This window comes from Paramacrobiotus metropolitanus, unplaced genomic scaffold (assembly GCF_019649055.1).
Source record: "Paramacrobiotus metropolitanus isolate TYO unplaced genomic scaffold, Prichtersi_v1.0 Parri_scaffold0000008, whole genome shotgun sequence".
Taxonomy (NCBI): domain Eukaryota; kingdom Metazoa; phylum Tardigrada; class Eutardigrada; order Parachela; family Macrobiotidae; genus Paramacrobiotus; species Paramacrobiotus metropolitanus.
This window is the reverse complement of record NW_026570228.1, coordinates 1,382,881-1,492,763: the sequence shown is the minus strand read 5'-3', so window position 1 is coordinate 1,492,763 and position 109,883 is coordinate 1,382,881. Positions and strand designations below refer to the sequence as shown.

Below are 109,883 nucleotides of genomic sequence, written 5' to 3'. Positions count from 1 at the left end.
TAATGCGACTTTCATCACAATCCGCTTTGAGAATCAGGTGCGTATCAAGTACGACTTAGGAATACTGCTTCATCTTTGGAATATGGTGCGTATCAATTGTACGACTTCAAAATGAGATCCATAAAGGTCATGGAGGGACGTCATGAAGACAAGCGTAGTTCGCTTCCTCCCTGGTAAAGGTCATCCTTTGTTGAGATGATCCGTTGAGATGTGCGACTCATTTTGGGTTAATGGTCCCAAAGGTCATGCGACTTGAATTCCGATACGGTGACTCTGTTGGGCAATTGATGATCCCAAAGGTCATCCCACTCGTCAAAACTTCCGTTAAAGGTCATGGAGGAACTTAGCCAATTTTCTGCGGCTTTCAAGCACTTCTTTGCTTGCCTCCCTGGTAAAACTTGCAGTTTGACCTTTCCGTCGCACATCCAACTTCAGTATGCCTCGAGCGGCCAGAGTGCCGGCAAGTTTACCGTAGCATCTCTGATGGGGCCGGCTAGTTACCGCATTAAGTTTACCCCATGAAATTTCCACCTTAAATCTTTGACTCTTGTTCGCCGCTTGTGGCTTACGTTAGTACGAGAAATCCGGCTTGATTACCGTAGTTTTCTCGTTTTAATTTTAACACTGAATCGCTTAAAAGAGTGCCGGCATAGTTTACCGTAACAACTCTAATGAGGCCGGCTAATTGCCGCATTAAGTTAACCTCATCAATGTTCCACCTGTTGTCTTTCTCTTCTCGCCGCTTGTGGCCCCGTTTCGTATTCAAGAGATCCGGCTTGATTACCGTAGTTTCTCTTGTGCATTTATAACACTGAGTCGCTTAGAGAGGAGAGCCGGCTAACTGCCGTAACCTAACTCCCTTGGGGCCGGCTTTATAGACCGAATCAATTTCAACCCCAATAGATATTCCACATGATTTCTTTTAGGCAATTCTGTGCTATAAACGCTGCAAACAACAAATACACAAATACAGTTAATGTTAACATGTCACGTGTCACGCCCTTTATACAACACCATTTTCATCTTTGTGACGTACCGACAAATGCCGTAGACGTCCTTTCAATAGTGTGATCCTAAAGGTCAACACTATTCCATTTCATTTGAATCGCCCTCGCCATCTCTCGGCGGGCGTTTCTTAGCGCTTTCCGGTTGGTTTCGATCGGAAGTTCGGTCAACTGGTTCCGTTGAGTCAACTTCCATGACCTTTGTCGGGTCAACTTCGCGCTGGCCACGACCTTTACCTTGGCGACTTCGCTTAACCGCCTCAAGTCGATGGCGTGCGTCATTTTCTTCGAGTCGCAGTCTTCGATTATCAGGGTCTTCCGCCAATCGACGCTGCACGTCGGCGAGATTGTCCCGCAGCTGTTGGTTTCGTATGCCGCGTCGTCCCATCTGGTTAGGCGCACGGTCTGGGCGACGGTCACTTTTCTTCACTAAGAATTCATCAATGTAAGTTTCGATTCCGTCCACCGGTTCAACGTAGTCACTTCCCAGAGAATCTTTGATCTTATTAATCCTTTCTTCAACTTGGGATGCGTGGCGCTGTGTCAAGTTGCCCTTTTCCATTCGTGTCTTACACTTTTTCAGCGCCTTGCGAGCCGTATGCGCTATGCTGATATGTTCCATCGGTTGTCCCAATTTAGCGACATGAGCTCGGAAGAACGGTGGAATGTCGTCCTTCATGGTATTAGACACCAATTGGTTCTGTGTCTTGTAATGTGCCAGTCTCGCAGCGAAGACCTTTTGCCCCATCCTTTTTGCGGCATAGTCCTTAGGATCCACCTGTAGTCCTATCGACGCCCTTGCTGCAAGCAACTTGAAAGCTGGATTCACATGTCGTAGAACAAACTGAGCCACGTATTCTTGGCGTTCGGGATAGTCTCTGTAGTAGAACTGTGTCATCCCGATTGGGTCAGTTGTGTCCAGCGGTACATCCAATAAACTTAAATCCACCAAACTGTGTAGCCCATTCCGTCTGATAGGGAGATAACAGTCCCGTACTGAATCGCGGTGGATGAATAACCGACGGAAAAGTCCTTGTTCCACTCCTTGTTTAATCTCTCTCGCATAACCCGAGTCAAGTAGGAATTGGCTCAACTGTCTCAGAATTGTGCCAATTTTGTTGGCTTCAACCGAATCCGGCTCAAGTCCAAAGTATCGACAAATTTCGACCGTTTGTTCATCAATATCAGTCGTCTTGTATTCCATGTCGATACTTTCTGGTTGTCGGTTATTAAATCTGGAGTTTAATCGCTGGTCACCTTGGCGACGATTATCTGGTTCGCCTTGACCTTCCAGTTCACGTCGGTCTGCTGATACTGGCTGCGACGGTTCATTACTCGTCGATGAAGCCGGTTGAAGGTCACTATCCAAGATCACATTTCGTCGGTGAGTCACATTCTCTTGAGACGTGGTTTCGACAACTGAGCTGGTCCCTTCCATCGCATCGTCTTCTTGTACGACGCTCACAATTGGTTCCACAACGTGAACCACTGACTCCACCCGCTGATACTTTGGGGGTGAATCTTCTCGTTCAGTGCTTGATGACCTTTTACTTGCGCCCGAGTCAAAGGTCGCATAAAATGCAGCTCTCTGTTGCCATCTTTTATCCTGTGGGTCAGGCGTTCGATTTCGCGTATGTTCGCGTCTTTTGTCCCATGACCTTTCAGGTGTTGACATTCTGACATTGCGATTCCGGAATGCAACTCCCATCGGCACCTGATGCCCTTGTTTTTCAGGCTCTGCACGGAACGTCTCCGCACGCCGTTTTTGAATACTCATTTCCGTAACTTCGTCTCCATGGCGCACCCATCCTCTTCCGCCACGGTAATCTCGGTCGCGGGAGCGTTCGCGTGACCTTTCACTGTGGTAATCGCGTGTCCTTTCACGAGAATGTTCACGTGACCTTTCGCTCCGTCGTTCCGAAATCCGTTCATGTTCACGTGAATGTCCGCGTGACCTTTCTCTATGCGGGGCGACTGAGGTCGAACAAACCTTCGTCCCGTTTAAATTTCTGAGTGCTTGCAGCACATCGCTTTCGGTTCGGCGAGATTTACGTAGGTCATCCATACGTCTTTCGACTTCCTTCTTTATGTATGGTGCCGGCGCGAACCCGTCTTGCAATCGTTTCTTCTCCCGCAACAGCATTTTGAATATCTCGTCTGACATAGCAGCTGGATCTTTCGTTAACGTTTCAATTTGAATGATAAGCGACTGTCGTACGAGTTGCATTTCGTCTTCATTAAGGCTGGCCATGCCCGTGGGTGCAGCTAAACCCGACGTACTGGGCAACGCCTCTCGTGCAGCCTGTTCACTTGCCTCTTATTTTCCGCATTAATTTTCGCGCGGAGTTCGTCTTCCATTTGCTGAACTCGCATCTTCTCCTGGTCCTCTTCGAATTTCTTCCGATACGCGTCTGTCTGTGGACACTTCAACGGCTCCAAGGTGTCATCCCAACCAGGTTCGTTGTTCCGGATCGCTTCTCGATAACGATCTTCGAATAGCATTCGCTCTTCTACTGGGATGCTGCCGTAATTTCTTGCGCTTATGAGATTTCGAAAAACGTCCAAGTTCCCACGTTTGGCTTCCATGATCCCAACAAGCGTGACGGTATGTGGGTCTTCCAGCTTGTGAATACAAGTGTAGCAAGGGAATTTCTTGTCAACCTTTTTGTTGTTCCTTAAGCAGTCCGGACACTTTGGATTATAGCCCGTAAACTGATCGATGTCTGCCGCCATTCCCGAACGTTTAGAAGGGGCTTGACCTTTTTGTGCCATCTTTCTCTTCAATCTGCAATTATAAAACAATCCATCATAGTAACCTTTTCGACGTTAATCCTTTCCATAATATAAGGCTTTCTATCATTTTTACGCCTATTCCGTTACTGAGCTGAGACTTTCCTAGCTCCTGCTGCCTTTTCTATCACTGTAACGTGGTGACCTTTCTCACGTTATCAGCACTTTCTGACTACTGTGACCTTTTCTATTAGTCCTAGTACTGCTTTCAGTTGACCTTTCGTAACACTTTTCGCTTTCGTTTTAAACTGTTTTATGCTTTTTCTGTAATATGCAGGGTTCATTACTCGCTGCATATTACACTCATATTAGTTCACTCGGATTCTTTCGTCGATGGTTTATACGGCTTAAAATCGATTCGGCCATCTGGCTGAATATGAAGCACTTCGTCCGAGATCAAGGCTTCAACGGCATTCTTAATCCACTCCTTATCGCTTTCAATATTCAACTCTCCCAATTCATAATTGACGGCCATGAAGTTCGAAAGGTCGTTCCATGACGCTCCATTTGTACCGCCGATGGCGTCCAAAGCCACGTCTGTGATGGCTATCTTCCAGGCCTCCAATTCCATTTTCAATCTGGGCGTTCGTTCCTGACCCTGCTTCGGAAGGTAGTAAACGACTTTGTTGTCCTTATTGTATTTACATCCCAGCTTTCCTTCCTTATATGCTCGTTTCAGAGCTCGTTCAGTCATGTTAAGTGACGACCTTCCGTTCGAATTTATTGCCACTTGTCTCTTCAGGTCTGTACCAAGCATCTCTTTTTCTCGGATGATCTGGAGCGCGTTCTGGACTTCGTTCCATGTACGATTATTCACGTCCAATGCCGGCCCTAACATGTAATCTGTAGCCTCCTTTGCCGGTGTACCGCTACTTTTCTGGGAGGATGTCGAGTCCGTTGGGTCAGCTGTCGCTGTCTCGTCGATCCTCAGCTTTGCCAATGATCCTGATGATGACCCCGCCGATTTTGGTTCGGCTGTCTTCTTCTCCTCCTGTGGCAAAGTCTCTTGACCTTTTAAATCGCCGACCGACTTCGATCGTTCCTTCTCAAAGACGTCCTTTAATGGTATGAACAGTGATTTGTGAAACACCTGGCGCGCCGAATCCGCTTCAGCTTCTGCCGCTGCCTTATCCATCGGGAGCATGACCTTTTCTTTCTCCCGTTTATCTGAAGTCTCATGACCTTTCGACTGTTCGCCTTTTTCTGTCGCAGGTCCAGAAGGAGCCGTTGTTGTAGTATCGTCATCACTTCCCGATTCCGAGTCCATTGGGCCTTTTGTCTTCGATGAAACTGTGACCTTTTCCATATCCTGACAGTCGGACATATTACAGTGGATCTGTCTTTCCGGTGGTATTAGACCAACTCTCGTGTATCGGATCGGGTGTCCTTTATTTGCGTTTGTTGTAGCAAGGACGTTCTGTTTAATCAACTTTGGCAATACACGCTCGGTTGCCGTGTCGATCTCCTTTATCATCCCATTCCCGTCATTCCAAACTGCGTTGATGTATTGGCTAATCCGGTGACTCGTTGATCCTAATGGGCTTGTCATTCCTGCGATTGCCCTTTCTACTCGCATTGGGACCGCTTCATTCGGAGTTGTCAGCGCTTTATCCGAACTGGCTGGTCTGAACAACTTGGCCTCATACGAGAAACTCGGGTGCTTCTGTATAAGTTTTCCTGCGTTCCGCGCGAATTCCAATACGACGTCGAACTTTTGTTTAGTGAAGCTACGATGTTGTTTCTTCAAATACGTCTTCAGGCCTGCTTTAAATTTGGATGTCACCGATGCTGTTCTTATTCGTGTGAAATTCTTTTCAGCTCCGTTATACGCTCTGATTACTTCATCGACCGTGTTCAAATTATCATCATCGGGACCATCAAATTCTTCGTCATGAGGTGAAGTCCAGTTCACTCTCCCATCTGGTTCAGTGTAATTAACCGTCGCTAATGCGTCGATTTTCGTGACTGTCTTGCCCTTTCCTTTAGTCTTAACGGGTTCGCTCTTTGCTTTTTTCCCTTTATCCAGAGCTTCCGCTAAGCTTCTTGGTTCGGTGGTTCTTGATCGTGTCGTTTTCGAGTCCGTGTGTGACCTCGCACTGACCGTCAGAAGTGCTTGGAAGGCTCACTTCCGATGCCTCCGATTCACGCGACGTCTCCCGTTTCGCTTTTTCGCGAATCTGTTTGTCCTTGCGCTCCTTTGGCGTGGATGCGGAAATGACAATGGGGACAGCTTGTTTCACCGCTATGACCTTTCCTTTGGGCTTTAACGGTTCTGACGTAGCCGATTGAATAACTTTCTTTGACTTCGTAGGTGTCGATGACCTTTCTTCAACTTCGCCGACTGACTCGTCCAATATCTCAACATCATGAGACGCTGGTTCATCTTTTTTCTTCTTCCCGGTGCTTGTGCTATCGCTTTCGTCACCGCTCTTCTTCTTCTTATCTTCTTCCTCCTGTTTTTTCTTCTTATCTTCTTCCTCCCGTCGTTTCTTGAGAAAATCGCCTTTCTTAACCTTGTCACGGTTCATGGCCTCTTCCAATCTGGGCGCTTTCCTCGGTTTGACTTTTGAGGGCTTGACTTTTGAGGGCTTTTTATGCTTGTCGGCCGTTTCTTCGTCTGAGCCTTCTTCCTCAGGTGGGTTATCGTCTTCCGTCTCTGGTTCGTCGTCACCAGGTGGACTACAATAGGCACAGTTTGGTTCATCACACTGAAGGTGCTCGTGACTTCCCTGGGCAATCTCTAACACTCTTTGTAGAGAACGTCTTGCCCCTCCGGTTTCAGTTAGATTTGCCGACGTGCCCGGCGCCTCTTCCGTCTCTCCGGCTCCGCCTTCTTGTGCCGGGGGATGAATTTCCAAGTGTCTTGTCTCTTTCGGAGATCCCTGTGAGGCGACCTCCCACAAAGGGTTCTTCTTAGCGTCGTAAAATACCGTTTTGTACGTTCCATCTTCCATTCGTCTTGTGAGTCGGAAATGTGCTCCATCAATCTCCGCTCGATGCCGCATCATGCTGATGAGTGTGCTCGCTTGAACCACGGCATCTTTTCGGTCGCTTTCCGGTATCAGACCCCATAGCTGGTCAATAGCTGCCTGATTCGCATTTCGGGCGCTCTCTTCTGATACATCCCATGGGGCATATGGGACCGGGTCTCCTGTTATTGGGTCAACTATCACCGCAGTTATGGTTTCCGTAGCCTCTCCATTGTCAGCGAAAAGTCTGAGGGTGACCTTTCTGCTTGTCGCCTCTGTATACCTCGGGACCGACTCATAATCATCTGACGATCGTTTCTTCGGATCTGGATCCGCCGTCGGTTTTGAGCGAGTTCTCTCTTTGATCAACAGTTTGCCGTCCGTTGTGTATGTATATGCCAAGTGGTCATCATCTGTGCCCACTTTGATACGGATCCATGCATCTTCTTCGGTTGCAACTTTAGATACCACGTGCTTCATCATCTGAACGATAACTCTTGGGTTATGACGTTCTTCTGGAGGAATAAACTGTAGCGCCTCATTGACTACCGTTTTGACTCTTTCCCAATGGCATCATAACTGACCTATCCGCGAGGGGATTATACGAGTCGATCTCTTTGTTCGTTTTCTTATCGACTATTCGTGCAGTGACCTTTCGTTCTTTATGATCTTCCCCAGTGTACTTGGCCGTGAAACTTCTACACTTCGGGAATCGAATCTGACCTTCTGTTCCTTTCGGCGTGGGTGGTACACTCTTTCTACCCACTGGAATCGGGGCCTGTGGCTTTGCCGGCTCAGCTGGTGTTGCTTTGCTTTCTGTGGGCTTCTTTGTTCGCTGCCCTTTCTTATCAGTTTCTTTTGGGCTTGTCGTCGGTGATCTCACTCTTTTCCACTCTTCGTGGTGCCACTGGATGGTTCTGTGACCGAACTAGTACGTCCACGTCCTGATCCTGCAACCGAGCTGGCCCGTGACCTTTCTGCTCGTTCCGTTAATACGGCATCAATCTTCTGCTTTGTGGCCAAAAGGTCCTCGTCCGTCATTTCATCAACCGGGGCATCTTTTCAGCTCTGGGTTTAGATGGTCCCGCGACGCTGGTAGGATGCATCTGTCTTGTTTCCGGGAACACTTTAAGATACCTAAGGATCTTTTCGACGATCGAAGGCCATGGCCTACCATTTAGCGACGGGTGGTATTGCCACATCGACGCAACTTTTATCGCGTATTCCCTGCGCTCTTTTTCGATCAGTTTTGTCTTTTCCTTCAGGGCGATATGACATGGTTTAATAACGGCTTCCAGGCTGATTAACTTTCCGTACCATGCGTGTTCGTCTTCAACTCGCATGTGAATTCTATAAAGTTCGCGGCATTTCCGATTAAATTCTCGGATAGCTTCCAAGTCGTTTTCCGTCAGTTTGTCCTCCTTATTCGGAATCATATTTAAGCTTGCGTCGTCCTCTCTCAAATCCAAAGGAAGCTTCGGTGCGTATGCATGTATTGACGGTTCACCTGGAGGCGTAAGCCGTAAACCATCTGGTCCAGTCTCGTCCAAGTTTGGACCCAGTGACGGTAGAATGCCTCTCGGTCGCCTTCCTCCTCTGTGTGGCGAATTACGATGAGGGCGCTGCGCTCCAAGTTGCTGCGGTGTTCTCATGCGAGGCGCTCCGATATCCGACAGTGACAAGCCTCCCGTCTCCGGAAAAGGCGGTAATATCGGAGATGACCTTTGTGATCGTGGTGGAGTTCCGCTGAATCCACCATGTCCCATAAATCGACTCGGTGTGGTCTGTTGCGGTGGCGGCATCAACATTCTTGCCGGTCCCATCATTACTTGTGGTGGTCCCATCGGTGGGGTATACGATCCTGGATACGGTTGATACGGGGCGCCCGTTGCTTGTCCCGAATACTGGGTTCCGGCAGGTGAGCCGTGGTGCACCCAGTTAACCGTGTCCTGATAACTCGTCTGCTGTCCTGGATCGTGATACACGTAATATCCCTGGCCGCCATAGTAACCTCCTTGACTTGTTCCAGGTTCATTCTGAGCCGTTCCACTGACGACGTTGATCCTTCACCATATGAGGTGTCATAACCGTATTCACCTTCCATTCTTATAGGTGTTGATGCTTTTAGTGGGTTTCCAATACTTTCCGAGTCTGAATTATCCGAGTTTTGTCGTTCCAATCTGTCCATTAACTGTGCTTACCTTCTATAAAACGAAACAATAAAGGTTAACTTTTTGCACAGTGGTGACCTTTCTTTTTTTTCCTTTTCAACTCCTATTTTTAATTTATTGTGACCCCTTATTTATGTCTATGTGGTTATTTGTTCTCTCGTCCTTTAGTTATCCGATCAAGAAGTTCTTTCTCGGCTGCATCCTCAGGTTCGCCCTTTTGGGTCAATAAGTCCGTAGGGGTCGGTTTCTTTTTCTTCTGTTTGACTTTCCGCTCGTTAATTGCTTTCGCTATATCACGGCCCAATTGTTCAGCTTTTGATTTGACCGCTTCTATCTCCTCTTCTCTCTTTTTTATGAGGTCATTCTCATAACCGGTAGCAGTGCGTGGTTCGAAAAAATTCGGGTCACGCTCTGACATCTCAGCGTCCGTTCGCTGTTTCAAAAGGTCATCTTTATCTGCGGTAGCAGTGCGTGGTTCGAAAAAGGATTGTTGCAAGTCCTTTTTGGAGGAACGCTCTGGTACTTTGGAGCTCGTTTCGGTATCTTTTTCCAGTGACCTTTCTGCCAAATTACCAGCTTCTGCGTTCAACTTAATTGTGACTGCAGTTTCAAAGTCTTTGTCCTCTTTCCTTTTCCTTCCTCGCTTCTGTTTCGGTTTATCTCCGTTTAACCCATTCGTTTGACCTTCTCCCATTTCAGGTAGCGGAGGTGGTTCGAAAAGTGGCTTCTGTTGTGTGACTGAGTCATTTTTCGGACTCCGCTCTGATTCGTCTTCTGTTCCGTTAGCTTTCTCCGTTTCGGGTAGCAGAGGTGGTTCGAAAAAAGATTTTTCCAAATCTTTTTGAGTACGCTCTGTTGCCTTTTCCTCATCTGGTAATGGAGGGTGCCATGGTTTCAACCGGTCGATCGAAACCACCTTTAAGTCTGCTTCCTTCTTCGGGTTCTGCTCAATGACCTCGGCTTCGTTTGGTCGCGGGAAACTGAGAATTTTCCACACTTTATCGTATTTCGACTTAAAGTCCGATTGGTTTTCTTTCTTCCCTTGTTTCGTGTCTTTTGGTAATCGTATCAATACGAAATCTCCCACTTTGAAGTTCGGTTCTGATTTCTTCTTATTGTAAATTTCCGCATTTTTCTCATAAGCATCTTTAATGTTACATCTCGCCACTTCTTCGGCAAAGGTCAAGTTCTTTTTCATGGTCTCCACCCATTCGTCTGGAGTTCCGTAATCATCGGGTATATTCGTTTTGTAACCACATCTTCCGGCATTGTCATTTCTCTGCCGTGTAGCATATAATATGCCGAATATCCGGTTGTGGCGTGTACGACTCTGTTCATCGCTGAAATAACATATGGGAGGTACTTGTTAAATTTTCTTTCATTTCCCGCTTTCAGGTATTGCGCCAAGCCGTCAGCAATCGTCTGCATCTGTCTCTCCACTTGGCCTTGACCTTCTGGGTGATACGCCGTTCCAAATGTGTGTTTAATCTTAAACACATTGGTGACCTTTGCCAATACTTCAGCTGTAAAGTGTCGTCCGCGATCCGTATGCAGGATGTGCGGTGCTCCGTGTACCAATATCACGTGCTTCACGAACACTTTAGCGAATTCTTTAGCCGTTGCTGTTTTCATCGGTACCGCAATCACATATTTCGTCAGTTGGTCGATAAATACCGCTATGTACTTGTATCCACGTTTCTTGGTCGGTAACAAAGGTCCTTTCAAGTCAGCATATACTCGGAAGAACGGATGTCCCACTTTAATCTCTTGCAATTTTCCAGGTGGACATTTCCTCGGTGTTTTACGGAACTGACATCCTTGACAGGCGAGTATGTAATTCTTCACGTCTGTACTCATCCTGTCCCAGTAATATCGGAGTCTTATTGCTGACAATGTTTTCTCGAATCCCAAATGTCCCGCTGCTTTCTCGTCGTGCAATGCGTGGATTATTGCTCTTCGCATGGACAACGGAACAACATATGACCTTTCAAGTTTTCCATTTTTATCCTTTACTCGGTATAATATACCATTCCATAACTGGTAATGCGCTTCAAATTTCGATCTTGTTTCCGCGTCTGGTAGGTGTTCCAATTCGTCTATGATCATTGCCAGATGGGGATCTTTCAATTGTTTGTTTCGCAATTGTAGATTGGAGTCATCCTCCTCTTCTTCGTCACCTTGCAGGTTAACGATGCGCACTGTTGCTGTACTGAGTTCGTTCCAATCTCTGATGACCTTGCATCGCGGTAGCGGTTTGTACCTCTTTTCGTCTGTTTTGGGAATCTCAGCAACTTTATTGGACACTCGTTCAACGCTTGTGTAACTTTGTCCGTTTCCCAAAGGTCATCTCCTTTCTCCGCTGCTTTATCAAGTCCAGTGACCTTTCCATTATGAACTTCGGCCTCTGCTTCAAGTCCGGTGACCTTTAAGTCACTAACGGTGGGCAACCAACTTTTTACACGATTCACATTAGCTTCTATTTCAGCCGACTCATTCGCCGTAGCTGAAGTGACCTTTAATCGTTTCTCCCTCTGTTCCACCATCTGCAGGAACAGCTGTCCAACTTCAATTGCCGGTTCCTTCGTATCAAACTCCTTCTTGTAATCCTCGAAGTTTGGAATCTCATCGAATTCCTCTTCTTGACACGTCGGGCCTTCGATTGGCGCTCTTGATAACGCGTCCGCGTTGTCGCAATATCTCCCCGGTTTATATTCAATTTTAAACTGGTGACCTTGTAGTGCCATTGCCCATCTTGTCAAACGCGGGTTCATTCCAACTTTGTTCGTCTCTGACCTTAGCAGATTGGTCAGCGCCTGATGATCCGTCCTTACGGTGAACTCTGCGTAATCAATGTACGGCTTAAATTTCCTGACAGCGAACACAACTGCCAGACATTCCCATTCCGTTACACCGTAATTTTTCTCCGCTCCATGTAAGACACGACTGGCGTACGCGATCGGATGTCCATCTTGTGACAGTACGGCTCCGATTCCTTCTTTGCTCGCGTCGCATTCAATGACGGTCGGTTTCGCGGGGTCAAACTTTGCCAGTACTGGACCTTCACACAACAACTTCTTCAAACTATTGAACTCTTCTTCATGTACTGCCGTCCAGTCCTTTTTCACGTGCTTATCTTGTCTCAGCAGTTCATATAAGTGGGAAGTCTTCTGTGCGTATCCCATTATGAATTTGCGATAATAGTTCGCCAGTCCAAGGAATGACCTTAATTGTCTTTCAGTCTGAGGCCGTTTGAATTCGGAGACCGCGGTGACCTTTTCCGGGTCCATTCGAATTCCGTCCTCGCTGAGTATATGACCCAGAAATCCCATTTGTCTCATTCCAAATTCGCACTTGGTTGGTTTAATCGTGAATCCCGCTTCAACCAGACTCATTAAGACATTTCGCAGATTCTGCATGAAGATCGCCCAAGTCTTTCCGGCAAAGATTACATCGTCAATGTACCCGAAAACGCAACCCTTTCTTTTCGCTTTCGAAAGTACTTTATCCATACACAATTGAAACGTTGCTGGTCCATTGCATACGCCAAATGGCATTCTTTTAAACCGGTACATTCCATCTTGTGTTACAAAGGTCGTCTTGTTGATTGACGCTGGATCCATTGGGATCTGCCAGAATCCACTTTGTAAGTCCATTTTTCCGTAATATTTGTTGCCTGCACACGCGTCAAGCAATTCATCTGGGTTCGGTAGCGGATAATTGTTCTTTCTTGTTAACTTGTTAAGCATGATGTAATTGACGCAAAATCTTGTTCCCATTGTTCCGTCGCCATTTTTCTTTACTGCCAGCACGACTGGGAAACTCCACTCGGCGTCGGACGGTTCAATTACATCTTGTGCTAACATCTCTTCGATATGCTTCGTTATGAACTCACGGCCTGTCCAACTCGTTCTGGCCGGGTTACATTTAACTGGTTTCGCATCTCCCGTATCAATTACGTGAGTGACCCCTTTTACATCTCCATACGGTTTCTTTGATGTGGGTAAGACTTTCCAGAATTCCCAGAATGCGTTGTACACGTCGTTTTTCTGCTCTTGGGTAAGGTCAGGTCCCAATTTCAAGTTTTCGATTATCTTTTTCAGTTCAGCTTTCGTTGTATCGTCCACCTCAGGGTCTTCGAGTACGTTCTTTACTGTCCCTGCGTTGACCTTTACATTCTCCATATGTTCATACGGCTCAACATAGCCGAGAAGCTGATTTTTCTTCACGACTCGGTATTTGCTACTGTGATTCGCGATGACGATTTCGAAGTATTTTCCCCTGTGGTCCGTCACTCCTGCCAACGGTTGCACTTCAGTTTCCACTTGTGGGACCGGTGTAAACATCAACTTGTTTTGAGCCGGTGCATATTTTCCCATCTTGACCTTTACACGTGTGCAGTTTGACGGTTTCAGTTTAATTCTTTGATCACTGTAGACTTTAATCACGTCTTTCGACATTCTAGCTTTTTCCACTTTCAATCTTCTGACTTTAATATCCTTTTCTTTTTCTTCATCTACTTCGTCATCCTCATCCAAGTCCATTAAATCCTCTTGCTCCGAGAGGTCACTTACACCTGAATCTTCCGAAGTTGTTGAGTTATCGCTTGAACTCGTCCACTCGGAGTCGGAGTTACTGCTCTCATATTCTTGTGCAGTGGCTTGACCTTTGTCAGCCTTTTCGAGTGGGCGTTCATCAACTCCCTCGTCTTCCGATGAAAGGTCACTTTCGTTTTCTCGCGAATCGCTAAGTTTTTTCGTTTTCGAATTTTTGAGCAGAGGTTTGTCCCCTTCTTTTGCCTTTCGTCCATTTCGTGCAGCGACTCTTGGGTGACTCCTTACTACTCGAATTCTCGTTGGTGACCTTTCTGATTGGTCGGAGTTTGACCTTTCTTCGTCCGATTTTGACTTTTCCAGTTCATTTATTTCTTCGGGACTCGTTAATGGCTTTTCGGTCAACTCGACCGGCGGACATTCCTCACCGTTATCGAGTGACCTTTCCCCGTTTTTTGCCTCAGTTACTGGGTTTTGCTGTTCATTCGATATCCTTTCAACTTCCTCTTTGAACTTCTTCCACATTTCTCCTCTGTCCGTTAACATCTGCGCAATGTCGAAAGCCGACTTTGAACTTCCTTCTGTTTCGTTCGATTGTCCTTCGGCTATCTCTTGAGCTGGTTCCTCTTTCTCTGCTTCTTTGACAGTCCCTTTATTGGTTTCATCCTGTTGAACTGTTTCGTAACCTTTAGGTCGGTTAGGACCAACAAAGATGCAGTTTGCCATCAGCTCTTCGGTGACCCATTCATCATTTGGAATCGTTTCATACATGCACCATGTATCACCGCCTCGTTCGGGGTAGTCCACTCCATCTGGATCTGGTGCAAAGGTCACCTTTTTCTTTTGCACTAATCCCGGTAACCTTCTTTTCCGGGTAACCTGTAGTTCTCGCATCTCTTTTACGTCAAATTTGGGGATTTCTTCCTCGAATTTCTTCCAGTATTTCTCGAATGCTTTTTCGTTTCCCTCTTTTAACGCGTTGTAGTACACTTCAAGTGATTCGTAGACAGGTGTTCCAAGTCCTGCCGGGAAAATAATCGTTCTCCCTTCACCTTTATACATGTGGTTCACACGGAAGTCCCAGAAAAGATCAACTCTCGCTTCTTCCCACATTTCTCCTTCCTCGGTCATTTCTTCTATCTCTCGTTCAAATCTCCTTTCTGTTGCTACCGGATCGAGAGGATCTTGGATTCCTTTCTCGACACGTTGCAACCAATGGTTTAGCCATCTGCCTCTTCCAATTATAAAACTTTCCACACATGACAACCACGTTCGATATCTATTCCAGTGATACCGTTCGATGTGTGGTTTCCACATTCGTTTGTCCGCATGATGCTTTTCGCTTTCTTTTGGGCATGACCTTTAAGGTCTGCTAATGCGGCATTACATCTTGGCCATTCTGAAGGGTCATCTTGAGAGGCATTTTCACAACACTCCGCGCATTCCCATTGTGGTTGCACTCTGCACGGATCCTCAAAGTAACCGTGGTGACAACTCCCGGCTCGTTCTTCTGGAGTTAATGTCCTTTGACTCGCTTCAGGTTTAACCTGTTCCTGTACTGTGGTATCTTCCTCACATTCGATTGGAGTCACGCTTTTATCCTCAGAGGATATTTCAATGACCTCTGGTTCTTTTTCTGTTCGGTGACCTTTCAATTGTTCGAGTGCCTTGTCGCGGATTTCGCTTGTAAACATCTGTTCCTCTTCAACTATTCGTTTCAAAACTCGTAACCTTTCACTCTTTTTATCCTTCCCCACTTTAGCCGTCTTTATTTCCAGTGCCTCTGGTACTGGGATAGGCTTTGCCCACTCCATGTCTGGCACAAGAGATTGTTTCGCTGCAACTGCCGCTTCTTTCTGTGTGGCAATTATCTCTTCAATCGTTGGTGACCTTTCGGTAGCAGGTCGTGGTTCGAAAAAGGGTTCCTTTTGAGATTCACGTTCTGTTACTTCCTCTTTGGTTTTATCTGGTAGCCTTTCATTTTGGGTAGCAGATCGTGGTTCGAAAAGGTTCGAATTACGCTCTCGTTCCAAGTTCTCAGTTGCTGGTGACCTTTCGTCTTCCTTTCCCAGTGCCTCTGGTACTGGGATAACTTTTTCAACTTTTCCATTTTCATTTTTCGTTTCCAGTGCCTCTGGTACTGGGATAATTTCTTCCTGCTGCACTTTTGTCATTCCCGGTGCCTCTGGTACTGGGATGACCTTTTCTCTTCCCTTCTGTGTCAGCAAGGTCCGATTTAATGTCTTTTCGATCTCCTGCTGGATTACTTGCAACTGCTCAGATGGTGACAATTCTTTTCGCGTCATCTTTTTCTTTTCGTTTCCCGGTGCCTCTGGTACTGGGATTAGCGCTTTATTAACAGTTTGAGCCTTTTCCCGTTTTGCAAGTTCGGTGACCTTTCCGACTTGTACTTTGGCGACTGGTTTTGGGTCGTCTTCTTTTTCTTCTTCACCTTCATTATCCATCAGTACAAATTTCTTTTCCAAGAAGTCGAATCCCAGCAACACCTGTACGTCGTCACACTTCGGTCGGACGTAGAAGGAATGTTCGCTTGTCTTCTTTCGTAAGGTCACTGGTGCTACGCAGTAATGCGTCACTAGGAATCCTGACGTTCCGCTAATTCCGTTTATTTTCACCAGTCTATCTGGTGGCAATGGGAGCATATGAAGTCCATTCTTCTCGCAAAACGGTTTGCTGATCAGCGACGTCTCAGCGCCGGTGTCCAGCATTGCGTTGACCTTTATGTCTCCCACTTTCACTTCGTGTGTGTATGCTTCAATTCTCTTGGGCAGTTTTCCATTTTGAATCTTCAGTGTATGAATCTTACATTTCACAGGGATGAGTGATACTGGTCCTGGATCCATATCGGGAAGCACTTGTCCTTTTGCTGGAGTGCTATGACCTTTCAATATCTCGCTCAACTTATCAATCCTATGTGGAACGTTAGTCCGAACATCGTAATATTTTCGCGGCTTTTCTTTATTTGTTCGCTTCTCTGTAGCCATTTTATCACCGGTGACCTTTTCCACATTCTGCACTTGCTCATTTGCTTTTGTGCTATCCATGTGACCTTTAGTCACTTCATTTATCGTTTGATGGATCAGTTCCTCTTTACGGTTTTCATTTCGTTTATCTCTCAGCTTCTCAATGACTTCACTTGTTATTTGGTCAGCTCGCTTCAATTCGTCTTCTTCGCTATCTTTCATCTCATCTGGTGACCTTTCATATGTAACCATGTCATATCCCTTTTCGGTCATCCATTCGATCACCTTCGCGGACACTTCATTGTTCGTTTTCGTTGGGTCAATTTGCGAAGACATCCCGTCTGTTCGGGCTGGTGACTTGTCATTGGCATCCTTTTGCAGTGCCTCCGATAAGTCCCGTGACCTTTCAACTGCGCTACTCTGTTGCGTTTGCGCTATCTCATTTGACCGTCCTTTTTGTTCATTTTGCGCTAAGTCCTGTGACCTTTCGTTGCGCTTCATGACAAATCCGCCGTTTGTCAGCTTTTGTATGGGGACTTTTTCTCCGTAATTCGGCGGTTTATCCTGTGGCGGAGCATTACGTGAATGATTCCAGTCAGCGAATGTCTTCTTATATTCCTCTGGATTGAATACTGGGACTGGGTTCGGTGACCCTTGCGCTGGTTTCCCGGTAACCAACTCTTCTAGTCGCTTTCTTTCACATTGCGTTCGCAACTGTTGCATGTCCCAGTAATCCTCTTGTGACATTCGCGCTTTCTGTTTCGCTTTTGGTGTCACGGGTACCCACATCCCGTGATTGCCGTTCGGTCTGTAGGCCACTTTTTGCCACTTCTCCTTCTGTTGTAGTGTTACTGCGTCCACAAGTGAGTCGTCGGAGTTCTGTGCCATTTCCTTATTCTTTTGCTGCGCTGTTCGCAGTGTCAAGTCTGTTTCTTGACCTTTTAACACGACGCTGTCGCCGTGACCTTTGCATTCGCACTCGCTCCTTGACCTTTAACTTGGACTTTTCCAGCAGAAGGTGACCTTTCATCTTTACTAATGACGGTGATATTCTGCTTAATCCATTCTTGCCTTATTCGCTTCTCTTCTTCGTCTTCTGAACAATTCCAAAACTTTGGCTTTGGTTCCCCGTAACAATCGCACCTTGGCTCATTTGCCTTGTCGTTTTCTGCCAAAATTTTTCGGAATTTTGCGTGCTGTTCATTTTCCTCTTGCGCAGTGTCGTTCTGCGGTTTCTTCTGATTCAGGAGCGCCTGTTGAATCTTTGCATTTCGTTGTGCGCGTCGTTGCGCTAACACTTCTTCGCTGCAGTACGGTGACCTTTGATTTTGCTGCACTTTTTGCAGTGTCGCGCTACCGTCACGACAATTTCCACTCGCAGTACCCTTCTGCGGTGACCTTTGGTCCCTTTGCGCGCTTCCACTCGCAGTACCATTCTGCGGTGACCTTTTATCCACTTGGATGTTTCCACTCGCAGTGCCATTCTGCGGTGACCTTTCACTTTGTGACGGTATCCCTATGACCGTTCCATTTCCTCTTTGCGGTGACGGCATCCATATAGCCGTTTCTCTTTGCTGTGACGGCATCCATCTAGCCGTTTCTTGTGGTTGCGGCATCCATATAGCCGGTCCACTTTGCTTTTTCGCTGACGGCATCCATATAGCCGTCGCAGTGGTCACATTCACTGCAGTACCATTCTGCAGTGGTGACCTTTCCCTTTTATCCGGTGGTTTAGGGTCGGGTCGATCAGTAGGCTCACCGGTGCCTACTGATCTTGCCCGTTTCCCTGAACCGGCGCCCCACCTTGTTGTACGCCTTGCACATTTGCTTGTTGTTGTCCGATATTATTTGCCGGGTTAGGATTCTGTCCGCCACCGTTATTATATTGGCCGCCACCCTGTTGGTAGTTTCCTTGGCCGCCGCCATTGTTCTGGCCTCCTCTGAAGTTTCCGCGGCCGAAGCCTCTGTTTCTTCCTCTGAAGCCGCCGCGGCCGAAGCCTCCACGGCCGAAGCCGCCATTCTGGCCACCGCCATTTCCATTTCCGTAGTTCCCGTTTCCATTCCCTTGTTGGTTTTGGAAGTTTGCCTTATGTTGGTACCATTGGGTGATGAGGTCATATCCGTTTGCGACCGCTGGGCGCCAGCCACCTATAGCTCGGAGGCGTTGCCACTCGTTAAAGGCAAACAGATTCGGGTTCTGTTCTGGTGGTGTATTGGCGAACTTGCACCCCTGTGTCTGATGGTTGCCGTACATACAGTACTGGCACATCTGCACGTTGTTCGCCACCCATCCATCAATCATCTGGAACTTGAACTCTGTTCGTGATCCTTGATTCTGCTGTTGATTCCCTCTGAAGTTTCCTTGACCTTGACCTCGTCCCTGGTTCTGGAAGTTCCCCTGACCTCCATTCCAGTTTCCATTTCCGTATCCGTTTCCGCCGAAGTTTCCGTTACCCCCTCCTTGTTGTGGTAACCCCATATTCGGAGGCATATTCTGAGGTGGCGGCTGGGCTATATTCTGGGGAGCCACATTCTGGGCTACTGGCCTCACCTGGGCCGCTGCCTGTATCGCTGCCACCATTGCGTATGTTAACGGTTGCCCGGTCTGACTGTCGATAAAGGTCACTTCCTTTGTGACCTCTTGGGCCGGCGCCTCTCTACGGTACTCGACTGGCTGTTGGACTGGTGCGGCCGCCATCCTCTGTTGCGGTACATTTTCAACTTGGCCTTGGCGGATGGTCACGTATTCCTGATTACGTTGACCTTTAGGCGCCTTATATTTATCTTCTCCCGCTGACCAGTGACGGAAGAAATCTTTGATTTCGGTTGGAGTCCTGCACTGTTGCGTGCGTAGTGCCTTATAAAGGTCACCATCCACTCTACATCCTTCGATCAGGAATCCGACTGCCTGCTTTTCAGTTATGATCCTCTTCGCCTTGTATTTCATAATCGCTTGATAAAACTGATCAAGCGATTCCTTTCCGAGGTCAAATTTCCTTGCCATGGCTTCTCGTAAGCCAAGAACTTCCTCGTCACGGTCTCCATATTCATCTTTAAACTTGGCCATCCATTCTGTAATGGTGTATTCCGTTTCTTCTTGGAGTGCGATTTCTCTCTCTCCTTCGAACCAGGTCTTCGCCGGTCCTTTGACTGCGCTGGCTATTTCAATCAAAATCTGATCGTCAGTGAGATGATATGTCCGTTGGGTGTCTTTGACCAATTGTGTCCACCCATTCACGGCATCGCGACTTCCATCAAAGGTCACCAGAGTCGTTTTGCGTCCCATCGATTGGAGTGCGTTCACTAATCTCTGTGTCGCATCATTGTCTTCTGCCGTACTGGAGTCACTATCGTCATCGTCGTTATTTCGCTTCGCTTTTCCGTAGCGGGACTTCCTTGGGCGTTCTTGCCGGCTAGACGGTCTATCCTGTTTCCTTTCATCAATGAAGATTTTCGTTTCAATATGTGGATGAAATTGGGTGGGATCACCACGATTCGAATGGGAATAAGTTTCCGATGGTGGCTCCTTGTCATCCTTGACCTTTTCCCCGTCCTTTTCGTTTTTGACACTTCCTCTGCCAGTACCGGTTCGTAGCGGCATATCAAAGTGGAAGTTTTTGCCCGTGCCCGTTTCGTGCGCCTTGCTGTAACTGGGCGGGGGCGACTCCACTGTTGAAGTCCTGACTCCATATTGCAGAAGCTGTTCATCTTTGTGCTTATTAGACATAACAAGCGCCTTATTCTCATCCTCAAGGCGACGGACTTTCAACTGGACTTCCTCTTTCTCCGTTTTCAAGTTCTGATTCTCCTCCTTGACCTTTAACATATGTTGGTGGAGTTGGAAAGTCTTCTCCTGAATGACCTTTTCAGTGTCATTCTCCACCTTTTTAATGTGTTCCGCCAACTGGGTCACATCCCTTTCCAGCTTCGTGTATTCCTCGACTGCTGCTTTCAGTTGGTTTTTCGTCTGGGTGACCTCATCTTCTCTTGTCATCACCGTTTGGGTCATATCAATCAGCTCCGTGTTGAGCTTGATAATCTCCTGCGTCTTCTGGTGGACTGATTGTTGCCACTCCTTATCTTTCAATTCAAGTACCGTGACCTTTTCATCCAGGAGGTGTGCCTCGTGTTCCCACCTCATGCCTTGCTCGGCAATTGTCTTAGCAGTCTTTTTCAACTCGGTATTCTCTTCGGTGACCTTTTGAACATCTTCTTTCAACGACTTGTTCTCTTCCATCACCTGCTTAATTTCGTTCTTCAACCGCACACCTTCAGTGGCTGTAAGCTCCCTCAGGTCCTTAGCCACTTTGACAGCGTCGTCGGCTCTCCTCTGATGATCCTGTGATTCTTTTTGAAGGGTTCCGATGTTCTCGTCCCGTAACTTCAATTCGTTTCTCAGCTTAAACACCTCATTGGTGTTTGTCAACAATCGTTGAGTAGCGTCGACGAGTTTGGCCGCGTATTCATCTCGCTTGGCTTCCGCTTCGGTGACCTTAAGTTTCAGTGAGTCACATTCATCCTTCAATTCGGCTAAGTGCCGTGACCTTTCCGCTGATTCTTCGGACATGCTCTCATTAAGGTCACTAACTGCAAGATGACCTTCCATTTCTCTGTCATCTGCCATTTTCAAATATTCATCAGCCAATTCCTTCTGTCTTTCATATTTCACTTTCCAACCGTCTGCGGCACTTTGAAGGTCACCCTGTTGCTGCTCCAGATCGAACAGGCGTGCTTCAAGTGTCGTCAGTCTTTCCCGATATTCCTGTTTTCGCTTATCCGCTTGACGTTCATTGACTTCAAGTTCATTTTCCAATTCACTGACACGTCTCCTCAAAGTTGACGTGGGACTGTTCGGTGACGGTGGTCGTACACTGATGACCTTTCCAGTTTTTGTCCGTTCAATGAGGTGCTCCGGTATGTCCTTGAATGGTATCATACCTTCAGCCCGGTCAGCTTCCTTCATGGCAGTTTGAAAAGACATATTCATCGTTGCTTCATCATCCGTGAAGTAGGACTCGTTCGATTCGTCTGAGACCATTGGAGTTGCCCAAAGGTCATCACCTGCGGTCTTATCGTCCAATGAAAGGTCATCCAGTCCCAGTTCAGCCAAATTCTCTTCGGTGACCTTTATGTTTCCATCTTCCACTTGGGCCAGGTTTACATTTTTATCCTGCTCGTTTGTTCCGCTGGTGGTAGCATCCAGCTGTGATGCTGCCACTGCTTCCGCTCTTCTTTCTGTGGATTTTTCCTCCCCAGTGACCTTTGTCTGGTTCATCGGGTTATCTCCCGCTACAGGTACGAGAGTTTCCTTTCCGTCGCCGCTGGAGCTCTCTTCATTCTGTGTAGCCCCTAGCGCCACTTGATATGTGCTGTCACTGCCTTTACTGTCCTTCCTTGCAAAGGTCACGGCCGCTCGGGTCTGTCTATCATGTCCGACTGGACGCGCGAGCGACTTGTATTCTTTCTTATAGGGATCGATTACGCTTTGTTGTGATCCCCGGGAGCTCCTGCTTCCCTGACTGCTGGTAGATGTCGGTTCCTCTTTGTCTTTGTCCATGTTGATCGGATAACTTGGACGCTCCTGCCAATTGTTCTCACACACGCGTTATTGTATGGTTTATGCGATTGTCCTAAAGGTCACTTTGTACCTCGAAATTTTTTCTAAGTCCTTTTAAAGACTTTTCGAAAAATTTCGACTAAGTCCGAAAGACTTTGATAAAAGTTCGAGAGATTTGCCCTAAAAGGTCACTTTCGGACAAAACTTCGAAACCGTTCTTACAGTCCAGAATACGTTAACGAATGAATTCCTACAGCTGCTGATATCGCTGTACTACTAATCAACTCGGTTCAACTTTGTGAAAGGTCACTGTTGATCACTTTCGGATCGTAAAGGTCACTAAAGTGGGTCAATTTGATCAATTCCAACTTTTTGGTAAAGGTCACTTTTCAAAGTCAAAAGTCAACTTATAGTCTCAAAGGTCACTTTCTGACTCAACTCAACTCGAAAGGTCACTTTCCAGCTCAATTTCTGTTAAAGGTCACTTTTAAGCTCAATTCGATCAAAGGTCACTTTTCCTTTGTCTCAACTCAAAAGGTCACTTTTCGTCTCAATTCTCTTATCTCAAATCAAATTTCCCATTACAGCTAGAGTTCAGCGGAAAATCCCCATTCGGGTTGTTTACGTCTTTCTGATTGGTCTGCTAGCTCAAAATATTCAGTTCAAATTTCAGCCAATCACAGCTCAGATAACTAACCAATGGCGTTAGTCCACTTAGATTTTATATCAGCCTGACGTCACGGTCAACGGCCAGATATGCGTGCCGTGTGCAAAACTCCGCCTACTTTTATGCTCAGCTCAGAACGGACCAATGAAAATTAGCAATTTTACCATCTAACCAATCCCGTAATTAATAACGGGTTTTCTACCTGTTTCCTCGTCCGTTCCACAAGAATCGATCCCGATGATCCAGATTCTTCTTCCACTGTCCGTTCCCGCGCTGCCGCCGGTTTTACCGTAACGGTTGTGCCGCACGCTTTTAGTCGGTTACTGTGCCGGCTGACTGCCGTAGCAACAGTAGTGGCGCTCTACACCAGTTTGGAGGAGTCTGATCTGTCTTTTCCCGTGCGCCCCTTTTGGCGCTTCGCCGCTTGTGGCCCACGGCTTAGGCTTCGCTGAAGCCTTGCCGAGTAACGGTGACACCAGTGCAGGTCTTCGCTGAAGACACCGCACCGAGGAACACCGCCGACTGAACTCTTGAACTCTTTCACAGCAGTGGAACAGCACAGGTCTTCGCTGAAGACACTGTACCGAAACCAAGGCTGGTAATCCCGTCCGATGAGGAACTTGCACCGCTTGTGGTGTTGCGCTTTGCTGTCGGATAGACCTGTGCCTTACTGGTCGGGTTTCACGTCAAATAACAGGCCAACTTTGCCTGACACAATTCAAATCAGAGAACCGCTGTCGGCTCTGCTACCATCTAATGCTAGATCCAGCAGTGATCCAGATACGGAGACCTAAACGGAATAGATCCCGTGGAAGCGAGCGATACGATATGGATCGCGAGCTATGCGGAAACACAAACGTCGCACCGTAAATCGCTGACTTTTAATAATATTGAAAGTCTGTGCAACAGAAAATCAACAACTGATCGGCGCAGCTCGATCGTAAAACGTAGAGCCAATTCAACAGCGTGCAGCGCTGTGCAGCACGTGCTATGCCGCGCCCACTATCAGAACGCAAGCCAATCACAAGAGACACAACACAGACACGTAGTCCAAAGGCGTAGCGCCACAGGCGTAGCGCCACTGACGTGAACGCTAGTGATCCCGGTCTCACATGTACATCCGTATTCGACACTCTGCGTTGGAAGTATAATGTCAGCGCCAGCCGGTTCTATGTGAATGCCACGTACGAGTACAATGTCAGGCATTATTTGGACAAGATAAAAGCTTTGACTCGAGGTAAGTGACAATAGTTTGTCAGCACATGCTTTTCTGCTTCATTTACAACCTGGCTAATACCATCATTAATTTTCGTGACTGGACAGACGTAATTACCTGCATCACTGCATGTAACGTACGACCGGCAGCAGTTCCTTGTGCTGTTTATGCTAACTTTCCAATTCAGCTAGCTTACCACGAGTGTGGTTGTTGTAGTGTTTTTTATAATTCGTGATGGCGGAAGAGCCTGTCTTTGCAGTTATCATCATCATTGCCCATGGCGACCGGATTCGTCCAATCATGGTAATCCAATCCGCGGACATCGCCTGCAACAGCGTGACTGATTACTGATATCTTAAATGTTTCGCTGTGTATTTTCAGTTAGCAGCGTTTGATAAGAAGATGACGGAGGGCGATTATGTGAGCGATTAGAGTACTAATATACCGAATCTGTTTATACTGTGCAAACTACTAATCATTCGTTTTGGTTTGCAGGTTTATTTCACACTTGAACTTTATCTACGCAGTAAATTTTACGGCAGCGTTACCTGGAATACTGGAGACCGAGATAAACGCGATGCGGTAAGAACCAGCTGCAACTAACAATCAGATCAGTGCCCACTGCTAGTTTTTGATTTCTAGCTTATTTTGCATTCTTCCCTTGCATAATACTGTGCAAGTACTGCTGTGCTGAACCGCAGAAAGCTCGTTTCATTTTGCTTTTTGTGTCCTTCTCAGGATGCCCGTACCGCCTTTCGCTCCCTCTTCGTATTATCTCCGCGCAATCCGGATGCCACACCGAATACCGCAAAGTTACGGATGAAATAAAACAGCGCTCTAGAAGTACATCCGGCTATACATATGCCGCCGGGGAGTAAGCTGAATTAAGTCTGATTAAACACCACCGATCATACGCTATTAAAAAATATTCAGTCTAACGCAGCACTAATATTAAAGAAAATCTTGTAAACATTTCTGCTTCATTGTATGAAAGGTCAACCCATTTGCCATGGCATACTATTACGCCCTCGCCATTTACGCCCAGGTAACGGTCAACTGTTTAACAACCAGACGATTTCGACAAGCCGGGTTGCTTCGCAACTTTCTTCGAATCAAGAAGCGTGGTAGAGTTTGACTGCCTCAGTTACAAGTATAACAGCGCGCCAAAATGGTAATCGTAGTTGTTCGCCTCTCAAAATGTCACTTTGCCTAAATTCAGTTTGTGACTTCTACTGTACTGGGTAGGTGTTGAATGAAACTATAGCCAGTGGACGGGATCCCAACGACGGGTACCTGCTTAGCAAGCTGATGTGGAACCGAACATACACCATTTTAGGTCAAGATATCAGCATCAGCCCTAATGGCGATCGCGAGACGGACTGGACAATGAACCAGATGAATGCCGAAACCGGAATGTTTTTGGTACTTTAATCAGTGCGCTAGAACCATTTCTTGAACTATATTCGCCACTGATCCTGATTAGAGATGCGAAGTTAGAACGTCACGCTGAAGACTAAAATAATGTCGAATCAGTGGAATGCGGCTTACTTTACCGCGGTACTCTTTTCTCTCGCTTTACTCTGCTATTCTGCTGCTGTACTCTGTGGATTAAACCGACTTTACAAACTGCTGTTTTGTTTACGAACGGCTGTTATCATTTCTATATGTCTCTAGCCTGTAATGGACTACTCCGCTAAGCGCAATATCGTGACACCTTCTCGTGACCCAGCGGATGACGGCACTCGTCAGATTGTTTGGTACAACCGTAATAGCCCGCCTCCTAATGAACCAAAATGCGGCTATCGTGGAATTAAACCAGAGTGCGATGCTATAAGTATGTGCGCCTCGAAACGGGAAAAGCTATAACTGGATTTCATGTGATTTGCGTATTTTGTTTTTGCCGCTGTTTAATTTATACTTCTACGGCTGGAGTTAATGAATCTGATTCCATACGCTGCTGCATTTAACAGACAAAAACTGTTCAATTTAGAAGGACGCCCTAGCACACGCCGATGTAGCCGTGTACAGATACATAACTGCTAAAAATTCGGGAAAAATCGAATAACGTCACTTACAACACTGGCCATTAATTCAATTTATCGTTACTATTTGTTTTGATTTTCAGAGCAAGGTGCAAGCAAGCAAGGAACCACTATCAGCAGCTTGCAGCCGCTGTCGTAAACTTATTCCAAGCGGTGAAAGGAATGCTCTGAGCATAATTTTATTTGCCGGCTTCATTATCCTGACTTGCAAGAGACACATCGAATCTTTTGTTCCCTTTTAGTATAACGATTTTGATATTGGTCGTTGACACACTTTAACGGTAAGGAGCTGGTAAAAAGTCACTGTCAGCTACATTTTTGAACGTTTTGGTAGTATTATTACGCAAAACACTGCAGGTGATGTTAAGGATTATTAAGATCGCTTCGGGGCTATTGTTTATTACTGCTGCTAATGATTCTCTGCAAAATGAACAAGAGATTTCCGTATTAAGTCTTGGACCACAGCTTAAGTGTATGACAAGACCAAGCATAAACCGACACGCGGTTAATAAATTTAATATTTAAGCAGTAAACCGTGCGAACTTCGAACGAAGAACCAGTTGTTTGTGCAGTGTACTATGTACGCTTAAACGAGTTACCTGTTTTTTTTTTCTCATGCATTGTATGTTTATTCATGCATGCGTTAAGGAATGAAAGGATGCTACAAGTCCTGTCGTATACACCGCCGTCGTCCATGTCCATATATCAGTAGAATGTAAGTACAGTAATTGTCGTTAGCTCACTTAAAGTACGGATTGGTGCGCTTTTGTCGGTTGATGTTTAGTGTTATGTAACAACCGATTAATTAGACCGGCTACCGAAACACTATAAACTTTTGCGTTTAACAGAACTGCCAACAAAGTCAAACAAGTCAAGGTGGTGAACATGTCAATAACCACAAAACTTGACATTCGACAAAGATCATCATTGACAAAACTCCAGTAATGCCTCTGTGCCTTAGAGTAGGTTTTAACTGTCCACCTTTGTGTACCAAACTCAACCAGCATTTATTACCAAATTCAATGCATAACGGCTAAATTTGACGATTTGAAAATCTTACCAGGTAGAAATCCCAATATTACTTGATTCTGGTTGTCAGTGTGACATTATTACTCATGGATCCCAGCCCTCGTCCAGTGGGCCTTCAAAGGACTTCATTCCTTTTCCTATCTGCTTTCACTGCACTTAGCTGTGTACCGGCATCTACCTTGGATGTGTCGTTGGTACAGGTTTACCTGTGGGGAGATCAAACTCCAACCAGTCTGACCCTGGCTGGTCCCGCATTCACCAAAGCCGTGGAAGATTTGGCTCCGTACAAGACACTAATGAATATAACCAGAATCCTGTTGTTTACACGCAATGTAACCACCTGCGACATGATGGACAAGGAAGCAGCATTGTGGGCTACGAAATATCACGATAAGATCGCTACCGGCAACCCTGTTATGGGAATCTTTGGACCCGGTAACTTAATTCAGGACCACAAATTTCTGATGTAACTTTTTGTGTATTTGAGCATGGTTTAGGGTGTCCCGCAACTGCGGCGTCTGTTGCACAGTTAGCGACAAGTAAGTGGCATGAATTTGTTGGCACAGCAATAAAAGAATAATTCTTTGCATAAAATACTAGTACGAATGACGACAATATCTTGCATAACATTAGTTTACTGTCCCGTTAATACAACATATTACACACATATGTTGTACATTTGTACATACATTATTTTGCAGAATGGAATATCCCGATGACAATTGGGTAAGATCAAGCTAAACTAATGTTTGTATAACATAGTAACATACCTTGTTCCGGCATACATAATACTAGTAACATTACGTAAAAATAAAAAAATTTTATGGTATTACATTTTGCAGTATGTTTTGAACTTTTGAATGACGTTAAGCATATTTTTAGCATATCGGGAGACGCCGCTCTTGCTAACAAAAGACGTTTTCCCACACTGACCAGGCTTGCTCCATTCTTTCCGGAAGATCTGACTCGCTTCGTATACAACGTATTGCAAAAATTTAATTATAGCACGGTGGGATTTCTGTGTGATGATAGAGACGACACTTTAGCGATCTACGGGCCAATATGCAAAGTGGCATTTGACAATCTCCGGCTTTTTTTACCTCTTTTCAGCTAGCCGATTTTATGTGAATGCCTTGAACAGGACGAACGTTGAAACACTATCTGGATGAGTTAAAGACAGTAACTCGAGGTAGGTAAATCTTTGAAAGGATTAAGCAAACCCGAGAGATTGTGCGAGCATGTGCAAGACGTAGAGTAGAGATTAAGTTTCTTTTCGTGGGTTAGTTACATAATTGGAAGACAACGTATTTCGGTTTTTATTAGCAGAGGAGCGCTCCAAGCTCTAACACGACAAATTTATAAATTTTTGCGGACACTTGTTGCAAATGTCTACATTTTTCGCTGGCTCATTTTTTAAAGCTCTTGAACCAAAATAACGGGTGAAAAACTTGTTCAGTCTGTGAGTAAATAAAGATATCAATCATGCTTTTGCAGTTATCATCGTTATTGCCCATGGCAGCCGAATTCGTCCTATCATGGTGAAACAATTAAGCATACTGCAATAAAAAAAATGTATGATCGATTATCAACAATATAAAGAACCAGTGATACGTTTTAGCTGTCAGCGTTTGACAACCAGATGACAGGAGGCGATTATGTAACTACTGTATATCATGAGTAATGCATTAAGGTTCCTTCTTCTCGTCCACAAGCATTCGCTTTTGTATACGTTCAGTTGATGTGTGGATATAATTAAATGAAATTATGCTCGATAAGTTAAAATATTTGTTGTCATTACAGGTACATTTTACATTCGAACTATTCCCAAGCGCCAGATATTTTGGCAAAATAACATGGAACACGGGAGACAGCGATAAACGTGATGCGGTAAAAACGAATCATAGAAGTGGCTTTTCCGCAGTTCTTGATTTCCATTTGGCCTAATGTCTAACAACTTCGCCAGAAAAATGAATGCTAATTTTGGAAAGCTGCAATAATGAACTTTCGCGGCTTTACCAATTAGGATGCCCGCACCGCTTTTCGCTCGCTCTTCATTATGTCTTTGCGCGACCCAGTCGCCACGCCGGAATTCAAGAATCATACTGACGAAATAAAGCGTCAGTCTAATGCGATTTATGGCTATACATATCCTGCCGGTGAAGATGTAAGCTAATTAAACTACGTAAAGGATATTGTACCGACTGTATGATGTGACTTCGGTATTTATCGTCATGTACAATTTGATTATTTGTAACCATTGTCGCAAAGATTTCTTTATCAAAGTGTTGTTTAATTAACCCTGGTTTATTCTTATGTTTGCAAGGTCAATCCATTCGCCATGTCTTACTATCATACTGCCGCCATTTTCGGCGAGGTAATTCTGTTTGAAGTCGGTATTTCAGCACTTTTCCTGGGTTCATGAATGTCATCCTCCGTAAACACTACATAGACAATTACTGGCACCACGCCCGTGAAAATTCTGCTCCTTTATCAAGTAATTTCTCTTTTTATGGCGAGTCAACTTGCAGGTCATTTGGCAAATGGCGTATTCGGGAATTGGTGGAGATCCTTATGATGGTGTGACGTGGAGCAAGCGGATGTGGAACCGCACATTCTCCGTTCTGGGACAGGAGGTCGTCATCAACATTAACGGCGATCGCGATGCGGATTGGGCGCTTAAGCAAATGGATTCCAAAACCGGGAATTTTTTGGTCGGTTTAGTGCATTTGGCGTTAACTATGACGCATTTAACTGCTTCCATTACCGCCTAACTTAGGCTGTCGGCTGTCATTTAAAGATAACTAGATAAAGATAACGAATTGTTGTTATCATAGTAAAACTTACGCAATGACCGACCGACAGATATTTTATTACGAACTGTGATACTTATGTCTTGCTTGTGTATCGGTGTGCTGGTTACTTTGGCAAATTCTATTTTGCTTTAGCCGGTACTGGAGTATTCTGCTAGCCGTAAAGCGTTGGAACCCTCCCGGGATCCGGTAGACAAAACCATCCGCAAGATTGTTTGGTACAAGTGTGGTAGTCCACCGCCTAACGAACCCAAATGCGGCTACCGTGAAAAGAAACCAGGCTGTAGACCTGGCAACATTTGAAGGGCGGCAAAAATGAATGAAATAACTCGCTGGCAGAAACAAAATCTGAAGCAAATTTTTTTCTTCTGTCTACGGATCATGATCAGCCAGACCACAGAATTTCGGCGGTTTTGGCGGAGAGTGGGTTGACACAGTCGTTTCGCAAACGTTTGCATGTTCACTGAAGCGATTAATAAGTTTTAAAAATTTCTATCAATGTAACTGGTAGTAAGGCACCGGGGTCGTCTCACCGTTGCCGGTCGCATGACCTCGGGTAAACGATTTTATTTCTTCTAAATAAATGATTGACAATTTGTTTAAGTCATGGCATCGATGTATATAAAACGGGGTTCACAGGGCGATTCGACAACAATAGTACGCAGTAGCTTAAACTTCCCAAAGGCCTATTGTGTTTTTAGTCTATACATTTTACGCAAGTGACAGGGCGATTCGGCAAACGGTGGAACACGGGCGTTTCAGCAAACCATTATTTTCTTTTAAATATTTTTGATTTGATTTGATTTATTGCCTCATGCAGCGGGACAGATGTCCCCTCTGGGCACTTGACACAATTATAGACACAATTTAACTCTTCAAAAGGTAGCCCAAAAATTATAGAAGTATCAGACAAAAACAAACCAAATGTAAAAAATAAAGACAATCAACTAATAATTTTACACAGAAAATGCTGGAAACCACAATGTCGAATCAGTTCTTCAGTAGCTTAGTATTACAAAAACGTTTAACAAAGTCCAGGTTGCTCCAGTAACTGGAGTCCAGTTGACGGTATCCAGTGCACTCCTAAACATGTTGACCGAGGCGTAACTTTCTTTGTCCAGGGGAATTCCATTCCATAATAGCGCTAAGCGACTTGAGAGAGAGTCCGGGGAGGAAGGCAGAGTGTTCCCGCACAATGTTATTGGTGCCGCCATAATGGGGAAGGGATGTGTACATAGCCGCCTGGCTGAACGAGTATTACCTGAAACACAAGAAACAGCGGCAGCAGCTTGCTCATATGGTGGTAAGAAAACCGTTTTCCCAGCGGGATGCGGTTGAAAACAAGTTTGTACGTAAACACAAGGCTCCGTTTCAACCTGCGCAATTCAAAGCAGTCCCAATTTAACTCCTTTAACCGTTCTCTGTAATTGCTGCTACGGAGATTAAGAGAGTCCGGAAAGCGCTCCAAACAACGTTCTAACTTATCTCTGCAGGTTTTATTCGCTGGTGCTACATAAGGGCTGCAATAGTCAAACGACGTAAACACCAAAGATTTAAACAGCTGAATACGAGCTGCAGAATCAGCTCTTCTGAATGCAAAGTTAATCCAACGAGTTTTCTTACGCAGTTTTGTCACTAAATTATTAGTATTTTCTTTAAACTTTAAACCGCGGTCGAACAGTACACCCAAATACTTAACACAGTCGGTTTTCTCTATCGGGTTATTACCGTTAAGGTAGTATTTCGATTCGCAGTTTGGTGCCCGTTTTTTCGAAAAAGAAACATGGAAGGATTTCGAAACATTAAAAACAAGTTTATGACTTCGTGTTTATTTTACACTCGTTACACTGTTACAGTACTTAACTAGGCCACCACATAGTTAAATTATGCGTTACTCGATCCACCTATCTCATAATGCAGCAAAACAGAACAAAAGATATAACAAGCGCTTTTATGAAGAAGTTCTTGTTGCCATATAACTTCATACCAAAATAGATGATCTTCTCGCCGGTCCGTCCCATAACTTTGCCCCCACGTGTCTCGGTAACATCTGGCCACTTTCATTTTTTGCTTTCAGTTGTTTGCTTTCAGTTCGGTTCTTTAGAAGATTACGTTGCATTTAAAGTATGCGTTCTCATCGGGATTATGTGAATTAACTTTTCGAGCATGATAATAATTTCTGGTATGATTTTCGGGCACTTTCGATAAATAATCGCCGTCTGATTACGCTTAGCTGTAGTGAATCGTCCAGCCATGAGCCCTTCGTCCATTTTAAAGCATTACTGTAGCCGCCCGCACAAGTTGCCCCACAGAGTGAGGTATACGGATATTTGGCCTCACATTGCTCGCTGTTCAGCGCAGTGTGTGCAGGGAGAAGGCAGCGGCCGGATCTGCCAATGGAGCAACTTGTGCGGGCGGCTACAGTATATTGGCTTGAGAAATAGACAACTTACTTATTACATGCAAACACAGTACATATATGACAAATTCTAAAGACAGGATGCTGCGTTGTTAAAGAGATAACTATTTGTCATAAATAAAGCTTGCTGAATCGCCCCAAAGGGTTGTCGAATCGCCCCGTGACGAACAATGGACACGGAACTAAAGTTGCGCACCCGGATCCACTGTTGGATCCGGGTTTGCCGAATCGCCCTACGTACCATAAAACGGCTGTCACTGTCGGAATTTTTAATATGATTGCACGCTGAACAGTGTTATCGGCTTATCGCCCACAATAAGTTCTGCACAAACAACTGTTGTATGACTGTAAGACTGCATAGGCATTAATCGCAAGTTTACTGGCAGCTGCAGATTTGCTGCTACATTCGCTCAACTCGGACAATTAGTCTTGAGAAGAAAGCGTGTTGCATCCAGGAGAATCTGCGCACCTTCATCACCGCACTTTCTTGTAATGGCTCCAGTTGATCCGTTCAAATGTGCCGAAATCTCTGTCAGTGCCCTATAATAATAGCAATAATTATCATTTTCATGAAGTCCAAGAATGTGAAAAAAAAACAGCAAGGCAACCAACCTGCAAGCGTTCTCCTGAGCAAGGGAAGCGTTATGAGACTCAGTAACATACGACGACGTGGGATTCACCGAAGGTATGTGAGTAATATTGGCATTATCCTGGTAACAGTCGTACAGGGCGGGCAGGTAGCGTTCCGGAGGGAAAGGCGAGTCGCAGAGCTTCGCGGACAATTTCTGCCATGTGGTCGCAAACCAGCCGGTATAAAAACTTGTCGGTGAACGTTCAGGGCAGCGTTGACGAAAGGCGTTTAAACACGTCTCGCATTCTTGCATCAAGTTGTGGAAAGTTGATCACTTTTGAAAATTCAGCTAGATGATTTATTAATTGGGTAACTTGCCAGTTAATCTTAATAATTATGAGCGCTTTTATTCCTATTTTGTTCGCAACAAACAATAACAGGCCGTACCGGCAATTCCGTTTGGCGATTTCGGATATGTGGTTGGCTTTGTCATCCGTTACGGGCCATCCCACAGACATCATATCTTGAAAAGTGTCACTTAGCTGACTTTGCAGATTTCGACAATGTGTCTCCAGTTCGTCGCATGTTTCTGCCAGTGCCGAGCAACATCCAGTAACAAGGACAAGGGCACAAAGTAGAATCGGTGGGGTGTCCATCCTGTCCACTCTCGACCTAAGCCGCCTTCCGTGCGTTTTGTGTGCCCTCCGTATAATACAGCACACTCTGAGCCCTCTTCTTTGTCACGTCCTGTCTTAGATTATTGATTATCGATCACACCAGTGTGAAAAGAGCCTTCTCAAATAGGGCTTCTAGAACATTTCCGTACCTGCTTTATATGACTACTTTTGCTACGTACGGCGATTGCAACGTTGATAAAAATAACCGCTGCAATCTCTTCTGTGCCATCGACAGTCGCCGATCGACTGAACTGACTAAATTCGAGGAACTGGAAGTCCATTCAGCCAGTTCTTAATAGACCAAACTGTTCGACATACAAGCACAAGCAAATTGCGGCTGTGCTCACAGCAGCGCCGGTATTAGTACATCTGGAATTCTGTTGTCAGCAACTGAATGTACATGGAATCGGCGCATATATTTTTAGATAAGGGTTAGTGCGACCTTTGAATAAGCCGAAATGAGGTTGTTTTCTTATTGAGTCATCTGTTTTGTCACGATTCCTACAAAATTTAGTATGAGTACGCCTTACCAATAAAATCGCTAACTATTGTCGAGTATTTTCCCGCTAAACCACCAAACCACCTTCTTGGTTTTCTGCCAAACCACTACGTCACGCACAAGCCCGTTTCATATTCAAAGCAATCAGCATGTCTCTCTGTATTACCCACTAATTGTACGCGAACTAAAATTTCTTTGACGTGATCAGGTGACGATGAAACCATCGTTGTCCCTGTGTAGTTAATCCAGAAAAACATTTAGCAGAAACATCAAGAATAAAGCCATTTTAGGCATTCCGGGCCATATCCGTCTTGCGTTTTACATTGTTGGTCTTTCAGTATGGACAAAATCTACATAGGAGAAGCCTGTCATTCCTAATTGGGTGGACCTAAACAACAACAGTGCATTACAACTTGCTGGGTTGCACTCAACATTCTCTGAACATTCTCTGTACTTACAGTGTTGAAAAACTACGAAATCCACAGCGAACGGATCATCCATCATCATCTCCCCACAGCTGAAGGTGACCGTATAAGGCACAGACGGCGACCTGTCTGGAGCACGGGCATGCAGGCTTTTGCCCCACGCTAAGAAGTCTTTCATTTCACAACACGAGCAGTCTGATTCTGAGCACAAATTATTCCCCTGGAAGTTGTAAAAATTACTCTTTGCAGCTCTATTTTCAAGCTCAGAAACTGGAACGCGCCACGGTTTAATAGTGGCTAGCACTTCTTTAGGAATTCTTTTTAGGTCATTGTTTTCCAGCAATAATTCCACTAAGGTCAGCTCGAATGCAGAAGAGCTGATCTTGAGACGTTTAAGCGGTGGTTCTTGACAACTGAGATCCAAATAATTCTATCGAACGAAACCGTTTCTTTATCGACTGCTTTGCCAAAAAACACCAAGCTTTTTCTCTTGCTGTGAAAATGCACGAGCGCGTTCGATAATCAAGCAGACAATATGTGAACAGTGAAAATATTACATGCTTAGCAAGTATACGGATACTTACGAGACTCCGCGAAAGCGGCTTGAAAACAGACCAGTCTAATTCTTCCAGTGCATTTCCACCTAAATCTAGATTGCGCAATTTCGACAGCTCCGTTTTCTTTGTCGGCGAATCAACCGAACTGGTCAACGAACGAAATGCATTGATAGCGATCCTCCGAATGTGGTTGTTCCTAAAATCAAGGTGCCTCAATGATCGGAATCCTCGAAAAAGGTCGGCATCCACAAAGTCGATGCGGCTGTTGCTGATCTTTAAGTAAACAATCTGGTGTCTCACTCGATCCAGCAGCTTGCCAATCGGTGGAGCGCTTTGATTGGCGCTTTGGAATCCGCTCAGGTGGACGCGTTCCAAAACTTCCAGTTGAGGAATTGGTTGAAAGTCCTGCCCAATTTCAGCGCAGTACCGAGCGAGCTCGTCAGTGGGCAGGCATCGTATCGCAATGCTCTTAACCGCTTTCGGGATTGCGGTAACGTTGAATGTTGTAGGGAACTGGAAGCGTTCTGCTTGACAGTCTAATTCAAAGCTTTTTGATGATCCTGAAGCCGTGTACGTGCAATTAAAATGTGGTAAAATGACACTGCTGATGACTGGCATCAGCTGCACACTAACAAAGAGCACTAACCAGTACATTGCAGTGCAAGTTTAGCTTTCGTAGACGCAAGGTCGATTACATGACTGTGTGCATTGACAAGAATTATTATCTTTGTGGCACACACAATAACCTGATTATCTGTATGTAAAATGTTAAATACGTCCTGACATCACACGAGACGTTCTATCGTTGTACGTTCGATAGTTCGACAACAACATGTGCGCTGCCATAAGATTTTGGTAGCATAGAGCTACAGTACATGCGTTACCGCAAGCCTGCAACAGGCACCGCATTCAGAATGTTATGCTGGCTCCGTATAAATTAAGCCGCTAAGTATTTTACGAGCACTTATCTTTCATCAAAGATTTATCAGACTGAAAATTTTCTACTTCTTTTTCCGTGTTGTTCACACTAACTGCCCTGTCGACAATCTGCTGCTTGTCATCAACTTGCTTGTCATCAGCTTGTCATCAGCTCAACTTTGCTTCAAATATGCACGTATAGGCAGTATTCTACTCAACTGTTTTGAAAACAGTGCTTTTCAGTCTTACACTGCAATGCTCTAAAATTAACGAGCCTCGGTGTGAAATGCAGTTGGTCCTAATTAAAAGGCGTCATAAATATTTAAAAAGTTTTCACGTTCTAGACTGCGACCGCTCGTTAGGTTAACCGTGAACGGAACAATACCTAATACAGTGGCTCGTAATTACTGCACAAGGCTGTGGCCACTGAAAAATTAATGGAAATGGATAGTTGTTCGGTGGATCATCCAGCAATTGCGATATCGTGCGTTTCAGTAGGGTGTCGTTCTAACTTGCATACTGCATAGCTAACCTCGCTTTCTTCAAAAGATGTTTCGTTTTATTTATACTGCGTCTAGAAAAAAAGACTATTTGATGGCGTTTAAAAAACTTCCAGTATCGGAGTAAATCCATCGATAAACCAACATCGGAAACCACATTGTTATGGTGCATAATCATATTCTACATAGCTCCTCTTAATCTGTTTATGCGCTGTTTATTGTATCTTTTTTTGTCAATGAAGAGGCTAATCACCCCCATTAACATATACTACAGTATATATCGTCAACTGTCTGCTGTTGTACGCCATCAATACCGGCCGTCACTGCGTAATAAATTATTGTATTCACTATACCTTTTTTCAAAGGTATGTACGGGCTGTTCGTATGTATGACACGTACAAACAGCCCGTACATTTATAATTTATTATATCTATATATTTATTCTAGTAATACATTTGCATTACTCGAAATTAATGCATTCGTCTAGATTAAGGCGTCTAGCATATAGCGTTGTACATTTCTGGCATAATGTCGCAGTGAACTTAACCGTCGCCTCCGAACGAGAATGAGATACGGGCCAGCTGCAAAAAAATGAGTGGCCCCATGCCACGAAAAGCAAATAATTCCAAGTAAAAGGGGGACAGGCATACAAAAACTAAATGGATTTACTGCACTGTTGCCGCTTATAACATCAGCACAGTAACGGTAAACGATCCAGCGACAGTACGGTGAAAAGTTGCAATCAATAAGAAATGGAAACGAGTAGGCGCTTACAATAGAAAGATCATTCCATTCCGCGGAAGTGGTCTTGCTGGCTGACGCGCAAACGCCTGCTGAATGATCTTTCAAAGATCATTCGGTATGTAGACGGTACCGCTTCAGCCAGCAAAAGCGATATCGTGTGTTATTTAGGGCGTTGTTCCAACGTATCTCCCGGTTTACTTAAAAAAATAGGTTTATTTGGCATTTTGTTATCGGCACAATACAATACATTTACTCATGGCGTTTAATAACACCTCGAGTACTAGTCTGAATTCCTCTTCTACAGACATCCGAAGCCACATCGTTATGATACATGTTTCAGCGATTCAAGCTCCTCTCCAAATGCTGTACATATTATTCGTCGTATCGCTGCTTTTGTCTGCGAAGAGATTTATCACCCCTTTCAACATCTACATCTCAACATTCTGTTGTTGTATGCCGTCAGTACGGGTCTTCATTGCGCCAAATATTTGCACATGCTGATAACAGGACGATTTGTTGACGTATCTACGGCCACCATAATGGTAATATTCGGATCACTGCCGTATGTCATGCTAATGAGACGGATTCAGGCGCGTCGTATCTATCTATGATACCACGTACGTATTTCCCTGTTCCGGATTGCTTTTATTTGTATTTTATAGTGCGGTTTCATCAGCTGTTCAGTGAAAAATTTGACGTTTAGATCCTGCGTCGACGCCCAGACAATCGGCAAAAGGAAACAGCAAATTTTCGTCGGATCCACGATTACGCTATTCCTCGGATGGTTGCCGCCAGGCTGCCAGCGATTGCTGCACTGTTATATCCGAGTTTGGCTATCGTCCAAGAAGCCACTACGTTAGCTAGAACATTGTGGACCTGACAGTTTTTCTTTTGTGCTCGCCCTTTTCATGGAAGCACTCTGTGTTAAAGTTAAATTACAAAAATGTGTTGCGCTGTCTTAATATTACAGGCCACAAATCGCGTGCCGTTTATTGCACTATTTTTACATAAGATATGCTCTTATTTTGTTGTTCAGTGACAAAAGGATAACCGCTACTTGTTTCGGTATTTTGTCAACATAAAAATGAAGCTGCAAAACAGACGTTTGACAAGAAATAACGGTTGTGACTGTACAAGTCAACCACTGGATTCATGTACAGTACACATTTTTTTACATCTGAGCTGACCATGTTTAAAAATAAATGGCGTCCCGGTTCATAAACTACCCTGGCATCTGCGGTTGTTTAGGAAAGATGTGGAACTGCGGGAAATGATTAATTCACGGGGCCATGCATAAATATCTTACAATAATTGCCGAGATTCTTTATAAAAGTATAAAAAACAATCCATTTCGCGGATATTATGCCATGCTTAGCCGTATCTTGCGGTTTAAGTACGGTAGCCTATAGACTAAACCTTTATAAGAAAAGACTGTCTTCCTAATTGTTGCGATCATGGACCTAACCAGCAAAAATGAGATACAAATTATTAAGTCCCACTCCAGTTTTTTTTGAACATTTTCTGCACTGACAGTGCTGTAAACCATGAAATCCAGCGAACGGATTATCCATCATCATCTCCCCGCAGCTGAAGGCGACCGTATAATGCGCCGATGGATACTTACTTTGAGTAGTGGCATGCAAACTTTTGGTTTACGTTAAAAAGTCGTTCATTTCACAACACGAGCAGTCCACTTTGGGGCACTCCTGAATAAGATGCGTGATAAATAGTTAAAACTTATACGGATAGCTCACATGTTTGGTAGCTGCTGCAGGTAAGGCCAACGCAGCGGCGGTGCAGCAACGCGCACGTACAGATACTACGCAAGGCTGTGGTCATTGAAAAATTTATGGAAATGAGTAGGCCACTACAATGGACAGGTTATTGCTGGGTGGTTGCGCGTCATCCAGCAGCAGCGATATCATGCGTTCCAGCAGAGTGTCGTTATAGATATCCGCGCATGCGCAGTTAACTTCAGAATAAAATCAGTCTATTTGAAATTTTATGCTCGGCACAAGAAATAAAAACATGGTGTTCAATAACACTTCCAGTACTACAGTAGGTCCATCTATAAGGGACATCCAGAACCACATCGTTATGGTGCATATTGCGGGGATTCTGGCTCCTCTTCATCTGTTTTATACGTTGTTCGCTGTATCGGTGTTTTTGACAGCGAAAAGACTCCTCACTCCCTTTAATATCTATATTATCAACATTCTGATGTTGTACGTTCTGCTGACGGGTCTTCATTGCGCAACATACTGGCACATGATGATAAACGGACAGTATGTTGATAACGAGAAACCGTGGTGCACCATTGGCAATTTCTCCCTATGGATCGTAGCTCCAGCCGGTGGAGCCGGGCACATTCTGCTGGCCATTAACCGGATTTGGGCGGTCACCTTTCCACAATCGTACCGCATCAAGAATAATAAGACGCTGGCCATGGCATCCTGTGTCTTGATGCACGTTATCGTGGACGGAACGCGTTTACCGAATTTCATCGTCAGTGTGCTGATGCCGTCGTCTGACGGAAGCGGCTGCCGGTTTATCGCACAGATCTTTCCGGCTCTATTCCTCACCGTACGCTATTTGTCTACGGCCACCCTGGTGGTTATATTCGGATCGCTGCCGTATGTGATGATAATGCGACGGATCCAAGCGCGTCGTATTGTATCCGTAGCACGACGTACGTACAATAGTCTTGGTTGAAAATTTGATACCAAAATGAACAAAAACAGTGTACAGAAGGAACACATCACCGCGCATTGATCGCCAGAAATGTGTCGGAACAGTTAACAGCTTATTTGCGCAGTACATGGTAAAAATAGCACCTACGTTTATCAGTAACTGTTTTACGTTGTATGTACTATGTACTGTAATTCCGTTTTCCCGTTTCCTTCAATCAGTTGTTTTAGTGGTGATTTCTATTGATTAGATCCTTCGTCTACATCAAGACAATCGGCAAAAGGGAACAACAGGATATATATTGCATCAACGATTGCTTTATTTCTTGGATGGTTACCGGCAGTGATCACTACGGTGTTCTATCCGGGTTTAACTGCCGCTCAGGAAGCCGTTGCACTGGCTGGCAAGCTGTCGAATATTGTTGATGCGACAATTTTTCTTTTGTGTTCGCCGATTGCACGAGAAGTGGTTTGCATTAAACTGCGAAAATGCATTGCGCTTCGTTAGAATGAACGCAACCAATCACTTATTACTTACTGATTTAAATGATTTTTTCAGGGCTGTTTCTCGCAGTTTATGCATTTAGTTTCTTTACAACTTACGTTTTTATCGTAACTGTAAGGTGTGCCTCTCACCGCCTCGACAAACGATCTACAGCTTGGTTTGACAGATTGTGAAGAAAGAGTATCGATGCGCGATAACATATGTACGAGTAGAACTCTTATCAAGTGGACGATACAGTCATGATTAAATTCTAATGACTCAAATTTTGAAGCGCACACATTTAGGCATTTATAGACCGGGATTCATCGTGCCAGTGGTACTAGGCACACAGGTTCCGGCACGAAATAGTAAGTTAGTAACACGTTTTTACTCTTTAAAGAATGCTATTCGGCTTTGACTAACATTTTGCAGGGTTTAGTGGCAAGCTAAACAAATACAGGTACTTTTTATAAACATTCAATATTATTTACAACAGCACGATGGTTGTGTACCAAATACTAATTATTGCAACAAAGGGCACACCGTTTAATGTACCATACTGAAAAAAAGTTCAGCAAGCTCGGCTAATACTTATCAGGTGCCAAAGTGATCAAAATATGCGTGTGCTATGCATGATTCATAACAATCGTTACCGGTGGATGTCGAAATTCACCACAGGAAAACTACACAAAAATAACAATCATTATTCTTCCTAAAACAATTAAATCCAGCTTTCGGCACAACCTTTGGTCCAGTGGATTTCGAGGCACATTCCATCAAGCGGATGGGTATGTCGCGGAACGATCGACAAATTTTACCAGAATATAAAAGAATAACTAAAAACACAATGGATCAATGAAATGCAATGGAGAGACATATGTCGTATCAAACAAGGAGACTACGGGGCGGAAAACACGTGGATCATATCGTTGATGTAGTTCAGGCCAAGCAGCAACTTCTTGCAGTTGTCCACCATCTCCTTCGGACCACAGACTAATACTACAGCAAAACAATAACTTCATATCGAATTCATTATCGTCTTTCGGCTTTGACGAAGCAAGCGCATTTTTCAGATGTCTAATATCCATGAGGAATGGTTGCTACGCCTAGCTAACACGACAAACAGCAAATGTAGCGGTTTCTTACCTACAACTTCATTGTCCGGTTTGGGCATCCAGTCCTTGAGCCAGTCCTTCGAGATCTGGCCAACGCCATACTTCCATAGGCTGGGATTACAGAGTCTATCCACCAGGTACCACAGCTTGAAGCGCTTCCGGTACTTGGAGGCCATATAATTCAGCTCGCTCTTCATTATGATGTCCTGATCTGTCGGATTACTATATACCAGTGAACCTACAAACTTCCCAGTGTCAAGGACGAACCGATGCAGCCGCACCACAGAAAAAATTAAAGCTATTTACGCCTTACATTTGGGTGCTTCCAGGTTTTCTTTCAGCATAGCTCGTAATATGGGAATCATGGCGGTAACTCCGGAACCAGCGGCTACCATGCCTGCAATTAATTACCCATGATTTTTATATACAGTACTTAGTAGTGACCCTACCGTAGCGTTATTTATGTTAACGGTACCGATTCGTCGAATCTCTTTATATTCGGCAGCGGACTTCTCGTTCGCTTTGATCACGAAGATCCCGTTCTTGTCGTAACTGAGCAGGCCATATGGTCCACTGATGCACACTTCGTCGCCTTTCTGCAGTTTATTGATACACTGCGATACGACGCTACCGTTGGGATTAGCGGCATTCGGTGGGTATACTTTGATCGCGAAGTCGACAAAACCTACGAAAGCGATGAAAAATAATAACCACACTTTCTCTTATGCCAGAGCATGCTTCGCTAAAATATGCATAACGGCGAAAAACCAAAAGGTGGCGCCAGAATGGGTCCCAAACGTTCTACAGCAACCCAGACATGCTTATGGGCTTGGTTGTGGCTTAATCGACTCAAGGACAGTTTCAGTTCAACAAAAGTGCTTGTGGTTGCCCGCAAAACAAAGCAAAGAAGCGGACAAAGAAGCAGATGCAGGACGGATAATCTTTAGCCGAGAAATTATCAAGTTTTTGACGCTTACTAAACTGTAGAGCTCAGTCATGTCAAAGGTCAAGTCAGAAGAATCGCTTACAATCAAAATTTAGAAATTACAAATCATGAACTATGCCGCATAAGAAAGCAAGCAACGTAGGTCTTCGAGAAGTGCAGTTTTTTCGACTAACCTCGGTCCTTGGGGTCGGAGATGGGAGTATAGCACTGCGTCTCGCTTCTGCCATCAACTGTCACCGTCATTTTGACAAATTTGCCAACGGGCACCCCGGAGACGTGCACATTCGAAGGCAGCTCGAAGCGGAACCGTGTTGTGTCCGATGTCAAGGCCTTCTTGTCCCCGCTGAACCTGATGGTCACCTGCGCCTCCGGTGTCGTCACGGTGGGGAATGTGATGCCGTCCCTGACCTTCCGAAGAAATTCCACCCACCTGTAAAAACGGCATGCGTTAACGAGCAGCCGTTTCCCATTCAGCGTCATGGGAAGACGGGAGATATGCTTACTTTTCAACTGACGAAAAGATGTCGTCGGCGGCGGCGGTTAAAGCATCCCGTGGGTCAAAAGCTTGTAGAGCCGCTTGCCCAACCACATGAAATTGATCCGACTGCCACAGAGTTTTCGCTGATTCATCATTAATAAGACACAAACATTTCACCAGGACGTCCGGCGCTGCATTCGCATACAGAACCGCCTACAAAAAACAAAATTCCGGCACCGCGCTCGCAACATTTCGTAACCGCATAAAGCCGAAAATCATCGAAAAGACCTACGTTGTCCAGATTATGCAGGCAGTTGTCGACATTGAGCAAGCCGAGGATAAAGTCAGTGCACAGCGCGAGCAGTAACGGTAAATCGTATTTGTCAGCGCACATTAGCGTCTGGAAAACATTCTCCGGGGTGAAATTCGTAACCGCGTCGGTGTAGATATAGCTACAAATTAGATACAGTAGATATGGTACAAATTATTGTGTAGTCAAATACGATATCCAGAATTCCAGATCGAAATTCCGAAACAGTAGTCAACAGACATACCTGAGCAGGTTAGCGAAAGCTTCAGGAAGGATATCGGGAATGTCAATAGGAGCAGCGCAGGGATCGGGCAGGTTGCCATAGAACATCGTATGAAACACGGCGCTGCGCAGGCCCATTATGACCCTGCAAAAAAAACTCACATGTCACAACTGAATAACCAGCCAGACAAAATTTAGCAGTAATTGAAAAAGGTGGTCCAAACGTATTACACACTACAATTCTGCAGCGCCTATACAAAACCCCTGCTGGTCTGGGGTTTTGTATACTTTTTTTATACTTTCCCGAACCCGACAAAGTTCCGGAAAAAGGAAACTCGAAATTTTTGAAGGTTAAAGAAACAAGATTAGCGGGTCGTCTCCCTTACACTTTATACTAATGTTTGAACATCCCAATCATCGAATGAACTCAGTGCACCTCAAGGCTCAAGGTAGTCTACCAAAAAAACGAAATATAAGAATTCGTAGTGCGTTCGAGCGCATTCAGCTTCCTTTAACAAAGAACCCTAGTAATTTGTAGCGGCTCAGCACAGTCTGCTTGCTCTCAAAAGAGAACTAAGAACTTATTGAGTGTTTCGAAAACATTGTGCCTCGACAGCATTCCAAGGCTGATTAGAACTTAGACTTTAAAAGTTCGTACAGTGCCTCGTAGACTCGTAGTGCTAGTGACAGCTAGTCCAAGGTTTCGTAGTTGAAACCTTGGGTGAACCAGTGTTACATAACTAGCGCTCACTTTTGGGCTGGGAAGATCTTCACGGTGTCATAATCACGTCCCACCGCGAACTGAATATCGCTCATATCTCCACAGAATAACAACTTCTTTGCATGGTCACCAAGCTTCGCCATCCCGTTAAAAAGTTGTCTCGAACAGTCAGAACTTCAACAATTTCGGCAATCTGGTAACGTTTAAGACAGAAATACGAAACCATAGAAGCAAACGGAAGCAGTCGGTGCAGTGAAAAAACTTCGAAAGCCCGAAACAGCGCGTTTTTGATTGCACTGTCGGCATATCTAATTTTCTACGTGGGCTGCCCCTTCTACGTTGGCGGTTGGCTATAACGCAGCAGCTACTCAAGCCGTCACTAGTTACTTCGACAAATTGCGGCTGTTCGACGGTGAGTTGGCGACAACGGCTGTTTTTTTGTTCCTTTATGTTTCAAATCTGTACGTGGTTTTTTTGTCAAACGACTCATACCGAAAAGTTAGACTAATAATAAACGTTTGGCGAAGACTCCGGATGCCACCTTTGGCTCCTAGTACTACCTTTGCAACACCCTCACTCTTGACTCTGCACATCACTGTTTTAATTTTTATTTTTTTAAACGGAACGTTTAATTCTTTCTAGAGCATAATAGTAATATTTGAATTTTGAACGCTCAAAAATTTTGTTCCCGGCATTCTGAACTTGCAGCACTGTTTCTTTATAATATGATTGCAGTGCTATAGTGCAAATGAATTTTCAAAAGTACTCGTACTTGAAGTACCTGTTTTTTTGTGGCTCAATTATGCACTGTACAATCAGTTCCCAGAATTAGTCAGCGCAAACTGGCAGACCACACGCTGCCCATGTGGCTGCCCAGTGCTCACAAGTAATCCATAAGCAATGCGCTGCCCATAAGTAATCCGAGTAACGTAATGTCTTTTATTGGGTTTTCTCATAGCAGGCGGAAGAAATAGCCAGTTCTCGAGTTTCATGGTAGTTCCAGCTTTAGAATCAGGAAGTAGGCTTCCAATTGTGGAGTCATTGCTAAATTTCCGTCACAGCCTGTTGTATTATAGGTGCAACCGAAAAAATGGTTTGCATGCGAATACTATATCTCCTCGTTGTTACAAAGCTACTGGGAAGTGCTGACCGCCATATCATCTGTGGTCGTGTTCAACAAAACTGCCTTGCTTTGACCTTTTTTCTGTAACAGTACTTTCATTTTTCTAAAATACAATACAGTCTGGCAGCGCTCGCGTTTTATTATGGAAGTCTCAGCACGTATGTAAGTCTCAGCACAATTGGTGTATGTACAAACGTTCAGCAACCGCTAATTTGACAGGCAAATGGTAGTTCACCGTAGTTGACGTGACTTGCTGCGTCTAAACGCGATTTCACATTTCAGCCGTAACGTTAATCGGGAAAAAAATCGGTCTGTTCGCCTCTTTAAGCGATACGCTGTATGGTCAATATTAAATTTCAGTGGTGTTATTAGACTACATAACCGACAATTTAAATTCTTGGTCGGGGACCGGCTCCGATAAAGGTGCTTGCCGAGGAAGAAAAAAGATGAGTGTGGCAATCAATGTGGCTATCATCCATAGACCGCCGGCGCTCAAAATGGCGGCTCTGCTGTTGATGTACGCTGAAAAGAAGGCATTCTGAACACAAAGCTACTCTGCAGATCATTTGTAGCGATCCCGATTTATGGGATCTCGGAGTAACTACACTAAGACTACGTCAACTTGGTACTTCAAATTTTCTCAACAACCGATTACTTTCGATGTGTATTTTGAACAAATCACCACTTACTCAATTTTCAGGTACAAAAAAATTTTGAAATTGACAGTACTCACGCAAAAACAAAATCTGTGTACTAGAAACTCTGATCTACTCTGTACAGTGCTCTTTAGCTGCAAAAACTATGGTTATTGTAATTTCAATAAGTATTCCATCTTTCTACAGTACATGGTCTGAAATTCGTATTTGTAATTGCGCATTGAAATCAACTGAAAAATGTGGAGCCACACAAGGAACCATGTAGAACAACTACTTTTGAAATTTTTGTAGCTTAAAGAATTGGAACACACGTGAGCTGAGAGTAATCAGTTCTTCAAATTATACGGCTCAAGTGAGCGGACATTAGGAAATAATTCCCAGTTAGATTATGCAGTAACCTTTACTGATCTTTGTAGCTTAAGCCTATCATAAAAACGACAAGCAAAAACCGCTGATGTAAACCATACTGTTCATTGTTAAAATTACTGCAAAGTCAGTCCTTGCTTACCGGCGAGAAAAGGCACAACAAAGTGAGCGATCCCTGACATGAGCTGGATCTGTCCGTAGGCAACCGGCAGCTGCCTAACATCCAATAACTTGGTCAGAATAACTGTCGCAAAGGAGATGAACGGGGCTGTAATGTTATTAACGTCAGTGTTTTTCGAAAATATCCAGTTCACGTGTAAAAGTAAAGCACTCTCACCGGCACAGAAAGCGTTAGCGATAGTTAAAATCAGTATTTTCCATATGTCTTGGCATAATGACATCATGAACATACTGGCTCCACAGAAAAAGATGCACACATTATGCAGTTTCAACGGATTCCAACCAGTGTGGTCTAAGCAAACGTTCCACACAATTTTCCCGATTATGTCGGCACACATAAGCGCAACTAGCACTGCGAATCGCAGTTGCATTGTGCTGTTCGCCACAGCTGGCAAATCTTTCAGGAAATTAACCGGTACCAGAAAGGCAAAAGCTCCAGACAAGATCGCCAGGGTATACAAGAGGAGAGCATGATTGTGATAGATTCGCAATATGGACTGCTTTCCGCTGGTAAGCGGCTCCGTATACGGCAGTGTTTGCTGTGTCATTGCGTGACAGATGGGGAAGCATAGCATGCATATTCCAGACAGAACAAGCAGTACTTCATGTCGATTAACGTGCTCTAGCAGGTAACCAGTAAAAAACGAAAAGACTATTCCGCCCATTCGGGAGCCGCTCATCACGATGCCCACAGCCAAAGCGCCCTTCCCGTTAAAAAATGCAGTGACGTATATAATCGTTGGGGAATAAATCAAACCGAGACCCATTCCTGTGCCGTCAGTCAGTGCAGTTATAGCAAGCAACAATCGTTGGCTCGTGTACGATAAGCATACTTTTTTTGTGAACCATCTTTTACCTACCTGCTATTACTGCGGATGTTGCCATCAAAATGTCGTCATTGGCGAAGTAGCCGAATGCTATCCCGGTGGATGCCGTTATGGGACCAATGGATAGCAGCAAACGATAACCAAATTTATCAGCTAACACACAGGCTACAGGCGCTGTAATTTTCGCATAGTTTCACGATATGTTTAAGTCGTTGACAATTTGGCAGCTGAAGTAGCTTACCCACAACAAGAAGAACCCCATTGACCAAACTACCAACGTTAATGGTAGAATATTTATAAATAATCAATTCGATAGATCCGGCTATACCATCCACTATGAAACAGCAGTAAACCGCTGCCACCACGACACGCCAAGCCGTTTTCTGGTGACAGGCACGAGTACCCGCGGACGCGGTTGGAGATGCTGGAAACACAGAACATTCGCCGAGGGCTCAGTTGCGCGTTATTACTTATAACATCCTTTTCGAGACACATTTCGTTAAAAATCAGATATACGATTACCGAACGGGTCCAGCGTCTCCAGTGGGCCGAAGTCGATTAGTGGACTTGGTCGCAACTGTAAACCGAAAACAAGCATTAATTTTAACAGGTTTTTAAGAGATCCTCATTCCTCTCATTCCTGTTAACTATAACCTGATAGTAATACAACCCACAGAATATCTCACTGTCAGCTACATAATTGCTACCAGCTTTGTGGCTTCTCGCTTAGAACCTGATCATTCTCGCTTATATCCATTAACTGAAGGTAGTTGGCCATAGTACTTCCACAAAAGCATGGTCGGTTGGTTTCGTTCGGCTGTATTTTTGCTGCAAGTCCTTTTAAAGCTGTTTTCATGCCGGCAGCGGATATCCGCTGCTTGACATCCACGACCAAGCACTGCCCAATAAGGTCAGCGAATGCTGACGGGATCGTAGCGTTAACTACCGGCAGATAACCTTATCGATTAGTTTCATGTACTGGAAGTCTTTAGTCGTGTTATCCATAATAACATCATTGCAAGGAAATTCCGTCGTCGTCTTGCGGAGAGTTCTTTCTTCAATACCGTAACAGTAGTCAATTAAATCTTGCATAACACATCCTAAACTCCACACATCGGTGTTTTGCCCTGCTTTCTCTAAAGACGGCATGTTGGCAAATGTTTTCAGCATTTCCGGTGACATATAGCGGAGAGTACCACGGACGTTGTTCGGGGGAAAATCACACGAGTGGGTTTGTGCTTCGCGCATCTGTATAATGTCATCCAAGTCCGCAATTACCAGTCTGTGATGCCCTGTCCGCTGTATCTTCACCAGGATATTGTGTGGCTTCAGATCCATGTGGACAAACTGGTTTTTATGCAGGTACTCCAGTCCTGCAGCAATCTGCATAGTGTGACAAGCAACTGTCAACTCGTTAACCAGCTTGCTGGCTTCTCGCTGAGATGGCTCTTTGCAGTTGGGCTTGCTTAGCACAGTGGCCAGGTCACCGCCTGCAAAACAGCAAGCGTAGAATTTAAACTTTAGACCCTTGTAATGGTTTAAAAAATAACAATAAAAGAGAACTCAGACTAACTACTAAGTGTGATTTCACTTAAATTTGTCTAGTTACTTTGTAGAAATTATAATTATTGCGCTTTTATTTTGATAACCACAGTGTCACTGTGAATAAGTATTTTGCTGCTGCAGGTGAATAGACACAAAAACCTCTTTTGTGACGATGGGTGGGCATTCTTGCCATCAGAGATTTTAAATAATCTTATTGCCACATCGTCGGTAGGGTCACTGTTTTTTTTATGAAATGAGGTCGACAGTCACAGTGTAAGTCAAGCACTCTTTCAAGTATTGTTTACCATCGCAGTAATCCATCAGAAATTCAAAACCAACAAATCCACCGCTGGCTACGTTGAATGATAATTTATGATACGATATCAAATGAGCATGTGGTCGGAAGTTGAACAGCCTTTTCCATCGTTCAATTAATTCCAGCCAGTCCTCGACGCGGCTTTGAGATTTCGTTCCCTGCTCCCAGTACGTCACCTTGACAGCAACAGTAGTCTCTGTACTATTAAAATTTCCGCGTTTCACAATTTTTCCTTTGTACACTATTCCAAAGGCGCCCTTCCCCAGAAGGCAGTTTTGATCAATATCATACCGGCAGGTGCTTCTCACGGAGGTTCGACCAGATAATCTGGTCATTATAACAGACAGTGTTCTTGCCCACAAATTTCCGTTGATTTACTGCATTTTGCCCAGTTTTTGACCTGGCAATCGGTCTACAGAAGTTAAGATTCAATTCGCCAAAAATTTGACAATTTAACACGGGCGAATTACGGAAATTCTAGGGTCCCACAATCCGAAGAACGGCACATCCATCTGTTTAGAACCGCGACATCAAGAGAGCTGCAACATGTTGGAACACGGGCACGCGTATTTACAAAACACGAAACATAAGACAAAATCAGCAAATTGTGTCAGCAAAATAAAAAACTGGCTCTCTCAATGGGATATGCCGAATATACTGTATCTGTCTGTATCCATGCACACAAACAACACATAATGCTCATAAACAGGTGGTTGTTATTAATTTGTTTTCGGATATGTTATAATCAGATACTCGCGTGCTGATTTAAAAGCCATAGATTAGCATTCTGATCTCAAGATCATTTCTTATTCTGTGAAATTGCTCGGTCGTGTACAGGAAGTTACAAATGCGATGCTATCGGCACCAATAATGTATGAGTCCATACGCATTTCAGCATTGAATTTGTCATTAATTTTACAGCTACGTAGCTGTTAACCACTTCGTTAACACTGAGTAGGACTACCGTGTTTCCAGTGCAGTACTCGGGTAGCCCACCAAAGTGTGTTCACTAGAAAAAGACTGACGCGTTCTTAACCGAGTAAACTGGATTGGCACGATACACATCATACACCATGGATCGGTGGCGCGACTTTCTGAGTAAGAACTCGTCTTTCCTTCCTGTACTCTATTAAGATTTTCGGGAAATTAGCTATATGGGTTCCTTTAGGATACATATGTGCTCCCTAGCACTATCGTAATTTAAAAGCGCATGCAGTTTGCCGCACTGTGACATTGCTCAAGAGACGTAAGCTGTACAATGCATACTTTACTTTTATCACGACATTAATATTGTATAGTCTACGAGTAGGTGAACTGCAATCCATTTCCATCTTTCTAGTATGTAGCAGAAAATAAGTAACTGTGCGATGGCCGTATCAGAAGTCATAAGAAAAAATAACTTAAATGCCGTTTGAATCGGCAATGCCATAATGATGTTTCCCTTTCTTCAGTGTCTTTACGCTTTCCCTTGCAGTATGGCCAAAATCTACACAATGGAGAACTGCCGCAACAGGTACTCTACGCCAAAAGCATGCACAGGATTGAGTTCTTCTTACTAAGCTTTCTTAACTAAGCTTTTCTTACTAAGCGTACTTAGCTTTGTTATCTCTTTATTCCAATTTTATTGTTCCTGTTTGTGCGAATAACAGAACAAGCCACTTCGGTTAATAATAGCCACACTAGCAATCACTCAACAACCACACTATAACTGCGCAGTGTTGTGTACAGTACATATTCTTGCGACTGCATCATAAGCTTTTCATGGCGTTCCAAGTAAATACTTAATATGGTCGGCAGATGGAGGGCTGCTGCATCTGGAGCGTTCTTGTAACGAAAAGCCCCTGCTGATCCACAGCGAACAATATGGCGGAGAATGGATGTTTTCGCGGTATCCAGACCGAAATTGCACGGTCACGCTAACTATTACTCTGATGCCTTTTGTCATCAACATCTCGTACAGTCTATACAATGGACTTCAAAATTTTGTTACATTCGGTCCGGGACCGAATGACCAATAGAAACAAATGGCCAAGACCAAATGACCAATAAACTGGAAACGCGCAGTAATTGAACACTTGCTGTTTGCGTATTTTTCAACGAAAACCATCACCGATATCTCAAACGAAAGAAAAATTTTATGAATTTTGATACGAAACAAGTCAGTTTATGGATCTGACCGAAAACCGACGCATCTAAAGTTTCTCGTAGACAGAGCATACGTTTTCTGTGTGAAAACTGAAACCAAACCGTGGATTCAAATGCTATGCTTTGTCTACGAGAAACTTTAGATGCGTCGGTTTTGTCAGATCCCATAAAAGCTAACTTGTTTGGTATCAAAATTCATAAAATTTTGTTCTCTTTCGTTTGAGATATTGGTGGATGGTTTTTGTTGGGAAATGCGTGAGGTGCAAGTGTTTGAACTCAACAGGCCGATGGCCAGCCCGGAATTTGGCTGATTGAGTACAGATAAATAGCTGGTTGCGCGCGTTTTGTGAGTGTAACAAAATTTTGAAGTCCATTGTACGTAAACATAGCGTAAGTTAAACATACACTTTTAGCATACATAGAATGACAGAATCGAATGCAAAGTTGCGAACCTAGGAAGACTGGCCGTGCTGTGTACCCTCATGTACAATACGCACAAAAGCCCAATGTACGTTTGGGCATTTTATACAGTAAACGCTCCTAAACTATTATTAAATTTTTCAGGAAGTCTGCGATGCCCATCAATGACCAATTGTTAATTTACCAGAAATTTCCAGGTGGATCTGAACGGCACTTAAAAACACTGCAGAATGACGCCGGTATTGTTGGAAAAAGTGTTGGACAGTTAATGACCTATCCTTTCTACAATAATGTCACTCTGAGACTCCACGTCTGCAGGACAGGGCCAGCTACTGTTCAGCATGAAGTGAAACTGGAGTATACGATTATTGTTGGTAACAAACTAACGTAATGCCATAATATTACTAAACCTTAAGGTATTCCATCGACTGGCGTGACGTCACGCTCTGTGGCACGCAATTTGCAACGCAGTGGACAACCCCAGCGGGTTTTGTGTTTTTCAAAACTTTCAAATTAGTACAATCCGTTCGTACTATGGCTTAAAAAATGCAGAAAAAAAATCTTAGTTTGTAAACTAAAACTGACAAGTGAAACGTTGTCAAGGAAACGAAAACTTTATGATTTTCGTTAGCATAGAGGTCTATGAGGTGGTTTGGCAGTCCAGAGACCTCCACGCTAAACGAGAATCCTTGGTTCTTGATCTGTGATCAAATGAAGCGACCACAACCTGATCAGTCAACCAAAACGAAACAATTAAAATTTAATCAATCAATGAAAACGGTCAAACAATTCAGATTTGATCAAAACAAGTTTTCTTTGTTTAGCGTAGAGGGCTAAGGCAGACTGCCTCATAGACCTCTATGGTAAACAAGAATTACGTTAACCGTAAAATTTTCGTTTGTATAGCAACTTTTTGCTTACCAACTTTCACTTTCCAAACTTCAAATTTTTTTCCGCATTTTTTGAGCCATACTACGAAGGGATTGTACTAATTTGAAAGTTTCGAAAAACACAGAACCCGCAGGGGTTGCCCACTGCGTCTCACTGTGCGTGTTTTCTACCATGACGTCATCGTACAAGGTGCATGCTCGATGGAATACCTGTTAGTTTAGTAATATTATGGTAATGCATAATACAGTTATACGGTACTATGAACTTGACGTGCAGTATTGTCTGGATATTTGTGACAGTACGAGTACCTTTGATTTGTCTCGGTGAAGATGTGTTTACCAGAAATAGGTTTTGTTTATTCATACATTTGCTGATCGTACCCAATCACGAATTACTGGTACGAAACATCCCCGTCCAATATTCTATAAATATCTATTATATGATAATTAATACCTGTTTAGAGGAAACGGCATCGGTTGACACACACCTGTGGGCACGGTGCCCATCATTGCGAGGATACGTCCGACGCCGGTTAGCCTGTGGAAACACAGACCGTGTTACCTGCCCCAGCGCGTTCCATAGGGAAAACACGGGGAATAATCCTGCAGCATTTCGCGATGACAGATTGTGTACAGGTACTCTACAATGTCCGCGATATGGTTAATCGAAAATGCAGAACTACAGAGTACAGAGTACAGACGTCCCCAAAGCACAGTTCAATGCATCTACAATGTATTCCAAAAAAATACATCGAATTTTGGCAGACATTATGATGTCCGAAATTTTCCGGGAAGACTTCAACAGCAGAAATACGTTAGACGACAAGTGGAATCGGCGAATAAGTGAAACGATGCAAAAGCGCAAAACAGCGACGGTTACCATAACACGACCGGAATATGTACGGGTTAGCAATGGCTCCTTACACCTTACGGCCCATGCGGCACGAGGAAACACCACACAAGCGCATGTGCATTACTATGTCGCCCATGCGCATTCTGGTGGGAAATTCGATTTTCTCTATGATGAAATCGAAATAAGAGCCAAGCTGACGGCCAACCATAACACTCTGTCAGCGTCAGCCATGCTGCACCTAGTCGATTCGCAAAGCGTCCATGACAATGCACCAGTATGCTCCGATCAGACCATCTTCCTTGCCGATCTCCGCAGTCAACATCCGGCGCGGATCGATGTCGGTGTGCGTAAAGGTCGTATCGACCAAACGGAACCAGTCTTTGCTGCTGACCACCAGAATACTGCATTTCACTCGTACAAGACGCACTGGACGAACGACAGCATCGTCTGGTATGTGGACGATATTGAGATCTATCGTTTGACGGATACGAGCATGATGCCGTCGGCGCGGATGCAGATCTCCGTGGAAGTTGCCATCTCCTCGGCGCCACACACCGTGGAAGCGACAGCCGAGCTGCTCATCGATTTCATTGTGGTTCGTCAACAAGAATCGTCTCTCCAGCGGAATGGAGAGGATTAAGGTACGCAATGGAGGGCTCGTGCGGTGATCGCCGTTGTGATATCATTTGTTATTACGCTGACGATGGTGTGGTGCATAGGAAAATTACACCTTAGGTTACCTGTTCCGGATGACTCAGATATTGCTACTTAACAAAATCGCCTCTGTGCCACGGAGTCTGTATAAACCCTGTGAAGATATAAATATATCAAACAAATTTGTTCGGTTTACGCGCGTACACGGAAATATCAGTCACATGTGCCTGTTGCTAAACATGTAAAAAGATTAAAATAATATTATGTAGCTGCACAAGATACTAATTGTATGTAGTTACTGTCCATACCAAACAGTAAATATAGTACAATTGATAAGAATTTTAGCAAAGGTTACTGGCGGTTATATGAACCGTAATACAGCATTTACGCTCTAACGCACACAATTAGAAACTGTTTCATTCATAATTTCATATGCGCGGAAATGTCGAATAGCGCCCAACAACAATTGCTACCCTCTCTTACCGGTTTTGTGCAACATCTTAACGCAGTGCTAACCTGCAAGCGTTTTCCTGAGCCGTGTCCGCGTCGCGATACTGCGGCATACGTATACGGGATGAGGTGGGTGTCAGCAGCGGATTGTGAGCAATATCGGCGTTCTCCGTACAGCAACAGTACTTGAGTACTCGACGGGTAGATCTGTACACCGATAGGTGAATCGCAGAGGTTGGCGTCAGACTCACGTCATTTTACCATCCACCAACGGTTTCCGTACTCGGACACCGAAATTAAATTTGACTGAATGTTGAGGACAGCACGGGTTCCGTTCAAGCACTGGGTTTCCTGGCCCAGACGGCAATGAATTGCTGATAATGATATTATGTTTAGAAACGTGTTTGGGTTTACTTAGAGATATCAACGGTTCCAAACGGTTCAAGATTTTGAAAAATCACCAAAAATGATTGGTCCATAAAGTATGGAGGGAAAAAATTCGACAAATAGCGTTGCAGCGCCGTAACTTAAATGCGGTTCGTAACTATGGAAAATCCCTGGTCGACTCCCCATGCGGTGTTCTTATTCGGTTACAGATCGGAACCGATTTTTTACGGAACCGGTTAAATCACGTTTACTAACGGTGTTCTATTTGCCCGTTATTGGTCTTAGTTTTGAATACCTTTCTTATATTGTTTACACAAACACAATCGTCACTTCGCCGGAAAAACCATACGGTTTGCGATGTAAATATGGATTTCCGGTAAGAATGTTAAAGCTGGTTGGTTTTGCAGACGTTGGCAGCCGGCTTCCAGTTCGTTGCATGCTTCCGCAAACGGCGATGGAGAACCGTCAATGATTAGGGTAATGGTCCAGGGCATACACGATGTTATTCTGCCCGCTTTTGACCAGTATCGTCTTCCGTTCCAGCCAGTCGGTAATTTAATTCAACTTACCGTAATTTTTTCGGTGCCACTGTTTGCAGGGCAGTAACAGAGTCCAAAATTTAACATTCTAAAAACAATTCTCTTACATACTGTGTTTGGAAGATCTCTTATAATATATTGCGCTCCTGCGTTTATCAAAGCTTTACCAGCACAACTTTGAATTGTGATGCCTCTCTGGAAACTTTTTTGAAAGTTTTTTATGGATGCCGCCAATATTACCGTTGAGTATCGTAAAGATTAACTATGTAAGACAAATTAAAGGCACAAATTACAGAATAATCGTACTGAATCTTCTTGTTAACCAGCGTTTGCCACATTAGAAAGAGCCGCACCACGCATAAACCTACTTGTTCGTACAACTTGCAAATTTTACGAAATAAACAATCATTATTAACGCCAACCATCAACAAGAAGCCGAGTAATATAGTATTATTATAACATACGAAGAATGCCTATACAGTAATACATAACACCATTGAATACACAAAACCAGAAATTAATTAATAGCCTCCATATTCATAATAGAACTCTCGTCTATTTCCACCCGATGTACAAATACTGTCATACTGTCCCGTTCCACCAATCTTCCCCCCAATCAGCCGGCGATCGTGCGGCGAAGGAGGCGTGGGCAACTGGCGATGGTGTACCTCGCCGGTGGAATTGCGATGATTCCGCGCTGAGTTCTGTGGATAATTCGTCGTTGTGGTATTACCGGAATTCTGATTGAAATCCCGCACTGTATCGTTACCGCCAAGATACAACTGCTGTAGCTGCGTGGTACGGCGGTTATTCGGAGAGGGGGCACGATGGTCCCTGACCGGCGGCCGGTGCAGGTTGACCTCGGAATAACTGGCACGCCGCTGTTCCGTTCGCATCTTCGGGCGCTGCGTGGAATCCGTTAAAATCTGCAAATGTTAACACGGATTATGTCTAATGTGTTCGCCGCCATGTTCTGTTCTTGTTACAGCTTGCCATATGAGTGAAGAATGACTGTGCAAATTTATCAGAAGCCGGCAATCCTATTTCTAAACTGCATCATTCATATTTCACGGAAACCACCAACCTAAAAATTTAACGAAGGAAATCAAGGACTTCCGGTGCTTGAAGCAGTGACAACCGCCCAGTGTGGCAGCGTCGAGCTCTTTCCTTGAAAATTTCGAACAGTTTAACTTCTTTCCGTCTCAAATGTTTGTACAAAAAAAATTTTTCTGCTGAGATTTATTAAACAATCTTTCTACTGCCTTTGCTAAAATCTAAAGCGAAGTTACATCGTTTTAAGCCCCGGTGGCGCAAAACCAGTCAAACTGCCTTCACGATATACAGAAATATGCAACGTAAGCCGAACGTAAAACAGGGCAGTCTAAACGCCGACTAAACTGAGCCTGGGATTCGATGCGTTCCTGGTTTATGGAATCGCAATAATAGCTGCTTGGGTGACCCCACATTACATAGCTAAAGGCTCCCACGAAAGTGCTGCATAAGCCATTCGAGCGCCGCTTCCGTGTTAACCAAGGTCAATGCAGTTAATTTGTTGCCGTGGCAAATAATGATCCCGGGTGCAATCAACCCCGGTTCGTCGTAAACCGGGCTATTCGTATTCGCTAACTTCACGTTTGGGGAAATGGGAAAAGTTGTAAAATATTTATACATTCCGCGTTGATTAGAATTCATTGCCACTGCGGACGCTCGCTCGCGAGCCCAGCATCGTTAAATCAATCAGGAAATTAGTTTAGCTTTACTGAGAATAAAATCTGCCGCCTATTAATCGATCGCAGCCGTCGCGCGTCTCTTCATGACCACAACAAATTGTGTGGGTTTAATTTAGCGGAAACGTCAGAAATAATGTCTTTCCCGGTTATCGTTCTATCCAATCATGACACTGTTGTATGACGGGATACAATAGGCGCACATCAAAAAATTCATCATGCAGATCAAGACGCGCAATTTGCATTTTATTAGAATGTGACCTTTTACGATGGAAGCTTGCAGCGCAGATTGCCGCAAGAGGCTTTAATGGCTAATCCCGGTATTTTTGTACAAGTAAATGTAATTGCCTGATGTGTGCTCATCACGCAAGCGCTGCTCATTCTGGTTAACACGCCAAGCCAATCATCTCTTGCAGCGCTGGAGAGCGCTGTAATAAGCCGGCGGTAATTGGCAATTACCGTATAGACGCGCGCGCATCTTACCCGGTAGCGGCCGGCCGTTGAATTGCTGGATGCGGCGGTAGTGGCGTCCACTCCAGTGAAGGCCGGATGGTAATTAGCGTTGGACTGGGAATCACTGCGGCCTCGGGGCCGATGCCGGCTGGCCATGAAGTCGAATTCTGCAAAGGACGGTAACAGGAAATATTATGGCGTTTTGCTCATGATTCGCCGCATCCTGTCATTTGCCATTTTTAGCTTATAACAGTAAGTGAGCGGGTAGCATCGTGATGACCTTTTTTTAAAAGCAAGCTTTCATGCAAATATGAGACAAATTTTCTTATTCATTTTATTAAGTAACTTGTCAAAAATTGGATTGCTATTTTTAGCTGATAGAAGAAAGCGCGTCGGAAAACATCTTGGTGACCTTTCTTAAAAGACGCTTTTATGCAAATATGGAACGGAGTTTCGTTATTCATTTTATCAAAACAGCTTGTCGCAATCGGTCTTGTGTTTACTGTGGGCGCGCTGTGAGTTTGATACGTAAATATTATGCAATCGATTTTCGATGATCGGTTCTTATAATACTAAGCCAAGAAAAATCTGCCTGGTGCATAATTATTGTAATCTTCAAATTCCTGTGATAAATTGTTAGGACCAAAAATACAAACACAAAAACTGTTACAAGAACGACATAAAGTTTTTATATAAAACACATAAAGAAGAAAGTATATTTAATAAAACCGACACGCTTCAAAGTAGAAGCAGTGTATGGCGCAACTTATTACTTACCGTCATCGGTGCTGTTTAAGGCTTGTTCCTCCTCCGCCATTAGTTTCAGCTGATGGGCAATCCGGCGTTGAGCAAGACTACAAAGATCGTTAAACAAATATTTTCCCCGTGTTCCCCGCCGTTGAAAAGGTCAGCGCATGCATAATGCCGCCTTACCTCGTCGGAGAAGGTTGGGGACTGCGGCGCGACGGACTAATGGAGCCCCCGCTCGTTATATAGCGAATATCTTCCTGGCTGCGCGATGTCTGCTGCTGCTGGCCGATATATCCATTCCCCGTGTTTAAGTAGCGCTGTGATTCTTCCCGCTGTGAGCCTTTCCTGTGGGGAAGATTGCTCTTATATAGTCAGATCTTGCCGGGGAAAGAGTGCGCAATGGGTAATCAATGTTTAATGATCAATGTCATCACGGTAATGAGAAGTCGGCGAAATCTGCGAGCACGGTACATGGACTGACCTTTGGATGGAGGAACGGTTGGGATTGGTGCGCGATGTGTATGTTGGGATATTTCCCGTGGAGCTCTGCGATGTGTAGTAGCGCACACTGGGCTCCATGAGGTCACGCATTCAAGAAACTGTTTAATTATGAATCTACAACAAATCAGATATTAACGTTATTATTTCTTTCTTCTGGCCGACGTCATTAATTAAATAGCAAAAATAACTCAACAACAAGTGGACTTAACAACACATTAATACTCTGCGAATTTTACTGCATACAACAAGAGACAAGAGAAAGAGACAACAAGTGTGTCTGAATCACTCAGCGCGATTTTGCCCTATCTTATTATTAATATTATTGAAGCGCATGTGTAATGTTTATGTGACTAATTTTGGAATCCATAAATAAACTAGTTGATCGGTTTATCGACGATCTTACATGAGCGGAAATTTGTGCCACAAATTTCCTCTCTTTTACACCGGCCTCGTCTGCGTGCATCTGCCGTTACGAGTCTTACGACTACCAATGTATCTGTACCGATAAAATTGTTCGTACGTATTACGCCTGAATATTTTCTACTAGTTTTAAAATGCTCAAAGCATGGTGAGCGCTTAAACTAGGAAACACGCTTATAATGAAAAATGGTAAATTATATATCTGTAGTAGCCAATAACATTTGCAAAAAAAGAAAATATTTATTTTTGCAATAACGTTTGCAAAAGCAAATATTTTATCTGTACAAATCGGCATTCAGTACACAGTAGGGCTAAAAACGTTGAAAATGGCCAGCATATGCGCGGCTCGGAAATTTTTTGATAAATTTAACAAACACTCTGCAACAGGAGTACAAACACTGCAGATAAATAAATATTTGTTGGATCGGTACTGGGTTCGAACAAAGAATTAGCTTTATGGGCAAAATATCCATTAAAATTAGGCAGTATACACTTTTCTAGCCGTTCAATGTGTGATGATCAAACTGGGCCATAGAATTACAAAATTATTCTTCGATGCTTTATCATCATGAAATAATAAAATAAAATACACGAATGAAATAAATCAGACTGAGAAAATCAAATCACGAAACAAATAAAATTTTGATCAATATTATGTATAACAGACAGTGCATATACACAGGGAATTCATTATGTAAACCGTAATACTTATTATTGTATTCTCATGTGACCTTTTTCTTTATGATTTTATTACGACATTAGCATATTCAGGATGATGAGCCCGGAATCAATATCCGGTCAAAAAATAACTCTCAATTTCTGTTCCGCGTGCAGTATCCTGGATCCCCGCTGTGTGCAGCACTCAGCGCGGCGCTGGCCATAAATCTCTGGTTTATTGAGTTTCTCCCGCTGTGCCATGATCGTCTTCCCGCGTGATCACCATCGCCAGCCATATACATATATCATCATGGAGAATTATTCCTCTCTGTTTATTTAACGATTTATATAAATTCCCCATATGCAAATTGACAGATACACTGATGGTTCTAAACCGTGAAAAATATTTAAATGCCTATCATGGGACCATTGTATACATACATTTATCGGTATATACGCAAGCCGGCGTATGGGTAATTAGACAACGAGACTTTGTCTTGCAAGTGGCACTCGGGGATGCCGGCCACAAGTGGCACTCCACGGGCAAACGCGCGCGGCCCTTGTTCAACAAAAGATAATGCGCCCCGATGAAAATTGTGCGAATGCCGGCAGATGCTCAATGCGTATGCGTCAGCAGTTTATACACCCTCTAAACGCCCATTAGCTGCTTCATCACCGTAAACAGTTCAATGCACTAAACACTGTAAATAAAAATTATTTTTTCCTCCTCGTCAAGTTATGGTACAGTGTATACTGTCCACTTGACAAGCCGCAGCAGTGGCTTTTTTTCCCGGGTGTCCCACTTGTAAAGCCGGGTATAATCTAATAATCACCGACTGATCAGTTGTCTATGCGTAAATTGAGCGGAAAATCTCATTTGCCGGGTTTTCTACAGCACAGTGCTGTGTAAATTTCTTGATGGTAACGGAAGGAACCCGTGTTTGTGTGTATGCTGGAGAGTCTCCCATCGGATGTGACATGCATAAATTAACCAGCGGACTGGTCCGCGTCAACCTAATCAATTATCCATACAACGGCCGGGAGATGTCCTTGGTGCGCGCGCGCAATCACACTAATGAAGACAAACGCTAAACTGGGACCCTGTAGTGGCAGCAGCGGAAGCGCGTACCACAATTACGCGGGTCTATTCAACTACTGTTGAACAATCACACCATTACGTGTGCCAGTTGGAATTATAACTTATTCATTTCCGCTGATGCTGTGTTGTGCTGTGTCACTGTATATCAGCTGAACTTGAATGTCAAGCTTTGTTTTTCAGTCTGCCGCTCGGAATTATAAATTTAGAAATAGGCGAAAAAGCACAACAACAGCGACTGCGAATCTTTGACCTATAACAATAAAAATGTAGTACGACAAAAAATGTTAAAAGCAAAAAATATAAAAAGGAATAAACAGAAAAAATAAAAAGCAAAAATCCAAAAACAAAAGTTTTTTTCCAAAAACAGTAGAACATACATACGTATAAACGAACATTCGCTAAAAAATTTATGCTTAACTTCCAACAGTTTAAAACAGCTGTTGAACATTTAGGGCAAGATGCGCATATATACATGCGCATGCTGTTGCATAACTTATTCTTTTTATTGCTTTAATAAACGACGCTCAAAAAGTGTTTTGACACATTCCAGTTAAAGTACTGTAATCGCTTTGGAAATTTGAATGGCGTTTGTATTCAATAGACACGCAGCACGCCAGCTTCCGGTAATAACGGTATCTGCCATACGTTTGTCCCAAGCAACCTACCCGTAGTACTTACTAAAAGAATTATTAACGAGCATATTTGCCAATTTGTCATATAATCCCGTGCATAAATAACGCAATAGACATAATTATTAATTTTAATGCTCATATGCTTTGTTCTGCTAGCTTTACCGAAACATCATACTACGCAATTATACATGAAGATAATAATTCGAAAAGCCGGGGTGAAACAATAATTCCACGTACCGTGTATCTGTTATGTATATATTGATCCCTGTCAGAAGATCAGACCACACCACAACATAATCCAGGCATCAAACATCATTCAGCCGGCAATTCTTGCCACGGCCAATAAACCTTTCGACGGTTGGCTTTAAATAATCGCCGCTGCCGCTCAACAACAACCGACCGCCGCCAACAATCAACCAGTCGCGGGCATATATATATCGGCAATCGGGCCTGAACGGGCTTTATATTGCCCTTTACGCTGTGCCATCCATCCGGAAAGAGTGTGTGGTGCGCGTGTGCATCTTCCTCGGTCTGTGCCGCGTTTTCTACCCCGGAAACGCACAGCAAACGGCAATTGCACTGTGCACCGTGTACGGACGCTCTAACGGAGCACGACCAACCGGTGACGTCAACCGAGTGCGCGCGCGCGCCTGATTGTTGTCAGCTTGGGCCCGATTTGACAATAAACAGACCCCGCGGCCACAACCGGCATCTCCTGCTTTTTATTAGCGGAGACGCTGCTGCCGCTTTATGACCACGTTCGCATTACAACCGGCATCGTTTTACTGGTTAAAATAAATTCTCTTGATTTTAACGCCGGTTGTGCTGTAAAGCTTTATGTTGCGTTTCCGGATGGCGGACAAGTTGTAAAAGAGAAAAGGTCAACTGTCGCTAACCTGCTCGAATTTCGTCCAATCACGCGATATTGTTTTGGCAACGAATCGTGAACTTGTATGCTAAGACATGTGGACTTTGAATGCCAGAAAAATCGCCTAATTGTCAGTAAATGGAAATACAGTGATTGATTTGAAAAGGGCGCTAATTAACCGTAGCTAATTTTCTCAAATTTCGTCGAATCGCATGATGTTGTTTTCGGCTTTGAATATACAGTAGAAAATTTTTCAGTGAGACATGTGGATATTGATTGTTAGAAAAGGAGCTTAATTGTCGCTAAATGAAAAAGCACTGATCGATTAATAAAACGTCGGGAATGTTTAGTTAAAGTTAAGCGGGACGCTAAACGCTCTAATGGAATTGTTATTTCTCATAACACCAGCCCGTGCGCGCTAGCGTACAAAGTGGCTGTTGAGCCGGGCAATTTGTCTGCTTCTTCATTATCTACACTGAACATTCAGACACATAGCTGCCAGTCACAATAATCCCCGGCTGAAAAAAAATGTCAGACTGCCCGATTATTTTTCCTGCAGATTCACATATGTACCATCGATCGTGTGTTGTGGTTCTGCACGCTATAACGGTCCGCTTGAGATTCGCGCGGGGGATTATGCCGGGTAGATTGTGGTTAAGCTGCCTGTGCAATGGCTGTCTTCAGTCTTGACAAGCCCAAGAAAAGGGGAATGGGACGCGATCGGCGCAGCAGTAGCATAATATCGATAAATGATTTGCACCGTTCGAGAGGATGTTCATGATGGATGGAGCGGAAATGAATGATTATTTTACAATTGATCGGACACGCTGCTATTGGACAGACACGCCACGGCCGGGTTTCAATTACAGTTTGTTGTGGGTACTGCACCGTAACTGCACGGGTTCTGATGTTGGCTCAATATCATGGGGGCGCGGAGAACGCCTCTTAATTACCGCAACTCATCCACATTGGATTTTTTGCGGGTGAAATACTGCACTTGTGGTTTGGCGGTAACGAAGTACAGATGTGCCGCTATCAGATAATAAAAAGTCGGAATTGTAGTTATTACGTGGTCCGGGTTTTATTTTCATTAATACCTACCCTAACATCTAACCTTAGAAAGACATCTGTGTCTTCCGTTCTTGAACTTGTTTATCATTACACATGTATACATAGACATATCTACTCTGTATATGTACTAAGAAAGTGTGTCGGTACATACTGGTAGTATGACACTAGTATCATATTATTAGAGTGCATACGCGCGCACTCCTAAACACGTTCGTGAATTGTTCTATCACTTCTGTGGACGAATGATAATATCATTATTTTCATGTTCAGTTAATTTAGGTCCGTACGAGTACTTTGGCATGCAACCGTTTGTGCGCATAAGGTCCGGTAGAAGAGTTATGAGTGAACCAATACGGTCTCACTCATACCTCTTCAACCGGACCTTGACAATGAAAGTAGCTAGCTATCTGTCAAATTTTGCACGAAGACGTACGTAACTATGAACATTGCTTGCACACCAAACCAAGCTTTTGGCATGTTTTCAAATTTTAAGATGGATTTCAGAAACCTGAGGTCATTTTAGCATTTGCAAAAATGGTGGAATTTCGGTCAATTTGCAAATTAAAAAACGTGTGAAAAGTACCAGCATGTTGAGATCTGTAATTGTGGCTTTTGTTTCCGTCGTTTTTGTTTTTTCTTCAGAGAGCTTTCAAAACTTTCGCATATTATTCACTGAAATAAACAGTCGGTAAAAATATATAAGAAAAACGATCTTTCTTATCGCAAGCACTAAAGCTGACTAAACAAGCGCCAATTAATCAGCCAAGGCCATATCAAACGACAGTACCCTCCCGCTATCATTTGCCAGAGCGTTGTTTCGCTCGTGAAATGTCTTATTCTGCTCAGCGAATGCTCCCTGTATAGTGCTTTGGCTTTCCTGAGTAAAGAGACGCGCAACGGCAGCAGACCCTCTTTGCAGGGTATTACTGATAGCGCTCAAGCGCAAGGGTTGGTAGTGTCCGGCAGCATGCCCCAGAATTGTCGACTTCATTTTCGTAATGCTGCTAGTAAAGAAAAACTGTCCGGCTTCCTTTGAGCCGTCGATCAATGGAGACGAAGATTGTGGTGGTTCTGCCAGCCCTTCGTTCGCATTCTGCTGCCACGGCACATTTTCTTGAGCGTTTCGGTGGACGGCCGAATCCGTACCATAAAGATGAACATCCTGACCTTTTTCATAAACTGGAGTAGTTGAACCAAAATTCGAGCTTGGTACTGGCAGACTGGACAAAGATGACGACAAACGCTGTGTCGGTAAAGTTAGCAAGTGTCCATTGCTGTTGAAGTCTGAATGCTTGGTACCTGCCTTCATTCTTGCCAGACAGTGGCTCACTAAAGATCCACGACGACCGCTATAAAAATCAGTACTGTGTTGTCGAGTCAACTTGGCACCCTTTTTTACAGTGAGTCGTATCCGCTTAGCGTATAACTCACTGTACGAAAAGGCGCCAAGTTGACTCGACAACACTTGACTCGACAACACAGTATGCTGTGAAACCGGATGGTCAGAATGTGCTGAACTCTTCAGTTTGTCGACACAGTGGCTGACGAATGAGCGGCCACGATCACTGTGAGCTCGTCGTACCGTAACAACTGGCGGGGATGACAATTTAACTGCACCAGGATCTTGGAGGGAATTTTGGACTGCACTGTTATCAAAAGCAGAATTTGTTGGAAAGAAGGATAACTCACTCATCTCGTGGTGTATGGTGGGAAGAATAGCATCCGTACTGGTTGTATGGAGTAAAAACGAGTGCCGGAATTTGCAGTTCTCTGGTATGCCCGTAATTTCAGCCGAATGAGTCGACACCAACTGTGTCGCTGCTTCGAATAGCATGCTCTTTAAAACACCAGCAGATGGTCTTTCCTTGCTTTCGATAACAAAACATTTCTGTATCACGCCAGAAAATACGAGAGGAACTTTGTCGCTGACGAGCGGCACATAACCGTCGATGATTTTCCCTGCGATCATACTGGCGCTCGTATGTTGTGATAGTGATACATAATCGGGTACCACGGTCGCCGTATTGTGCAGGACCCGCTCGGCGATGCCGTAGCACTCGTCAGCCAAATCGTGGGTGATGCAGCCTAGACTCCAGATGTCCGTCTTCCGTCCCGGCACGTCCTCGGTAACCAGTGAGAATTTCCTGAGCATTTCGGGTGACATGTACATGATGGTACCACGCAGATGCTCGATGTCGGAGGACGTGGTGACGGTGCGCTGCATTTGGACGAGATCATCCAGATCCCCGATCATCATTTGGTGGTGGTGGTTATTGCGGTACTTGACGAGGACATTACCCGGTTTTAGGTCGCCATGGATGATGTGGTTCTGGTCCAGAAACCTGACACCTTCCGAAATCTGTGCTCCGTAACAGATGACCGTTGATGGATGCAGAACAGGGCCGTCCTTTTTGTGTTTCTTTAACAATGAAACCAGGTCTCCGCCTAAACCAAATTCAAAGTTTAAAGCAGACATTCCGGTCAACAGCATTTTCAGCTTGTGGACGATAGACACGATGCCGCATTGAAACACTGCAGACATTTTCCTACGAAAACATTTGGCTACGAGATGTCATATTTCTGGACTGCGCGAAAGCCAAAGCCCTAGTGCAAGCACACCTACGGTAATAAATGATATCATGTACCGGGTCACTTCTCTGAAGATTTAGCAATAATTTAGTGCAGAGCTAATGGTTTGATTTTCAAAACAACATGATAGTCTTTAGTGTGTGAGACCATAATACATAATTACCAATTTACCATTGCAAAAATCCATCATGAATTCAATAGCTGGTGCACCGATACCCCGGAAAATGGAGACTTTATGGTAGTTGACCAGATGATCGTGTTTGAACGCCAACATTTTTTCCCAACGCCGCATCAGACTGAACCAGCTGTTGACCCCGCCGAACAATTCCGGCTCGCTGTCCAAATGGCTGACCTTTACTGCGACATGGTGGTCTTCGGCTGCAAAATCCCCGCGTTCCGTAATTCTTGCGCGATACACCACGCCAAAAGTTCCTCGAGCGAGATAGCATGTATGGTCGTAGTAGTACTGACAGTTACTGCCTAATGACTTGCTGTCGAAGGGGTCCATGAGGAAAACACGGGTAAGTCTCAAGCCGAAGGTTCACTGCGTTCTCTTTGTGCTTGTGGCACCTTGCAAAGCCGCACGAACTACGGGCAACGTCAACGAGCAAGCTATACCGGCATGGTATGCTTAATCAACGCGGATTTCCGCCAGAATAGATGTCAAAGTAACGTTGCTATCAAAAATGCGGAAAGAACCCGGTCTCAGTCATCAGCTGTGATAAGCAACAGGCGATAAACTTGTCCTATTACGCTGTCGTGCCACTTTACAAAGCGCAGTCTTTTCCTGAAGCTGATCTAAACCAGCAGCCACATCTAATCAACAGCAAACAATTTTCATTGAGTTAATCAACCGTGCCAGTTTCCCGTGAGGTATTGGACAAATACCGCTTAACCGCGATACGGCAACTGACAAACTATAATTTACTCGAAGAAACATTTTGTTGGTGTTTGTTTTACGAGTGAAGTTATATTAATGAATTCGCACATTCATAGTATGTCATCGGTTTTTTTTTCATATTTAAGATAGGTACTCATATAAAAGCCGGCTTCTTGCAAAGGGAACGGAATGGACGTCGTATGTGGCTACGCGGCTACGCTTGCGAATCAGTAGAAAACAATTTCAGTGTTGAACAAAAACTTCCGGTCATCCAGAAACAGATACTTGGTTTTAAATTAAGACCACAACCTTGTATAACCCCGCCATTGCGTAACCGAAGGCACACAATCGCTCTTGGCAAAGTGCAGATACATACTTCAGTGCGAGTTGATAATGGATTGACTGCGCTGACTACCGCAACTTTCTCCGCCCACTCAAATTCCATTTACTAATCTACTGCACAAAGTTAATAATTGTTTTGAACCCAAACAATCGCCCCCTCGCAGATTCAGGAGAAATGGTTTACTTTTTGGTAGCCGAGTAAATGATCTGCGGCTTTGTGTTTGTCTGTGCATGTTTGTATGTTTTATGTCTGATATTGTCAACAGGATGCGCCCGCTGTCAGTGTTTTCCTTTTTTTTCATCAACATCCTCGTTTGCTAATAAACGTTAGATGGCACGTATTTCCAAATTCCAATAATACTTCGTTTTTTTTCTTCGGTAAGATCCAGCAGTCCAGCTAGAAAACACAAGTTATACAACAGAGTCAGACAGACATATTTGTAGAGGCACAGAAATCAAGAGATACAGTATTAACGTATGGTACGTCAAGCGAACGAAATAATTACCGAAGAAAAAAAACGAAGTATTATTGGAATTTGGTAAATATAAGTAAACATCCTCCGGAGGATGTTTACTTATATCGTCGAAGACTCAAAGTAACCGACTTCTAGTATTTCCTACCTTTTACCAAATATTTTGTTTGATAACCAGTGCTTTAATAAGTGTTAAAACGTTAAACAAGCACGCTATCGTGTGCTCTTGTCACTAGGTTTACTGCATTACCAACAGAGCGCAAAAAAACAGCCGCTAGCTAAAGTTTGAGCAGAAAAAACACGGATGTAATAAATCTGTGTGATGGAGGCAATAAAAAAACGGAACAGCGGTGCAATATCACAAATAACCGAATGCATCAGAAACTGCGAACGAAGTGTTGTAAGAAAGCCCTTTGATTTAAACACACGACAGTCAAACATCGAGACAAGTGCGGCTTTCTTAATTTAAAAGTCTATCTCGTGCAGAATTCTGGGAGACACAGTTAATCTGCGCACAATAATTTTACCAACGAGATGAACTATTTACGCCTAACTTGTGTTCTCCTGATGGTCGTCTTGGCCATGGTAAGCTCATAGGCAGCTGTCGAACCCTGATTATGTGTATTTTGGCACGGACTAGATTACGGTAACTGTACGGTGGTAAACCTGATTTTCTACCATTTAACACGTCTGCTTGTTCAGATTGTCCAAACGGAGTCGGCCAAAAACAAGGATACCGGCAAAAAAACCGTGAGGACCACGATTTGCACTATCACAAGCTACTATCAACTTTGAAGCCTGTTTGTTTCTGCAGGACCCACAACCCGATGCGCGCGCAAAAAGCATTATTGAACGATGTGCGGAAGGGAAAACCCGTCAGGAAGTGGCTCAAACATTTGGAGTTAGCACAGACACAGTCGAGAAAATTGTAAAGCAGTTTAATAAGCATTGCAAATAATTGCGCTTTACCAAGTGGGCCGGAACAGGAATGCAATGCTGTTTGAGGCATTTTCGGGAGTGACTTTCAGTCTGAATAACCTTTTAGCCATTATAGTTACAAGAAACTGCCTCGGCTTCGCCTCAGCGTTTCTTGTGGTCAACGGCCACTTTATTTAGTTTTCAATAAATATCCTTTAGAATAACATATTTCGTCGAAACATAATCGGTACATCGTATTAGCGCAAGAAACGGATTTGGTTACTCGTTCGCCTCACGGTCTCTGTACACTGGACAGTACCGGTAGCTCGGTCACCCGCTCACCTATAGGTGAGCGGGTGACTCAACTATTTTAATCAGTGTAAAGTTCGATAACTAACGGGTCCCTTACACTGGACAAAACCGGTAGCTTGGTCACTCGTTCGCCTAACGGGCTCTGTGCACAGGCCAGTATGAGTAGCTTAGTCATTGGTTTGCCTTACACTTGACACCTGCTAGCTCGTTTGCCGAACGGGCTATTTGCGCTGGACAGCACCGGTAGTTCGGTCACCCGCCCACCTAACGAGTCCCGTACACTGGACAGTACCGGTAGCTTGGTCACTTGGTCGGCCGGCTCTCGGGCATAATTTGTCCTACATATGCAGTCGTTCTTGTCGCAATGACGGTCTGTTAATTAAACTCATTCTGATAATTTAAATAGTAGAAATGGCTTTCATTTTTTAGCTAAGTTTTAGTTGGTTTACATGGCAACACAGCCTGGTTAAAAGTACTACGATGATAATTATTATTACAATAATTTAGTTGCATTTGGTGAAGGTAGTCTAAACTCTTCCGCTTTGGCATTCGAAGCGGGAGAGATTTTGAAAGAAACGAATACTATCTGGCCGGGTTTTCGACTACGGGCTTTCAGATTGTAATACTGGTTTTGGTCAGTCTTTTCTGGTTTGCCGGCTCTGGTGTATCCCATTCGTGGCAATACAGATCTGAATTAGGATAGTCTTTTTTATTGATACGCCTAATAACAACTTTGTGCAGTTGTCTTTGTTGTTGTTGCTTATTGAATGACCATTTGTGCTTATTTCTCTACCTTTTGCCTGCATTTTCTTTTGGTGATCACTCCGTACACACCCTTTCACACCCTTTTACTCCGTACACAACCTTTTGCACTACCTTTCATTCCGTGCACAACCTTTTCGGGCACTACCTTTCATTCCGTGCACAACCTTTGACACTACCAATCACTCGGTACACTACCAATCAACGATCAGTAAAAGTCTTACTAAACGTTTACTGCAATGAGTCTTTCAAGCTCTTTGATAACTGTTATGTATACAGTATACTTATGGTAATCTGGAGTGTTTTCTTTACAACTTTTGCACTGTGTCAAGCTCGGAAAGCGAAGATTGCACTATTTCAAGCTTGGAAAGCACTGTCCAAATTCCGAACCCTGCGAAGAAAAACCGGCACAAGGGCGCCTAGAATTATTTCCTCACCGGATTTCGATTTTGTAACTGCCGATGATGCTTTGAAATATGCAGCAGTAACTGCTCCTAACGAAAACGCGGGAGTTCAAGAAACAACTTTGCTGGGAATAAATTAAAAAAATAAAAGGTTGTGCACGCAGATAAAGGATGTGCCAAATGGGAATGGTTGTGTACGGAGTTAAAGGTAGTGCTCAAAAAGGTTGTGCACGGAATGAAAGGTAGCGCAAAAAGGTTGAGCACGGAATGAAAGGTAGTGCAAAAGGTTGCGTACGGAGTAAAAGGGTGTGAAAGGGTGTGTACGGAGTGGTCACCTTTTCTTTTAGCCTGTAATATTAGTTATCAAGTAATAAAGTACGTGGTTTAAACAATCCACAACTGCCTACAGCCTCTTTGGTTGAATGGCAGTAATTTAACATATAAATCTCAAAGCCTGGAGTACAACTGCTACAAATCGCGTTTGGGAAATTAATAACAAATTGTTTCACAAATTCCGGCCGATTTACAAGCTTCACCAGCAGACGGCAGTATCAAGGCCCTGTCACTGGCACGTAACTGTCGATTAATTTCCCGGCGATCATGCTGGCGCTTGTATGCTGTGATAGTGATACGTCATCGCGATCGGATACAACGGTCGTCGTATTGTGCAGGACCCGCTCGGCGATGCCGTAGCCATTCGTGCGCCAAATCATGGATGATGCAGCCCAGACTCCAAATGTCCGTCCCGGCACGTCCTCGAAAACCAGTGAGGACTTCCTGAGCATTTTGGGTGACATGTACATGATGGTACCACGGAGATGCTGGACGTGTTGACGCTGCGCTTTATTTGGACAAAATTGTCTAGATCGCCAATCATCATTTGGTGGTGGTGGTGGTCATTGCGGTACTTGACGAGGACGTTACCCGGTTTTAAGTCACCATGGATGATGTGGTTCTGGTTCAGAAACCTGACACCTTCCGAAATCTGTGCTCCGTAACAGATGACCGTTGATGGATGCAGAACAGGGCCGTCCTTTTTGTGTTTCTTTAACAAAGAAACCAAGTCTCCGCCTAAATAAAATTCAAAGCTGAAAGCAGACACTCCGGTTAACTGCATTTTCTGTTTGTGGATGATAGACAAAATGTTGCACTGAGACACTGCAGACACTGCAGTGCCTACAGCACTACCCAGTAGTGAAACAATGCCTACGAAAACATTTGGCTACGAAATGTCATAAACCAATCATATTTTTGGACTGCGCGAAAGCCAAAGCCCTCGTGCAAGTACAACGATATTAAGTGATACAATGTACCGGGTCACTTCTTTGAAGATTCAACAATAATTTAGTGGAGACCTAATGGTTTGATTATTAACAACAACAAAACAACATTATTAATAATCATTACTGTCTGAGACCATAATAATTACCATTGCAAAAATCCATCATGAATTCTATATAGCTGGTGCACCGATACCCCGGAAAATGTAGGCTTTATGATAGTTGACCAGAGGATCCTGTTTGAACGCCAACATTTTTCCCAAGGCTGCATCAGACTGAACCAGTTGTAGGTATAGACACCGCTGAACAATTTTGCCTCGCTGTCCAAATGATTGACCTTTACTGCGACATAGTGGTCTTCGGCAACAAAATCACCGCGTTCCGTAATTCTTGCGCGATACACCACGCCAAAAGTTCTTCGAGCTAGACAGCATGTACTGGCAGTTACTGCCCGTTGACTTGCTTTCGAAGGAATCCATGGAGAAAATACGGGTAAAGTCTGAAGCACCGAAAGTTCGCTGCGTTCTCTCTGTGGCGCCTTGCAAAGCCGCACGAACTACGGGCAACGTCAACGAACAAACTATGTATACCGGTAGTCGCATGCTTGTTTAACGCGGTTTCCGCCAGAATAGATGTCGAAATAACGTTGCTATCAAAAATGCGGAAAGAACCCGGTCTCAGTCAGCAGCTGTGATAAGCAACAGGCAATAAACTTGTGCTACTACGCTGAGTGCCACTTTACACACGAAATCTTTTCTTGAAGTTTGTTGAAAACCATAAGAAATCTAATCAACAGCAAACAATTTTCACTGAGTTACTGTAATTAATCGTGCCAATTTCCTGTGAGGTATTGGACAAATGCCGCTTAACCGCGATACGACAACTGGTAAATTCCAGTCTACTCGAAGAAACAGTTTGTTCGTGTTAGTCTTACGTGAGACATTACTGTATGTTTCTGAATTCACACACTGACAATATGTCATCGGTTTTTTGTTTTTAAAAATAGATGCTCATATAAGTCAAAATATATTGTTACATACGTATATGTACATACGGTACGTACCAGTACTTTTCAGAGATCTCAAACTTATTTAATGCGTATACCTAAAAATTAATAAAAATTTAATAATATTGTAATGTTTTCTGTTATTAACAAACTGCACACAGGCGCTTTCTGCATTCAAATTTGACCGGACACCCTATTTCAGCACGTACTGCTTTGAGCAATAGCCACTGCTGACAATAATGCAAAATTACAGCCCAAAACTCGTTACCATAATTATTATAACAACCCAAAGACAGCATGCCGTGTCATTCCGGTTTAACGCATACATACCACGGCAGAAAAGTTTTTTTGATTACGGTAAATCAGATTACCGGACAAAATAATTTTATTATTCTAATGAAAACACAATGCATAAGTACAATTTAAATTAAACGCTACGTACTTGATCATTATTAATAATTGTAAGTACAGCACTATGTGTATGTAGTAAGTATGTGCGTGCATGTGGTATGTATGTATACTCGGGAAAACTCGTCTATCACCAACAACCAAGCAACGGGAAATCGTAAAGCAACCCAAGATCATGTATCAATGCAAACACATTTGCAGATGGTTCGTGAGACAAACTAGTATTTTCATTTCCCGTTGGTTCTTCGAATCAGAAAGTTCTCTTGTCGATTGCATTACGTTGGGATCAGACTACCGTTGCTTAATTAATCCAGAATGTCGAATTTCGACATGTGCTTGATGGTCGTGTGCGTCGTCGGAGTTATTCATGGCAGCCTGGCTCAATGGCATAGTCAGCCGAACCAGTTTGGCTTTGCTCGTCAGATGATCGGTGCCGAGGACTACGTATACATACGGGCGTGGCATGCCCGCGGCGGACAGCCCTTACAGAATGGCCGCGGCGGAGCGAAGCAAACGCGCCTCCTACCATTATATACCTGGTGCTCCCCTGGCAGGCGGAGGGCGATACCCTTTGGGATAGATAACTGTAAAAATTGATTATCATCATCGTAGCAATAGAAATATGATTATGGTTCTTGCACCACTAGCAAATCTGGCGGTGTCTCGGTGTTTAACGTCTTTCGTCTCGTTGGTGCCTGCAATTAGTAAAATCTCATAAAAAAAAGAGCGGCTGGTTAGAGCGTCTTATTGACAATTTGTGCGCTTCTGGTGGCTCCCATCAACAAAGTTAACTTCATACGTATTGCTCAAACCGGCTAATTAACCAATAAGTCGATCCAGAGAGCTGTAATAAGGTTTTCCGCAGCTAATTTCTTTCATTCATTTTTAAGCTTATTTCCTCCTTACTCACGCATGCATATGCTGTACGTCATAGCAGTTTTATTTATGAAAACGGCGAAAGTACTTACTGTTACACGAAGACGACACTTCGCGGATAATGCACGAATGCGATACATCGACGTCTGGATTTGAATTTTTCATATGAATTTTCATTATTTAGTATTGTTGTCAAAGCGTTTGTATACTAGTAATGCACTGTAATTCATCGTAATCGAGTCTATCCATTTAATTTTCTCTTAAACATTCCTTGCAAAGGATAACTGTGTCCTCCTCATGACTCAAAAACTAATCCTAATCCCACATAAAGCCTTTCCTAGAAGGCGCAAGAGAAAAAATGAAAACGCCCGGGTGTTAAAAAAATAATCTTTAAAAATTTTGCATTCTGCTTTTTGCCGGTCTACTTAGAATGGTTGAGGTCTAAAATTAGCGTAACCACAGTACGTACAGCACAGTACATACATTTATAAGAATAATGCAACTGTGTTCGTGCGAAACTATCAGAGCATAATTATAACGGAACCGGCTCACTGCCTCACGGGCTAGGTAGTTGGTAGTCGTTAATCCTACTCATAATCGGTAAATTATACTCATAATGAATGTCATAATCATACTTTGCTCCTACCGGTCATCATATTTCTGCTCATAATCATAACTCATACCCGTACTACTAGCTCATACGTACTAGGGTTGAGATAAACTTTCAAACGTTCAAAATTTTTTTCACCCATAAATGAATCATATTTTAAATTCCCTACTATTATTATTTAAGTTTCAGTTTCACTTAGTTTTGAAACAAGAAATTTTAAAACAGTTCCTCTCTCTTGAAATTTGGTATAAAATTTCGTTGATCCTACAGCCCAAAAATGATACCCCTGGAGTAATTTCCAACTTATTCTGGTGCGGAATACCCTTGACAATACTCCATATCTCCAGAGCATGCGTGACCTTTTTAATTCGAATGCGGGCTCTAGCGAAGTGGGGGTGACCTTCTTTGCCCACCGAACAGCGAGGAAACATCAAAAATTGTAATTTGTGATAAAATCTCGTTCAAAAGGTGGATTTTCAGTAATAACATAACATTTTTAGGCATGAATTATGTCAGCGAAAAGTCGGATCTCGCGCTGAGCAACACTAAGCACTGGTATGAGTAGTGGTACGGGTATGAGACATGAGTTGTGATTATGAGCAGAAATATGATGAATGGGCGCTGAATACTCAGAGTAGTTAATTCATTAAAATTCATTCCAGAAGTCGGGTTTTTTACTTGGTATTCTATTGTAAACCCTACTCGTAGAGTAGTGTTTACGGTTTGCTGAGGAGGGTGAACGCGTTTTATGTGATGGTGCACAACTGCATGGACCGAACCAGGATTTCCGGTCTTTACTGGATTCAGGTATTGATACAGCCATAAACAATATTATTGGTGCGTCAGTAGAGATACAAGTATACGGTATTTATAAGCGAAAGGAGCATAAGCAGGCGTTAATGGACACGTTTTAACGATCAACAGGTACGCGTGTGAAATTAAAAGGTCACTCCTTATTTATCGCATTGATTTTATGCGTACTAAATGAATTAATTTTTTATTTACCGTATATAACACCAGGCATCGGCCAGCAGATGTTATTCAACAATAAGTTTGTCTCGTATCAGTGACCTTTCATGTGACTATCAAGTATTGGTAGCAGACACTCACTATTTGTTGAAATTTATTAATTTTAGGAAGCAGTTCATTACTGCTCATGTAAAGCACTTGAGTCCTGGAGTGTGCACTGCAGTAATCATTTTGATCGTTTTAATACGTAGTTACTTAACTTAATTATGTGCTGGAGAAAGATGCCCCACGTACATCAGCATGCCGCGCAGTGCGTATTCTGGATTCTAGCTAGTGTTGTCCAAGTGGCAGCAACGGTTCTGGAGTGGAGTGACTATTGGCTGCCGTCGGCATCCGCCACACCGGGCATTTTTGCCTGCGATAGCGGCTTCTTATGCTTCTTCGTTAACACCCAGTCACAGCTTTGCACGACGATTTCCCTGTTATGTCTAGCAGCGTTTGCACTTAACGGCCGCCAACTGATCCGTACGCTGGCCGATATGAAAAGCGTCATTACCGTAATGGGTAAAGGTCGACATTTGGAAGGGCAGTTACGAAAGAGCCTGATTGCTCATAGGAAAAACCGACTGCGGCGTAGTACGCAGCAACTACACCGCTAACTACCGAATAGTATGCCGCTAACTAGATATCAAAACGGAATTTCCAACTCAACTTTCGCCGACTACTACACCGCTTGAGTCGTTTTAAAGCGAATTTGATTGGCTAGTGCACATAGCCCAAGCTCTTGTTAATTGCGTCTGCCCCATTGGACGAGCTGATGCAATTGCTATTGGGCAGTGCAGCTGGTCCCATTGGCTGGATTCTTGCAGATGCCGTTTACATGCTTCCTGCGATTCGTGCGTTTATAGTACATAATTTTCCCACCCGCTCTGGATGATGACGTTTTATATGAGTTCCTGGTTTATTTTTGGGACAGCCATTAATACGAGAAATTTTAATTTCAAGATCACTTCTACACATTACGGTCGTAGTACTAAAACCAGGAATTCCAGAACAAGTGCAATAAAGTCAAACAAATTTTGCATTGCACGCAATGACAGGATAACAAAACGCAACAAACAATGTTACTACCCAAAATGAATCTGTTCACACTTCGCAGAAATCAAAATCACAATCAAAAACGCGAGCTCAGAATAATCTTTGACGCTTCGATAAAAATCCAAAATAGTTTGGAACAGGAATTCCCGATCTGGCGTTGCAGTCTACAAACAGGGCACACTCAGTATACTGTGGATTTGTAAACACATCTTAAATACAACTGTTTTAGGTGAAAGTAAACCTACGCCTGTTTCTTTTTGCACTATTTAGCTTACGGAAAAATCTGACTTACAATTTATGTTTCATCAGAAGCTGCGATCTCTGAAGTCCGATCTATCAAGAGCCAAATGTGTTGATGGAATTCCTGTTAAAAAAGAAACAATAATTGCCAGTTTACCCGTTACTGAAAAAGCATGTGCGCGCACTAACAATTTTCACAAAAACATCTAATGACGTTAAAATCATAAAATACCCTTATTGACGTTTTACAATTATTAATAATTTTTCAAGACCTTGAACCCGTCCTGACAACATTCACGCAAGCGTGTAACAGGAATTCCCGGAAAATCATAGAATAATTACCAATAAGCGTATAAATACCGATTAACGTGTTGACGCCAAACTTCGAATGATGTTCTCTACGTCGTGGAATTGCCAAAGTATTACCGTTGAACGTTGCAACTCAACAGTAGTTAAAAACCCGAACATATAAGGACGATCCCGTATTGCTGATATTCCTTCCGAATAGAACTCCAAATTTCGAAGCCAAACTGATGATGACAGCCAACAGGAATTCCAGAATTATCAGCAAATCCATATTTTATAACATCACGAGACGGTACCACGTAAGCAGACAGTTGTAGAAAAGGAAACCTTGTTTGTGAGTTTCCAAATTTTAAATTCGAAAGCTTATAACGGTGTAACTGCAGAGCGCAGACTGCGAAATGCAGACGTTGCGCTTGCACAAGTGGTGGTTGCTACGGGGCTGACTGTGAGACTATGAGTGCAAGTATTAGCCTGTACGTACAGAAACTCAAGTGGGCGGCACATGACAGCCCGCTCGCTTACGAGCCAATGGGATTTACCGAAATAATTTAAGTTTGCGACATAGTCGGTCGCATAGTCAGCCGCATACTAACCCGCGTGCTACGCGGTATACTACATGGCTACGATGGCAAATGCGTACGAAACAGTTCACTGGTGCCAGAAACGAAACGTTGTACGGATCGTGCCACTTCTGCTTGGTTGGTTAAAGTGTTCAACATATGCACACTACCAGTAGGGATTAGAATTTAGGGAAGCACACTACTTTATGCTAATGCTACAAAACCGAAGCGAGGTCACAAACAGCTGTTCTGATCGTACCAGGCGGCAGGCAATGAGGCTGTTCATAATATTTTCTGCATATGCGTACGTGAAGTCATCCAGGGCTGGCACTGGAGACGGCAAACGGTAAACTTGTGCAAACGGATTTTCCTTCCCATTTCTCAGAGTCAGTCGGACTTAATGCATGGTCCTTTAATGAGAACGCTCATGTCCATAGTTCGCTTCAGCCTTCGACAGTAATTACGCTGCCCTGTTTGTCATTGGCTATTGTACAAGGACCCCATAGTGATCGCAGCCGCATCTTAGTCGGTATTCACAAGCCGAAGCCCGCTGACACGCTTTTCCCGGTCGCACCAAAGGTTGACGTTTATAAAAGGTCGCCGTGCGCTATCTACTGTACTGCTAAATTGGCAAATGAAGGCTAGCAATAAGCAACTGCAATCATTTGTGTCCACACAACGCTAAAAATTTCCTATTAATCACTACAGCGAAAATTGAGTTGTGCATCGGTTATCGTCATCACCAGTGTCCCGTTTGACACAGCTGGCTAACATCCACTTTCAGCTGAAAAATTCCAGTATGCACAAAAGGTCAACGTTCCTATCCTTGGTACGGGTATGGGAAGTTTTCGTGGAAGTGATTCGTGAAGCCCAGGAAATCACCATTAACATACTGTACATACATGAGTGGCTTTCGAATGCCAACGAAATGATTATGTTAGATTGTTAGAAGATCTTATGTTAGCTACTTTTCTTGATCTTATGATTTATTTTTTGTGTAACGGGTACGATCCCCGATCAGGATAGCAAAGAGGAAGTTTTTCTTTTCTAAAATGTGTTTTGTTTTGGTACATAGTTTGTACTTATTAAAGGTTTACCCTTCTTCTTGATAATAAGTACCAAAGACGCATTAATTAAAATTTTTTATTTTCTTCCACAAAAGTACTTACACCTAAATACCTTTATAATATTCTATATTTTATGGGGATTATGCGTAATACCCGTAAACAAAAGTATACACATGTAAATACATTTAATTATACCGTTGGTAAAGGTAGCTGCATGAAAGCCTGAAAGGAAGCATACTGTATTATTAATTAATTTGGAAACAGGACAACATGCTTGCAATGCAAAGTTGAACGGACGCTGTATCGCGAACATATGTTTTGGGCTTTTAGAGCTGCAGTGCACTCTTCCCCAGTGCTAATCTGTAACCCGAACAGGGGTTGTTTGGGCCTGTCAAACTCCCCTGTTCGGGACCACAAACGAAGTCCGAGGTGCCATTGTGCGGGCCAGAGAGCTCAGGCCTACCGGCAAACGGGCGGAAGGCCTATTTGTAGACCCACTCTGAGCAAGTTCTGGTTCCGCCTGGGCCTATCTAAACACGATATGTAGCAGCGTTCTGGCCCAGTCCAAACATTAAAATTACTTTGAATTTGCGGTTGCTTTTTCGTTTTATATTTTACATGTTTACTTGAATCGAATGCTGCTTTGCATGATTTAAGTAACCTATTAAGCTTTATTTATGATCACGTAGCGCATCATATGCACTGATCATAGGTCTGCGTTAATCACGTCATAAACATAAAAACATGATGCACAGCGTATATATAACTACATTTATTTCTTAACATTTCGGCGCAAAAATTCGTAATTAACATCCGCATCAGCTCTGTTCGAAAACGCCCTCCGACTCGATGGCATACAGCTTCTCTCGCTACTTCTTCTCATCGGAAATATTCGGCAGCTTCGGTAGGTTTATAAACGGCAGCGGGCAGGAGTTCGTGAAAAATTTTCATCGGATAATGGAGAATCTATGCGCAAAATCCTGAAATTAAATAACAAACTTATTGATCAACTCAATAGTTAATAAAAAATTATTTATTATTTAGAATCAATAATTTACTGCATTCTGAAAATAATTAAAATGGGCCTACAAATGATTTGGGTTTTCTCCACGAACTGGAACCTACATATACACCGTACACGCGAAGAAAATCATAATAATGCACGACAATAATTAAACATTTAAAAAATAAAACAAAAATAGAAATTTAACTATCAGTAAAAAGTTGAAACATAAGTTCCCAATATGCAAATAAAATATACAGCACATTTGTTTGCATATGGCTTTCAAAGTACTTTTAACGCAACGCACGCACCTGTACGGGAATATCCTGTTTATCAGTTACTTATGATTTCCACATTTTCCGGAACTTCTTTCTCTTGTTGGACATATACCATGGGAGGTTTCGACAAGGTGGAAAAAAGTTTTTCGACGATCAGACAGCTGACGCAAGTCCAGAGTTGGCAAAGCCCACGAACCGTTGCAACAGTAAACGCTAAACTGCATGAAATAACAGCACAAAGACATGCGGCGCTATGAACCATCTACCAGGAGCAGTCTTTATAGGTCTGATGTACACTAAAATGCCTTTGTGATTACAATAATTAAAAGGAGAAACAGAGGATATCGTAAAACTTAAAAGCAGTGGAAGAAGAGAATTTATAAATTTGCGCTTTGTAGCTGCATGAGCAACAAATAAGTACATGTGATCATGACATCTACAGCAACGGTAGTACCGCCTCCAAGCGCGGGAAAGCGAACTACCACGGCTGGCAGTTTCCAAATAGCATCGAAATGTTTCAGTAAATTATGCTTTAATAATGATATTTATTTAACTGCTTACGAATATATTTTATTTTTTCAATGTGCTAATTCAGGTTTCAACTTTGTATTTATAGAACTATAGTTCATTAATATATTTTAAATAATATAGATATACACGCAATGATCTGCAGCGCGTACGTTGTGTCATACGTTTCAAGCAAACGTGAATGATCATTATAATGACTATTATTATTATTATTTTATTATTATTATATTACGGAACTTTTTCGACCGGATACACGGGCGTAGTACATGCATGCATATACTTGCTGCCGGTCTGGCGGGTCAGCACAGAATAAATCATAAGCTGTTTCATTGGGCGGGTTATTTCTTTACTATCAAAATTATCCTTTGTGATTCAATAGAAACTGTGCAGTCGGCACCGCTAGATTTTGTTGGCTGAATTGAATAAATAAAGAAGTCTTTATTTAATTTGTGGGCCAGAACTACGATTTTCTGGGCCAGAATATTTCAGCGCCACGCTGGGCAAGTTCTTCCCACGAATCTGAACCAGATCTGGCCCACAATACGTTGGCCCAGAAGTGCCATTATCCTGGAACAGAAAATGTTCCAGATAGGCCAGAGTATTTCGTGCCCCGACCTGGCTTAATTTCGTTTCTAGAAATTGCACTGGGTCAGCAGTACCAATTATTTATTACAGCCCAGAACCGTCATAATTTGTGAATAATTTCACCAATCAGAAGTAGATGATCTAGTAATTATGCGAGCACCACGCCTGCACACCGAAACATTCGACATTAAATAAATTATATGCGACTGATACCGGGTAGCAGATGTTTTTTATTGCCGGTAAATGAGGTTATTGTAGTCTGCACTAGTTGTACAATACATACAACGTAGTCATAAGCTAGAAAATCATTATTACAATTAAGCCGCACAGTACCACAGAGTGCAGCATCGATATTTAATAGCAAAATCTTTTCGGTCGCGATAACATCGATCCATGTGCTAGATGGGCAGCTGAACAATGTATATTATGTGAAATCTACATTATATATAGTTTTCTACTAATATTGTACAATGTCGCTGTTCGCTGTCATTGCGGTTTGTTTGCTTATCCAGCTCACCAGCGCGCGTTATCCCGGGGTGAATTTAGGACCTCAGACGCTGGTCGGATACCTCGTGAAAGTCGGCGACGATCCCAGTGTTTTTGTCCCCGTGACCAACCGATACCGCCCATCGGACGTCTACCGCATCCAGACGGTATCCAGCTACCTCAATACACCCAAATATTACTCCCCGATTGCCGTGGAGTCGTATAAACCTGCTCCGTATGCTTCGCTCCTGTATGCGGCACCATCGGTACGTCCTGTCGCCGTGAATTATGCGAAGCCGGTAACGCCCAAACCACTTCCGGTTGAGGAGGAGAACGTCGACGATGAGCCGTATGTCCCGCCGACGTATCCAGATGTCGTGAATGCCGTTCCACATTACGATCCAGGATCAGCTGCTGTGGATGCGGGATCAGCAGCGTCGGCGTTCAATGGTCCGCTGTACGTGATCAGTTCCGAGATGGTGTCCAAGTACAACGCTAAACCGTTTCCCAGCTATCCTAATTCTTGATCGGCTTGATATGTGCCGGTATTGGTATGAGTGCGTCTGTGTCTGTACTTGTACATGTGAAATCTCGCTGACGTCCAACATCTGCCATGTCGCTCGTAACACTTATGTATTCAGTATTCGTAATTTGTTTGGTAATAATCAACAGGAGCTAGGTTCATCACCAGTTCAGATCTGTCAGTCGCGATCGATATTTTCATGGCCTGGTCAGTTTGTGGGTAACCCTAAAAAACGAATGCGAACCTTGCACGTATGATACGTGAAGGCTGGTTCCAGAAAAATGGGCGCACGACTAGAACAAACGAAATAGTGATTTACCCGATCATAATGAACGATTTACTGTACATACATTCTGCAGGAGTTCACGATGGCAAATTTTCCAGTTGTTCTACCGTATAGAACGTCTACAATCACTCTACATATCTGTAGTCGACACTGGGGGATTATTCTCGTATAGATGACTAAGATTTGGCAGTTTTTCACGATGACCCTTCAAGAAATTCAAAAACAAACTTATGTTCTCGTACTTATACTATTCTCCTTACAGTACCTCCAGCGGGCGGCACTGCGATTATTATTAATCTATTAACAGTAAATCAGTACTTATCGAGTATGCATTATGTACGATTACTAAATACAATGTACGACAAAAAGAGGTTGAACCGATCAGTCGGTCCGCGGTTCAAAATAACCTCGCAACGACACGCCACCACTAAAACTTGGACGCTTACTCACTACTTTCAGACGCTCGCGCTCCGTGAATATCAAAGTGCAGCTATACCAGTTGCATATCAAAAGGTGTAGAAACAAATTTTAAACTTTTTGATACTAAACCTGTGGCTGTTTATGGCGAACAGCACAAATTCTAGCCATTTTGCTTTCTCGTAGGCACAACATAGGATCTGTGCGCATAACCGTTTGGCTTGCAATCAATGCTTAAGTCTATGGGATTATTTTGAACCGCGGACCGACTGATCGGTTCGACCTCTTTTTGTCGTACATTGTATACCGCCAAATTACCGGTATACATCAATTTATCTACTTCAAGTTTGATTTTAAAATATTGATACTGATACCGTAGGCCCGTAGTGCGCTTACACGAACGAATGTGGTGAGAAAGAAACATTAATAAAAAAAATTATGATACGATTATCGAAATGGTATGAACCATATTTTTGATGATATTAGCCATTAGCTAGGTACGTATTCCCATGAACTCTGTCATGTAAAGCTTTCAAAACCGGACGTAAAGTAAATAGAATACACATGACTCACTAAAGCCACAAAGAAATTTGGAATTGTTTATAGCCATCAATACCGTAAATTATAAATACGATAAAACATTTATATTGTTATTGTAACCGATTGTAAGTGTAGAAGTATGATATTCAAGGTTAAAACGGAACAATTATTGTAGAAAGGAATACATAGCTTTATAATAAGTACTTCTATCTATACGATTTGTACTGATGTTCTGATTTACTCTTATTTTGTACTGAGGTACAGTATGTAAATACGTATGTAAATACGAGCTCAATCGTAAGTGCAGTACATACCCCGTATAAATTAAATTTTATTATTTCATATTACAGATGTAGATAATAATTATAATTACAGTAAAATAGTGATTTGTGTTCTGATCTCGTTTTTCCGTGTAAGTAACTGCGAAGTTTATAAGAACATATGACAGTAAAGTATGAGCGTAATCATAATCCTTGCTTTGTAATAGTTACATTGTACGCACTCGCATTAACTATAAATACATACCATTGTACCATTAATTAAACCTGCATTGTACACAACATCATTTCACGATAGCAAAGATACTGTAAAGTTCATATCTTAATCTGCGCTTATTACCGAAATATTTTAATAAGGTAAAACAGATAAATTAATGGAATTCCTTAAATACAATCAAATTAACTTAAATTTTTATGCGCTGATGAATGAATGGGGAACAGAAAAACCGCGTGGATAGAGTGTTAACAAACAAAACAAAGATATAGATATAACAGTTTAATAATCCTCTTCAGTAACTAACCGTAAGTGTAGTAATATTAATGTAACGATAAGTAACTTTATTGGGTTATTCGAGTGAACATTGGATAGAAACAAAATTACGCGTCACACGCGTTAATGCAATAAATAACTAATAATTATTATTCTCAGTTAGTTGTGCATCGTCGAAAGTACAAATTAATGTACTGTATTTTCACAAGTTTAAGGAACGCTCCAGGGGCCGGGCCGCGCACACGAGTTGTCGGCCCCTTTGAGATCAAAGCCGACCGACGGTCCGGCTACGCTGGCCACGCCCCCACCATGTTCCTTAAACTTGTGAAAATACAGTACAAAGTGCCAAAGTACGGTGCAATGGTACGATGGCATACTCGAGTGTTTAAAAATAAAAATAAAAGTACAACAACTGAACAACAGTTGTAAAGTGGACTGTGAATATTTGACCGCACCTGTCTGCTGAGGGCCGAAATACTGTAGTACTTACTTTCATGTTCGACAGTCTCCTTGAGTAAGTACCTTCTGACCAGTGAGCGTACAGTACTCGTCGTACTGCTGCTTACCACCGAGTGCATCCGAGTACGTACATACCACGGAAGCAGAGCTTTTAAAACCGGTTTTATGCAAAAGTCAGCGAGCGCCGCTTTCTTTATTGCGAATGACTCACGGTATTGTACAGCTGCTTATCAGTTATTCACGGCGATGCCGTATCGCAGCGTGGGTAAAACCCCATTCATTGAAACGCGGAATCATTGATCCGTCGTGCAGCGCATTCCAGCGGTTGTTTCCACGCGTGCCGCTTATCTGTCTCCTCCTTCCTTGGCCTGCACGTATAAAAGTCGGAGCGGTTTTGGAGTTCAAAATCACATCTGATATTTTTGCAATTTCCGAAGTGAACTTTCCAAGTGAATAACCGCGTTTTTTCCCTGTAATTCCTGACTTTAGTCGTATCTCACCCATCACCATGTCTGCCAACCAACGTGTTGTTCAGGAGGAGCACAAGGTTTATGCTGACGGAAGCGAGAAGCATGTCGTTACCGATGAAGTGAAGGACGGACGTTCCCTGGGCCAGAAGATCGACGATGCCAAGGCCGCCTTCAACACCACCGACAAGCTCCAGAAGCAGGAACATGTAAGTTGCTTGCTGGTTTTCTAATTGTGCAGTGATTAATCCTGTAAAATATTCAACGATTTATCTGGTTTTGCGAAGTCAGTAGGACATTAGCATGTAGTGATTTTTTTAATTTAATTCTGATAAAATTTGAATAATTGGTGACCTTTCCTTTTTTTTCGAAAAGTTGAATGCTTCAAGAATTTTTGTTTGCATCAATCTTTCCGAATTTCTTGGTTGAATTCAGTTATTTGATCCTGAATCTTTTATACAGCTATGAATTTTCGTAATTATTTCTGGAAAATTATACGAATTCCATTAATCATTAATGTGTGTAATAATATAGCTGATGAATTTGCGTAATTATTTCTTGAAAATTATTCGAATTAGTGCTTAATTTTCCTGTGTTGGTGTGTTATTAAAAATTCACGTATTTTATCCGCAATTTTTTTGATTTTGTTTTGGAGCTTGGAAATTCAGGAAGAATTTTTTGTTAATTTGTTTTGTGTTGTTCTGTAACTTACGGTTGCTGTTTTTTTTTGCTCCACAGGAGAAGCACGAGATCCGTGACGGCAAGGAAGTGCACACCAAGAGCACGGAAGTGAAGGACGCCCGCAGCCTGGGCGAGAAGATCGGGGATGCCAAGGACGCCTTCGTGGGCAAGTAAAGCGCCCGGGCATGGAATTTCTCATTCCTGTTTTTTGTTTTTTTTTATTTCAAGCCAAATTTGATGGTTCGCTCTCTGTGCGGTGGTTTTGTGCTGATTACTTCCGGTAGAGAATTTCCTGCGCGACTCTTTTAACCCGCTTTGTGTTTTTGGTCTCAATTCTTGTGGAATTCCAGATCATTTCTAATTTTTTTAAAAGGTTATGTGAATGTTCGGAATGTCAGTTGAAGAGACGAAAATTCCACTTTCTGGTGGAACGTTTGAAGATTAAAAATGGAAAAAAATCATCGTTAGCAAATTTTGTTCGCACAGCTGCGTAGAAATCAGGAAGCTTCGTAATAAATTAGTGAATATCTGACAATAAAGAAATTGGAAATAGGAAATATTTCCGATCATTACTTTGTCACGAATAAAGCGAATTATTTGAATACACTGTAGTGACTGTACTGCGAAAAATCAATGCATTATCAAGTCATAATAACAAGATACGTAATCTGCTGGAAATTGGAATCAAAAGAAATTATCAAAGAAATGAAATTTCGCAAGCGCGTAAATCCAACGGGCGCCGTTTGACAGTAAACTTGATTTCCGGTGAAATTTTTATGTTCACCAAGGCCGTTTCAGTGAAATCATCACAGGGAAAAGGTACAACAGCCGTAAAAAAGTACGAGACGACATGTGTTTCTGATACGCTCCCTGTAAAGTAGCTCGACGATAGGCGGCCTCGGTACAGGGACATTGCAAATCTTCGCTGTTTTTAGAACAAACTTGACAACTTGAGCTCTACCAACAGGCTCGTCAGTTTCCGTTTTTTCGATTTTCGTTGCGCTGATCGTTTTCGCAGTTTGACTGCAGATTAGCACTTTAAAATTTGTAAATTGTAATCTTTGTTTTTTTCCTTAAGCTGATCATGTTGATTGCGAGTTTATAACCTGAAGTGCGTCGTGCGGATAATCTGTCAGCATGTCGTCGCTGAAACGTCCTCTTTCCAAACGCGAGCAGGAGGATCTGAAGAAGAAGGTATGTGGGGTTCGCTGAACTCCATCCGTCCGTCAGACAGTTCTTAAAAACACATTTGACTCGTGTGTGCGACATGCCCTTCAACTCTTTACCATTCTCAAGGATGACCTTAAGCGTTCAGCGGAGGTTTTCTCCGAGTTCGTGCAGGCTTTTGAGAAGACAACCGATCCGACGAAAAATTTCACCACATTTGTACGCGGAGGCGTTGTACTTCCCGGTAAAGGCGAAGAAAGTCATGGTATGTACAGCGATAGTTACCTTTTGCGCCGTAAGTAACTGATTGTGCGATGCAGTCATCGGTTTTTCGATTTTTTCGACTTTTCAGTTTTCTGTTTCGTGTCTGTTTAAATTTCTTTAAAAATTGACTGACAATTTTAATTTCTTAATGCGTACATTTTTATCGCGTTGTACTTATTTTTTTCGTATTTTGCAGTATTTTTATCGTGTTGACATTAATTTAATTGCGTTTTATCGATTTAGCGTATTTTTTTTAATTTTCGCATTTGATATATCCTGTTTCACTGTATTTAATTTTCTCGTATTAATAATTAATTTGATTAATTTTTACCGATTTAACGTATATTTTGGATTTGATATACTGTATCCTGTTTCGCCGTATTTTAATTTAGTCTTATACTATTTCTTATTTAATGAATTTAGCTTATTGCGATTGTTGTGGTATTTATTTGGTTTGAAATACATAAAAAATAAATAAATACACAAGTTGATGCTCTTTTTTATTGTCATAATTTCTATCAGGGTGATAAATAAATTTAGAAGAAAGAAACTGGATGCAGAAATGCTGTGTTTTGTGACATTGCAGCGGGCAGTGCCTCAGATAAAATCTACAATCTCAAACCCAAAACATCGCGTCATCGTTCGCGTTCTCGTTCGCGCAGTCGTGAGCGTTCCCCACCCAGCCATCACCATCACACACCCGCTTCGTCCTCCTCCTCCAAAGCCGCCGCCTTACTGAAAAAAGGCAAAGACAAGAAGAAATCCAATTTGGAGATCTTCAAAGAGGAGCTGAAGCAGATCCAGCAGGAGCGCGAAGAACGCAAACGCCTCAAGGATCAGATCGCCAAGATCGAATCGAAGCTCGGCACCACCGTCTCCCTGCCGCCGTCGCAGCATGCCGCCTTCCTGGATGATGATCTGCGGGTGTTCGACGGGACGTACGATCTGAGCGGGGACTCCAGTTCCACCAATCTGTACATGGGGAATATCGCGCCTAATATCACGGAGGAGCAGTTGTGTGATATTTTCGGACGCTACGGACCGATTGCCAGTGTGAAGATTATGTATCCCCGCGGGGAGGATCGGGAAGAAGTACGAGCAGGTGGGTAGCCAACATGTAGATTGATCTAGCTTGAATTGTAGGGCCTGGTGTTTAGACTGGATGCAATCGAAGAAATTCTAATTTTGGTGGTTTTTTCATGTTTCCACTGCTTTTTTTCTAAGGTTTGCCAACTCAATACAGTTTTCAGCAAAAAATGTGCTCATTGGTAGATATAAAATTCTTTTGGTGGAATATTCTTTTTTTATTTACTTTTCGTAATCGTTTAAGATATTGTTGTTATGGTGTATTCTAAAGTTTTGATTTTTGATATGATTTTTGTCAGTTTAACGAGTAGTCTGCCGTTCTGGACCTGTAAATGCGTGTTGCGATTAATCATTTTTTTAAATCGTTGCGATGGTTATTTTTTGTAAAGACGTTTCTTTTTATCTGTGGAGTTACGAGTGTTTTGTTTTTGTCATTGTGATTACCCTATTGTAATTTCCCTTGGCGAATTACGTAATTATTTGTTTCTGTCTTTTGAAGGCCGCTCCACGTTGTGTGGCTTCGTGGCGTTCATGTGCCGCGTGGACGCTGAACGGGCTCTGATGTATCTCCGGGGAAAGGACGTGATGGGATTTGAAATGCGATTAGGCTGGGGTAAAGCCGTCAATATTCCCACGTTTCCCATTTATGTTCCCCCGGGACTGGCTGAACTACTGGAGCCGCCGCCGCATTCAGGTACGAATTGTCATTTATTTGTTGATTTTATTTTATTGGTCTGCGGGCTCATGTGTTTTGTCTGTTGATGGCATTGTAAACGGACAGCAGTAAACTTTGGTAGTAAATAAGCTGTAAAAATGTACTTCCGGTTGTTGTATGATGATGGTTTGAATTTGGCATCGATGTGATGGCTTTGAATAGCATGTTATTAAAGGAAGAATGAATGTTTGTTTTTGTATCTAATTCAGTGCAACATTTGATGCTTGCTGTTCTCCGTCTTTCAGTAAAATGTACAAGAAATTAAAAATGCATTGACTGGATAATCAAAGGATCTTTAAGGTTTATTTGAATAACAATTTGTTAAAAGCAACATCATTCAGCTATTTTATGTATCAAGTGACCAAGCAAATTTTAAGTTCAACCCAAATTTTTTGATTTAGATTCGGTATATTGAATTTGGAAAACAGTAGAGATTATACAGATAATAATCAACTGTAAATTTTTTCAACTGAAAAGTTAATACGAATGTCAGCACTTAGCAGTAGATAATAAAACTGAAAAATGGTCTGCAAAAAATAAATAATTCTAACTTTATTTGCCGTTGAATGACATTTTTTGCTTCTGTTCGTCCATAGGTCTTCCGTTTAATGCCCAGCCCACACCGGAAGACGACGCCCGTCTGCCCCTGGACGAGGACGGGCCACCCTTACCCCCCGCCGAACTAGAAGAGATCCTATCGCGCAGCACCGTCAAAGTATGGCAGCCGCAGGACCGCAGCCTGCTGGGCATCATCCACCGCGTCATCGAGTTCATCGTCCGCGAAGGGCCCATCTTCGAGGCCATGCTGATGCAGCGGGAGAAGGGCAACCCCATGTACCGCTTCCTCTTCGACAACCGCTGCAACGAGCACGTGTACTATCGCTGGAAGCTCTTCTCCATCCTGCAAGGCGACACGCCGACGCAGTGGCGGACGAAGGAGTTTCGCATGTTCGAGGGCGGCCCCATGTGGATGCCGCCGCCGTTGAACCCGTACACGGCCGGGATGCCGGAGCATCTCGTGCGGCATGAGGGCGAGGAGCGGTATGTCAAGGAGAACGAGGGACGACGGAAGAAGCCCGTGGTGGAGGAGGCTGTGCCGGTGAAGACGGGCATGAGTGACGAGTAAGGCTGTGCATTATTTAGCAGTTATTTGATTTATCATTTATAATTAACATTGTGAATAAATAATACTTGGTGACAATGACTAATAACAAGAACAATTAATGATAAGAACAGTTATTAATAAATAAGAGATTTAATGAAGGGATATTTGTTCTTTAGGGAGCAGACGTTGTTGGATAAGATTCTGGATGGATTGGAGCCATCGCGGGATAGCATCGCCGACGCCATGGTGTTCTGTATTGACCACGCCGAGCACGCGGAGACGGTGATCGGGAAAATCCGAAATTCTCTCGGGCATCCTGATGACCTGCCCATGAAGAAGGTAGACGTCTAGTAATTCACTGCGCTCAGTAGTGGAAATAGTTTTTAAAGATCTACTGAATAATTTTTGGGTGTCTTCAGTTTGACCATTTATAACTGACCAGGAGGCAGGAGCATGTTAAACTTTTTTAAACTGTTCCAAAGGTTTTTAACAATAACGATTATTATGCCTGTTAATTCTGGTGGCTCTAGTTTGGCACAGATGGATTTTCGGCACAAATCATTTCCATAGTTTAATGCTTATTATGACTGTACTGTTGCGTATACCAGCACAGATACATCTTGCTTTCAGGACGTTGTATTGAGATTCTACTAACTTGTTTGTTGTCGATACGTAACGAAATTATGTATGTTCTTTACGTGAACGAATTTCGTACAGAATGATTACGTGAAATTTTTATAATTTTGCACGACACGCTCTTGATGTGGTGGTTGCGTGTGTTTAGGTGGCCAAGTTGTTTCTGATATCCGACATCCTCCACAACTGCAGCAGTGTCCACGTGCAGAACGCCTGGTACTATAGGAATGGGTAAGAGACAGAGCTGGGATAGATACAGTTGGAAGACAGTCGCAGATTGTACTACCGGGAAAACATATCACGTTATCCTGTTTTCCCTGATTCCCACTGATTATTGCGTGCCCACAATGCTGACGAGCTTTCGATTGCGCAATAGATTTGAACACAAATTTCCTTACATCTTTACGCAATTGAAGAAGTCCCATAGAAGCATTGAAGGACGCCTGAAAGCCGAGCAGTATAAGGTATTTACTTTATTTATCTTTAACATTTTTACCGGGAAAATATGCTTTAATTCCTTCCCAGGCAGCACTACCGCAGTAGTACATGGAATAAAATTGACTGTCAATGAACGAAATTATTAATGGAAAATTTATTGGATATTTCGATTAAAAATGTTGTTGTTCGTATTATTTTGCTAAACATTGTTTGCTCGTTGTGTATGGATTTCAGATAATCGCTTTAATTTTAAATGAAAGAACTAATCTAATTAAGAGGATGGATGTAATTAATGAATGGATGTCATTAGGATGTACTTGTAATATTTAATTTTAAACTTTAAATGTGAGCTTGTTAGTGACAAGATTGACGTATTTGTGAACGTTAATATCAGCCTGGCTATTGCGGTGTGTCTGTTCAAACAATTTTAAGTAATTGTTGACGATAAATCCTGACGTTTGGGTTTTTGTTGTAGCAACGCGTGATGAACTGCTTCCGCGCATGGGAAGACTGGGCGCTGTATCCGCCCAAATATCTGATCAAACTGCAGAACGTCTTCCTGGGTCTGGAGCCCGGTGATGGGTCGGATGTGGAGGAGGGCAGCGGCATCGACGGCAAGCCACTGCCGCCGGAACCCGTCAATCTGACCGCCGTACCGCCGCCCAGTCTGGTGCCCAGCTACATGGATGCCGATGTGGACGGTGTGCCCAGTAAGTTTGAGTCAATGGTAACAATAAACAAATACAAATCTATGTCGCAGTTCCTGCCTTTTTGTGCTCTTCAATCAGTCACTTGTCGTTGTCGGCATTGTTTTTTTCTGCAGCTTGTTGACATTGTTTCATTACGTCCCGCTGTTTTGATTTAATCAGCAGTACTGTTACCAGAGACCAGCGAAAATATTAGGGTAGCCAGGACCAGATTTGTTTTGCTTTTCCTTTTTTATGATTTATGTATTTGTACGGTGTGACCCTGCCGCCTGGTAATCTTGGACTGGAGTAACTCATCCTTTTATATTTTCTACAGTTGATGAAGATGTCGACGGAGCGCCGTTGGAAGAGCCGGCAGCCGCCGACACCAAGCCGGCCCCGGTGGCTTTCGCCCCGTCGAGATGGGAGACTGTGGATCCCGAGCAAGTGAAAGCCCAGGGTACGCGCCATTTGAGTAAAAATCTATTTTATTTAATAATAGTATCTAGTATTAATTGACGAGTGAATAGCTTATTAACCAGTAAAATTTTACCATTTGTTGTGTAGCATTCCTGTTTATAATCAAGTCTAACAACCATTAAATGGAAATTTTCAGTTTTACATATTACTACATTAATATTATTCCCTGTCCTTTTTGAGTTTTACATAATTTCCGCTGGATTCTCGGTTTAAATAATACGATTTATTTGTTTGGAAACGCGTTGCCGAATAATGGATTTGGCAAGGCAAATGATTATCCTTTAGATAACGAAATTGATCGGTTTTGCTTTGAAAGTGCAGTGAAATCCAAAGTAGACAGCTGTCAATTGTGTTTGCTGCATTATTGTGAGGTTATCATTGCAGCCATCACGACGAGCAAATGGGATCTTGTGGAAGGAGCCGATGGTGCACCGAAGGAATCCGAATCATCTAAAGCCATTCAGGCGAAGAAACTGGACGACGAAGTCAGAGAAAAACTGCGAGAAATTGAGGTACGATCGAGATTTCTGTTGCTATCCGTATTTACATACATCTTCCCATTTCAGTTATCCATTTATTTTTAATTAATTTTCTTAGTTTGTGTTATTGGCCGTTTTGTGCCTACGTTGGCATACTATCGCACAGTCCTTTTTCCTTACCGTCTGATGTTGTTTAGTCCTCGTTTTATGCCATAAATAAATGATTTGCATTTTATCTGCATGTGGAGCTTTTCTCCATTATTTTTTTGAATATTTTTTAGATGCGCGTGATGACCTACCAGGACGAGCTGGAGAGCGGCAAAAGGAAACGCACCGCTGGCGAGTCGATGAGCAGCCAGGTGGAGAAGTACCGCAAATCCCTGATGAGCAGCGCCTCCACCGGGAAGGACACCGGCAGCAGCAGCAGTCGGCACCGCGAGAAACGCACCTCCCGCTCGCCACCGCGCAGCAAACGCTCCCGCTCGCGATCCCCGCCTCCCGGTTCGTCGAGAACGCGCGAACCCGACCGCAAGCATGGCAGCGCCACCGCGACGAGCACTTCCAACCGGGATCGGAGGGATTCGCGGGGCGCCGAGCGACGGAGTCGGTCCCGAGACCGCGATCGTCGACATCGCTGAGAGTGTGAATGGTGGATGGAGGGAGATTGTTTTCTTGGGGGTTAGGACGATGTTTTCAATTTGTATGGATTTTTTTGGGTTTCTATGTTCTTGCTGTGTGTTGATTGGGAGTTTTCCATGTTCTGGATTTGTTGTGTGCCGCAATTTGCTGAATGTTTTCATGTTAATGCAGTCGTAACCGTTTATTGTCATTTAGTTTGATCAGTCTGGTGGGAATTTACCAACTCGAAGTACTGTTGTTTTGGTCATGTAAAAACACCGGAAGTCTGTCTGAATCATCTTGGCTTTAACGGAAGTATCGGAGTTTACGTTAATATAGGAATTTACGGTACTTGTAGTTAACAATGAAAAGGGTTAACTAATCTGGCCGAAACTGATTTGGCAAACGTGGGCTGACAACTGAATAGAACAGCAGACAGAACGGTAGAACCCAAAGTGAAGACGCGGTTTTTTATAATATACGAAATCGATGGTAACTGAGCATAAAAGACAGTATGACAATTATTCATTCTCCTCCGCTCGTAACCGCGCATTAGCATTAGAAACTCGGATGCTCATCTGTTTAGCCCGGGCAACGATGACTTCGCACTTCCTGGCCGATGTTCCACTGGCAATCTCCGCGCAGTACCGCCGGTTGTTCATCATCAACACCTCCAAATCCTATCATAAACCCTAACTTGTTGATCTGGCATTGAGAAACAGCGTTGCGAGCGAACTACCTGAACATTGCGGACGAGGACCTTGCGGCAACCATTGGGAAGGACGTGTCGGGTCCGCTTGTCACCGCCATAACCGATCTTTGGCATGCAGTTGGTTCCCTTGTATCGGCGACGGACACGATTGTCAATACCATGGGGCTTTCTCCAGCCGGGCTATAACATCAGATTAATCAACCACAGATTCTCAAACAACAGGAACTACTCAAAACAGGACGGCGGGAACCATGATGAGCATGTCGCCATAGTTGCAATACCCGTAATTTTCCATAGCGATCACTCTGGTGGCGGAAAAACTTTTTGAAGCGCTTCTTAACAATATGGGTTTTATTTGAACTGGTTGGGTAAGCCATTTTAAGTCTTTTGGAAAAAGGTAACCTCTAGAGAACCCACGGGACTCCGCTCCAAAAAACTTTAACTGTGTAAACGGTTTACAATCCAGAGATCAATCAGCGAAAATTTAATAGAGACTCGATCAACAGTAAACCGTTTGATTTTGAAGATACAGTACGAGTACTCGTACTCGTACTGTAAATTACCGTATGTAAGCTCAGTGTAGTCGACGCACGGCGTAGCCACTTTGGGTGGTCGGTTACGTCAACAAGATGTACAGCGAAATTTCTATTTTACAGTACGCGCACTGAGCTGCGAGTTCATCGAGGAACCCGACCTACTCACAGTCTGACAGTCAGCAAAGACAACAAGTACTTATCTTTCTCCGTTTCTCGAATCTCGTGATCTGATATCCGGTATCTCCTGTTTTCGGATTTCCCAGTTTTTCTGAGGTGAGATAACTGATGCGTTGATAATATCGTCATTAGCGTGTAAAAACAGCGCTAACTTGTTGCACATGTTGGCGTGCTCGTTGTCTAGTGTGTGCTGTTCTCGACGGTATCTGGTAGATTCTTCCTGTAGATCCTTCTGTGTTACCACATTAAAACGAACTCTCATCTCTTTCCCTCTGCACCATAACGGTCTACATGATTGAACATAGGAATGTAGTGCATTTCTACGATCCTGTAAATCACTAGGAACCTAGGATCCTGTCTGCCTGTTTTACTGTAGCGTCTGCGTTTAATTGCATCATTATGCGTTGGCAGATAGTCCCCTAGCATCGTCAGCCATGTTTGTGGCACGGACCCGTGACATCAACGTAGTGGGCGACGGAAACGTCCTGCTGTTTGGCAGCGTGGTGGACGTGGCGGACAACGGACTGTACATTGATCTGCTGTGCCGAGATCGTCGACGCGAACTCATCCCGTTCAACAGGATCTTCCAGTCCAGACCCTTGAAATTCGAGGAATGGGGATATGCTGACGGCGTGAGGGGACTGATACCCATCGAAGTGCTTCGCCGTGAACATCCCGGTGGGGCGTGGCGCTGGTGGCCCGGGACCATGCTGAATCCGGCGCGGAGCCCCTCGTTTTCGTCGGGGTACTGCACAGTGGCTGTCGTCCAGGGGCGGGAGGACAGCGGCGCTACCTGGACGGATTTTGTACCCACGCACCGCCTTCGTTATCCTGTGTCAGCCAAATGGTTGACGGATCCGTTTGAGCAGCAGTCTACGTTATCGGATTCGGCGCACAGGGTGACACGTCTCTCTCCTATTAGACTGGGACGCTTCGTCAAGCGCAGTGTGCCGTTGCCGGCTGGGTGTCGTGCGACGCTGGCATCAAAACTCCTGAAAATGTTCAGGACGATGCAGGCTAATGAGCGACGGGTCTCCAAACATCTGGTCAGCATGGATGTCACGGATGAACAGTTGCATTTCATTGTGGACCTGCATGGTGACGTTGGGTTTCCGCTGCGGCAAGACGAAAACAAGGCTCAGGTACGATAACTAGGCAATGATTAACCAGTGATCATTAGTGTCCGTTTCTTTTCATCGGTTTCTGGCAAAATGTTTGTGCTGATTGTTACAGAAAATTGTTTTGGCTTTGCTCGCGGCCATGATGGATCGTCTTCCGAGAATCTTGCGTGCAGTGGAGGCTCCTGATGATTCCTTGCATATCTGCAGGACGGGGGATGAATCCTGCGCCCTGGGTATCGATGAGTGGGAGGAAGTGTTCGCCCATCTGGACACGCTGACACAGACAAAACTCCGTGGGGTGTGCCCGGCATGGAACGGTGTACTGGAGTTGCCTACCTTGACAACCAACGTTATTATCGAAACGGACGCTGCCAGTCGAGACTTGCCCGACCTGGAATACATTCTCACGGCGCCCCTCTTTAACTGCCTGCGTCCCTCCACCAAACGGGTTATCATTCACGATCGAGGCCAGTGCATCGAGAAGGGACGTTTGTTGATGGTGTTAGATTTTCTGCACTATCTGGCGCGAGTCCGCCCTGGGATCTCCCTGACGGCGCTGTATCTGGTTGGCGTAACGAAGTTTTCGGAATCCGTCCGCATTACCGGTTCTGTCTGCAAGGTGCACCGGTTCGACTGGAGTGTCTCGGGGGTGCCGCCTCGGTTCCCGCGCCATCTCCATACTTTGATCGCAGCGTGTCGCGGTTTGCCGTGTGCTGTCATCCATCTGGTGCGGTGCCGCATGGGCCTAGACTACGATCTGAACGAAGTGCTGCGGAGTTGGGGCGATCGTCGGTCGTATGTGCAGCTGTGCGTTGACTGGGTCAAGACGCGTCTGCCGCTGAACGGGGATGTGGCGTCCACGGTGTGGGATGCGGTGGAGGCGGCGCTGCCGGTGCCAGGCGACGCCGAGAAGCGATCGCTGTCGGAGTGGTTGACAAAGGTCGCTGCGGATGGGGACCAGGAGCTGGGTCGCAGGGCAGTCTGTAGAGTAAGCAAATCTGGTGAATGTTCTGAAGAGAAAATTATTAGAAACTACACTGTCTTTTTTATTCGAGCGCTGTTCTTTTCATTGGTAGCTGTTATGCGCGATACACACCGCGGATCCGCGTCCGTCATCGCATTACCGCGGGAAGAAATGGTGCACGGATGGACTGCAGGATCTGCGCTTGGAGAAACTGTCCCTCATTGCGCTGCACTTTCTTCTGACTCTGCGCAGCAATCATTCTGGATGGCATTCTGGATCCAGTGGATGCTCTGCGTGGTGGGGTTTATTACGTTTACAGATATAATAATAGCTGGTTTTGGCTGTGGCGATTATCTTGTACTGTAGTTGCTAGTATTTAATCAATGTCTTGCAGTAAAAATTTTTTAATAGTGTTTGTCTCATGGGCGAATCAGGTAATTGCAGCCCACTTGTGTTTTGACAGTTGTTTCGCTAACGCGTCAGTGTGGCTGCGTTGCATAAGAAATTAAACGTCACCGTCCCACAATGTATGGAAGTTGACAATTTAATCGAAACTGCTGTTATTCATATTACGGTCCACAATGCTCGAAAGTCAAAATTCACATTAATTTTAGTTCAGGTAAAGCTGAAAAAACAGCCGTGCCCTGCGATTACAGAGTACGTACGTCGTAATTTATGAACCGACTGAAGACTTCCTAGTTAATCATTAATCATAAAAGCTCTTACACGAATGGAGTGAAGAGAACGTAAATGAAAATATCGGAGATTTTATCAAACTGGATAAAACAGCAGAACTATACGAAAAATTAAACCCGTGGAGTCTGCCTAGCTTTAAAATTTATGAAGAAAACTCGGGCTTATTCGTGTTGATAAGTTGAAAAGAAAACATTGCCTCTAATGTTCAGTATAGCCAACAAGTTAAAGCTAAACCAGTCGGCAATCTGCATCAAAATGTCTACACTTTCACTCCTCGCCGTCGTCGGGATCGACGTAATCACTGTTGTACCGGCTGCTTGATTCGCTGGATGGCTCAACTGGTGCGTCGCCATGCAGAGACCAGTCTTGTATGCAGCGCCATAACGCGTACAGGCACATTCGGTTCAGTTTGGCTGCGTCCACTTTGTTCATACTGTCCAGTGTCTAAATGTGACTTCGATACTCTGCGGAGGGACGCGGATCGCAGGATTGATAGTTTTCCAGAATCTGCACAAATATACAGGAAATTAAATTTGGTATCATATGTGCCTTGTATCACGCTCAAACAAAATAATACATCTTAAAATCCATAACAACTAAGGGCTTGGGTGTTCGCGAAAATTGAACTGTTCGTCAGGTGCACGGCGTTCGTGTCTGCACTCAACAGTGTCAAAAACTCCTTCAGGCCAGCCGGAACCGCGTGCCACATTCACAATCAACATTACACCCATAACTTGATATAATTTTAAATTTCCAAGACGTACTCTAGAATTTGCAATTACCTAGCTGATGGCTTAAACCAATTTCACTGCAGAACAACCGTTAATGTTGTGAGTTTTATCACCCAAAACTTGATGGAAGTCGTTGCATAATGCATTCTCAACTTTTCAAAGTTTATGGAAACTTATGCAGAATGTTTTTAACCGATGCGAGATGTCATCATATCAGCACACAGCGATGCGCCGATGCCAATGTTGTACCATTTTCACTGTTTTGGCCTTCGCTCTCCTATCGATCCGATGGTCAAACACTGCGCAATGTGCTCTACATCCATCGGAGGCCCTCTACAACGCAGATGCTGTTCCAGCATGTCCACAGTGTGCGCCTGATCGATCTGTCCCCGGATAAAGACGGCCACGGGAATGTGGAACTCCATCAAGGGCGCGCGTTTCTTGTCCAACAGAGCCAGCACATAATTCTTCAAAATCACACGCTTACAGCATGATACGAGTTCAGACAGATGCGAGAAGACGTCAACAGAGAGCCGTGCCCATGGACGATCGAATGCGATCTTGATCGAGCGCTGGTCCATAATGAGACGGTCAAGGCGCAGGTCAACAGCGTCCAAGAACTTCTTAAAACCAACAGCTTCATGGGCAACGCGCAGGTTCCATCGATACACGGAGGGCGTATGGCATCGCGAATGCAGACAGTGCGGGTGGCCGACGTAATGCACTTGCCAATGCCGGCGTACAGCAGATACTTGCCATTCCCCAGCGCCCCGGCTGATTCGCTGGGATTCTGGCGAGCGACACGCACAACGGAGCACACCTCCGCCGACGTGAGCATCGACTCCCACAGTTGATAGGTGCGGCGGCAGCGCTGTTGATCGACAGTGTCGAGTGCGAGGAAGACCTCCTGTAGCACATTCAGCGACAACGGCAAACCGCATTCGTCGACAGTGAGCGGATGTTTCCGCTTCGGCTCCGCATCCCACTCTTCGCTTTGCTGGATCAGTTTCTCGAGCGCTTCGCTCTACGTGAACTCCTTTCTCTGGCTTTCGAACTCAACGGCCTACGGTAAGAGATTCCGCAAGCCCATTACGAAAAATTTAAGACAAATTAAAATATTTTTTAAAATGTCTATCAAATTAAAATTAATTAATTTAAATTTCAAACGAATTAAAATTAATTCAAGTTAAACTGATGTTTAAGAAAAGAAACTTACAATTATTATTAATGTTTTAAATTGTAATTTAAATTAAAAATAATTAAAATAAACTAGAAAATCAAAAATAATTTGAATTCACTACTTGGAAACGACTTACCACATCGTCCCTCAACGGCGACTCCGGCCGCCGTCGGACCATCAAACAGTGCATCTCCTGGTTGAAAACCGTGACAAACCGCAGCTACAAATTGAGTTCCATTTTATGGAGCAGAATCCAATAAACGTTAGGCACGCTGCACGTGTGCATGACAAAGTGGCCCGTTGCAATGGGTTCCGGCTTAACCGCTTCTCTCACACAGTCGCGAATCTGTGACCAGAGAAGCAGTTCGCGACGAGCCTGTCCGTCCGCCATCACCTCAACCAGCGCCGTATGCTGTAGATGTTTGAACCGTCATCAGCGTTTTCGCGGGAAACCATTTCCAAGAGCAATCCGCACTGTCGTGCAGCAGCACCTCCACCTCGTCCCCCACGTGCACACCAGCGCATCGCTGTCTGGAACAGTCCCAGATCTTCCCGTATTCTACCAGAACTGCCCGCTGTGGCGGGCATCCGAAATCCACAATCAGACGCGGCGGAGTGCCGTCGTTCCCTGGTTTTTCTTCCAGGCCGACGACGCAGCCATGCTGCAGCTGGCCATCAATCTCCACATCCACAGAGTTGCACGCGTCCAGAGATCGTTCAGCATTCTTAAATTTTATCGTACAAGAATATACGTCAACAAGCTGTTTGCAATGAATAACGGAAAGAAGGTACCTAATATATCCGTACCACTGACAAACAACTAGTAAACTGTAAAACAGAGAAAAATTAAGCAGCTGACCGAAATTGGAAACCCAGCCACATGACAATACTGCAAAACTACTGAGTTTGGCAAAAGTGCTGTCAAGCCGTGATCTGCAGGAAAAAATAAGAAGCTGGCTGGCATCGGCTTAACGTAACCGCTTTGAAAGGGCGTACTTTCATTACAACAGAGCAAGCCTCATTTTCACTTTGCGTAGCCGGTTACGTCAAAAAGAACGGCTGCGTAGTGCGTGCCTTGCCTAAGTTGCGTTGCGTTCTGATTTCATAGTGCAATTCCACATCCAGACAGCGAGCTCCTCACAGTCTGACAGTCAGCCAAGACAACAAGCACTTATCTCGTAATGTGAAGGTTTCACACTGTATCTCCTGTTCCCAGATTTCCCAGTTTTTCTGAGGTGAGATTACTAGTGCGCTGATAACATCGTCATTATCGTGTAAGAACAGTGCTAACTTGTTGCACTGCTAGCGTGCTCGTTGTCGAGAGTGTGCAGTTTTCGGTGTTTTTTGGTAGACCGGGGCCTAGACCCTTACTGTAGAATCTGCTGTTTTGCCACCTTAAAAGTTAATACTCTTTTCCTAGGCACCATAACGGTCTGCTAGATTTATCATAAGAATGTAGTACATTCCTACGATCCTATGAATCTAGGAGCCCGTCTGCTTGTTTTTACTGTAGCGTCTGCATTTAATTTGCATCATTGTGCTTGGCAGACAGTGCCCCAGCTTCGTCAACCATGTTTGCGACACGGACCCGAGACATCAATGTAGTGGGCGACGGAAACGTTCTGCTGTTCGGCCGCGTGGTGGATGTGGCGAAGAACGGGCTCTACATCGATCTAAAGTGCCCCGGCCGTCGACGCGAACTCGTCCCTTTCGAGCGCCTCTTTCTGTCCCGGCCCATGCACTTCGACGACTGGGAGTATGGTACCAACATGAGGCGGCGCTCATGGGAGACGATCGCCGTCGAAGTGCTCCGGCGGGAGTATCCCGGTGGGCGTGGCGCTGGTGGCCCGGGACCTTGCTGAATGCGGCGCCGACCTCATCGTTTTGGTCTGACCACCCTCCAGCGGGGGTCGTTCAGGGACAGGAGGACAGCGGCGCCACCTGGACGGACCTGGTCCCCAGGCACCGCCTTCGTTGCCGGTGCCAGCAGACTGGTGGACGGATCACTTTGCGGGGGGATATACGTTGGCGACGCACACTGTGACACGTCTTTGGCCTATTGAACCGGGACGCTTTGTCAAGCGCAGTGTACCGTTGCCGGCTGGGTGTCGTGCGACGCTGGCATCAAAACTCCTGAAAATGTTCAGGACGATGCAGGCTAAAGAGCGACGGGTCTCCAAACAGCTGATCAGTATCGATGTCGCGGATGAACAGTTGCACTTCATTGTGAACCTGCATGGTGACGTTGGGTTTCCGCTGCGGCAAGACGAAGACAAGGCTCAGGTACGATAACTAGGCAATGATTAACCAGTGATCGTTAGTGTCCGTTTCTTTTCATCGGTTTCTGGCAAAATGTTTGTGCTGATCGTTACAGAAAATTGTTTTGGCTTTGCTTGCGGCCATGATTGATCGTCTTCCGAGAATCTTGCGTGCAGTGGAGGCTCCTGATGATTCCTTGCATATCTGCGGGACGGGGGATGAACCCTGCGCCCTGGGTATCGATGAGTGGCAGGCAGTGTTCGCCCATCTGGACACGATGACACAGACAAAACTCCGTGGGGTGTGCCCGGCATGGAACGGTGTACTGGAGTTGCCTACCTTGACGGGCAACATCTTCATCGAGACGGACGCGGCCAGTCGACATTTGCCTGATCTGCAATACATTCTCACGGCGCCGCTCTTCAACTGCCTGCGCTCTGCCACCAAACATATTATCCTTCACGATCGCGGCCAATGCGTCACCTTGGCGGATTTGGACGGCCTGTTGAGCTTGCTTCGCTACGTATCGCGAATCTATTCCGGGATCCGTCTGACGGCGCTGTATGCGGTCGGCGTCACCCAGTTGTCGAAATACGTCTCAGTGACCAGTGCATGGTGCGGCGTACACCTTCCCGGCTTCGTTCCCGTGGCGGCGCCCTTCTTCAGAGACCACCTCGATGCTCTGATCGCACCTTGCCGCGATCTGCCGTGTGCTACCATTCATCTGGTGCGATGTCAGATGCGTCTCACGTACCGTCTCACGGACCTGAAAGGGTTTCGGAAAGCTCATGGGCAGTGGAATTTGAACTTGTCTGTTGATTTCGTCAAGACGCGGCTGCCGCTGACCGGGGATGTGGCGTCCACGCTGTGGGATGCGGTGGAAGCGGCGTTGCCGGCGCCCGGCGACGATGAGATGCGAGTGCTGGCGGAGTGGCTGAAAACGATCACTGCGGACGGGAGGCAGAAACGGTATCGCATTGCAGTCTGCCGGGTAAGCGAATCTGCCGAATTTTCTAATGCAGCAGTTATCAGTAAGCCATTTGGGAAATGCACTGCTTTCAGAGTTCTGATTTATTTTTTATTCTTTTTTTTCGATAGCTGTTATGCGCGACACAGACCGCAGATCCGCGCCCGTCCGCGCAGTACCGCGGGAAGAAATGGTGCACGGGTGGATTGCAGGACCAAAAATTTGCAGCCCCCTGGGGGGGGGGCGCGAAGCGCCCCCCCTAGAGGGGCGTCCATCATTGATTTTCCACTATTTCAGTCCCTGCTGGAGCCTGGCGTGCAAATTCTGGTTGTTGAATGAGCGCAGTTCTCCGTTCCCGATTTTGACTTGTATAACTGTATTGCTAATTCTGACTGGTATATAAGACCAGACTGGTAATATTTTTCCTTTTCACCATAACTGTTTTGATTCCTGCATCCTCTGTGTCTGTAGGCATGCCTCTGTCTGTCTCATTGTAGCGTCTGTCTTTAATCGCATCCCTGTGCACTGGCAGACGCCAGACGGTTCCCCAGAGTTCCATCGTCAGCTATGTTTGTGGAACGGACCCGTGACATCAACGTAGTGGGCGATAACAACGTCCTGCTGTACGGCCGCGTGGTGGACGTGGCGAACAACGGGCTCTACATCGGGCAATATCGCAATATACGGATATGGTCAGATTTGCATAAAATGGACTGATTTTGACTGTTTCTTACTCAGAATTTTTTTCTGAATCAAATAAGCCGGGACAGGAACGGATCCGAAGTCACGTGACTGAGCTACGGGCTAATTTGCATATTAGGTGCTTTGTTATAGTTTTTGTATGGAATACCTTTGATAAGCACACGTTTTATAGTTAATTTTGTTCAGAAAAAAATTCTGAATCGAATGATATGTGAATCACGTGGATGCGAGATCACTTGACTAAGTTATGAATTTAATAGCGATTTATTCAATCATTTTCTGGATTTTAGGAGTTTAATACTTCATTCCTGCTGTTGACGTCATATGTAAGTCATAAATGACACGGTCGACTCAGAAATTTTTTTCAGTCGTAAAGGTCAAGCTAGGTCTCAAAGGTCAATACCGAAAATAGTTACGATTAAATTATAGTTACTTACGCGGTAATGTTATTACTTAGCCAACTATTTTCTCGCAAGATATTTCAGGTTTCTCAAACTGTTTGTTTGTTCGCACTTCACAGCTAGGTGATTCGCTTCTTTAATCGAGACATATGGGCTGGTTACAGCCAACAGCCCTTACTCCTTTCCTTAAACGAGATATCAACCGGTTACCGCCCACAGTAATGTTTCTCCTTTCTTTAAACAAGACAGAAGAAGTAGCAACCCACAGCGTTGTTACTCCTTTCTTTAAACAATACAGAACTAGTAACACCCCACAGCAGTGTTACTCCTTTCTTTAAACAAGACAGAACTAGTAACACCCCACAGCAGTGTTACTCCTTTCGTTAAACGAGACAGAAGAAGTAAAAATTCACGGCAATGTTACTCCCTTCTTTAACAAGACAGAAGTTGCATCACCCCACAGCAATGCTACATTCTTCGTTAAACGAGACAGAAGAATTAACAACTCACAATAGTGTTACTCCTTTCTTTAGACAAGACAGAACTAGTAACACCCCACAGCAGTGTTACTCCTTTCATTAAACGAGACAGAATAAGTAACAACTCACAGCAGTGTTACTCGTATCTTTAAACAAGACAGAACTAGTAACACCCCACAGCAATGCTACATTCTTCGTTAAACGAGACAGAAGAATTAACAACTCACAATAGTGTTACTCCTTTCTTTAGACAAGACAGAACTAGTAACACCCCACAGCAGTGTTACTCCTTTCATTAAACGAGACAGAATAAGTAACAACTCACAGCAGTGTTACTCGTATCTTTAAACAAGACAGAGCTAGTAACACCCCACAGCAATGCTACATTCTTCGTTAAACGAGACAGAAGAATTAACAACTCACAATAGTGTTACTCCTTTCTTTAGACAAGACAGAACTAGTAACACCCCAAAGCAGTGTTACTCCTTTCTTTAAACAAGACAGAACTAGTAACACCCCACAGCAGTGTTACTCCTTTCATTAAACGAGACAGAAGAAGTAAAAATTCACGGCAATGTTACTCCCTTCTTTAACAAGACAGAAGTAGCATCACCCCCCAGCAGTGTTACTCCTTTCATTAAACGAGACAGAACTAGTAACACCCCACAGCAATGCTACATCCTTCGTTAAACGAGACAGAAGAATTAACAACTCACGATAGTGTTACTCCTTTCTTTAGACAAGACAGAACTAGTAACACCCCAAAGCAGTGTTACTCCTTTCATTAAACGAGACAGAAGAAGTAACAACTCACAGCAGTGTTACTCGTATCTTTAAACAAGACAGAGCTAGTAACACCCCACAGCAATGCTACATTCTTCGTTAAACGAGACAGAAGAATTAACAACTCACAATAGTGATACTCCTTTCTTTAGACAAGACAGAACTAGTAACACCCCACAGCAGTGCTACTCCTTTCATTAAACGAGACAGAAACAGTAACAACTCACAGCAATGTTTGAGCACAGATGCTAGCTTATTTTTCACTTTCTCCAGGTAATTTCTTAGTTTTTATTGCATTCTTATTTGGTTTCTTTCTGGTTTCTGATGGTAGTTACTGGTTTTTGAAGTTCTTAGGGTCTCTTTCTTAGGTAACACCGTAACGCAATATGCTGTTTTATATTAGCAGTGGTTTCCTTGGTTCTTAGAGTCCTTTCTCGGGAAACCAGGTTACTGTTTCTTAGAGTTCTTGCTCGGGATACCAAGTTACTGTTTCGTGGAAACCAAGTTACTGTTTCGTGGAAACCAAGTTACAGTTGCTAGCGGGAGTTTCTTAGGTTTTTCTTAGGTAACTCAGTTTACTGGTTACGCTTCTTACGATTTATTTTGGCGGTGGTTTTTCAGGTTTCTGACTTTTTTAGGATTCTTCAGTTTGTTTGGTTTCTAGGTCCCATGCACCGGAAATTGCTAGAAGTGAATAACTTGCTATTACAAGCCGTACTGAGCCATGACCTTTGGATGACCCTATCGTGCTAAAAGGTCACGAGCTTTCGACTTAAAAAATTCAGTCTTCGTGACGTCATACGAACCTTCTGTCAAAACCACCACAATAACAAATTGCCCATAACAGGCAAAAAATGCATAAGTTGGTCACGTGACTTTACATCCGCATGAGTTATATATCATTCGACTCGGAAATTTTTTCTGAGCCAAACAAGCTATAAAATGACCACTTTTGCTTGAAAGTTCCTGAAAAAGTTATAGCAAGGCACCTTTATGCAAATTAGCTTGGAGCTCAGTCACGTGACTTCAGAACCATTGTTGTCCCGGTCCATTCGATTCAGAAAAAAATTCTGAGTAGGAAACATAAAGGATCAGTCCATTTTATGCAAATCTGGCCATATCCATATATTGCGATTTTACCCTACATCGATCTGCTGTGCCGCGGCCGTCGACGCGAACTCATCCCGTTCAACCGTCTATCCCTATCCGAGCCGCGACGTTTCACAGAACGGGATTATGCAATCGTTTCGACGTTGGAGCCATGGGTGACACTTCCCGTGGAAGTGCTGCGCCGTCAATATCCCGGTGGGGCGTGGCGGTGGTGGCCCGGGGAACTGGTGAAACTGACAGGGACGGGACCATCCTTTCCGTGTGAATACTACACGGTGGCTGTCGTCAAGGGGCAGGAGGACAGCGGGGCAATCTGGGCGGACATCGTCCCCAAGCACCGTCTCCGTTATCCGGTGCTAGAGGACTCGTGCCCGGATGTCCCACGGGTGTCGGCGATGACGCGTCTGCTGCCAATTGGACCCTATCGCTTTGTCAAGCGCAGCATGCCGCTGCCGGGCGCATGTCGTGCAGCGTCAGCAGGACAGGTGACGGAGGTGATACGGGCAGTGCAGACAAAACACCAACGGACGCGCAAAGGGCAGGTAGCCTGTGTCGATGTCGCGGATGATCAGGCGCATTTCATAGTGGAGCTGGACGGTGACGCTGAATTTCCGCAGCGGCAAGCGGATGATATTGCGCAGGTAAATCGGTATTTGTTGCACATTCGTAGGGATACTTATCCGAGGGTGTCCTAAATAGTCTTTCGTCCATAATTCCTCCATCATATTCCTTCAGTCAAAATAACCACATTTCACTGTATTAATTCGAGTCTGTCGCTTGTTGTTGGCTTTTGGTGAGTTGTTGATTGTTACAGAAAATTGTTGCGTCTTTGCATAAGGCGCTGATTGGTCGTCTCCCGAGCATCCTGCGCGCGGTGAAGGCTCCCGTTGAACATTTGCGTATCTCTGGGACATCGGATGACTCGCGTGCCCTGGGCGTGGACGAATGGCAGGAAGTGTTCGCCCATCTGGACACGCTGACACAGACCAGACTGCGCGCTGTATGTCCAGCCTGGGACGCTATCCTGGACACTCCGCTTCTGACGGCCAACATCATCATCCAGACCGTGGGTGGCGAGCGTCTACCTGGTCTTCAATACACTCTCACAGCGCCCATCTTCAAATGCCTGCACTCCTTCACCAAGCGCGTTATCATCCATGACCGCCAACACATCATCCGAATGGCGGAATTTCTGACTATGCTGGACATGCTTCACTTCGTGGCACGGACCCGTCCCGAGATCCGACTAAGAGCGCTGTACACGGTGGGCGTTACGAAATTGACCTCAGAACCGGATCTCGACCGTGACATCATGGAACCGGAGGCCTGCGACGTGCACAATCCCGACAACGGGTATTTTGAGGGTCACCTGGAGGGTTTAATCGCAACATGCCGCGGTCTACCGTGTAGCGCCATGCATCTGGTGGGGTGCCGGGTGCGACTGCGCTACGATCTGTCGGGACTGTTACAGAAATGGGATGCGTTTCTACTCCTGGATGTCGACATGGCCAGGACGCGTCTGCTGCTAAACGGGGATGTGGCATCCACGGTGTGGAACGCGGTGGAAGCGGCGCTGCCGGCCCCCAGCGGGGACGAGATTCGGACACTGTCAGATTGGTTGGCGACCATCGCGCGGGAGGAGAACCAAGAGCTGAATCGCACGGCCGTCTGTAAAGTAAGAGAATCTTCTGAAATTCATCTGACTGGAATTGTTAGGTGATCGTTAGGAAAGAGCAGTGTGGCGTATTGGGAAATAGGTTTTTCTTTTCTTTAGCTCGTACAAGAGTCTCTTGACAATCTGTATAAGTATCTAATATTCGTAGATACCGTTGTCGAACAGAGTACAGATATACCTAACAATAGGAAGGCTCGATTACATGCAGTCTTTTCGAAGTACTACTCCGTTTTCCATTCCCCATCAGACTTATTCTTTATTTGGTAGGTGTTGTGCACGACGCATACCGCGGATCCGCGTCCGTCATTGCAGTACCGTGGGAAGAAATGGTGCGCGGATGGACTGCAGGATCTGCGTCTGGAGAAGCTGTCTCGCACTACACTGCGCTTTCTGCTACTCCTGCACAGCTGCCTTGCTAAATCTGATGAATGGGCCGATTAACTTGTTCAGCAGTGTCGGTGTCTTGCGATTATTTTTGGTTTTGTCACTTTTCTAAGGTTTGCTGGGTTTTTCTTGCTCCTACGGGCATTCGAGTTTCGCGGCCCGGTGTTGTGCTGCCTTTTGCAGAGCTTCGTGGTTGTAATTTCAACGAAAAGAATTCTAATAGCGTGGTTGGAGATCATCATTAAAAAGGGTCGCCTAATCACAATGTACGTAAGGAATTAACGTGCTAGTTTTTCTCGTAATATTCTGATTCTATCCTGGTACAAATGGTGCAGAAGCCGTGTGATGACCTCATTAACCGTAAGTACTGTACATGCGAAATTTCTGATTTTGTAAGTGTTTTACTCACTTTAACACTAGATTGCACTCAGAATTTCCACGCGATTGAAATTCCAATTTAGAAAGTTTCTCGAAGAAATCTTATAATCGCTCAACTCGTTATCGGTCTGTTAATCGATCCAATTAATAAAATTCGCAAATTTTGCAAACTGGAAATGTTTTAATCGGTAGTGATCAAGAAAATTCACTAGGAAGCTGCTTAAAATCAGCCAGCAGTAGCGTTCTCTGAGTAGAGTCACTTTCCGTGACTCGATAAAACTTTTATACGCTGATATGCAGTACTGTACACTTAATAATAACTGGATAGTGCCTCCTACAAGTACTTTAGATGCTACTGGTATCATAACACCATTTCATCTTTTTTCCACAACTGTCGAGATTCTTTCGCGTTTCAGGCAGCATACTCACAAATCTCAGTGATCCGTTATTTAGACATAAGTTACATAACTAAAGGTTGAATTAATTGATACACTGGGTGAAATCATTAGCGTGCCTGCATTTCGATTAAATTGCGTACACCGAAGGTTCCCCACCGCTCCATCGTCAGCCATGTTTGTTGTACGGACCCGTGACATCAACGTAGTCAACGACGGTAACGTCGTGCTGTATGGCCGCGTAGTGGACGTGGCCGACAACGGGCTCTATATCGATCTGCTGTGTCCAGATCGGCGACGCGAATTTGCCCCATTCAACAGTGTCTTTCTATCCAGATCCATGCAATCCGAGGACTGGGAATATGATAACATTTGGAGGGAGCAGCCTTGCGAGACAGTCCCCATGGACGTGCTGCGCCGTCAGTATCCCGGCGGGGTGTGGCGCTGGTGGCCCGGGAACATGCTGAATCCGGCGCCGCACTCATTGGTTTGGATGGTTTACGCCACGGTGGCTTTCGTCCAAGGACAGGACGACAGCGGCGCCACCTGGACGGACATTGTCCCAAAGCACCGCCTCCGTTATCCTGTTCCGGCTGACTGGTGGACGGAGCGAGCTGACAGGACTCAGAGAAGGGGCTTGTGACGGATCTGCTGCCTGTTGCACGGGGACGCTTTGTCAAGCGTAGTATGCCGTTGCCGGCCCACTGTCGCGCTGCGTCAGCAGCACAAGTGGTGCGGGTGATCAAAGAGCTGCCGGCTAAACAGCAACGGGCCTCTAAAGGACAGGTTGTTCACGTCGATGTCGCGGATGGTCAAGTGCATTTCATCGTGGAGCTGAACGGTGACG

General features: G+C 44.1%; 18 protein-coding genes and 2 long non-coding RNA genes across 28 annotated transcripts; 10 read left to right on the top strand and 10 right to left on the bottom strand.

The window, feature by feature from the left end:
- Positions 1 to 865: 865 nt before the first annotated feature.
- LOC129582697 (uncharacterized) lies at positions 866 to 2,959 on the bottom strand. The gene is made up of 2 exons (XM_055474285.1): positions 1,037 to 2,959; positions 866 to 946 (listed from the first exon to the last, which is right to left on the bottom strand). Exon 1 carries the CDS (start codon positions 2,779 to 2,781, stop codon positions 1,087 to 1,089), a length of 1,695 nt encoding a protein of 564 aa, XP_055330260.1. The 5' UTR covers positions 2,782 to 2,959; the 3' UTR covers positions 866 to 946; positions 1,037 to 1,086.
- A 16,452-nt stretch (positions 2,960 to 19,411) lies between these two features.
- On the bottom strand, positions 19,412 to 21,743 carry LOC129582864 (rho-associated protein kinase 2-like). Its single transcript, XM_055474489.1, has 3 exons — positions 21,146 to 21,743; positions 20,154 to 21,055; positions 19,412 to 19,627 (listed from the first exon to the last, which is right to left on the bottom strand). Exons 1-3 carry the CDS (start codon positions 21,741 to 21,743, stop codon positions 19,412 to 19,414), a joined length of 1,716 nt encoding a protein of 571 aa, XP_055330464.1.
- A 2,365-nt stretch (positions 21,744 to 24,108) lies between these two features.
- Positions 24,109 to 24,736, top strand: LOC129582863 (atrial natriuretic peptide receptor 3-like). The gene is made up of 4 exons (XM_055474488.1): positions 24,109 to 24,211; positions 24,290 to 24,328; positions 24,404 to 24,490; positions 24,647 to 24,736. Exons 1-4 carry the CDS (start codon positions 24,143 to 24,145, stop codon positions 24,734 to 24,736), a joined length of 285 nt encoding a protein of 94 aa, XP_055330463.1. The 5' UTR covers positions 24,109 to 24,142.
- A 181-nt stretch (positions 24,737 to 24,917) lies between these two features.
- On the top strand, positions 24,918 to 26,367 carry LOC129582862 (atrial natriuretic peptide receptor 1-like). The gene is made up of 4 exons (XM_055474487.1): positions 24,918 to 24,953; positions 25,154 to 25,330; positions 25,583 to 25,742; positions 26,034 to 26,367. The coding sequence occupies exons 1-4, from the start codon at positions 24,918 to 24,920 to the stop codon at positions 26,087 to 26,089; spliced, it is 429 nt and encodes a 142-aa protein (XP_055330462.1). The 3' UTR covers positions 26,090 to 26,367.
- A 520-nt stretch (positions 26,368 to 26,887) lies between these two features.
- LOC129582768 (uncharacterized) lies at positions 26,888 to 29,128 on the top strand. Its single transcript, XR_008689683.1, has 6 exons — positions 26,888 to 27,414; positions 27,477 to 27,518; positions 27,681 to 27,705; positions 27,862 to 28,168; positions 28,780 to 28,866; positions 28,943 to 29,128. It is a non-coding gene; the product is annotated as an uncharacterized LOC129582768 (long non-coding RNA).
- A 297-nt stretch (positions 29,129 to 29,425) lies between these two features.
- Positions 29,426 to 30,250, top strand: LOC129582767 (atrial natriuretic peptide receptor 1-like). The gene is made up of 2 exons (XM_055474378.1): positions 29,426 to 29,690; positions 29,925 to 30,250. The coding sequence occupies exons 1-2, from the start codon at positions 29,520 to 29,522 to the stop codon at positions 30,090 to 30,092; spliced, it is 339 nt and encodes a 112-aa protein (XP_055330353.1). The 5' UTR covers positions 29,426 to 29,519; the 3' UTR covers positions 30,093 to 30,250.
- Positions 30,251 to 33,998: 3,748 nt separating this feature from the next.
- Positions 33,999 to 35,793, bottom strand: LOC129582613 (uncharacterized). The gene is made up of 3 exons (XM_055474163.1): positions 34,965 to 35,793; positions 34,414 to 34,810; positions 33,999 to 34,343 (listed from the first exon to the last, which is right to left on the bottom strand). Exons 1-3 carry the CDS (start codon positions 35,589 to 35,591, stop codon positions 34,330 to 34,332), a joined length of 1,038 nt encoding a protein of 345 aa, XP_055330138.1. The 5' UTR covers positions 35,592 to 35,793; the 3' UTR covers positions 33,999 to 34,329.
- A 4,986-nt stretch (positions 35,794 to 40,779) lies between these two features.
- On the bottom strand, positions 40,780 to 44,340 carry LOC129582792 (NADH-cytochrome b5 reductase 3-like). Its single transcript, XM_055474407.1, has 9 exons — positions 44,093 to 44,340; positions 43,364 to 43,486; positions 43,102 to 43,261; positions 42,835 to 43,022; positions 42,505 to 42,761; positions 41,861 to 42,070; positions 41,699 to 41,782; positions 41,417 to 41,623; positions 40,780 to 41,269 (listed from the first exon to the last, which is right to left on the bottom strand). The coding sequence occupies exons 1-9, from the start codon at positions 44,203 to 44,205 to the stop codon at positions 41,169 to 41,171; spliced, it is 1,443 nt and encodes a 480-aa protein (XP_055330382.1). The 5' UTR covers positions 44,206 to 44,340; the 3' UTR covers positions 40,780 to 41,168.
- A 975-nt stretch (positions 44,341 to 45,315) lies between these two features.
- On the bottom strand, positions 45,316 to 49,814 carry LOC129582586 (monocarboxylate transporter 12-B-like). Of its 2 annotated transcripts, XM_055474122.1 has the most exons (8): positions 49,065 to 49,814; positions 47,948 to 48,704; positions 47,737 to 47,791; positions 47,456 to 47,638; positions 47,248 to 47,388; positions 46,545 to 47,156; positions 46,350 to 46,475; positions 45,316 to 45,707 (listed from the first exon to the last, which is right to left on the bottom strand). In XM_055474122.1, exons 2-8 carry the CDS (start codon positions 48,068 to 48,070, stop codon positions 45,559 to 45,561), a joined length of 1,389 nt encoding a protein of 462 aa, XP_055330097.1. In that variant the 5' UTR covers positions 48,071 to 48,704; positions 49,065 to 49,814; the 3' UTR covers positions 45,316 to 45,558. The 2 variants fall into 2 exon arrangements, with proteins under 2 accessions (XP_055330097.1, XP_055330098.1); XM_055474123.1 differs by lacking the exon at positions 46,545 to 47,156.
- LOC129582861 (serine/threonine-protein kinase nekl-2-like) lies at positions 48,157 to 49,410 on the bottom strand. The gene is made up of 2 exons (XM_055474485.1): positions 49,065 to 49,410; positions 48,157 to 48,704 (listed from the first exon to the last, which is right to left on the bottom strand). The coding sequence occupies exons 1-2, from the start codon at positions 49,408 to 49,410 to the stop codon at positions 48,157 to 48,159; spliced, it is 894 nt and encodes a 297-aa protein (XP_055330460.1).
- Positions 49,815 to 49,999: 185 nt separating the features above from the next.
- LOC129582601 (uncharacterized) lies at positions 50,000 to 54,277 on the top strand. Of its 6 annotated transcripts, none has more exons than XM_055474141.1 (7): positions 50,000 to 50,173; positions 50,550 to 50,588; positions 50,873 to 51,042; positions 51,600 to 51,610; positions 51,785 to 52,014; positions 52,993 to 53,166; positions 53,296 to 54,277. In XM_055474141.1, the coding sequence occupies exons 1-7, from the start codon at positions 50,149 to 50,151 to the stop codon at positions 54,021 to 54,023; spliced, it is 1,377 nt and encodes a 458-aa protein (XP_055330116.1). In that variant the 5' UTR covers positions 50,000 to 50,148; the 3' UTR covers positions 54,024 to 54,277. The 6 variants fall into 6 exon arrangements, with proteins under 6 accessions (XP_055330116.1, XP_055330121.1, XP_055330117.1 ...); XM_055474143.1 differs by lacking the exon at positions 50,000 to 50,173 and adding an exon at positions 50,244 to 50,321 and having other exon boundaries at positions 50,873 to 51,034; positions 51,590 to 51,610; XM_055474144.1 differs by lacking the exon at positions 50,000 to 50,173 and adding an exon at positions 50,244 to 50,321 and having other exon boundaries at positions 51,789 to 52,014.
- A 1,439-nt stretch (positions 54,278 to 55,716) lies between these two features.
- LOC129582700 (uncharacterized) lies at positions 55,717 to 62,140 on the bottom strand. Its single transcript, XM_055474293.1, has 6 exons — positions 61,890 to 62,140; positions 58,825 to 58,958; positions 58,527 to 58,688; positions 58,371 to 58,447; positions 57,624 to 57,760; positions 55,717 to 56,339 (listed from the first exon to the last, which is right to left on the bottom strand). Exons 2-6 carry the CDS (start codon positions 58,932 to 58,934, stop codon positions 55,935 to 55,937), a joined length of 891 nt encoding a protein of 296 aa, XP_055330268.1. The 5' UTR covers positions 58,935 to 58,958; positions 61,890 to 62,140; the 3' UTR covers positions 55,717 to 55,934.
- A 2,128-nt stretch (positions 62,141 to 64,268) lies between these two features.
- LOC129582740 (mitogen-activated protein kinase kinase kinase A-like) lies at positions 64,269 to 66,786 on the bottom strand. 3 transcript variants are annotated; one of them, XM_055474348.1, is made up of 3 exons: positions 66,352 to 66,786; positions 65,023 to 66,036; positions 64,269 to 64,940 (listed from the first exon to the last, which is right to left on the bottom strand). In XM_055474348.1, the coding sequence occupies exons 1-3, from the start codon at positions 66,686 to 66,688 to the stop codon at positions 64,921 to 64,923; spliced, it is 1,371 nt and encodes a 456-aa protein (XP_055330323.1). In that variant the 5' UTR covers positions 66,689 to 66,786; the 3' UTR covers positions 64,269 to 64,920. The 3 variants fall into 3 exon arrangements, with proteins under 3 accessions (XP_055330323.1, XP_055330322.1, XP_055330325.1); XM_055474347.1 differs by having other exon boundaries at positions 65,174 to 66,036; XM_055474350.1 differs by having other exon boundaries at positions 65,281 to 66,036.
- Positions 66,787 to 76,407: 9,621 nt separating this feature from the next.
- On the bottom strand, positions 76,408 to 77,471 carry LOC129582758 (uncharacterized). The gene is made up of 3 exons (XR_008689682.1): positions 77,119 to 77,471; positions 76,811 to 76,882; positions 76,408 to 76,682 (listed from the first exon to the last, which is right to left on the bottom strand). It is a non-coding gene; the product is annotated as an uncharacterized LOC129582758 (long non-coding RNA).
- A 7,491-nt stretch (positions 77,472 to 84,962) lies between these two features.
- On the top strand, positions 84,963 to 86,143 carry LOC129582649 (uncharacterized). Its single transcript, XM_055474216.1, has 2 exons — positions 84,963 to 85,240; positions 85,770 to 86,143. The coding sequence occupies exons 1-2, from the start codon at positions 85,073 to 85,075 to the stop codon at positions 85,884 to 85,886; spliced, it is 285 nt and encodes a 94-aa protein (XP_055330191.1). The 5' UTR covers positions 84,963 to 85,072; the 3' UTR covers positions 85,887 to 86,143.
- Positions 86,144 to 86,625: 482 nt separating this feature from the next.
- LOC129582590 (U2 snRNP-associated SURP motif-containing protein-like) lies at positions 86,626 to 93,675 on the top strand. Its single transcript, XM_055474128.1, has 12 exons — positions 86,626 to 86,906; positions 87,009 to 87,144; positions 87,730 to 88,245; positions 88,729 to 88,923; positions 89,541 to 90,066; positions 90,226 to 90,388; positions 90,834 to 90,916; positions 91,062 to 91,149; positions 91,599 to 91,833; positions 92,147 to 92,269; positions 92,674 to 92,801; positions 93,050 to 93,675. The coding sequence occupies exons 1-12, from the start codon at positions 86,850 to 86,852 to the stop codon at positions 93,404 to 93,406; spliced, it is 2,607 nt and encodes an 868-aa protein (XP_055330103.1). The 5' UTR covers positions 86,626 to 86,849; the 3' UTR covers positions 93,407 to 93,675.
- An 8-nt stretch (positions 93,676 to 93,683) lies between these two features.
- Positions 93,684 to 94,603, bottom strand: LOC129582591 (60S ribosomal protein L32-like). Its single transcript, XM_055474129.1, has 3 exons — positions 94,380 to 94,603; positions 94,126 to 94,278; positions 93,684 to 94,066 (listed from the first exon to the last, which is right to left on the bottom strand). The coding sequence occupies exons 1-3, from the start codon at positions 94,473 to 94,475 to the stop codon at positions 93,908 to 93,910; spliced, it is 408 nt and encodes a 135-aa protein (XP_055330104.1). The 5' UTR covers positions 94,476 to 94,603; the 3' UTR covers positions 93,684 to 93,907.
- A 179-nt stretch (positions 94,604 to 94,782) lies between these two features.
- On the top strand, positions 94,783 to 97,412 carry LOC129582739 (uncharacterized). Its single transcript, XM_055474346.1, has 4 exons — positions 94,783 to 94,907; positions 95,223 to 95,953; positions 96,045 to 96,920; positions 97,009 to 97,412. The coding sequence occupies exons 2-4, from the start codon at positions 95,246 to 95,248 to the stop codon at positions 97,219 to 97,221; spliced, it is 1,797 nt and encodes a 598-aa protein (XP_055330321.1). The 5' UTR covers positions 94,783 to 94,907; positions 95,223 to 95,245; the 3' UTR covers positions 97,222 to 97,412.
- Positions 97,413 to 100,594: 3,182 nt separating this feature from the next.
- LOC129582747 (uncharacterized) lies at positions 100,595 to 103,574 on the top strand. The gene is made up of 4 exons (XM_055474354.1): positions 100,595 to 100,738; positions 101,052 to 101,786; positions 101,878 to 102,753; positions 102,861 to 103,574. Exons 2-4 carry the CDS (start codon positions 101,643 to 101,645, stop codon positions 102,990 to 102,992), a joined length of 1,152 nt encoding a protein of 383 aa, XP_055330329.1. The 5' UTR covers positions 100,595 to 100,738; positions 101,052 to 101,642; the 3' UTR covers positions 102,993 to 103,574.
- A 2,544-nt stretch (positions 103,575 to 106,118) lies between these two features.
- Positions 106,119 to 108,485, top strand: LOC129582783 (uncharacterized). Its single transcript, XM_055474397.1, has 3 exons — positions 106,119 to 106,845; positions 107,019 to 107,879; positions 108,147 to 108,485. The coding sequence occupies exons 1-3, from the start codon at positions 106,198 to 106,200 to the stop codon at positions 108,318 to 108,320; spliced, it is 1,683 nt and encodes a 560-aa protein (XP_055330372.1). The 5' UTR covers positions 106,119 to 106,197; the 3' UTR covers positions 108,321 to 108,485.
- The last annotated feature ends 1,398 nt before the right edge of the window (positions 108,486 to 109,883 follow it).

Coding starts and splice junctions, on each gene's coding strand:
- LOC129582697 (XM_055474285.1), bottom strand. CDS start 2,781: ATGAGTATTCAAAAACGGCGTGCGGAGACGTTCCGTGCAGAGCCTGAA.
- LOC129582864 (XM_055474489.1), bottom strand. CDS start 21,743: ATGAACCAGACAAAGGTCACTGGGGAGGAAAAATCCACAGAAAGAAGA. Junction 21,056..21,145: donor CCTTCAAAGTGCCGCAGACG/GTTGGAAAGTGA, acceptor GTCATCTTGCAG/TTAGTGACCTTAATGAGAGC. Junction 19,628..20,153: donor AACAGCTTCTGCAATATGGA/GTCAGGACTTCA, acceptor TGATTGAAATAG/CCAGCGCAGTCAAAGGACCG.
- LOC129582863 (XM_055474488.1), top strand. CDS start 24,143: ATGGCGGAAGAGCCTGTCTTTGCAGTTATCATCATCATTGCCCATGGC. Junction 24,212..24,289: donor ACCGGATTCGTCCAATCATG/GTAATCCAATCC, acceptor GTGTATTTTCAG/TTAGCAGCGTTTGATAAGAA. Junction 24,329..24,403: donor AGATGACGGAGGGCGATTAT/GTGAGCGATTAG, acceptor TTTGGTTTGCAG/GTTTATTTCACACTTGAACT.
- LOC129582862 (XM_055474487.1), top strand. CDS start 24,918: ATGGCATACTATTACGCCCTCGCCATTTACGCCCAG. Junction 25,331..25,582: donor CCGAAACCGGAATGTTTTTG/GTACTTTAATCA, acceptor ATATGTCTCTAG/CCTGTAATGGACTACTCCGC. Junction 25,743..26,033: donor ACCAGAGTGCGATGCTATAA/GTATGTGCGCCT, acceptor TTTGATTTTCAG/AGCAAGGTGCAAGCAAGCAA.
- LOC129582767 (XM_055474378.1), top strand. CDS start 29,520: ATGGCGTATTCGGGAATTGGTGGAGATCCTTATGATGGTGTGACGTGG. Junction 29,691..29,924: donor CCAAAACCGGGAATTTTTTG/GTCGGTTTAGTG, acceptor ATTTTGCTTTAG/CCGGTACTGGAGTATTCTGC.
- LOC129582613 (XM_055474163.1), bottom strand. CDS start 35,591: ATGTACTGGTTAGTGCTCTTTGTTAGTGTGCAGCTGATGCCAGTCATC. Junction 34,811..34,964: donor AGCCGCTTTCGCGGAGTCTC/GTAAGTATCCGT, acceptor TTCGTTCGATAG/AATTATTTGGATCTCAGTTG.
- LOC129582792 (XM_055474407.1), bottom strand. CDS start 44,205: ATGGCGAAGCTTGGTGACCATGCAAAGAAGTTGTTATTCTGTGGAGAT. Junction 43,487..44,092: donor AAGATCTTCCCAGCCCAAAA/GTGAGCGCTAGT, acceptor TTTTTTTTGCAG/GGTCATAATGGGCCTGCGCA. Junction 42,071..42,504: donor CTCCGACCCCAAGGACCGAG/GTTAGTCGAAAA, acceptor TCGCTTTCGTAG/GTTTTGTCGACTTCGCGATC.
- LOC129582586 (XM_055474122.1), bottom strand. CDS start 48,070: ATGAAAACAGCTTTAAAAGGACTTGCAGCAAAAATACAGCCGAACGAA. Junction 47,792..47,947: donor ATATAAGCGAGAATGATCAG/GTTCTAAGCGAG, acceptor TTCGGTTTACAG/TTGCGACCAAGTCCACTAAT. Junction 45,708..46,349: donor TGTTGTGCCTTTTCTCGCCG/GTAAGCAAGGAC, acceptor CCTTCTTTTCAG/CGTACATCAACAGCAGAGCC.
- LOC129582861 (XM_055474485.1), bottom strand. CDS start 49,410: ATGACCAGATTATCTGGTCGAACCTCCGTGAGAAGCACCTGCCGGTAT. Junction 48,705..49,064: donor TCTGATGGATTACTGCGATG/GTAAACAATACT, acceptor GCTGTTTTGCAG/GCGGTGACCTGGCCACTGTG.
- LOC129582601 (XM_055474141.1), top strand. CDS start 50,149: ATGGATCGGTGGCGCGACTTTCTGA. Junction 50,174..50,549: donor TCGGTGGCGCGACTTTCTGA/GTAAGAACTCGT, acceptor TTTCCCTTGCAG/TATGGCCAAAATCTACACAA. Junction 53,167..53,295: donor CGATGACAGATTGTGTACAG/GTACTCTACAAT, acceptor GAATTTTGGCAG/ACATTATGATGTCCGAAATT.
- LOC129582700 (XM_055474293.1), bottom strand. CDS start 58,934: ATGCGTGACCTCATGGAGCCCAGTGTGCGCTACTACACATCGCAGAGC. Junction 57,761..58,370: donor CTTAAACAGCACCGATGACG/GTAAGTAATAAG, acceptor CGTCCTTTGCAG/AATTCGACTTCATGGCCAGC. Junction 56,340..57,623: donor CAACGGCCGGCCGCTACCGG/GTAAGATGCGCG, acceptor TAACATTTGCAG/ATTTTAACGGATTCCACGCA.
- LOC129582740 (XM_055474347.1), bottom strand. CDS start 66,688: ATGGACCCCTTCGACAGCAAGTCATTAGGCAGTAACTGTCAGTACTAC. Junction 66,037..66,351: donor CATGATGGATTTTTGCAATG/GTAAATTGGTAA, acceptor AATTTGGTTTAG/GCGGAGACCTGGTTTCATTG. Junction 64,941..65,173: donor CATCCCCGCCAGTTGTTACG/GTACGACGAGCT, acceptor TGATTTTTATAG/CGGTCGTCGTGGATCTTTAG.
- LOC129582649 (XM_055474216.1), top strand. CDS start 85,073: ATGTCTGCCAACCAACGTGTTGTTCAGGAGGAGCACAAGGTTTATGCT. Junction 85,241..85,769: donor AGCTCCAGAAGCAGGAACAT/GTAAGTTGCTTG, acceptor TTTGCTCCACAG/GAGAAGCACGAGATCCGTGA.
- LOC129582590 (XM_055474128.1), top strand. CDS start 86,850: ATGTCGTCGCTGAAACGTCCTCTTTCCAAACGCGAGCAGGAGGATCTG. Junction 90,389..90,833: donor ATGACCTGCCCATGAAGAAG/GTAGACGTCTAG, acceptor GCGTGTGTTTAG/GTGGCCAAGTTGTTTCTGAT. Junction 91,150..91,598: donor TGAAAGCCGAGCAGTATAAG/GTATTTACTTTA, acceptor TTTTTGTTGTAG/CAACGCGTGATGAACTGCTT.
- LOC129582591 (XM_055474129.1), bottom strand. CDS start 94,475: ATGGCTTACCCAACCAGTTCAAATAAAACCCATATTGTTAAGAAGCGC. Junction 94,279..94,379: donor ATCGCTATGGAAAATTACGG/GTATTGCAACTA, acceptor CTGATGTTATAG/CCCGGCTGGAGAAAGCCCCA. Junction 94,067..94,125: donor TCCTCGTCCGCAATGTTCAG/GTAGTTCGCTCG, acceptor GGTTTATGATAG/GATTTGGAGGTGTTGATGAT.
- LOC129582739 (XM_055474346.1), top strand. CDS start 95,246: ATGTTTGTGGCACGGACCCGTGACATCAACGTAGTGGGCGACGGAAAC. Junction 95,954..96,044: donor AAGACGAAAACAAGGCTCAG/GTACGATAACTA, acceptor TGATTGTTACAG/AAAATTGTTTTGGCTTTGCT. Junction 96,921..97,008: donor GTCGCAGGGCAGTCTGTAGA/GTAAGCAAATCT, acceptor TTTCATTGGTAG/CTGTTATGCGCGATACACAC.
- LOC129582747 (XM_055474354.1), top strand. CDS start 101,643: ATGTTCAGGACGATGCAGGCTAAAGAGCGACGGGTCTCCAAACAGCTG. Junction 101,787..101,877: donor AAGACGAAGACAAGGCTCAG/GTACGATAACTA, acceptor TGATCGTTACAG/AAAATTGTTTTGGCTTTGCT. Junction 102,754..102,860: donor ATCGCATTGCAGTCTGCCGG/GTAAGCGAATCT, acceptor TTTTTTCGATAG/CTGTTATGCGCGACACAGAC.
- LOC129582783 (XM_055474397.1), top strand. CDS start 106,198: ATGCAAATCTGGCCATATCCATATATTGCGATTTTACCCTACATCGAT. Junction 106,846..107,018: donor AAGCGGATGATATTGCGCAG/GTAAATCGGTAT, acceptor TGATTGTTACAG/AAAATTGTTGCGTCTTTGCA. Junction 107,880..108,146: donor ATCGCACGGCCGTCTGTAAA/GTAAGAGAATCT, acceptor TTTATTTGGTAG/GTGTTGTGCACGACGCATAC.